Raw genomic sequence first — 127,374 nt, forward strand, 5'->3', positions numbered from 1 at the left:
TTATAAGCCAAGCCCTTCGCGAGCACGGGCTCATTATGTTCACATCACCCCAAGATTGTTCCGGCAAGAGGGTGGAGGGAGAACAAACACGGAGAACTGGGAAGAGCTTGGCTTGAGGACACAGTCTACGACTGATTAGGAGATGATTGATTAGGGGAGACAGGAACCTGTACCCCCCCCCTTGCCCTGGGCCAAGCAGGCTTGACAGAGAGACAGGAAAAGAATGTCCCTCCCTCTCTGCACCTCCGTGCCTGCCCCTTCCATGACTTCTGGGGTGATCTGACTTTGTGCTGGCTGTCCCGGCTTTCTGAAGTGTTTTCAGAGATAGGGAGTGTGGACGAAAAGGGGGCCATACACTAAATGCGACAAGCTCAGGGGAGGTCTGCTTGGCGGACTTACAAACTCAGAGACCTGAAGCGACCACAGGGGATGGTCTGAACATGAAAATTCCTAACTAAAAGCAGGTCACGGCACGTAGTCATGTCCTAGGCCTGTAGCTTCCTTGACAGAGGTCAGTCTTTACTGTAAGCGAGCCCATCTATGGTCTAAGATCACATCCACTTGGAAAGTCAAAGTAACCCTCCTTTACCACATCTCTCGGAGCACAGCCAGCACCGGAGCAGAGACCACAGAACCCTTCATTGTTATCTTGTTCCGCAAATACCCTCTAACTGTGTAAATGTAAACTATCCTGTACCCTCCAGTGTAAAAGGAGGATGTGTCTCTCTTTAGCCAATCGCCAAGGTTTCCCCACTTTGCTTCCTCGCACCTCCCTCACCTGTCCCCGATGGGTTTCATGCAACCCTCCTGACGTCTCCTCCTTTGACTCTGATGTATAAAATAAGCTGCAAAACTGACATCCCCTGGAGCATTTTCTCAATCCACTGAGATTTTGTTTTCCACGAATTGTTCTCAGTTTGGCTCAAATAGACTCATAAAAATCTCTACAGGTTGGATGTTTCTTATGTCAACGGGAGGAGGAAGGGAACTTGTAAGTCACAGAACCCACCTGTCATGTTACAAGGGTTCAGAGAGGCAAAGTGACCTCCTGCGAGTGACTGGTTTGCAAATGAATGTCCAGGAATCAGAAGCGAGGCGAGAACACACACACAGAGTTGCTTACACCGAACTCGGACGCCACGGAGCTGGCAGAGTCCTTCCTACCAGGCCCCCCATCTGTTTACGTGTCTGGCTTCCCAGCAGTTCGTCATCTACTTGAGGTCGGGAAATCTTCCCTCCTCGCAGGGCTGACCACATGGTGTGCATTTAAAATAGATGGGTTTTGCTGACCCTTTGCCTCCTTGGTTGGTGGTTAACTTCTGCTGTTTCAATGAAGGGTGCACCTTTGTTCAAAAATAAAGATTAATGGCTCAAAATGCAGTTTAAATAGGGCTTATTCTTAGAGTTCTCCATGGCTAGGGTGTGTTGGGGAGCGCTGAGGCGTTGAGGAGGCAAAGGCTTAACGCAGCAGAGATTTCAAATGAGCACACAGAAGCCTGATGCTGGAACTGAAAAGGGATGGCCTGGGGGGAGGGTGCAGCCAAATTCGGGATCTGCCTCTCCCTTTCTCAGAACTAGAACGAGGGATATAATATTCCTCCCCCAAACCTAAAAGGCTTCTCCTGTGGTGTTTTGTTTTGTTTTTGGCAGGGGGAACTTCTATTAGTGTCCCAGTTAATTACCTTAGACTACCCCTGGCATTTTTATGACCCTCCGAAATAAGGCCCAGGTCCTCCCCTGAGTCACACACAAATTAGCCATGGGGAACTGAGGGCTTATGACATGCGGACAATGAAGGCGCACCCGATTCTCCAACGCCACGGGCGGCCAGGGGTCTGGGGTAATTAGAGAGTCGCCACGTGGTAGGCCACGGGCGTCTGAAGAGAGGCTGAGTTTCCAACAGCCTCGGTTGCCCTCTGTCTCTCTCTTTTCTTTTTTTTTTCATTTTGCTAAATCCCAGATACAGGCTATTGTGACAGGTAGGGGTGAGCTTGGGGGAGGAGGCTGGGGAGGACGTGGTTATGCCTGGACGTTGGGAGAGTCCCTGTCTTGGGAAAAGGTGAGGACAAGCTGGGGACAGCATGCTGCTCCGAGCAGCAAATACCTACCTATACGCCAGCTGTTCCAGAGGCCCCGAGAGATGGCAGTGTCATAAAGGAGCATCCTGCCCCCCCACCCCCATTCTAGAGAAGCCAGGCCCACAAATTACCCACCAAGGACACAGCCAGGTCCCACTCTTCATCCAGCAATCTCTACCCCAATTACAGGCAGTATCTTAATTTAAAAAAAAAAAATCAAATCGCCTTCAAAGCCAGTGTTGTAAGCTCAGACTCATAAAGCAGTGGCAAGGCAACCACTGGAGATTTGAAAGAGCCTCTGTTCGTCTCCTGCCTAAGGTCATACTATCCAACCCAAACACCAGGACGGCCACAAGGGGAACTCCTTTCTTTTTTTTAAGCCTCAGCTCCCACAGAGCCACGTGGAGGTCTGATTGAAGGTGCGTCTGCTGACGCGGCAGGGTTGAGCTGGGTTCCTTCTGGAGGCGGACGGGAGCCCGGACCTGTTACCCTGCTACTAACTCCACTGCGGTCGCCGGCTCCAGCTTGCTTTTGGCTGACCAAAAGTGTGGGGTTAATTCGCTCCTTAGCCTTCCTGCAATCTTCCATCGGAGTCAGCAAGGGGGAAAGGTTCGAGGAACTGAATAAAAGGCCTTTCTTTGGGAACTTCAAGGAACATATTTTGATGATTATCTCCTACTACGGAGTTCACAGAGTGGGTTTTTCAAAACAGCCAATTGGGTCAGTAAAAATAAAGATTTGAGAGTCTTCTCAGGAGCCAATGCTATATTTAAAATTGCAGAATAGCCATAGTCAGAGCTTGGAGAACACTGTAATTAAGGCTGCAAAGCTGTTTTCATTAGGACCCCCTGCCATTCCCCCCTCCCCAGAGGCTTCCTCTGTGGACGTGTCCATATTCCGGCGGGAACCCGGCGACCCCTCTGGGCTCCAGTGAATCTGGTCCTTCCCTTTCTGATTCTCCTGCTCAGCAAATGGTCACGATCGGCTTTCCTGGAACCCTCCCCTCCTTTCCACTCCTTCGTTCCTGAAATCCACGTCTGATGCACTGGGACAGGCATTTCCTCTCCCCAGCCACCTCTGTCCGAATCCCGGCCGGCCACAGCCTCTCACTGCCCAGTGCCTTCCACTCTGTTCCTGGTAACCCCAGAGTTTGTGGGCGAATTCCCCCTTTATCCCAAGCCCTCTTTATCGTGAATGACTTTCGTCCCCTTCCTGGCCCTGAGTGTTTCTCACTGGGGCCCTCCTGGTGTTCGGGCGGCACAAGGCCTCATCGGACAGGATTTCCCCACCCTCCCCAAACTTGGCAGCCTGGCCCACTAACTCTGAGTTGTCCCTGGATCTTGTGATAACTCCGAATGGCCACCCCATTTCCAAATACCCCTTCAAGGGGTGATATGGCCTCTAGTTGAGAAGAGAACCCAGGGTATTCACTCAATACAACAGACTCCAACCCTTTCCCATCACACACACACTGGTCGCCGCTGTGCAGAGAGTAACTCCCCCCTGAACCCCACAAACCCGGGGGGACGGAAGGGTAGAGGGGTCTTGATGTCTATCGTCACCTCTTGGCCTTCGAACCCTACTTGAGGTCCCTGCTGTCTTTTGCATGGGAAGTTTCCTTCCTGTCTCCGAGTTCCATGTGCAGAAATAGTAGGAACACCATGCACTTTACAGACCTGCTGGTACAGTGAGGGGACATATGAAAAGTTCCTGGCACACAGTAAATGCCCTGGCACAGTAAGTGGTAGTAACCGTCATATTTGCAGGACTATTCTTCTGCCCTGCTGGAACTGCTGCTGACATTTGCCCCCTTCCCCCATGTCTGTCACTTTCAGGACCAATTTCCAACTTTCAACAAATCCATTTTCTAAAATATGTCCTACACACCTGGCCGAGGTGGCTCAGTGGACTGAGTGCCTGCAAACCGAAAGGTCTCCAGTTCGATTCCCAGTCAGGGCACATGCCTGGGGTGCAGCCAGGTCACCAGTTGGGGGTGTGAGAGGCAATGGCACGTCAGTGTTTCTCTCCCTTTCTTCCTCCTTCCCTTCCCCCTTCTCAATAAGCAAACAAACAAACAAACAAATAAATATGACCTACAGAATGCTAATACAACATATTCTTTGAAAAAGAGTTCTTTGATCAAGTTAGTCCGGAAAATGCTTCACACTTTCACCATCTTAGAAACTCATAGTAATACACTAAAACACTTTTAGTCCTTCAAGAAAAATAAGCCTATTGCAATTTGCATGTAATTTGATATTTCTCAAACTTATTTGACCAAGGAACTTGCTGCCACTCTCGGAAAAAAATGACCTATAGTGTGTGTGTGTGGGGGGTAGTGGGGGGGTAAATGCAGACAACTGTAGTTGAACAACAATAAAATAATTTTTTAAAAAGTGACCTATAAAGCCCCACGGAACGGTATTCAGAAGCACACCTGCTTCAGGGACCACTGTGCCGGGCAGTCCTCACCCGCACTGGGCGACTTCTTCATCCTGTCCCCCCCCATCAACCGTCACGGCGGCAACATTAAGTCTAAAGCCCACTGGCCCTCCGGACCTCGGGGCCCCATGACGAGGACTCTGCAGGTCTCATCTCCTTGGTGGCCGGAGCTCAGCCCGACCGCACACTGCCGTCTGCCAGCAGGTCTCAGCTCTTTCTTCCGCCTCCCCTGCTGTGTCCCCAACCCTGCCGCACTGAGCCTTCACACTCTGCTCTCTGCCCGGGCTATCCACCGAGACCCCCGGGTCCGCCTCCGCCCCCGCCCCTGGAGCCTCGACCTTCCTCTCCTGCCCTGGTGCCCCACCTTCCTCAGACTGTTTTCTCGGCTCCGAGCTGGGACGACGCAGCTGGGTGAAAGCATGTCAGAGGGTGGTACGGGCCGGCCCCAGGCACGTCCTGGCGTCCGGGTCCTCCCTCAATACCCCTCCTGTCCTCCAAAGATGGGCTCACCTCCTCCCTTTCTGAAAAGACCAAAAGCATTAGGTTTAAGGTCTTCACTTTCCCCAAACTCCCCCGGCCGTTTCCCCACAAACCCAGTGTAGGCACAGGTGTGTGGAGACGGGCCGTCCCGTGCACCGGGAGCGCAGAGTGGCGCTCATTTCCACGCTTCACGTGAGCCTGCGTTCGGACGCAGCAGCCTCCCTTCTAATCATCTTTCCCCCTCAGGGGACACGTATTCACCTAGGCTGAGGTGGATCTGTGCAGACTGTCACTAGAGGCTATGATAAACCTGAGAAAAACGTAAATAGCTCAATGCCTCAAATAGCTCAATTAATAAGGGGCTGGTTAAATACATTATTGTAAAGTTGTACTGTGGAATATGATACAACCATTGAAAAAAATAATGCAGCTCTGTATTTATTGCCCAGGAAAGATATCTGTGTTCTATCATTGAATTTTAACACGTATGTGATAGTGTAATCTTATGTATGTAAAAAAATCTGTGTGCAGATATACGAGGAAATATTTCTGAGAGAAAGCTCACCCAGATCTTGTCGATTATCTCTGAGGGCTGAGAGTGCAAGTGAGGGCTATTATTTTTTCCTTTTCTGAATTTTTCAAAAGTTTTCATAATGAGTATATATCATAAAAAGATTAAATGTGCCGTGGCTGGTTGGAGCATCCTCCCATAACCAAAAAGTTGTCGGTTCAGTTCCAGATCCGGGCACATAACTAGGCTTCAGGTTTATCCCCCGTCTGGGCACCTATCCCTGGTCCTGGCACGTACTGGAGGCAAGCAATTGATGCTTCTCATTCACACTGATCTGTTTCTCTCTCCTTTCCTCTCTCTCTAGTAATGCAAAAAGTCTATGTCCGTATCCTTCCCTGGGGCCCCTGGAGAGAGCCTCTCTTTCTTCCACGGCAGAGCTCGCCCACCCCTGCCTTCTTTGTCACCATGTCCCCGATGCTCCTCTCTTCTCTTTCCTTCTGCCTTCCAGTGAGCACCTAGAAAGACCCTTGTGCCTGGCCCTGCTCCTTACTTTAATGATGCGGTTCCCTTTCTCTGAAACTTGTCCGAGGCCTCCCCGCACTTTTGCTTCAGCAATGCCCATTTCCTTCTCGGCCCGGCTCCCTCTGGACCCAGCGAGCCTGCGCCAGCTCTGCTCACTGAGGGCCAGCTGACGCTGTTGACTTCTCTCCTGATTTCCATGACAGTACTGTCACAAGCTCTGCACAAGTTCTGGCCACTCCTTTTGGCTCCCTCGCAAGTTCATTTTCTTCCTCTCATTCTCCAAAAGGAGAGATTCCCCAGCGTCTCCAGGGAGAAGCAGCGACCAAGCTATCTCCTGACAAACCCGTCCCAATTCTCCCCAGTGTCAACACACACATTTGGAAGTCCTTAGCATGGCACTCAAGGCCTCCCGGTCCGATGACTCCCTGTGTCTCTCAGCCAGTTCTCAACTCCAGACAAATATCACCCCAATCTCACCCACCACCCCTAAACACACCTGCCCAATGACATGATGCCCAGCTTTCACCAACACGATCACCTGCCTCTTCTGACTGTCCCTTGAGTGGCCCCATCCAAATCTTGCCCATCCTCAACCCTCCCCAAAGTCCTCCTGAACCGCCCCACTAGAACCATTCTCTTTACCTCCAGTAATTCCTATCGGATCTACCAGAGACACCCCCACTTGTTCTTCTGCATCTTCTTCCCGGACTGTCCGGTTTTCTTAAGGGTCTCTGCCTGCAGGCAGGAACCATCCTTGTTTGCCTTTAAATTTGCATGCCTCCCCCCCAAAGCAGGTACTCAACACCTGTTTGCTGACTGAAAAGCGTGCAACAACACCCCAGAACGACCAGCGTTCCAGTTTGGCTTCAGGTGGACATACGGGCGTCTCCTCTGGGCCTTGCAGGAGGCGTCTGCAGGTCTGCACCTGGAGACCTTCGGGACTCGGGTGGAAAGATGAGTCTGGAGCTCAGAGAGGTGTCATCAACCTATTCCCGTGACACATCTACGACTCCAGGCAGGACTGTTCGAAGAACGGGTGTCCAGGAAGGAACGAGGAGCTCACGGCTGAAACCACAGACTCGTCCAGAGGAGAAGGAGCAGAGGAGAGACGGGGAAAGAACCAGTACCACCCGGACAGCCTCCTGGGGCTTCTCCTGTGACACTTACCACTTCTAGTCTTTTTCGAGTAATCTGGGCACACATCTGAAGTGTGCTAGCAACGGGTAAGCTCCTTGAGAGAAAGAGCAGTGTCTGAGCTCTTCTTCTCGTCTTCCTTGGACATTAGACACACATGGATATACGAGCCCTGGCACTTAGCAGTTACTCAATAAAAATGCTTGTTAAATAGAAGAATGCATCTTTACCGAATACCTCCATTAGAGGTGGGGATACCGTGGTGTGATACTTACCTTTAAGGACTCCAGCTGGGTGGGGGACCCAGGCGCCCCCACCGAGCGAATGTAGGGGGCACCTCCCATGGGCCGGGCACTGTGCGGGAGTGAGTCAGCAAAGGGGCAGACGGGGACCCCACGTTCATGAACTCACGCTCTCGTTCTACCCTGTGGGCATTACAGTTCTGTTCTGGGGGTGATGTGTGGTGTGTGTGTGTGTAGTCCCTGTCTGGGACAGGGCGAGGCCTGACCTTGGGCTTTGGTGCTCACAACACACACGCACTTGCTAAATTAAACGCGATGGACATGGGCAGTGTGTACATGACGGACGCCGTGTGTCATGCTGCTGCACTTGCTGATTCCAGCGCCCAGCACAGCTGCCTGTCCTTCATGAAAACCACCATGCTATCCACGAACATCTACTGAGAAGTGGAATTCTTTTTCCTCTCTCTGCAATTAGCTATGGGATGTGAATCTGCCGTTATTAAAAGTATCCTAGCTGGATGGCAAGTGACAGGTGCGTGTGTAAGAGAGAGTTTGGAGCTGATCCCCAGCATCTAAGCCCCTCCCCCTCCCCTGACCCGGGCCATTTAACAGGTCGCTGCGCCTTTGCCACATCCGCTCCTTTTCTTCTAGTCTCAGGCTCCTTCTAGTGCCCTGAGGCCTGGGAAAGGAGGTCAGGCTTCCAAAGGGAACCCAGTCTGCCCACTCATGAGTGGATATGATCCCCCTCACTGAGCTGTGGAACTGCTGTGTTCCACAGCCCCCTCCTGCCCCGCCTGCCCTCTGCCCACAGGCAGTGAGCATCACTGCTCTCTGATTCTGGGGGAGGGGCTATTCCTCCCCTGCTTGGAGAATGGTGGGGTATGTCTCTGCCCTGTGGTCCATGGCAGCTGAGGACAAGTCTCCCAGAGGCATAGAGTGGCCCAGGCAGCAGGCCTGCTTGTAAACAGTTTTCCACCAAGTCACTTCTGCTTCCGCAGTGCATCAAAGCAGGATGGCCTCGGGGACACCCAGAAGGCAGAAACCCAGAGAGGGCAACACTGTGAACGCAGGGCCGAGCTGCTTCTGGGGTCGGGGGTGGGGGTCCCAGAGTTGGGAGGGCTCCCACGACAGGCTCCTCTCATCAGAGCTGTGGAAACAATCCCACAGGTGGCCCTGAATGGCTCAGGCAAGCCATCGGGAAGTTCGGAGGTGGGCCCATCACCAGGGGGCTGGAGGCAGCTCTGGGGCCCTCGGGTGTAAGCAGGGCTGCACCTGGGGCCAGGTGCCAGCTTACATCAAAAGATGCGGTTGCCCAGGAGGCCTGGCTGGTGTGCAGGCAGGAGGGGCCTCGGGGTGGAAACAGGTTGGCTGGCAGACTCAGCCCTGGCACCTGGCCACTGGTGGCAGTGCTCCTCAGAGAACGTGTTTTCTTGTGTAAGTACCATCCCTGCCAAAACCCCTCTCCCCCACAAACATAACATCACCATGTTTTGCTTTGAGCGGGCATGGTGAACCTTCGTCAACAGACGTAGTTCTCCGAGTGGTGGGCCTTTGGAGAAGCCAGCCTCCCCTCCAGGAAGGGCTGCTCTGGAAGGGGCCGCCCTGCTCCGCCGGGCACTTTACTTTTTCCATGTGGGTAAAAAAAATCCTGATTTTTCATACTCCACCGATCCCAAAGGCCAAATATTTGCTGTCTGCCCTGCCTTTTCCATCTCGAGCAGAGGTGGCGGCAACTCCTGGCTCCTGGGGAGGACCCTGGAAGACCCTGCAGGGAAGCGCTGGGCCTCACTCCTCGTTCCCCGAAGCCCTGCAGTCCCGCAGCCCAGGTCCCGGTTCGTTATGGGAGAACATGGGACGGTTTCCCGGAGACTGGAGGAAAAATACACGACAGCTGCCCTGAAGGCCCCAGTGGGCGGGAACTGGGCCCCACATGCTGCCGAGGCTGTGGGCTGAGAGCAGGAAAAGGACGTGAGAGGGGCGGGCCGAAAACATCTTCCTCAGCCTCCCAGTCGGCAAGCCGGGGGGCCCTGAAGCCTAAGGACATGATGACGCATTTCAGTTGGCCCTCCCCAGGGACCTCCTCTAAATATTGTCACACCAACTCTTTTCTCCTCCACTCGGAGGAGTGGGATTGCCCGCTGAGTCTCAGAAAGGTGGGTCGCGTGTTCTCGACCCCATCTTCCTTGGGAGCTGGGTGTCTCCTCCACTTCGACGACTGTGGACCTGCCTATCTTTCCCGCATTGTGTTCCCTCGCAGTGCTTGTCTGGATGGCTGGTGGAGCCAAACCGCTCTGCGATTGCGCAGCGTCTCAAGCAGCATCATTAAGGCTGAGAGCAGCATGGGCTCCAGGCCTGTGGTGAGATGTGGTCTGAGACCTTCCCAGAGGCTGCTGGGTAATGACCTGCCCCAGCCGGCTCACTGCAGATGGTATGGCTCCGTAGGTGTGGTAGCTGAGAGCAAAAACTTTCTGGGGGAGGCTCCTCCCTGCTGCCACTCAAACTCCCTGAGGTTGATTACAACTAGCTTGCCTTACGCTAGACAGCCCAAGACATGATGAGGCCGTCAGGAGACCAGGGGCCGCAGGGAAGGAAGTGCTCTGGCCTGGAAGTCAGGAGCCCTGGGCTCTACTCCCCCTGACCAGCTATGAATCTTAAGCAAGTCCTTTCTCCTGCCCATAGGACCAGCAACATAATTTGCAGAGCCCAGTGTGAAATAAAAGCGTGGGGGTCCCTTGTTAAAAAAATTATTAAGAATTCCAAGACAGTGACAGGAGAACATTAACCTAGTGCGAGGCCTCCCAAGCACAGGGCCCTGTGGGAATGCACAGGTTGCATAGCCATGAGGCTGGTCCCACCTGTCTGGGCCTCAGTTTCCTCACCTATGGAGGCTGTTTTCTATCAGAGAAACCCTCAGACCTTTATATGGAAAGGACACAAGCAGCCGCTCCTTCAGCATCACCTGAGAGTGTAGCCGCACGCCCTGCAGATGACCTTGCACATCCTTTTCAGTTTCAACATTCAACACTAAGTCGAAGAGACAGTGAGGTTCTCGCTGCCAGAAGCACAAGCGTCTGCGTGGGTGCTAAGGGAGGATTAATGAAAAGCACGGGGACAGCACTGATGGCTCCTCCCCCCATAGCCTGCCTCTCTCTTACCCCGAAAAGGAGAGTGCAGACCAAGCCCGCGTTTCTCAGGCCTCATGAAAGCCCAGCCCAGGTGGGAGCACTGGGACCAAGTCTGATTCTTATTTCCATCCCAAGAACTGGCTGCAACGACCACCATCTTTTGACCCACTGCCCTGGGGATCTACAGCTCAGGTCTGGACCACTGGTCTTTTCCAGGTGCTTTGTTCCCAGGAGGTCAGAGGGCAGGGCAGGGCAGCCAGGGTTCTGAGGTTGGGAAGGGCAGAGCCTGGACTGAGGGACTCAGACCCCGCGGGGCTCTCCTGAGGAAGGGGTTGACTTTCTGGAGGAAAACCCTTGGCCTGGCGCTGGGCTGGAGGCTAGGTGGGGGCTGCCGGAGCCTGAGGGGGGTCCTCCGGTGGGATTTACACAGCTGGAGGGCTGGGCTGGTGACAGCTTTCTGCGCTGGCTGGTTAAAGGGCTCAGAAACGCCTCTGGGATATAAAGCAGATTTTTAGGGCTGGAGCGATGAACAGGACAAGACCGAACTTTCTCCACATTCCTTCTGCTGTCCCCTTCTTCCTGACTTCAGGGCTCTTAATACCTTCCGCAAGGGGGTCGGGCAGGCAGGGAGAAGACCCCCCCGCCATGCCCCTGCCCCGGGGAGTCCCCCTCTCCTCGGCCTCGCCTAGGTGTGGTGGTCCCCACAGGGTCTCGTCTGGGAACCCGAGCGTCAGAGGCTTACCTTTCATGGTCCCTTGCGCCGGGGCCTCCGCAGGGCCTCGCTCCTGGCTGTTCAACGGTGGGGTGACCGGGGCGAAAGCCGGCAGTTCCACGAGGGGCACCCGATCGCCGCCCTATGCGCCGCCCGCGGAAGCCGGGCTGGGAGTCGGAGTTCTGCGGCAGCACCGGGGCGCAGAGGCGGCGCGCGTAGGGGAGGGTTCGCGGGGTCGCAGCCTGGGGGCGCCGGGCCCGCCGCCCATCCCGCCGCCCGCGCGCTCCCCGCTGGAGGCCGGCGAGCTCTGCGGCCGCCCGATCCCCGCGCTCCCGCCCTCGCTCCCTCCCTCTTCGTCACTTCTTGGGCCCTGGCCCAGATCAACTTCTTGGTATTTTCAAAACTGCCGCGGCCAGGCCTCTTTGTGCCGCCGTGGGTCCCTGCGCCCGCGCCCGCGCCCACGCCTCGGCGCAGGACCTCGGTGCCCCGAGGCCGCCCTCACCAGCCGCCCTCCCCGCCCGGCTGTGCTGGGGGAGCGCACGGGGAAGGCGGTTCCAGAGCAGTCGTTTGCCTGTGGGGGCCGCCTGTGGGTTTGCCTGTGGGGGCGGGGGGTGGCGATGGGGGTGGGGCTGCAAAGAAGTTCGACCTGGACATTGTTTCACCCCCCTAAAGGGGTAGCGGGACTGGGAGCAAGAAGGGTCCTTGGGTTCCAGCCCCAGCCCTCGCCGTCCTGATTTGCCGGGACTGTCCCCGTGTGAGCGTTGCAAGTCCCGCATCCCTAGAAACCCCTCGGTCCTGGGCAGACGGGGATGGCCGGTCATTCTAGCTCTGCTACGCTAAGTGAGTGACTGGCCAGTCGCTTCGTGCCTACAAACTCTGGTTTTCCTCACGAGAGAACTGGGCCCCAGGGCTCCCACATTCGGCGATTCTGTCCCTGGAGAGGCCCCTGGTGTAAACAGTGGGATCTGAGGGAACGCCCAGCAAGTCGCGCCTCCTGTCATAGGCGCTCCTCTGAGATCTTCCCATGTCATTCTTCGTAGGTGGAACGATTACTTAATTTTCTGAGCACCTCCCCCGCGCCAAGTCTGCCCGGGCTCCGCGAGTGCGTGGAGCACGTCACAGGGCACCGTCTGCGTGAGGAAAGCCACGGATGAAACGAGTGATGGCGCTGCGCTGTGCGAAGGCTGCGCAGGGCAGTTCAGTGAGAGAAGGGACCTCAGTGTCCGGAAGGCCCTGCCTGGTCCCTTTGGATTGCTGCTGGCAGTCCCTGCGCCACACCCCCACGCCTCTGAGCGACCCCCATTTGCCCCTTGAAGTATAAAGTAGGAGAGGCCAAAGGGGCAGAGAAACTTTCTCCCCCCCCCCCCCCCCCCAGAAAGGGCGATGCTCAGCTGCCTCTAATCTCCACTTTGCAGTGTCGGCTCTCAAAACGAGGTTCAGTTCTCAACAGAACCTCAACACAACCTTGAGAGGGAGGCCAGGGACCATGGTACCATGTTGGGAGACCAGGGCTCAGGGATGAGGATGGAGAAGGAGCACTGTGATAAATCTAACCAAAAGTGATCTCACTCATTGATGGGATCATAAATTCCTAACTGAGCAGGGCATGCTGGGTAGTCATGCCTCAAATCTATAGCTTCCCTAGGAAAAGGTACACCTCTGCCCGGAGCAAGCCCTGGCCCTTGTTTTTGTGCATGCAGGTTAACACACGTCTGAACCGCCTTTTTCAGACCCCTCAGAAGAATAGCCACCCCCAAGAAAGTACGTGACTTGTTAACTCTCTTGTCATCCGATTCCTGCCTTGCTTTCTCCTCCCTTCATGTAACCTTCCTCCCTCCCTCTCTTCCTCCCTCCCTCCCAAATGTATAAAAGAAACTGCCAACTGTCATTCTCCAGGGCACTGGAGAGCTTACTTAGTGATCATGATCATCAGTTTGGCTCAAATAAATGTGTAACGATCCTCTGCAGGTTTGAACATTTCTTACATGCACACAGAGAGGATGTTGCCCCTTTGCGATTGGAGAATTTATGTACCTGTGGTGTTGCTGTGATAACGCAGGTGAATCAGCAAAGCTATGAAAGATATCAGTGCCTGGTTGTGTCTGAGCCCTGGATGAGCCCAGCTGGTCCCCAGCCCTGAAGATGTTCAGAGGATGAACTCCAGTTCCAAAGGACTCTGGGGAGAGGAAACCCGGACCTGTGGATTGGCCGGAGAGGGCTGGAGACAAGTTGGTAGACACCAGAGGCCAAAGCACCAGAATAGCTCAGAGAGGGAAGAAGGCAGAAAGAGGAGCACAAAGCATGACCACAGCTCACAAATCAAGAAGGGAGGAGACTGGATTTCCTGGACACCACATCAGCCTTTGGATGAAAGCTTTCAGCAGCCGTTTCTACCAAAGACCAGAGGGATGGACTCGGGGTTGACTGGACCCACTCCATCCGGGAGACCACACTGTGGGACTGTCAGGATGTGGCTCAGCTGGGCCCACGGTGCAGAGGCCCAGACGGCAGCAGTCAGGGTAGGGCGGGTGTGATGGGGTTGGGGGAATGGCTTAATACAGTTTTTAACTTGAGCTGGGGTGGGGATGGAGTGGGGGCCACTGATTGAGGCACATAAGCCAGGCTTTGGTTGAAAGTCAAAGGAAACAGCTAAAGAGTAGAGGTCGTTTGGGGGGGAGGGCGGAACAGAATCACTAATGGTGGAACCTTCCAGGTGTTCGTGAAGGGAGAAAGTCCCGCCTCCGTTCCTGAGCCATGTGGTGATTTGCTCAGAATAAAACCTCCCAGGGAGCACCCAGACTTTCCTTTCTGCGTTCAAGTTCAGGCAAACAAACAAAAAGCCCATCTCCCTTCCTCCTAGAGCTTAGCACCCCCACCTATGCCTCCAAGGTTTCCTTCCCCACCCAGGCTCCTCTCCAGCATTAGGACGTTACTTCTCTTTTCCTTCTCAGAATGCAGCTTCAGCCCTCTGAGCTCAGTGAAATTGCTCCCTTCCTCCTCCTACTTGCCAAATACAATAGCCTTTTCAAAGTCTGTATCCCTTCAGCTGCTTTGTAGATTTAACACCATATCAGTCAGGTTTCTCCAGAGACACATGGGCAATAACCAGCCGGCTGGATACCCAGGAAAGAGTTGGTGTTGCAGCTAACTGCACCGCCGGGCTGCTGGGGGAATTCCCTCCTTCGGGGGGAGGGCGGCCTTTTTCTACTAAGTCTTTGACTGATTGGACAAGGCCCACCACATGATGGTGGGAAATCTGCTCCACTCAAAGTCTGTTGATTTAAATGCGAATCTCATGTAAAAAATACCTTCCCATCTAAAAGCATCTAGAATAACATTTGACCAAATATCCGGGTACTAGGGCATAGCCAAGTTGACACAGAGAATTAACCATCACAAATACCATTGGCAACTCCTTGAACTTCTCTTCCCTGGTTTATCAGGTTCTAGACACTTCTATTTCTCCTAAACTTCTTTGACTTCTTTTTCTCAAATGACTCCTCCTATTTGGTATATTTTGTAAATATAAGCATTGCCTAGCCTTATATCAGCTAGTGAAAGTAACTTCACTTCCACACTTTGCTGGTGTGGCGACAACCCCCACACCCCACTATCTTAACACAACGAAGGCCTATTTCTCATTCACAAGACAATCAAATGGTGACTCGGGCCCCGGGATCTTCCATCTTGTGTCACTGCCATCTTCAACGTGTAGCATTAAAGTCGCTGCAAAATGGGAGAGAGAATGGCTTGAGCTCCAAGCCCAAGGGCTCAAGGTGCTCCCTGTGATGCTGTCCTTTCCACAGGTTTGGAAGCAACTTCAGTCTCAGACGAAGGCATGCGGACCAGAGCACACAACAGACAGGCCCCTTTGGGAAAGGGAAGGAAGAAGGGTGAAGTAGCTGTCGGTCTGTGGGGATGTTGAGGCCCCTCAGACAATGTACCGATGAAAAATAAAGATGTTCAGGTTCCTCACATCCTGCTACTCACCTGCTGAGGTCCTGCCACACATTCATGTTTTCACTCCAGTGGCATCCCATTGCAAGATAATTTCTATAGTAGTTAGAGGAAGTCACACTAGCTTTAATAAATAAGTGCAGAATTCTAAGGACAGTACAGTAATGGTTTATTTCTCATTCAAATCACAATCCATTGCAGGTTGGTTCTCTTAAAAATGTTGACTCAAACCCTGGCTGCTGTGGTTCAGTGGACTGAGTACCAACCAGTGAACCAAAAGGTTATCAGTTCAATTCCCAGTCAGGGCACATGCATTGGTTGTAGGCCAGGTCCCCAGTTGGGGGCACTCAAGAGACAACCACACATTGATACTTCTCTCCCTCTTTCTCCCTTCCTTCCCTTCTCTCTAAAAATAAATAAAATCTTTTTTAAAATGTTGACTCTTGGATACAGTCCTCTTCCCCCGTGTGGTGCCGCCTTCTTTTAATAGGTAGCCTCCAAGCTGGTTGTAGAAGAGGAAGGAGATTGGAGCTTCACGGGTTGGAGATTATCATAGGACAGGGGTAGAAGAGGTGTATAGTGACTATCGGCCCCATCCTATGGGCCAGAACTCAGTCACATGGCCCCAACCAAAGGCCAGGGGGCTGGGATACACCCCTTAGCTGCATCACCACAAGGGGGACACGTGGATGGTAGCAAGCCCCACCCCTCATTAACATGCCCTGCGCAACCCAGACCTTTGCCAGGTTTTGCCCTTTCTCCTCAATAAGCTCTCCAGTGCCACAGATTCAGAGTCCTTGCAGCGTCACTGTCTTGTTGACACCAGTGTTGCCCCCAAATGATCAACCCTTTGGAAGCGAAGGGGCGACGTAGGTTTGGAAGGCAGCTGCGCTCTACTATCAATGCTGCCCAGGAGGGAACTATTTCTCAAAGGACACAGATTGCCATGTAGGGTGTTTTGGGGGAGTTTCCAGAAAAGTTGGCTCCAAGGGAAACTCTAGATCCCATTTTCCTACTGGCTTCCACTTTAAATAAGTAACAGAATTCCCTGGTTAAAATAACCAAGAGAATTCCCTGGGAAAGAATCCATCAACGTTCTCAATCGGAGACGTTTGTCCAGAGCGATATTAAGTTGGCTTTTTTTGGCCCAATCTCCGAACTATGTTATATTTTCACAATGTTTAGGTTTCCCATCTTTATTGCTTCCTCCCAGAAATTCACCTGAAATTTTTCCCATGTCTACAGATTCTTACCTCGCATTACATTTACCAGTATTGGAATTTATTCGTACAGTAGTTCACCCTTATCCACAGGGGATGCATTCCAAGACCCCTCAGTGGACGTCTGAAAGCCTGGATTGTACTGCACTTATGTATATTATGAACTTTTCTGCACATACGTACCTGTGATAAAGTTCAATTTATAAATTAGGCCCAGCGACAGATTAGCCACAGTAACCAATAAAATAGAACAGTTATAACAATACAGTGTAACAAACAGTACCCACACATGGACTGTCTCTCTAATTGCACCCTGTGTACAGCGTGGGTACAGCGTGGGTACACTGGACAGAAGGACGGCAGCGCCCAGGCAGGATGGAGTGGGACAGCGTGAGATTCTGTTGCACTGATCAGAACGAAGTGCGGTTTAAAACACACGAACTTTTTATTTCTTACATTTTTCCTTTATCATGTTAGACTGTGGTTGACCATGGGTAACTGAAACGATGAAAGCAAAATTGTGGGTAATGGAGAGCCCGCGCATCAATGGCCAAGCAGTGCCCTGCAATACCACTCTCTACCAGTGGGTGATGCCATGTAATATGACTTCTAGCCTGAGAAATCCTTAAAGGGGGGGGGGCTTCATATTGTCAAAATAATACCTTTATTTGACGAACACTATAAAGGTGAGGTTCTGAGAAAAGCAGAGTAATCACAGACCTTCCTGATTACTATAACGAAGTCTCAGTAAAGACAAACTACTTAGATAGTTCATCCAAATAAGTTAGATATTCAGAAAGCGGCTGACTTCATTTGGGGCTGGACATAGATGAAAAAGAAGGATTTTTGATAGTCTGTAGGAAGCAGAGACTCTTTTATCCCCTGGACAATGCAAAGTGCTCCCTCTGGGAATTTCAGGATGGCAAATAGGACCAGAAAATCCCTGTATCCAGGTGCCAGGAACTACACACATCAAAAAAAAAAAAAAGACCAGAGCAGAAGGGGCATGGATGCTTTTGAGGAAGATATTCTCCAAAGGATTTGGTACATAGGAGTTTCTTTATAGCAGGCTTTCAAGAGGCTGGGCTTTAAAATTGATCAGAAGAGCCCTACAGGGCATTTCCTTCTATGCTTTGGATGGAGACCCCAAAACCATACTTATTTCATTGCAAGGTTTTGTTTCTCATTCAAAACTGGGAAAACAAAATTCAGAACAATGTGGACAGGTGTATACAGTGCATTTATAAGATAAAATTCCAGAGAAATAAAGTTAAACCCTACATCTACATTCATCGTCAGTTGCAAGGATGAAGCTTAGTGATCCAGAGAGAAAGGTCCAGCTGATATCAATATCAGGCTATTCACAGCTTTCAATCCTTTATTAAGCAAATCCGTGGTTGAGAGCTATATAGTGCTGAGGATGTGTTCCCCAGCCTCATGGACATTATAGTTTTGACATAAATAAAAAATGAAGTGAGATTACTAAAAAAAATGGGATCTTAAATTGCACTTAAATTACCTGAAAAGTTAATTCAGGCAATCGAACAGGAAGTTATTAAACACCTATTAGGCCGTGACTTAGCGAATGGGAGCACAAAGCTGAATGAAAGAGGAAACACATTTGAACAATAATCTGCAGTTTTTCAGTATGATGGGCTGGGTCAGGATTTCTCTCACTTTTCCACTGCCATAATGACAGAAGTAGCAAACATCTAAAGTCTTTCCTTTTATTTAAAAAAAAAGATATAAAAATTGCATGCCATATCATAATGAAAAAATATTTATTTCAATATGAAACTAATAGTTTTACTGGATTGGGGGTGGGGGAGGTGGCAGGGTGGTGGAATGGTGGGTTTTGTGGTTGAGGTTGGCTACATTGGGACTTTTTTGTCCTATTTATTTTTAGTAAGTTGTAACACTTTATTTTTAAGTACTATTTGAATGTGTCAAATTATATATATATATGCATATCTTACTTCAATAAAAGTAAAATTCATTTAGAAATAAAAATAGTAGCTTAAATTATTTCATGTTTCTAAATAGAAAGAACATAAAAATGTATATTCTTCCAAAACTAATCATGCATTCAGTGCAACTATAACTACAATACCATTTTTTTTAACTGGACAAAATTAACTTAAATTTTATATGGAAGAATTAATGTCCATGACTAGCCAAGAAAACTTACAAGAGATAAGCGAGGGCAATTACATTCTCGAAATTAAATATTGTTTTAAAGCTATGTAATGAAAATAACATGTTACACATGAATAAAAATATAAATCAGAGGGATAAACTGGAAAGTCCTCAAACAGATCCAAGTTCATTTGGGAAATTTCACAGATGACAAACTGGCACTTCAGCTCCACCTGTATAATAGGCTGGTTGATTTGTCAAATCATGTTGACATACTTGGCTCCATATCTGGAAGAAATACAGTTAGATCCTTGCTTTACTCCCCCTTCACAAACTCACACAGGCATGCACACACACAGTCCACTGGGGTTATCTGAACACAAAGTGAACACAGCAGAAAAGGAGAGGGAACTAGGAGAATAACTGTTCATATTTCGGTGGAAGGAAGACATTCTTTAACAAGACAGGAGGCCTAAAAACAAAAAGGGAAAACTGAACAACTCTCACTACATAAAAAATTGTAAAAGGCTCCACAGTCAAAAGGTATAAGATACACGCTAGCTTTGTAAAAAATATTTTCAACACATATAGGGTTACTTTATTTATTTAAAATGTTTCTATAAATTGATAGAAAACAAGGATGAATAACTCAATAAAACAAGCAGACAATATGAGTCGGCAAATCACAAATGAAGTCTTTTAAGGAGACAGTTATGCTCAGAGCCTGAGACTGTCTTTGACAACAGCTTAACACCACTTCACTGCAGGAATCAGAATAATTTCACAAGCCAAAAGAATACAGGAAAATATCTCTTAATAAGCCAATAAAGAAATAACATATTCCAAAGCACTAGTAGATTAATCACACTATTGTTTCAGGCAAGGGGAGATGAAGGAATGAATTCCAAATTCAGTTGCGGTATGCCTCTGTATGCCTTGGTACTTGGGAGAGCTGGCTTTGCCGATCAAGAGCTGGCTTTCAGCTGTCAGCGCCAAAGCAAAAGTCCCTTGTTGCTAGAGCACCTGCTAGGCAACGAGGGATGCAGTGTTGACAGGCAAGCTGATCTCTTTCATGGGTCCACTGGACGGTTTCCACCACTGCTGGTAGGAGTGGCCCTTGTCCAGGCAGCAGTTAGTGCCCCAAATATCTTTAGAGAGCTATTTAGATCAGCAAGCGTACGTAGCCTTGCCCACAGTGAATGCCCACAGGGAGGCCTCACAAACTCTTGGTACTTAAAGTCTAAATGTCCCCTTGATGTCGATACTTTTCCACATGTTTTATCAGTAAGTCCCCATCTGTGCCCCTCATCAGCTGAGCTACTGGGTGCTTTTCGGTGACAACCAACTGTCATAACAATATCCAGACACAGCCACCTCATAAACTGCTTTACTTAAGTCACAAACAAATAGATCAAAGCAACCGCACCTACATCACAAATACCGTGTTTTGATGTGTATAATGTGCACTATTTTCCCCAAATTTTGAGGGAAAAATAAGGATGCACATTATACACATTATACATGGGTAATGCCTGAAATATCTTGTATCTGTTCTTATGTTTTGTCATTGTTTGTCACATAAAACTACTTATACCATAATATGTTCAAAAATAAATGTTAAAATTCCTTTATAATACAAAAAATAAATGGTCCTCAGCTCTGGTTGTGTATCTAAATACAAATAAATAAAAATGGAATTAAAACATTAAAATGAAAGCTTTTTTCCTAAAAGTTTGGGCCCAAAACATGGGTGCACATTATACATGGCAAAATACGGTAAATGGGCTTGAAATTATATCAAATTAATACACAAGTCCCGGCAGGTGTGTCTCCGTTGGTTAGAACATCTCCCAGTGCGGCAAACTGAAAGGTCATGCATGCGTTTGATTCCTGGTCAGGCCAGGAACACGCCTGAGTTTCGAGCACGGAGGGGCAATCGATAGATGCTTCTCTCACATCCGTGCTTCTCTCCCTTCCTTCCCCTGTCTCTAAAACCAGTAAGCATGTCTTCGGTGAGGATTTTAAAAAATCAATACACAAGACGAGGAAGCTTTATTTAAAGATGAATAGTTGAAAACAGTAATCAGATGAAAAGATTAAAAAGAGAGCAAAATACCCACTAGATTGGCAAAAATTCAAAAGGGCAACAATATCCAGCAATCTCAACCTGAGGCTCTACCTTATACCAATAAAGGCACCACCATACCACAGAGGAAGCTGAAATAGGAGAACGACTGAATAAAATATGTAACCACTAAAAAGTATAGGTTAGATCTACATTCTGACCTAGAAGAATGTCTAAAACATTTTATTTAGTGGAAAAGAACAAATTTCAAAGCAATATATATAATATGATTCTATGTTTATTTTTAAAGAGAAAAGAAAAAGGCAAAATCTCTTATAGGTTTATATATGTAATATATATCATGCATATACCTATTATATACCCACATTTTAAATATAAATGTATGTATAAATAAACACCCATTAGAAGCATGAGATTTAGAGAGGATTTGAAAAAAGACGGATGAAAGGAAGAGAGAAGGAAGACTGATTTCTCATTAAATATGAACTTTTCTCCCCAAATCTCTGAGTGGAACTGCAGCCAGCTGCCTCTGTGTCTTTGTGGACTGCTAGTGCACCACTGCCTGCCCCAGGGTCGGCACAGACCCGTTTGGGAAGCGACGTGTTATAACGACATAAAATTAACCAGATGGTGCCTTGGGGGTACGGAAGCTTCATATCAAATCACACGCAGAGTCTCACCACCCTCTCACCTGGAGGCCCAAGCTGGTATTTGCTCCTAAAGCTATAGAAGAGGGACAATGACAAAAGGGAGAACCCTAGGGTCAGGCATGAGCATAGTGAGGCCACCTTCACTCTGTGAGAGGAGGGCAGAGGACCTGTAAAAAAATATACATTTGAGATATTTGAAGGGCTGTGCTGTGAAGAGGGAACAACGTAACACGCAGTGCCATAGAAATATGATAGAAGAAAGAGGAGGCATAAGGGGGCTGATTTGAGCTCAGCGTAAACAAAAACCTGCTAACTGAGAGTCCCTTGACTCCCGATTTTCTCTTCTATAAAGTGAGAAGAATACCACATACTTTTAACAAGAACATTGAGATGCATTAAGGATCGAATGGGCAAACTGTAAGCCGGCAATGTGTCAGCTGGAAAGCGGTGGTCCTCAGCTCTGGCTGCGTATTAAAATCACTTGGGAAAAAACCATCAAAACAACTTACTGGGAGAGTTGAAAAAATCCCGATGCTCTATCCGGCTTCCATCATAACCTCTGGAGGCGGGACTCAGGCACTTTTAAAGATCCTCTCAGGTAATTCAACTAAATAGTTCCCCTGAGAACCACTGATCCAAAATAATTAGTAGTTGCATTCCTGGTGGTTGTGAAAAATAAGCAGATTTAACCTCAGGCAGATCTGGGAGACGATTTTTAAAATGCCCATTAATCTGTGCATTGGAGCAAAGGTTAGAGCTGACCAGTCAAGAGCATGATTGACAGTGAAGGCTGTCTCCTTACAGGTCCGTGCTAAGCAGCGCAGGAGGGCCTAGCCCCACTCATTTTCCCGACAGATCCCAGACGGGAAGATAAGGGAAACACACTGATGAAGAAACAGTTTGTGGACTTTAGCATCCCCCCAAAAAGTGCTTGGGGTTCCTCTGCATCAGCTGTGGGCTGATTCTATTGTATATGCTTTTATTATCCAGGCTTTTTGGCCGTGACCCTGTAATTGACTGAATACACCCATTAAATAATTAGAGCCCGGAGAGTGATTCTTAATTATAGGCCACTGAGCACAGCTCTCAGCCATTTCTACTTGTTCCAGTTGTATATGCGATGGTTAAGCTGTCATGCTGGTGGCACTAGCCCTGACATGGGTGGGGTCGGGGACACTAACAAGGCCAAGCATAGAGAGACAGATCAATGTAAGCTCCTTGCTTTCCCCTCCCCTCCCCAATCGAGAACCACTCTCCCATCCTCCCCACCCCCTCAAAGAAAAGAGATCAAGCTAAGAACCCCAAACCTGTTGCCTGACTGCACACTTGAGGAGAGTGATTTGAAAGCAGCATTGCCAAAAAGATGGATTCTGATGAATCAGCCAAGTGACTCAGCATCAGCAGCTCAGGAGAGCTAATCTAGAGTGTGGGTGAGCGCAGGTGGTCCTGCCCTGTGCTGAGGTCAGTCCTCTTGGGTTTGGGCAGGCCGGGGCTGAGCCCAAGGCTTCAAGGGAGGCCAGGTCCAGAAGGCCAAAGGGCAAGCAATGAAGGTGGGGAGGTTAGGAATCAAGTATTGTATGAGGGTTGACCCATTGACCTCTGTGACTTACTTACAGTAGCCATAATCCAGTGATGCATTTATGGTGCTTTCAAAACTCACACTTCTCCCCTGGAGTAATCAAGTCCTGGTGCCCTGGGGACCACAGCCTTGGCTGGGAATCAGGTTACTCTCTTCTAGTCCCTGCTTCCCCTCCTCCCTTCCCCTACTTCAGCTGACCAAGGCAGATCTGGCCTGGCCTGCAAAGTCCGATTTTGGAAACATAATGATCACAGATGTACGCGTCCCGTGCCCGATGCTGGGGGAGCCATGGAGCAGAACAGCATGCTCAGAAACAGTTCTTCTGCTTGTCCTCCAGCGTTTGTAGACCAAGGAGGAGGTGAGAGGAGGCAGTTTCCATAAAACATGTAGCTGTTACTGATAATTAAACTTGTTTTTTTGTTTTTTTAAAGAAAAAGCCTCTGGGGAGAAATACTGCTCCAAATTTTCACTAGATTTTTGTTATTTTCCGGGATGAGGATTTTCTTACACTTGGCATTGTCTCAAGTTAGGGTGAAGGGAGGACCTCAGAGATGATACAAAACAGATTGCTTACCGTCTGGACGAAACCCAGAGGACAAAGCGACTGCTCCAGGGTTACCCAGCTCCTCCGTTCGGCACCGAGACTGTGGTCAGAATCCCAGCACTCAGCTCCGGGGGGCTTCCCTCACAGGCCTAGAAGCTTTCCCCAGACTCCCTCGGGAGGAGGACCGGGTCCTAGTTGCTTCTGAACTTTGGGCAACCAGGGCCTGGGCCTCAAGCTGTAGCTCGAAACTAGTGAACAGGAAAATAGCCCCAGCCTATAGGTCCTCTCAACCTTTTCACCTCACGTAGTTTTCAAAGCTGCCCCCGCCCCTCAACTAGGCTGCCCGCACCTGCCCAGCCCACCCATCAACCCAGCCCCCGTGAGACAACAATCTTCCAGCCTCTTGTCCTTTCTCCTGGCACTCCAGCCTCCTAGTGGTCCACAGTGGGCGGGGGGGGGGGGGGGGGGGGGCTGCTTCTTCCCCCGGAACGTAGTTCGGCCTGAGGGGCTTCTGGGTTGGCCCCCTCCTAGCCAGGGGGTGCCGCTGTGGTGGCTCCCACCCCTTGCTCACATCCAAGCCCCTGGACCAAAGGAATCCAGAAAAACCTTCCTCCCGGAAGCAGAAGGAACTTGGAGCCAAGTGAGCCCCTTTCCTGCTACATACAGGGCGGGTAGCGTACTGTTCCAGGTTTGGTGCAAAATGGAAATGCGGAGCCCTAACTCACGAACTGTGCAGAATTCCAAGACTGCAACAACAGAGCACCGCCCCAGGCGCGGGGCTGCAGAGTCCGCGCGGTGAAGCCCACCCTGCTTGGCTGGGCCCCAGGGACTGGGGACAATACTTACTTAAGGTCCGGGAAGGCGCCCGGGAGGCCTGGTTCCACAAATAAATGCTATGGCCATCCTTATAAACATATCTCTGCCTCCTCTCGGTCACTGGGATGGTTGGGGAGGTCAGCATCTCATCCTTCACGGTTTCTCCTCTACCGCGATACCACCCCCCTCCCCACCTCACTCTCAGTATTTTTCTACTTAAATGAAACAGGAGTGGCGCGTGTTCCACAGCGCTGCGGAACTGCGAAGTTTAATTTGGACCGAGACGGGCAAGGAGCGCAGTGGACCCCGTGAACCCTGAGGAACTCATGCTCGCCCCTCCCGGGTCCCCCCTCTGTGAGCCCCCGGGGAGCAGTGCCCGGCGCACCCCAGGGCCCGTCTTCCCCGGCGATAGCGCGGCCTTTCGCGGTGCAGCTGCGCCTCCCCGTGCCCCCCGCCGGGTGCTGCACCGGATCCCCGCGCCCCCTCCCGCGCCAGCTTCCAGAAAGCTCCGGGTCTATTCCCCAGCATTCTCTGGGCGTGAGTCACGCAGGTTTGCAGCCAGCCCTAAAGGGGGTGTATACGAGGCAGAGCGCTATAAATACGGGCGCCGCACGCTCACCGCGCCGCGTCGCCAGGAGGAGCCCACGGGCACCACTGACCGGTGAGAGGTCCCCACCTTTCCCACCCCAGCGCGGATCCTCGCCAGGACCGATGGGCGGGCGGGTGGCAGGCAGGCGAGAGAGGATGATCGCCAGTAGTCGTAGGGCTGTCGGAGGCACGCTAGGATGGAGGGGTGTTGGGGGGAGCCTGGGAAGGCAGGTAACCCGGGCAGCCGAGCAGAGGGCCAGATCGCTGGGGGCAGTGCTCGGGCTGGGACTCGGTTCATCAGCCGCAACCACAATTCCGCGGGTAAATGGGACAGGTGTAAGGATCCTCTCTTTTTTGCAAAGACTGGGGAAACCGAGACGTGGAAAACTGACGTCTATTGCCAGAGGCCCAGGCTGGTGAGTGGCAGAGTCCGCCAGCCCGTTCTGCAGCATCTTCCGGTTAGGGTACCATCTCCCCAGCCGGGCCTGAGGCATCTCGTCTGCCTCAGAATTTTCTAGTTCTCTAGATAGTGTGTTTACAGATGTTGCAGGCACTCAGTCCTGCTCTTTCTGCTTCCTGCTGCACTGGGACACATCACCCTTCCCCAGGATGGTGGGAAGTCACACCCCCACCCCCACCAGGCGTCAGACGTCTGCTTCACCCGTCTCAGTTCACAGATGATAATCTGAGGCCTGGAGAGGGTTAGGACGTCTCCAAATATAAACAGCAAGTAGGTGTCAGGAATGAGATTAGCACCAGAGCCTCTGAACCTTCCAGAATTTCTGGACCTAGTAAAAAAAAAGAAGTTGATTATTATTTTTTTTTAATATTTTATTTATTTATTTTTAGAGAGAGGGGAAGGGAAGGAGAAAGAGTGGGAGAGAAACATCAATGTGTGGTTGCCTCTCTTGAGTCCCCTGCTGGGAACTGGCCTGCAACCCAGGCATGTGCCCTGACTGGGAATCGAACCGCGATACTCTGGTTCGCAGGCCCGTGCTCAATCCACTGAGCTACGCCAGCCAGGGCAAGAAGTTGATTATTATTATTAAAAGAGAAAGGAATCTTAAAATGATGCTCATGACAATGTTCATTATAATAGTGGGAACTCAGGATTTAAATGTCTAGCCTGGTGGGATAGCAAAATAATGTATACCAGAAAATGGACCATATTATTATAAATTTGCTTTTAAAGCAAATATAGTGAGTATAAGGAATCTGATTGTATATAAATGCATAGAAAATAGAAGAAAATATACCCCAGTGGTAATATTTGCCTCTGGATGGTATGAGTTACAGGTGAATTGTTTTCTTCATGGTTTAGTTTTCTACATCTGGGAGGAAGCGGGGTGGGAGCTTAAAACCCTGCAGGTTATAAGCTGTGTGGCAGCTTGTTTAGGTTCTCGTGACCTCCCCAGGCTCCCTCTGCACCGTTGAAGCCCTCCTGGGGGAACAGGCTGCCCGGCGGTAGTGGGAAGGGGAGGGCCTTGGCGTGGTTCCTCTAATCAGGGCAGTTGCCAGCCAGGCACCCAGGCCAGCAGCTGAGACGGGAGGCAAATCAGTGCAAAGTGACAGCGGGTGGCAGGGCAGCTGCTGCTCCAGTGCCACCCCTGGACTAGCGGTGTCAATATCACCTGCAAGCTTGTTAGGAAAGCAGGTTCTGAATCGGAATCAGCATTTTAACGAAACCCATTCCCTCCCCCACCCCACCCCCTCCACCCAGTGATTCATAGGTACTTCACAGTAGTGGGTCAGTTCTCTAAGACAAAGCCACGTGGTCAGGGAGGGACCACAGGTGGCCTCTGTATGCCCGCTTCCGTTCCTCTGCTCCTCCCCACACCTGCCACCTGCTTCCACTTCCCGGAAGGATACTGCCAATGCCCACACTCAGTCCTACATCAGACTGTGAAGTAATCAGAAGTCATTATGACCCTGTGTTTACAGAACACTCTCGCGTCTCCGAGGACTGTGTCACATCTATTTTACAGACAAAGAAACTGGGGCTCTGAGCCTTCAGTGACTTGGTGTCAAGGAAAGAACCCTGGATGAGGGGATTAGGAGAGCTGGGCTCTCACCCTGGAGTTGCCACGAGCCTTGGGGTGCCCCACCCCCTGTCTGGGTTCTGCACCCCCTCTGGAGTGGAGGAACTGAGCAGAAGACTGATCTTGCTTCTGGCTCTGAGGTCAATGGCTCCCTATGAACCCCAGGCTCTTGGTGAGAGACCTGGGCTGGCTGCTGGGTTTCCAGGCTCCTCATCTAGTGCTCTGGCCTTCGGCTGCCCTCCCTCCCCTTTCCTCGGGGCCAAATACCCTGTCTTCTGAACATCTCAGAGGTCAATGCTACCAGGGACCTCATCTGGAATGGTATATTTTGCTGGCTTTCTCTCTGGCGTGACAAAGGCTCTGTTCGTGTGTGAGGAGATCCAGGCCTCAGTGAGCAGCCGGGGCAGTGCTTGCTAGACCGGGACCTTCTGATGGGCCTGAAATAGTGCCCTGCTCAGCTGCCCACCCTGTCTTTGGGGAAGGCGATGATCTGCTCTTTCTTCCAGGCTACTAATCTGCTCTGTGCAGTTGGTCCGGGAACCACAACTGGGCTGCCTTACTGATTGTTTTCATGGAGAGGGTTACTTATTAATGTTCTATCAAGCATCCAGATGGGCCTGCTGAGCTGAGAGCAGTTTTCATATGTGCACGACTTCAGGAAGGGGGCACCCCCTCCTTGTTCCATCATGGGAAATGGGTGACTTCAGATACGCAGTTGGGGTGGGGGAGGGGTGGGCTGCAGTGGGAGGGGTTTCTGTTTTATGTAACGACTTTGGCTTCTGGGAAAGGGTCTATTGTGTAAGACCAGGCTGTCCCCAGGCTCAGGGCAGGCAGCCCAGAGTGGTGGCAGGAACACCTTGGCAGGGCCCCCTGCTGTGGATTTGGAGGGAACAGGCCATGTGAAAGGGACCTGGCAGGCCCATGTCCTCCCAGAGGGACCCTAGGGAGGTACCGGAGTCCAAGTGCCCCTTGCTCCCAATGTTAACTGTTTGACTTGGCCCCTCCCTCTCTGCTTCCTGAACACAAACGTCTTTTCCTCTGGCTCTACTCTCTATGTATACCCCTAATCCACGCAGCCTGATGCAAGTCCCACACGAGGGGTGACAAAGGGATTTATTTTCCTGTGCCAGCCCCAAGGGTTGGCTGCCATGCTCAGACCCTCGGAACCAGTTTCAGGTGGTGCTGAGGCCCGCGGGGAGAAGTGCCGTGACTGATCCAGGGGGCAGCTGTGGGCGGGGCCCGTGATGCATGTGGGGCGGGGGTGAGCTCTGGGGTGAGGTCCCCACTTGATGGAGGGGCAGGAGAGGGCCAGGTGAGTAATCCAAGAGAGATGTCCCCAGGGTTTGTCTGATATGAACAGGAGTCATCAGGTGGGCCCCGTTCTAGAGGCAGAACGTGCGTGCGCCTTGCTAAGGCACATGGAGCTGCTATGGGGGTGGCGGGGGAGGAGAGCTGGGACCGGAGCCCAGGGCTCTAAATCCAGAACTCCGGTTTCTCCTGCATTAGGCTGCTGGCCTGTGGCCTTTCCCTGTACCCACTGCCTCCACTTTCTTTTGAAAGTATCTGCTGTCAAGTCTGATATTTTCTCCCAACTTCCACGGGGATAAAAAGGCGGCGATACCAGTGGAGAGGGGGTCGCTAACAGCGAGGCCTCCGTGGGACTCTGGGGCAGCGGCTGCAGGCTGGCTGTCCAGCCGTTACCATGACAGTGTCCTGCTCTCTATAAACAGAAGCGTGCAAGGACTCCAGAATCACAGGGGACAAGATGAAGACGCTGCTGCTGGTGGTGGGGCTGCTGGTGACCTGGGAGCATGAGCAGGTGCTGGGCGACAAGGTGGTCTCGGACCGAGAGCTCCAAGGTAAGTAAGTAGGCGAGGGTGCCCCTGTGCGCACAGTTCCTCCTTGTCGGGGTCTCGAGGACTAGAGGCCACGTGAACCTGCACGTGATGCCCCGTTGGCTCTACCGGGCCGCTCTCTGAGCCTCTCCTCCCCGGCCACCCGGCCGAGGCTCTTTGTGGCCAGCCTGGCTTCCAGGCGTTTCCGGGGGCATCAGAGCATTTGCTGGCTGCCGTGTCTCACCCTGGCTCCCCTTTCCAGTGTCCGCAGCCCGATGCCCACACCTCCCCCACGAGGGCGCGTGAAGCCCAGACCACTGGCGCTCCCCTGCTGAGTTCCATAGCACGTAGAATGTGCGTCTCCACCTTCCCACCCGAAAACCACGCTCTGCCTCCTCTGCTCGTGGGCACAGGAGAAATGCCGTTCAAGTACGAGGCTCGTCATCCTTCAGAGCCCAGCCGGTGGTCCCCTCCTCTGCCGGGCCTTGCCGAAAACCCTTCGTCCCTACGAGCCACTCTCACCCTATGAGCTGACCCCTCCTCTGGGTGGGAGTTAAAAACCCGACTTTGAGATCAGACCTGGGTATGAGTCTGGCCCTGCCACTCCCCTGCTGTGTAACCCTGGGCAAGTGTCTTGACCTCTCTGTGCTCCTTCATTCTTATTTGTGCAGTGGGGATGATGGTGGTGCCGGGAATGCTAAGGAAAGTGCACGTGAGGTGTCTGGCTCTGTGCTGGGCCCTGAGAAGCAGTGGCTGCATTTGTCACGTGGCGTTGTGTCCTGGTCACAGCGGTCTTGGGGAACCGTGCTATTGCTTCTCCGTTGTGTCTCCGTCACTGAATTCCAGAAAGACTCGTATCCAAAAACAATAACACTTCCTATTTTGATGCTTAAGTGCTGACCCTTCCAGGATGATTTTCCCCTCAAAAATGTTCTGCTGGGGCTGGCAGGGGTGGCATCCAGCCGGTAGGGGTGTAGGGCCACCGTCCCTCCTCTGGGGTGTGCCTGCCCCGATGGTTTGTGCTTCTGAGCAGCTGGTGCAGTCGATTCTTGGACTCTGGGCCCACAATGAACCCTGTGATGGGAGCCTGTGTCAGCGCATGGCTGGGGCCTGGCGGCTGCCTGCCAGGGGGTTCCCAGCCTCCACGGCCCCCGGAGCCCTGCCTTTCCGGCCGTCCCAGCTGGCTCCAGGGCCAGGTTGCCAGCGCCATCTCTTCCTCTCACCGTATTCTACTCCCCTGCCCTTCTCCTGCAGAAATGTCCACTGAGGGGACTAAGTACATTAACAAGGAAATTAAAAATGCCTTCAAGGGAGTGAAGCAGATAAAGAACCTCATAGAACATACAAACGATGAGCGCAAATCACTGCTCATCAGCTTAGAGGAAGCCAAGAAGAAGAAAGAGGTAAGGAGAGCCAGGCGGCCCTGTGCCTGCTTTGACCCTCCTGCTGCAGGGTGGGGAGGGAGCGGTCCTGACTCCTCCTGCGGTGTCCTGCTGGGTTGCCACATTGACCCTCTGTCTTTCCAGGGCTGTGTCACCTCACCCTGGGACTAGTTAAGAAATAGGGGGAGTTTATTTGCTTTTGAAAGCTTCAAAGGGTGAGATCTTAGATTTGATTCTATTATAAGCCTGGCCCAGGGCCTGCTACCCAGGTTCGCTTCAATAGATTTTTTCAAACAGTGACCATGGGGAAGTTCCAACGTAGACTTTATCCAGGGTCTGCCACTGGGTAGGAGGGGCATGGCGCCCCACTTCCAGAAAGCTCATCTAGTCGGGGTGATGCCTTTGGGATTAGGGTGAGCACCCATGGCCCCAGGGCTTTCTAGAGGTCTGGACAACTTCACACAGAGACACCTAAGTCCAAGAGAGAGCACAGTGGCTCTAGGCTGTGCTTAATGGTTCAAGAAAATGAAAACACTATAATTCCATAAACAATTTATTTTAAATTGTTTAAATTCGACCATGATGCATAGTCGAAGCATGCTAAAGGCCCTGAGAAGTTCTGCAGTAAAGAAAGCCATGTCCCCTCATTTAACCCAGTGTTTTCCGAATCAAAATGACCAGGAAACCATTTTTATCTTTCCTTATAGCTAATAGCACAGTTTCATGGAAGCCACTTAAGACAGTGCTGGCCTGGGTGCAGCTGTAACTGTCTTCGAGACTTTCTGCCCACCCTTGGCCTCGGAGTCAGTTCTCCCCACTCCGTGAGGGCCCTCAGATGGCTCCCATCCCCACGTGGGTGTGGTTAAGCTTGGAGTTTGATATTTGACAACCCAGATTTTACAACAAAGCTCATCAAGGTTGGAAAGACTCCATTTACTTCTTAGCTGGGGCGTACGTGAACCTGAGAGGAGGGGGGTGAGCAGCTGACGCTGGCCCGTGGGCTCCGTACGTGGGCGGTCCTTCCCTGGCACAGAGCAGGGTGCAGAGAGCAAGCAGGACGCAGACCGCCTGACCTGAACTCCGCCTGGTCAGATTTCGTAGTGTCTTCATGGTCTTCTTCATACTTCTTTGAAGAGTAACATACCCGTTCATCAAGATTTTCATATACAAAAGTAGAGGTGCAACAGTTTTTCCGTCATCCTTACAACTTAAGGACAATTCACTGTTAACATGAGATCTATTTCTTACGACTTTTTTCCCTCCGTTTTTTAAAAACATATTTTGATATATTTATTTACCTTTTACTATTCTTTTTAAATAATTTTTAAAGGTTTTATTTATTTATCTTTAGAGGGGAAGGGAAGGAGAGAGGGAGAAAACATCAATGTATGGTTGCCTCTCCTGGGTCCCCTGCTGGGAACTGGCCTGCAACCCAGGCATGTGCCCTGACTGGGAATTGAACTGCAATCCTCTAGTTCACAGGCCCACGCTCAATCCACTGAGCTACACCAGCCAGGGCTCCCTCTGTTTTTTTGACAGATCATGAATTTTTAACATAAAAATGCTTACTATGATAGTGAAACTTATTAAAAAAATCCTTTGTAATTCTTTGTGTGTACCACAAGCTGCCTGCCTGGCCCCGAGTTTGCAGTATCTGCCCTACACGCGTAGGGCAACAAATAACTTCAGGCGTAAAGCTTTGTCCTTTGTTGCGGGAGTTCCTTGGCATAGATTCTTATAGAATTATTGGTTCAGACGACATGGGCATGTCAGAAAGCTTGGGTGGTTGTGGCGACTTTGATGTTGAAAGCTTGCCTGTTCCTGGTATGTACCAGGGACCATGTTCCAATAGAAACATAAGATTCAGGGAGGTACAGAAGCTTTGGGAGACAACCTCTAAATGCCAGGAGTTGAGCACAGGAAGTGAGGTCTAAATGAGAGGTAACTCCTGGGGCGGTGTGAGAGAAGGGGATGTCCATGTGGGTTTGGGGGCCGGGGACTAAGGAACAGTTGGGTCTTGAAGATGAAAGGATGTTTAGAGCTAAGTGGGCAGGGAATTCCACATGGGCAGCAGAGGGAACAAATGAGCCAGAGTGAGGGTGGAAATTAGCACACTGTGTGGCCAGATGTGGGAAGGTCTGCCCTGGGCAGCGGGGGGGCCCCGCACCGTGCGTGCTTGGGGAGGGTAGAGCCTGTGACTTCTCTGGAGCCAACCCGGCCTCGTGTCCTGCTGTAGGATGCCCTGACCAACACGAAGGATACTGAAATGAAGCTGAAGGCGTCCCAGGAAGTGTGCAATGACACCATGATGGCCCTCTGGGAGGAGTGCAAGCCCTGCCTGAAACAGACCTGCATGAAGTTCTACGCGCGTGTCTGCAGAAGTGGCTCGGGGATGGTTGGCCACCAGGTGAGAAGCGCAAACGCTGCTTGAGGGCAGCCTGGGCTCTGAGTGGGGGTGAGGAGACCCGGATGAAACGTGCTTATGCTATTCTGTACCCAGTTCCAACGTGTGGGAGTCCTTGGACACCAGCTGGGTGTCCCACACTTCAACTCAATTCCGACACTACCTATCTGGAGACAGCATCAGACCCTAGAGGCAAAGGGCCCAGTTCCACGAGACTGCCCCACAGCCCCCTCCAACGCTCCTCACAAGCCCAGGTTGTCATCTGTGTTCTGACTGTTAGGCTATAGACCGGCAGTTCCAGAACCCCCTCCTCAATTGATTTGCTAAAGCAGCTCACAAAACTTAGAGAAACACTTTGCTTGTGTATATTGTAAAAGGAACAGCCAGATGGAAGACATGCGTGGGGCAAAGTACAGCAAAGGGCAGGCAGCTCCCACGCTCTCTCCAGGTGCACCTCTCTCCCCAAGCCCCCCCATGCTCACCACCCCACAAACTCTCCAAACCCTGTCCTTTTGGGTTTTTATGGAGGCTTCATTAACATAAGCATGATCGATGAAATCACTGGCCATTAGAGATGGATTCGACCTCCAGCTCCTCTCCCGTCCCGAGAAATCAGGGTGTGGGACTAAAAGTTCCAACCCTCTAATCATGGTTGGTTTCCCTAGCAACCAGACTCCATCCTTCAGTGTTTTTCAGAAGTCACCTCATTAACATTGTAAAAGACACCTTTATTGTTCTCATCACAGGAAATTCACAGGATTTTAGGAGCTCTTTATTAGGAAGGGTCAAAGACCAAATACATATTTCCTATGAGTATCATAAATCACAATATTGCAGCTTCATTTTGCAGATGCAGTTGATTAGTTCTGGCTGCATTTGGGTCCAGAGTGACAGTATCAACTGGTAATGTCTGCTGTGAGTGCAGAAACAAGGTCATGAAAAATACCTGTGCTGGGTATTTGCCACCTCTTAGAAGACATATCCAGCAGTTACTTGCTGGATTATGTAAACTGTTTTGTGCTATGGTGGAAGGAACTGAGAATTTTTAGTACATTAGTATGGATCCCATCCTTCCCCATGGGCCTCTAAAATTGGGGCTCATAAATTTTACTGCTCACTGAAGACATATCACTTGGGCCTTGGCCAAGCAGGAGTGGGGACCACCGGAGGCCAAAGAAGACAGCAGACTGGTCTCAAGGGATGGGCCTCGTGACGCATGGTCTCGCAGGTCTTCCTAAACTGTTCTCTGTTGGGGTGGGTAGAATGGCAGGGCACGGGCCTGACAGTTCAGAAACCAGGGAGCCGGCCCAGTGGGGCCTTTGGTCATGTGCTCACATGCCGTGTGACTCTAAGGGGACCAAAGTGCAGTGAGGAGCCAGGCCCACCCCATCTCAACAGGGGGCAGGTGCAGGAGGTCGGGGCTCGAGTGGGCTCCCGTTAACTGTCCCCCACTCTGCCTGTCACAGCTGGAGGAGTTCCTGAACCAGAGCTCCCCTTTCTACTTCTGGATGAATGGTGACCGCATCGACTCCCTGCTGGAGAATGACCGGCAGCAGACCCACGTCTTGGACGCCATGGAGGACAGGTTCAGCCGGGCGAGCCGAATCATGGATGAGCTTTTCCACAACAGATTCTTCACCCGGGATCCCCTGGATTCCTACCACTCTTCGCCCTTCGGCTCATCCCCGAGGAGGCCTCTCTACCTCAACCCCAAGTCCCGCTTTGCCCGAAACATAATGCGTTTCCCCATGTTCGGGCCCCCGAGCTTCCACGACATGTTCCAGCCCTTCTTCGACATGATACACCAGGCTCAGGAGGCCATGGATGTCCACATCCACCGACCTCTCTTCCAGTTCCCGATGGAGGAGCTCACAGCAGGTGAGGAAGATGCCTCATCTCCTAAGAAGGGACGGAACTAACAATTTGTCGACAGACCCATTAGATGCTAAGACCTGTTGTGGGACTCGGCGTGTGCCCTCTTGACTTCCCCCTAGCAACCCTGTGAGGGTGGCATCAGCCTCATTTAGGGAGGGGAAAACAGCGACAGAGAGTTTTAAAGGAGCACATCCAAGGTTTTGTAGCTGGTAGTTGGAACCAGTCAAATCTAGCCTCAAAGGACCTGGAGTTTCCCATGGCCCCTTGCAGCAGCTGGTGGGCATCACGTTGGCCCCTCCCTCTAGAGAACCAGACCCCTTTCACTCGGAACTCAGCTGGTTTTCTGTGTATTGTATATGTATATTGGCGATAAATTATATACCCTCAAGAAAGCTGTTCATGGTTGTAACCTTAGGGCCTGGTAAGGATTGGACATACAATGAATATTTCTTGAATGAATGAAGTCTAACATGAACATGAACAGCCAATACCTTCAGAAATGATTTCCTTCACAGAACCAGTAGACATTGATTGGCCAACACTGCCTCCTAAATGCTGTAGTTTGGCTGGCACCGGGGTTTGGCCTGAGATGGATTGGAAACAGGGGAGGGTGTCGAACTGAACCAGCATCCACTGCACACCCATAATGGGAGAGCCCTGGGTTACAAAGCGGCTATAAGGAGGACCCCATTCCTGCCTTCAAGGGGCTTGTTGACTGGCTTGGGGGAGAGAAGTGAGTCAGGTAAAATGCAGAGCAAAGTGGGTTGTGATGCCAAAGACAGGTACAAATAGTTAGGGGCAGAGGCAGGACAGGGCTCATGGTGCGGCGGGGGGGGGGGGGGGGGGGGGGGCAGCACACCCAGCTGCGGGAACCCCCGGAACCACCTCATAGCGCCTCTGCAAGGAGCCCTGATCAGAGGCCTAGGTCTGTAGGCCAGTCCAACCAGCTCTGCCATCTCCGAGGCCAGACGGTAGTGCAGAAGGGGTCAGGGAGATCGGGGAGACCAGCCCATCACTGTATCTCTTTGGATGGTCCCTCCGCATGACCGCCTCTTCCCCCGTGTCTCCAGAAGGCAATGATAACCGCACGGTGTGCAAGGAGATCCGTCACAACTCCACGGGATGCCTGCGGATGAAGGACCAGTGTGCCAAGTGCCAGGAGATCTTGTCAGTGGGTGAGTCTGGGAGCTGTGGGTTCCTGGTGCCTCTGCAGGGCTGCCTTAATGGGTGAGGCAGATGGGAGTTCAAATTCCAGCTTGGCTGCTCTCCATCTGTGGCACCAGAGCAGGTCCTTTGCCTCCTTCTGCCAGAACTCCTTATCTGCAGACAAGGATTTGGAGGCGGAGTTGTCCCTGAAGTCAGGAAATAGTACATAAGGTACCTGCCGAGTCCTCCAGCTCATGGTCAGCAGAAAGTCATGGGAGAGGCTGCTATTCTTTTTTAAATAGGCTGTCTTCTGCCCTGTAGGATGTCTGGCTGCATTCCTGGCCTCTGCCACTAGGTACCAGTGGCTGCCCCCTCTCAGGTGTGACAACCCAAAATGTGTGTACACCCGGCTATACATCCCCTGAGGGCACCACCCCCCTCCCCCAGAGACTCCCCCAGACTGAGTCTCTGTTCTCAATGACTGCTCATTTTTAAGTTATTTCCTGGTTAAAAAAAAATTAAGGTTGTTCATTATCTATTTTTTTCCAACCTGGCTTCTTGCTAGTAATTCTATTTCTTGTCCCTCCTAATATTTACTTTAATACAAGTGATTGCATTTAATACTGGGTGCAAATGATTACATTTAATAGAAATAATTATCATTCTTCGGTGTGAAAAGATCTGCTTTCCCCTGAGTTGTTTGGGCTCGACCTGCTCTCGTTGGAAGATTTTTGGAAAATCTAGGGGGAGAAAAAACAGTAGTTTTTAGAGATAGTGTGTCGTTCCCAGCTCTTATCAGTCTGACAGCCCGCAGTGGGCATGCAGGGACCACAAGGAATGAACCCTATCTTCCTGCTCTCCTGGCGAGCTTGGTGACCAGCAGTGGTGGGTCAGTGGGACACTAAGACCCCCAGACACCAAGCTGCTGTGCTTTGTGACCTGAGGGTCCTGGCCAGCTCTTGTGCAGAGTGAACCCGGGGACCAGAATTTCCAAGTCTGCAGCTATGCCCAAAAGACAAGCTTGGAGAGTTTTCCAGACCCACAGATGGTGGGTAGGAATAGTCTAAATTTAGGAGTGAAAGCCCTGGATTCAATCCCAGGCCCATGAACTGTTTATGACTTCAGGCTAGTGATTTACTTTTGTGGGCCTCAGTTTTGTCATTGGTGAAAAAAAAATCATTATTGGTGGATCTTAGAACACATCTGATTATTACAGATAATGGGTATGCAAAGCACTTATGTGGTACCTGGTCCATTGCAGGTGCCACATGCACAGTAGCTCGGGGTCACTTTCCCCTCTTCAGAAATGACTCACGGGGGGGGGGCTGGGGCAGCCGGAGCGGCTGCAGGTCTGAGCACACAGAGAGCTGAGACCCACGCTGCCCCGAGTGTGGTCAGTGGCACACACCACCATTCTCCCGTGAGGTCACGAAGCACACCGTTTAGTTCAGCTGACACTGTTTTCCAGAATGAAAGCCACACGTTGAATGGCATTCACGGCCTGATGACAAATATTTGGGGCCCAGCACTGGCCTTGCTTTAGGTCCTGGCTGTGGGAATGATTTGCATCTGGGTCTCTTTTCTTTTTGCCGTGCCTGGGCAGACTGCTCATCCAGTGACCCTGCCCAGAGCCTGCTGCGGCAGGAGCTGAACAGGTCCCTGCAGCTGGCGGAGATGTTCACCAAGAAGTACGACGAGCTGCTGCAGTCCTACCAGCAGACTATGCTCAACACGTCTGCGCTGCTGAAGCAGCTCAACGAGCAGTTCAACTGGGTCTCCCAGCTGGCTAACCTCACTCAAAGTGAAGACGACTTCTCTCTCCAGGTCACCACGGTGAGTCTCGTCCTAAAGCCAGGGCCCCGAGGTGTGATCTGGGGGTGAAATAGGATGAAGATATAAAGGGGGCACTTGTGCTTTTCGTGGCACATTTGTCCTATGGCAGGAAACATAAGACTTCCACATGCACTGTTGCATGGAAGCCTCACCACCCTGAGGTGCAACGTCATGACCCCAGGGTGTGGGTGAAGACAGTGTGAGAGGTTCAACACTGGCTCAAGGTGGAACGACTAGGCACCGGAACCCGTTTGCCTGCCTCTTTCCGCAAGCTGCCTTGCTGCCCCGTAACGTGTGGGATAGCTCAGAATTAGTGCATCCTTCTCTACCAGTGATAAAAAAGCATCTCTCTTTGTATTTTCTTTCCCTGATTCCTTTGTATTGCAGCCAGGCCAGTGGCTGCCCAAAGAAAACATGGTGGCTTGGAACCCATTTTCTGCTCCACGGGGCTCCCCCCGGGGCTCGTCATTTGCAGTGACATTTACACCCACCAAGTGTCTCTGAATTCGGTGTTTCTTTTCAGAAAGAAAAGACATGTTTTGTCCACATGTCGAGATCAGTAAAAAGCCAAGGGGTCAACGGTCCAGGTTGAAGCCTGACTTTTGTTGCCAAATGAGTCCAGTGGCTTAACCCTTCTCTTACCTTTGCTCCTTCCAGGTGGCTTCCCACAGCTCTGACTCCAGCGTTCCCTCTGGCTTCACAAAGGTGGTTCTGAAGCTCTTTGATTCCGACCCCATCGTGGTGACTGTCCCAGAAGAAGTCTCCAGGAATAATCCTAAATTTATGGAGACCGTGGCAGAGAAAGCTCTGCAGGAATATCGCCAAAAGTACCAGTGAGTGTGTGGGCCTTACCTGCCTGCGGTCCTCCCAGGCCCAGCGGGTCCCCAGCAGCCGAAAAAGGGCCGAGGAGCCAGCCTGGGAGTGACTGCCAGACACAAATCCCGGAAACCACTGGGGCTTTTCATTTCCCTTTGGAGGATGTATTTTCTTGGTTGATAAGAATTTGAGTGTTGGTTGCGGCCTCTCAGTGAATACGGAGCCCTCACCTTCTCCCCACCTCCACTTTTTTTTTCAGGGAGTTCAGGGAAGAGTGAACCTTGCTTTTCCAAGAATGGGGGTGTCTGAATCCAGTGCCTCCCGCCGCCCCAGCAAGAGCTCTGCATGTCCCCCAGTGACCAGGCCCTGGCCTCGAGGACCCCTGGACCCCACCGGCCTCTCCTCCCTCTGGACCCTGCGCTCTAACGTCCACTCTTGCTGCTCACGGACGGACCTCCCCCACACGCCACTAACTCAATAAAGCTGCCTGTACGCTCTGCAGTGTCCCTACTTCTGCAGTCGTCCCCCCTCCTGTGCACCCTCATTTCATTACAGAGAATCGCGGGGAGGAAGAAGCAGCGGCTAAAACGGTGTGGGGTGTCATGGTGTTGAGAAGAAAAGGAGTGTGACGATTAGGCTGGTCCAGTTCAAGGGTTTCCTGTTTCCAGAAAGAGATGCGTCCCAACAGCCCACTACATTTCTGAAAAGGGGGCCTTCCCCACGCCACTGTAGAACTGCCGTTGTGTTCTCCTGGGGGTGAGGGGAACCTCCGGGAGGAGTACACTGAAAATTACTGTGGAGAAGGGGTGACAGTAACACATACTGAGCACTTTAATGCATAATCGATATTTTCCTTGCGGACACTGCAGTCCCCAAAAGGAGAAATGAGGCAGTTTGCATTGTAGTTCCAAGAGAATGGAACCCCTGTGGCATCTTTTTGACTGGGGTGCTGTTTGCCCACTGTCAGTTCCGGCAACCTTTATATCTTTACCTCAACCACGGGAATTTCTGCTCTGCCAGGGTTTTTCCCCAAATGACAAATTCACCACTTTTTGAAATATAGCTTAGCTGCAGTACCCCTATGTAGCCAGCAGGTGGCCCTGGTGAACCACGGAGTTTATCTCAAAATCTAATCAGCAAGCTTTTCCATTTACGAATTTGTGATCTTTGACTTCATGGAGGGTTCAGGCTCCTAACTCTCCCATCATTCAAGGGTCAACTGCATTCTCTACTTATAGAGTCCTGTTTATCAAATACACTTCAAGCGGAAAACCATCTAGCTGCATCTCAATTTTCTCAGTTTTGTTGCCAAGGCCACCTGTAAGCTGATAGCTATAACAAATTTAGGTTGCCATCCTTTGTCTCTCTCTGTTAAGTTATAGGCACCTCTACCACACAGGCACCAAACTCTAAACCTTAGGACTTTGCCATATGCATGTTTAAAAGCGCTAGTATTTTAGTATTTCTATCAAGGAAATTCAGAGTAAAGTTAATACGATTTACTTAATGATACACATAAATTAGGATTGTGGGTTCAGAAGGCATTTGTTAAAAAGACCATGATTATAAGTTATATATTGCATTAATGTCACATGTCATGTTTCAAAATCCTTTTCTGTTTTTCACTACATTGCTAGGTTCTGCCAATCATTATACATCCACTTGTTCCTTCTTTTTTCTGAACCTCCTTTAAGCCAATGCCAAGGTTACCCAGGACCTTCTCCCTACCCTTTCCCTCCTTTGTTTGCGGCCTGGTTTGAAGGTCTTCGGTTTGAGGGTCTTTGGATGCTCCTCCAGCCCTGACAGAAACTCCAGCCTGAGGCACTAGAGAAACTGAGGCAGGACCATGAGGTCACCAGGACAAGGGGACAAGTGGTGGGTGCTTCTGGCGGATTGCATCCAAGGTGGGACCATGAATAAGGAGCCCTTGGCTTCCGGCTTCTGGATGCTCATGGCAGAGTGGGAACAGGCCTCGATGTTCGGGGAGGAGAGGCCGTGGCACCTGCCCCGCTGTGAACCCCAGTGTTGACACTTGAGTGGCGTCTGCCAGGAGATCGTGGTCAGATACCATCTCTGCCGATTGGAAGGTGACGTGGCACCGGGGTTGGGTAGTGCGCAGTTTGCGTCACTGCCACCAGCAGCCTTGACCAGCCGGAGCGCTCTGACACCTGGCCTGATTGCTCCCTGTCATCCCAGTAGGTCCCCACAGCTGTTCTCCAGGCAGGGGACACTTACCGCGTGTTACAAAGGCTCCAGGAGTAGCCTTCACTGGAGTGGGAAGACCTGGATGGGAAAACACCTAAGCCTAGTTCCTGTGAAAGAAACCTCTGGTTGCGGGTCCTACCCGGTGAAACGGCAGGGAATGGGGGAGGGAGGGCAAAGGAAGCTGCGCATGCGTGCCGAGCAGCACTCCCCACCGCGGGTGAGGCTGGGGACGGTCCGAGGGCCGTTTGTCTCAGACTGCACTCTCCCCAAGAGCCTCCCATTAGGCTTGTGACATTCTGCCCACTGGAATTAGACTGCAGGCAGGGAGGCAAACTGACAGGATGGAGGGAAAACGCTCACAGCGTCCTGGGGATGCACAGTGCCGCGAGGGGAGCACGGTCGATGAGTGTGACTCTCTCGGCCAGGCGGGGCTTGAAGCGCGGGGGCGGGGCCTTTGGGAAGCACGCGATTGTCTCACTTCTGTGTGGCACACCTGAAACTCAGGCAAAATAAGAGTGAGTGTAAACTGTACCTGAAAAATAAAATTTTAAAAATAAATAAAAAGGAGGGGAGAGGGCTGCTGAGGGCGAAACAATCAAGTGAACCTGCAGACAAATGTAGTGTTTGCCACATCCGGAGCTGTTCCCTCCAAAACGCACCTTCGTCTGGGAGCTCTAATTTGGGCAAATATATTGTAAAAACACTTGGAGGCCGACACTAGTTTTCAGAAGACAGTCACATATACACTTCGAAAGAGGACTTTCCAAGCAAAACTTCAAAAACGTGAAATTGCCAAGGTGCAAACACCTTTTTATCCTTAAGTATTTCTGTTTAAATAATAAATGTGTCAGGTAAAAATGTTTCCGCGAATGGGCTTAATGTGTAAAATGTTTAAAAGCTATGCATTTTATCAGCCCTGGGTGGTCTAGCTCAGTGAGTTGAGCACAGAACTGTGAAGCAAAGGGTCACTGGTTTGATTCCCAGTCAGGGCACATACATGCCTGGGTTGCTGGCCAGGTCCCCAGTAGTGGACACATGACAGGCAACCACACACTGATGTTTTTAAGCTCAGTAGATTGAGCGCAGGTCTGTGAACCAGAGAAAAAAGCTATGCATTTTATCATTTGAGGTTGTAAGTATAATAAGTTGAAATGGTCTGCATTCAAAAACAATAAAATGCTCACCGTATAACCTTGCCTTTGTTCCACCCAGAGGGGTCTGAAGCTGGGGCCGCTGGCAGGGACCCACGGAGCACACAGGTGCCGCTCTCTGAGTTCGCCTGAGTGAAGTTCAAGGCCTATCCAGGGAAACCGTCATCCTGTCTGGAGACGACCACCTGGCACAGCAATCTGACAGGCCAAGCAGGACGCCCCCCACCTCAGACAACCTTGACCAGAGAGGGGAGGGCGGGAGGGCCCTCTAGGAGAGGCCCTGGCACTCCCTGGTCCGGACCTGGCCCAGGCCCCTTTGCTGCTCTGCTCTGGGGGCCTCAGAACAGGAGGGGGAGTGAGAGGATAGAATTTATGCCACTCACCCCAACCCTTCCTCCTCGGATGCGGGAGGGGAAGAGCTTTGGATATGAGGTGGACGGATAGACAGCCCAAAGGAAGCTGATTGTTTGCTAACCACTTTCAGGAATAAAACCGTTCGCTGAAGGTGTTATCAAGTGATGGAAATGGTGGTCAGACAACTAAAATGGTTTCAAGTTTGTGCCTCTAAGAGAGTTGAAATTGCACAACAAACAGATTCCAGGAACCGTTATTCACAACTGAGCGTGAAGTTTAGACGTGGAATGTAGCAGGAGCTGGAGCTGAGAGTGAGGCTATAGAAACAGCAGGGGCCGTTCGGGCAGGAAGCCAGTAAGGGGCGAAGTTGGGCTCAACCCAGGTCTGATTCTGGGCTCAGGGGGCCCTCAATCCCACCTCATTATCTTATCGAGACCCAGCATTTGCCTGGTATATTTTCGCTGTAACAGAATAGCTTGGCGAACCCAGGGTGTATTAAGTATTTCATTCTAAAGATAACTTGAATAGGACTTGGGCCTGCAGGGCTTATTAACAGCACTGATGATTCCCAGATCGGTCCATATGTTAACACTAAATGCCACGTGGAACAAATACACAAGGTTAATAATGGATTTTCTGTTCGCCTCTGAGATACTCTCAGCCCCCCAGCCCTAGTCACCCTCCCAGCCGATGCCGCTGCGCACTGCGGGCTGGGCAACAGTGGAGCTCGCCCAGCCCTCCTGCCTGTCCCCACCACTGATGGCTCACTCGTGGTCAACAGTTGCCTTCAGCATGTTCACATTCATGTTCACGTTCACGTATACAAGACCATAGAGATGCACTGGCGGCACTGAAGGAAGATACTCGTCCTCCAAATTCATACCTGTGTCCTATCACCTGCCTACAGTAAACGAGGCATTAGTCTTTTTAAAAAATGCCCTGCATTTATCCAGAGCACAGCAAACCTTATCTCACTCTGTGTGTAAGGGCACTCTGTTGTGGACGTCGAACAATGAAAACAAACGAGCATTTTGATCATTCTATTTGGGAATTTTCTGGAAATGTCTGGGACTTTCTTGACCCCTGAGAAGCCCCACCACACCGGGGAAAAGGTCAGGGTAAACCGAGATCAGCCAAGGTCATGTATTTGGTGCAATTTTGTGCAGACACTGCCTTGTATGTTTCCCTTCCGCACACGGAAGGGCCCTTTGGGATTGGGGTCCTTGCAGCTATTTTCCCAATTTGCACTCCTCCATCCTTCAAACAGCTGCTGCCGTTGGCTTTACTGCAGAAACTGGAGACCTACAGGTAAGATCTTCCTCGCAGGGGACCCAGACTCATCCCTGCTAAATTAGAAACCTACTGAGGCGTAGAGGTCTCTTTCCTCCCAGCAGCTCCCTGTAGCGCCCCCCTCGGGATTTGCCGCCTTCCCAGTGGCGTCCTGCTGACTTGGCAGTTTGGGACGAGCAGCTACGCTCACAAAGGGGGCCGCTGTTTCTGCCTGTGTACTTCAGCTGCGTCGGCCCAGAAGCCACCAGGGGGCGCCTCGAGCCCCTCTTCTGGAGCTGACGGTGGGTGGATGCTGCCTCCCTTCATCTATCCCCTGGGTCCAGCCGGTGCAGGTGGTCAGGCTGACTTGGACAATTTGGGATTGGTTATACATTCCCTCCATTGGAATTAGCCCGTGAAGTGAGAGGACATCTGCCTCGAGTCGAACGTTCCGTATCTTTGCATTTGGGAGGCCTCCCTTTCCACTACGCCCCTGTGGAGTGCAGGGTCCCGGGGAGGCCATCCCGAGTGGAAAAGCTGCCCACGATTCACCTTCTCGTCTTGCTGAACATTCCACGTCTCCTTTTGGTTTGTGATTTCACACCCCAAATTCAACTTTGAGAGACGCTCATAGCACTGCAGCCCCGATGCTCTGCTCTGATTAGTGTCCCGCTGGACGCCGTTCCTCCTTCTCCCACCTCATTTCTTCTTAGAGGCTGCTGCCCACTGTCCGGTCTGAGAGCTGCAGGCCCCAAGCCTGCCACCACGACTCTTCAAGTCTCCTGAGGTGAGGAGACTGTTTGCCACGGGGGCGGGGGGGGGGCACAGCTGGGCCATGCTCCCTGAGGCTTGGACAATAGGGTGGTGCTGATGCCTGCGGGGGTGGGGTGGGGGATGGAACCCGGGACGGAAGTAGCAAGAAGGCAGCGAGGAAGGAGAGAGAAAGAGATCCCAATTTGTGGGCTGAGTACACACCACTCAGTATCCAAAAGACTCTGCAATTAGAACTTTTTGGAAGTGGTGACCTTCATGCACCCGAGGACCCCAAATCAAAGGAAGGGTAAATTACATTCATTAAAACCCTGAACCGGAAAGGGCTCCTAGGTTCCGTGGTGCTTAGAAAGTCTATTTCCAGAACATCCTTCTGCCTCAGCATCCCGGGAGTTGAAGCTGTACTGAACATCAAGGCTCCAGACTTAAGTCATGGCGGCACGCCCCTTAATGCCGGTCCTTCTCTCCCGGGGGGTGGATGTGAGGTGCCGGGACCACTGAACAAGCACGGCACTCCTTCCTAGAGCTGACATGTCATTTAAAGGTTTTGAAAATAAAATACTACCCAGAAGGCTAAAGCTCCATTACATAATGGAATAGAACCCAAAATTCATAGATTTTGAAAGTTAAATTCAAACTACTGAAAATACAGGACTGCGAGACATTCTCTGGTTGAAAATTTGGAGGCACTTCTTTTCCCAACTTGCCGTGTGACGCTTGCTGCCCGCCAGGTCCCCAGTGGGGGGCGTGCAAGAGGCAACTGCACATTGACGTTGCTCTCTCTCTTTCTCCCTCCCTTCCCCTCTAAAAGTAAATAAGTAAAATCTTTTTTTAAAAAGTATTTCCAAAGTCTCCATTCCCATTACCATCAGGCAGTGTGACAGTGGAGAGGCCTCTGGCCCCAATTTTACTCCTAATTAGTAAGTTCCATCACCTCTGAGAGACCCTCAGTTTCTTCTCTGTTAAACGGATTCCCTGACCCCTGCCTTATCCTGATCACAAGGTTTCTGGAAGAATCAAATGAAGGGAAAGAAAGAATTTCTCCAGCAGCTCAGAGGGAATTATAACCCCCGAGGTGTTGGAACATGAATGCCGAGGGAAGCCCATGGATATAGGCGCCGTGGTGGAGTCCCTCCTGCCCCTGACCGGCTCAGCACCTTTTCCCAACCTCCCAGCCTCGGGCGGGCCGAGGAACAGCGAGAGCGCGCCCCCTGGTGGAACTCCTCACTCACAGCCGCTCCCTGGCGGACACCCACCCGGAGTTTCTGTCTGGCGTGTCCTACCTTGGCCCAGTGGGGCGGGCCCACGACCTACTTCATGACGTCCTCACAGACCAGCTGGTAGTCCAGCCGCCGCACGGCCTTGCCTAAGGACCTGGGGGTGGGACAGAAGGACATGAGGCCTCTTCCATGCTCAAACCGCCCCACAGTTACCTGGCACCTTCCCTGAGCTACACCTGGAACTTGGAGGGGGACATGGAGGTTAAGACCTGGCTTTGGCCGCAGGACACCGATGGCGATCACTCAGCAACTTGAGGCCTTTTGTCACCACTCAGCCCAGAAGGATTTGGAAAGGGTTTGCATCCTCCCTGCTTTCTTTCATTGGCATCGGAAAGGTGTCTTGAGTTTAAGTAATTTCAAAGAACTGTGTGCACAGATACACACAGTGTACATTATATAATTATATATTACATATTTATACTTATAACTTCTGGATTTTTTTCTGGATTCTTGGACTTCCCTCCAGAACAGTGCATTCCTGAAGGGTCTCTTGGAAATCTTGTAAGTTTGGGGTTTTTTATACGCTGAAGAAATACGCCATATAAGATTCAGGCTGGGTAAGAGGTGTTTTTCTTTTGCAACATGTATTATTATATTATACATTGTATTTTACATACATATATACATACATATATATCACTGTAGGTATCGTTCCGACAAAGCCTAGCAATTTCAGCCCCACCTCATCCGATGTACGAAAGTATGGCGGCATCACCTCATCGGTCAGTCCTCACTGCCCAACCCACCAGCCAAGTCAGACTTATTAACAGAAAAAGCATGAGTCAGAGTTTTTAAAAATTAAAAAAATACATGTTAAGATGCACTCCTGTCACTTCCCTTGCTGCTCTCACTTCCATCCTGACAGCGCCGTGAACTGTGGCCCCATACACTGCCACGGGTCTGCCAGGCATATCAGGACTGCTGTATGCTATCCATCCATCCACCACTTATCCATCCACCACTTATCCATCCATCATCTGTCCATCCATCCATCCATCATCCATCCATCCACCCATCCATCCATCATCCATCCATTCATCATCCATCCATCTATCCATTACCCATCCAGCATCCATCCATCCACCCATCCATCCATCATCCATCCATCCACCCATCCATCATCTATTATCCATCCATCCATCTACTCATCCATCATCCATCTATCTATCCTTTTACCATCCATCCATCAATCCATCCACCCATCCATAATTTATCCATCCATCCACCATCCATCCATCCATCCATCCATCATTTATCTATTCATTCACCCACCCATCCATCCACCCATCCATTCATCCTCCATCCATCCACTCATCCATCCATCCAGCTGACATGGGTTTTTATTTATTATAAAAACACTGCTATCAATCAGAAGCCAGCCTTTCTGCTTCTTCCCACCAACTCCTAGAACCAAGTCCTTAGGCACACAGCAAGCCCAACGATGCCCCACCCACCTAGCCATAAGAAACCACTGTAAAGGAAACCCTGGATGTACCCCGTGGCTCAGTGCAGTTGAGGGTCAGTGCCTTCCAAGGAGCAGTCAGCTTGGCCAGCACCATACCTCCTCTACCCAACCTCTACCCAACCTCCTTTCTTGCCCTCCTCTACCCACTCCTCAACAATTCCTCTGAGCTTCACTGACCTGCTCAGAAAGGGTTCTGGCCACAGCCTTCCTAGGGCCCAGGAGGGGCTAGCAAGGTCAGCACACTCCCCCACTCAGGGGGCTGGCAGTGGAGCATGGCCCACGGGCCAGAGTTCTCCATTCATTTTCTGAGGCTGGGTGGCAGCAAGCAAGGGATCAGCGCCCCTCTTGGGGTGGCAGGGAAGGAGGTCCCCTGAGAGGGGAACTGGGGCACACCCTGCAGAGTGACGGTGAGGACCACTCCCAGGCAGCCCAGGTGCACCCACAGGGCCTGGGATGCCTCTGCATCGCTGGACCCAGAGTGCTCCAGAACGGTCCCGTAGGCCATCGGCAGGGTCAGCACTACCACCCAGCGGTGGGGCGGGGCCATGCTTCAGAATCCTGGTGGGCATTTCCCCATACACTTTGGGCGAAGCCCTCACTTTCCTATTAGTCCTTGCGAGTGAGTCCAGGTATCACCTGTTCCTGCAAGATCACTGTCATCTGACGAAAGGGGACTTTGCGGTCTGGGTCTGCAGTCACAGCCTGAGGGGAGTCTCAGTCTTGGGAGAGGGAGGAAGGAAAAATGGGCAAAGGGAGACTATGTCTCAGTGGCATTGGCTCTCAGCAGGGAGGGGACCCATCCATCACGAGGTTCCACAGGACTCTGTGGCTTGTCCCTCCTTGCTGCCTTGGTCATTCTGTGGGCACTGCAGCTGGGAGGCAGCAAGCCTCTCTCTTGCCTGGAGGAGGCCTAAGGTAAGATTGGGCCACAAAGAGCGTGAGGTCCTGGGTCGGGTGCCTTGAAGGTGCGTATGCCTCTAGGGTGGGGCCGGCCCTGCCGTCCCACCAGGGTCCCCTGCAGCGTCTTCTGCCCATTGCTCTCCCTGGGCACCGTCTCTGCCAAGCTGGGTCCACCCTCTCACTGGGGACCCACCCTCCTCGGGAACCAGACTCTCCTACTTAGCTGCACCCTCCCCCCCCCAACCTCTGGGTTTCTACAAAGACTAGGACACTCATTGGAAACAGACACTGAGCTCCAGAATCCCCCCCCCCCCTTTGCCCTCATTTCCCAAGGGCTCCTCTTTCACCGCCAGTTTGAGTGCTTCTCCACACGCCACTGCCTGCTAATGTGGGTGGAAATTGCTTCTGACGTGTGTAGTTGGTGGCCAGGTGCTCCGGGTGAGAGAACAGATAATGCTGAACTAATTCTGATTCACGGTGACCGCGACCAGAGAGGAGAAACTGGCAGAAACGGGACACGATGGCAGTGAGGGCATCAGGATGACTTTTATAGAACCAGATTTTGTGTGAGACCTGGAGCGGTGAACGACAGCTGGCCAGTGGGAAACCGGCGGAGTCCAGCAATGAATACAGGCTGGGCCCCAATTTACTAGCTGTGTGACCTTGGCCATGTTACTTAACCTCTCTGTTTCCTGACCTGTAAAATGAGGATAACTATCTCACACTTTGGGAAGCATCCAGCCAAGTGCCTGGTGTACAGTGGGGTCAGAGATAGCAGCCCCCACGACTTGCTCCCTGCCGTGTGGCTGGTCGTCTATAATAAAACGGTGGGAGCTCCCGCCTGTGTCCCAACGCCGGGCCTGCTCAGCCAGGCGTTCTAAGGGAAGGGGCCGGTAGCTCTCATGTGTGTTTTGGTCTGTGGCCACCCAGAATCTTCTGCATACTCTGCTGATCCTTTTGAGAAACTGAGGCAACCGTGTGCTCTAAGTCCTAGATGGTTGACTAGGAGCAGGGCCAAACCTTGGGGGAGGTTGTGCTGTCTGTCACTCACAGTCACCACTGGACCCTCCTGGGCAGTGAGGCCAGCTCTGAGGGATGACCTGTCCGTCTGGGGCTCAGCATCAGGCCCCACAAACATCTATCTGCTTCGGCTGCACCAGCTCTTACCTATGGGGGGCGCCGAGTAACACGGGGCCCTCAGCCCAGCTCCCCACCCCACGCCCATGCACACTCCCAGTGCCTGTTGGAGGCAGGTTTTAAACCCAGGTCTGAGTCCAGAATCTGTGCTTGTAACCAGTTCCCCAAACTGGACTCCTGAGAAGTTTAAAACATGCTTTTCTCTGAAGGTCAGGTGTGGGTCCCAAGCCCTTAGGTGCTGGGCTCCACCCCAAGTGGCTCTGTCTTTTGTCCTGGCCCTTCCCTGACTTGCTACCCTGGAAAGGCCCCTTGTTCCTCCTGGCTCCAGGTTTCAGTGGGAATAGAACCACTCGCCCTCCTTGTCCTCTTCCACAGGGCGGCCCGGAGGCTCCCGAGGGGCAGGTGCACCACCATGCACGAGGGCTCTCGTCACTGTGTCTGTCAGGGACAGACGAAGTTTGGAGAAGGAGACGCTGCTCCTGGAAGGCACCTGCCCAGTCTCCCCCAGAGGGAGAGACCTGGGGTGGCTCTGAGGCCCAGACGGAGCTGAGCAGACACAGGCAAGGACCATGAGATTTCCCAGGAATCAGCAGAGTGTGGAGAAGCAAGTAGACACACCCGAGTGGCCAGGATGCCATGCTTGGCCCCCGTGCTGTGTGTCCCGCACCCAATGACACCAGCTGCAGTCACGTCTGACACGGCTCCCAGGCCGGGCTCAGCCAGAAGGAGGAGAGAAACCCATGGGACCGGTGAGGCTTCTCGGGGACAATGAACCCTCGGGAGGTGGGGTGAGGGTCCTCAGAGCAGAATAGTACATTTACTCCTGCCTGGGTTCCCATCCCCCACTTCCCATGACTGAGCTTGTCTGGTGGCTAGTCCTTCTCCTTCCTCTCTGAGCCTCAGTTTCCTCGCCTCAGTGGCCTGTCCGAAGAGCTGGTAGGGGCTCGGCTCAGCTCTGAGGGGAGGCCTGCCTGGCTCTGGGGTGTCCACAGCCTAGAACCTTCTCCTCCTCTGTCCTCCATCTCTCGACAGTTTGTTCCCCAGCAAACCAAGGCCCGGATGCTGCTGCTAAGACTTCTCCAGCCCAGCCCCTCGAGGCCTGGGAAGTCCGGGGGTCCTGGTTCACACGGCGCACAGAGAGGCCCCGAGCCTTAGGGCAGGAGGAGGAGACCCAGTGAGCCCCTCCCCCCCGCAGAAACCTTCAGGGCCCCCGGCACTCCAGAACAGCTCAGCAACGCAGGCCCTGGAGTGGACAGAAAACTCTGTGTGCAAGAGGGCCGGATTCCCGAAGCAGGGCAGTTCCCAGCACCCGCCAGAGGTGTGTGCTCTGGGGGCAGGAAGCAAAAAGATGTGCCCAGATTCTGGGGCCACAGAAAAAGAGCAAGTCAGGAGGATAAGAGGCCTGCTTCTCGGGAGCTCTCTCCGAGGCACCCAGTGCCAGCTTAAAGGGGAAGGACGCCAATACTTACTCAGGGTCCACTGGGTGCCAAGTCGATTGGAGCCTTATTGGGTACACCGGAGTTTCGCACTCCAGAAATGGGCGTGGCATGGGGGCAGGGACTTGACAGGACCCTGACCCTCAGCACAGAGGAGGTCCCCAAAGACACAGGCTGCAGGACCGAGCGGCTCTGCTCCGCTCTCGGTGCACGTGGACGATGAGTAGAAGTCCAGCCTCCGTCTCCTGCAGAGGCGAGGAGGTTTCCCCAGGGGTTGTCCCGGCAGGACGGGAAGAGGGCGAAAGGGACCAGAGCCTTTTCCAGCCCTCTCTGCCCCGGCCCCTCCCTCACCCTGCGTCTGCTGTGGTCTCTGTCCCCGTTTACTGGATTACTTGGTGACCTTGCCACTTCTGAAAAGAGCAGAACGTTAGAAGAGGTTCACAGACACCCTTCCCCAGGGAAAGGCAGAAAGGCACAAGCCCAGAGACGTTCAGCACGGAATTACACTTAACAGTGAAAAACCAAGAACAGTTGAAATGCCACAAAGTGGGTGGTTGGTCCAATTGCAATCCATCTACTGTTCTCTGTGAATTTATTAAGATGAAAGAACGGCCCTGGCTGGTGTGGCTCAGTGGACTGAGCGCTGGCCTGCCAATCAAAGGATCACCAGTTCAATTCCCAGTCAGGGCACATGCCTGGGTTTCGGGCCAGGTCCCCAGTAGGGGGCTCTCGAGAGGCAGCCACACATCGATGTTTTTCTCCCTCTCTTTCTCCTTCCCTTCCCCTCTCTCTAAAAACAAATAAATAAAATCTTTTCTTAATGAAATAATAGTACAGAAGCATGCTTGCAATGCCATTCAAAGAAATAAACCGGATCAAGGGAGCCATCAGGGAGAAGGGCCTAGGAAGGAAGGGACAGGCTTTGGCTCACAAGAAAGTGGAGGTAAGAAGCGAAGGGGAAATGTCACTCCTGGCGGCCATGGAGAAAGGCATTGACCAAGCCAGGAAAATGAGCGAAACTAACATTTATGGGGTCTTTGCTATGTGGGCCACCTCTCAGGTACCCAGTCCTCTGAGCTCCCCTATTTTACAGCCGCATTTTCTAGATGAGAACTCTGAGGCCCAGGAAGGCTCGGGAGCTTAACCAAAGCGAGTGTGAGAAGCAGGCGGGACTCGTGCCCAGCGTGTCTGCTGCCGTCCTGCCTCCCCGGGCTCACCACCCACGGAGCCCTCCCGCGCTTTCCAGCTGCGTCGCTTCAGGAAGCCCCTTTGCCTCAGACCCTATTCTTCACCATCCCTGGGGTACAGCCCTTCCTCCCAGGGCTGGTGTGACAATGAAATGTGACTGTGCACCAAGCACTCGACACGCAGCCACCCAGCCACTCCAAAAGTCCCCACAGCATCCTTGGTGCCGTAGACCTGGGCAGCGCCTGGGACACACGGGACGTGACAGCCCGACTCCCTCTGAGTGGCAGATGAGCCCGTGCAGGCAGCGACTTGAGGGGGCCTGGTGCCCAGAGAGGACAGAGGCATCGTGAACAGGACACAAAGATGCTTCTGGGCACAGAAGCTAATACTTGTCATCAATAGAACAGGCCTCGCCCTGTTGTCATTGGTCACAGACTTTGAACCACTGTCTGCTTACGGGCCGCTGCCCGCCCCACACCCCTTCCCTCCCCTGGACTTCTCTCTTTGTTCTGGTTCATGCCTAGTCATCTTTCGGCGCTCATCCGGAGGCCCCTCCGGCAGGGAGCCTGCCCCCAGCCCCTCCCTTCACAGACTCCCCGTCTGCCAACACCAAACCTGAGGCCGCTGGGAGCCCCACAGCGCCTTGAACCTACTCTGACACTGAACCTATTTTTTCGCATTATGTGTGTCCCTTCGGCTGTCCTGCTGCCCCTGCGGGGAGAGCTCCTTGGAGTAGGGTCTGGGCCTTTTATTCATCTCTGCCTCTCCTGGGCCTGAGCAAGGCCCGCCCAGGGTCAGCGCTCCATAAATGTTTGGGCTGCCGTGTCCCTTGGAGAGGCAGGCGCAGGATGGTCTCCACAGTGATGGGTACAGCAGCACCCGGGGCCTGGGTGGGAAAAGCTGGCGCAAATGGACTCCTCACACTTGAAGACCGACCACAGACTTACATGGAGGCAATTTCCAGCTGCAAAAATGCTGCTGCACTCATTTCCAAAACACCTTTGTCACCTGTTTCCGATGGTCGAAATCCCATAGTTAGATGTTCGCTCCTTTGGCTGTGTGTGACTACTGTTTCCATGGACATCCCCCGATGCTAAACCTGGGCGATCACTGCCACCTCGTTTGGACAGAGAGACAAGGGAAGCCACGGGTAGATGTGCCAGGAAGCCTGTGGCTCGACCAGCAGGCTCTGCTGCTCCTCTCAGTGCTGGCTTTGCATATCCTTCTGGTGAGCTCTGTATGGTTGTTGGAAGTTTAAGGAAGACTTAATCCATGGTTTTCCCACCCCCGTACAAGGCTGTTATTTAATCCTCAGCGCATCTCTGGCCTGCTTCTATCTGTGCTCACATAGAAGTCCCTGAACCTGTGGGAATGGGGAGGCAGGCACCTACGGGGAGACAGGGGTCCCCAGGGCACACTCTGGGAGGTGCTCTCCTCTGGCTCCTGCCAGATTCTGAGTGTCTGGCCGAGGCCAGGGCAGGGGGAGCCCGGCAGCTCTGGCCCACCCAGGAATGGAGGGGTTGGCTCTTACTGGGACAAGACCAGGCCACGCTTATCCAGCTGTGGGCGCAGGTCAGCCAGGAGGACGCCGGCCTCCACAGCCACCTGCTTCTTCTCCATGTGCACCTGCAAGCAACCAGCACAGGCTTCGGTGAGGGGGAGCCACCCAGCCCTCACCCTGTGGCCAGGTTCCCCGTGCGTTTGAGCCTGTCTGTCCCCGTCTGCGGTCAGCTCAAGCCACCTCCCACTGCCAGCAGCCAAAGGGGCTACGGGCAGAGCTGGGGCTTCGGGAATACTCTGTGCAACCCTCTCTTTTCACAGTGGAAAGAGAGAAGGAGCAGGGAAGAGAAGGGGTTTGCTCGTGGTCACTGGCAGAGCTGGACTAGTGTTCAGGGCTCCTAACTGCCACCTCTGCACTTAGCCCACCGACCCAGACTACAAAGGCAGGGCTCCTCGTGTAGCTGCGTGGAGTCACCCACTAGGGAGGGTCTGCTCCTGGGTGGGGCTTGGCTTTGCTAGACGGACTTTAAATTCTCACTCACTCTCACCTGGGGGGACTTAGGCCAAGACGAGAGCCGGACAGGGAGGGCGAGGAGAAGCAAGGTCTATTCAGCGCTTTGCCACGGGCCAGAAGGCTGCTATGTCCCCAGGTTCTCATGGCAGCCCCGGGAGGGAGGAAGAGTCTCTCTTCACTCCGTAGGGAGAAGACTGAAGCTCGGGGACTTGAAGCCACTTGCTCAAGGTCACATCAACATCAGCGGGGAACTGAGGTGAGGATCCACACCTGTGACTTCGGAGAACAAGCTCGTCCCATGGACCCTGAGGACAGAGCTTGGCAGAATCAATTGCCGGAGCCCATCCTCACTAATTAGCAATCAGAGTTAATTACTGCCGTGACTGATCTCTTGACCGGAATGTTTGGTACGAGGTGGAAACTGTCAGCCTGAGCAAATACGGCAACAGCAGGGAGGAACTCTGAACCTCTGGAGCAGGGCTGGGTGGAGAGGAGGCAGGATATCTGGCAGAAAGAACTGCTCAGGGCAGCTGGACCGGTTAGGGGAGAACAGGAGTCTGGGCGCACTCCGTCCGCTCCCACACCCCCAGGCAGGCCCCTGGCGGCCCCCGAGGGCTGGCTGAATTGCGAGGACAGTATCCCAGTCCAAATTTGTCACCCCAAAATATGCCTTTTGGGATAGTGATTATTTTAAGCTATTTTATTAAGTTGTTTTTTTAAAGATTTTTAAAATTTATTTCTCTTTAGAGGGGAAGGGAAGGAGAGAGGGAGAGAAACATCAATGTATGGTTGCCTCTCATGCGTCCCCCTGCTGGGAACTGGCCTGCAACCCAGGCATGTGCCCTGACTGGGAACCAAACTGTGGTTGTTTGGTTCGCAGACTCGAGCTCAATCCAATGAGCTACACCAGCCAGGGCTATTAAGTTGTTTTTAAGAGAAGGAAGACTCAGGAAAAAGCCTTGACCTTCCCCCTAACTGTCGAAAAGAATTTAGACAGAGAACCTGCCCCAGGAAGGGAGCTCCCATCACAGGGAACTAGGTGCCACCCACGGGTGGGACCAGCAAGGCCGTTCCAGTCAAAGTCCTCTTTGGTTCCTGCTGTTAAAGGTGGAGCAGCAAACCTTTGTTTACCTAACATCTGCTGTTCTGTCTCCACAGGAATTGCCTTCCTGTCTGTTCAAGTCCAAGCCCAACACATGGACAAAGCCAAAGGGGGGTGGGATCGAGGGTGGAAGGTGGGGATGGCTGGGGTGCGGGGAGAGGTGGGGGGAAAATGGAGACTGACGACATATTTCAGGTTGCAAGATCTCAAATGCTCCCAAGAATAACAGCTTTGCCGTTTCTTTTATGCATTAAAATTTGGGAGGGAATGTAAGGAGGCAGGGGGCAGCAAGATGGGAATTGAATTACAGGATAGTTACCAAGACACTGCTCTCCTGAGGGTGTGATCTCAAAGCGGCGTGGACCCGGATGGGCAGAGACAATGGACGGGGCTCGCTTAGGGCAAAGACGAGCCTTTCACTAAAGAAGGCGTGTGTCTGCCTGCTGCAACCTGCACAGTGAGGGCTTTGCGACCAGATGGCCCTGGGAGGCTACTTTCCACAGAATCCTTCTTTTGCCCACAAACCTTCAGGAAGATGGGGCACTTTGGCCTACGTCTCTAGGTCGGTAGCAGGGTTGTCCAACCATTTGGCGTCCCTGGGCCACACTGGAAGAAGAGTTGTCTTGGGCCACACATTAAATACATTGCGACATGTAATCACAAAAAAATCTCATAATGTTCTAAGTACATTTGCAACTTTCTTTTGGGATGCATTCACAGCCATCCTGAGCGGCATGCGGCCCGTGGGCCGTGGGCTGGACGCCCCTGATGGCTGGAGAAGACGTGTGAGCACAGGGACACAACTGGAGCTTGGAACGGCAGCAGGCTCTTGCACGGGCACAGAGGTGCACCCCCAACGCAAACGCACTAGCAGTGAGGTGTGGACAGTGGCCACCTGCCGCCCACAGGGAAGCCCAGCGAGTGGACAGGACTGCTCAGAGGCAGCTCGGTCACAGGGAGGGGCGTCCCAGAGACAGGTGAAGGGTCTGTGGAGCTTCTGACCACAGGACAGAGTCAACCTGGGGCCCAGAGCTGTGTTACGGGCTGAACTGGGCCCCCCCAAATTCCTCAGAATGTGACTGCATTTAGCAATAGGGCCTTTAAAGAGGTAATTCAGTTAAAACGAGGGCATTGGGATGGGTCCTGATCCAACAGGACTGGTGTGAAAATGCAGGGTCCGTGTGCCCCAGGGCTGCCACCCTGATGCTCGAGCGAAGAGCACTCAGGGCTCCCACAGAACCTCAGACTTTCTGCCTGGGAGTGGCAGGGCTTGGCGCAGGGGGGCGTTGGGGCCAAGGGATGCAGAAAGTAGCCATCAGGCTGGCTACTGTCCCTTCTCTACACTCACAGGCCCAAAGGCCTAGAATCAGGTCCACGAGCTGTGGCCAACAGGCGGGAGAGTATCAAGTCCAGGGGGATGAGAGAGGCCATGGCAGGGCGGGGCCGGAGAGGGTAGTACAGAGGGACAGCTGGGGCCATCCCGAATACCTCATTTTCTGCTCACCCTCAAGCCCTGTCTCTACAACTAACTCCAGGTAGAGTATGAGCTCCTGACCCCAAAGGCCGTTTTCGATGACAGTCAGACCCAAGTGTTCTCCTTCTGGTGAATGCACTCTGCCCTGGGGCATGCTGGAAGCTGGTTCCTGGGGTATGGGTGGGCCGGGGAAGGGGCCCCCTTCCCTCCCTGCTGAGAGAGAGTTCTTGCCCCACACCAGGTTTGCCTTCTGTACCCTGAACTGTTGCCCTCGGACAGGACGCACCCTCCCCCAACCCTGAGTCAGCTACAACAATTTTACAAATTGCCTTTACTGAAAGTCAATTACAGGAAAAGAAATGTACAAATCAGCAAAAACAATGTGTATCGGTTCATTCAATCTGCGTTGCTCCTCTCCTGTGGCTGAGGTAGATAATTTATTGCTTATTTCTTCTTGTCCAAAGGACTCTGCTGTTCAATAGTTGCTGAGTCTTAACTATTTCCACACAGTTCTTGGCAAGGGAAATCAATGTGACCATTCTGCTGGCCACTGAAGCTTGTCTTTGATCTCTGCCCTTCCTGTACATGTGAATCGTTGAGAACGAGCATTCTCGTGCACAATTTGTACGTGGTAATGCAACTCCTATTTCTTTGAAACACAGGGAATATTTGGGAGAGTGTTTAAGGATTTCTGATCTGCAGATCTTACTTCCTCGTTCTGCTCGGCCAACTCATTCCCTTTAAAATACAACACAGGGCATAAAGGTCATTCAACCCATGACCTGAAGTGAGATGGCATCGCTGGGGTTCAGGACAAGTCACCCAAAGACACGGCTCTGTGGTAGGTGGATTGTTTTGAGCCCTGCGAGCTCGAGAGAAACTCCTGCCACTACCCTCTTAACCACCTAGAAGAACTTGAAGTGGGGGCCTTGCCCAGAATGAGAGATTGTCAGAGACAGTGTCTTATGACCTATCTGTGTAGCAGAGCAAACATCTAACCACAGAACTTCCACTCTTCTCATCGTCCTTCAATGACCTTCTTCCCTCTGGCGCCCCCTGGTGGCCAGTTTCTCGGGATGTCTTACACACCCATGTTCCCTTTCCGTCCTGGACCCTCTCGAGCGTGTGTGGGTTCCCACACACATTATACATGTATTCAACTTGGTTATTTTCTCTTGCTAAACTGTCTCGTGTCCATTTGAGTGTTAGGCCAGCTGCAGGAGCCCCAGTAGAGGAGAGCTCCCTCCTCCCTCGTGGCACCGTCTGAAGTGACCCCACCCCTCACGGCTGTTTCTCCACGGGACCCAGGAAAACTGGTGGAGGCAATGACCACAGGTCCACCCCGGACCCTACGCAAGGGGCAACAAACACCACTGCTGGGGGCTTCCTCTGGGATTTTCTTACTTCGAGTTGCACAAAGAATTGTTTCTGTCTCCCAAATTCTGATACAAGCCAGGTAGTCACACAGGGTCCCCGAGGCCGACACATTCTGCCCCCTGTTCCAGGGCCCACATCCGGGAAAACAGTGACAAACTGCATGGGCAACAGGGGTCTAAACCCAGGACCTTCTGAACATGGAAACGAGTTGTCAACTGATTAAGAAGTGAGTTTACAACATGCAGAACAGGAGAAAATATTTGCAGACCACATAACTTGTGACAGATTAATATCCACACGATATAAAGAAGTCCTATGACTCATTGAAAAAACAAACAACCTGATTTATAAGTGGGCGCGGGACTTGCACAGACCTTTCTCCAAAGAAGATACGCAAATGGCCAATAAGCCCACAAAACGACGCTCAACGTCCCAAAGTGTTGGGGCAATGAGAACCAAAACTACCAGGAGATGCCGCTCGCAGCCATTAGGACGGCCCTCATGGAAACACAGAGACAGAACAGCAGTGTTGGTGAGGATGAAGAGAGAAGGGACCGCGTGCACTGCTGGTGGGAACGTGAGTGGTGCCGCTGCTGTGGAAACAGCAGGTGGTGCCTCAGAAAATCACACACGGGATCGCCACACGATCCAGCAGTTCCATTTCGGGGCACGTTCCCAGAAGAACTAAAACCAGAGACTCAGCATTCAAAGCGGCATCACTCACAGCAGCCGAAAGGCACAAGCAACCCGAGCGTCCACCCACAGACGCCTGCAAAACGGTGGGGCTGTCCACAGGCTGCAATGTCGCTGAGCCTCAACAGGAAGCTCTGACGCTGCTCCAACACCAGGGGCCTCAGGGATCGTATCCTACGTGAAATAAGCCAGTTATGAAAAGACAGCTGCTGTATGATTCCACTCGTGTGATGCCGCAACAGCGGTCAAATTCAGAAGCGAACGTAGCAGGGGACTTGCAGAGGGCTGGTGGGGCGGGAGCAGGTGGAGAGTCACTGTCTGGGGGGATGGGAAGGTCTGGGAGACGGTCATGTGGTTGCACAGCAGTGCGACTAACGCCACTGAGCTGCACACTTGGAAACAGTTCAGATGGGAACATTTACGCCACGTATCTTTTACCACAAGGAAAAGAATGTGTGCTTACCAGAGCATGATCAGCACTCTTTCCAAAGCAGGTGAAGAGCCTCAGAACCCTTACGTGTCAATAGGACAACGTGTATGTAGGCAAACTGACAAAGTGACTCCACCGATCACACGACAGCTGTGAACTGCAGTGGTTGTAAACACTTCGGCCGCGTCATTACAATAACTATCGCAGTGGTGGCCCACGCAGCAGAGACCCACGGGACCCCGGCGAAGAGGAATGAGGAGCCTGGGCGCCATGTTCCTCTGAATCCAGGCAGCGGATATTCCCAAGGTCTGGAGGAGACCCACCAAGGCTTGGAATAGTGACAAAGTCACCCGCTTGGCCATCCATCCCCCACAGCAGGATATCGAAATCAAGAATCAGAACGAACTCAGTTTCCCATTCATTCATTTATGCTTTCACTCTTGGATTCAGTCAGCAGACAGCTAGTGAGCATCTCCCAGATGCCAGGCAGGGCTGGGTTGGTAATACTGTCGTGAAAAATATGAGGCACTTCAACCCGAAAACGTTATATCCTAAGAAAGGGAAATAACTATGCTAACCGACTTGCTTTTAGAAGACATTTCTCCCGGAAACCTTGGGCACTGCTGATTGACAGCCACTAAGTATGGGGACAGAACCTGTGGGCGGTCTCGGCGCCCTCTGGTGTGTGGGTGTACGAGAGAACGTGGGTCTGCCACGCCTCTGTTCAAAAAGGCCATTGCCCTTAGCAGAAGTGGATACATTAGTTATTTACAACTTTTGTGGTCATGAAAAAGAGTAACATTTTATAATTAAATCAATTTAAACACACTCTCAGCAAGCTGCACTGAAAATGGTCCCTGTCCCCTTTGCTGCCACAGTCGCAGCAGCGACACGTGGTCCAGGGCAGGCTGGGAAATGACTCTGGGCATTCCCGGCGTTTTCTTGACTGAGCTGAAGGCCTCTTGCAGTCCAGCACCTTTTATGAGCCTACATCCTGTACGACTAGCGATATTGTTGCAATGCTAAGGACTTGATGCATTTGGCCCTTATTTGCCCAAAGAGTAGGATTTCCGAGGCATTTTTGATGGTTTATGGGAATACCCAGAGAGAATATTTACGCTGAGGCAGGGCAACAGTGTTTGCTTATTTACGCCTCTCCCAGGGAAGGGCGTTCTCAGAGTCCTCTCTCCTCTCCTCCAGCTGCTCCCTTACATACTATTTTTTCAAATGTTAGTCAAATAACACCATCTGGCTTGTGCAGTCATTGCCCAGGTCGCATACCCGCCTTTTAAATGGGCACTTCAATTCTCCGATGCGAGGGAGAGGCGGTGGCGGTGTGGCTGGACACGGGAAGCAGGCCTGGCCCCGAGGACGTCCGGGCTGCACTTCCGCACGCCTCCTCCGTGCCAGGCACGCCTCTGCAGCCCTGCCTGTGGGAACTCATCTAACACTCACGAGCACCTATGAGTTTGGTGCAGTCAGTGTCCCCCTTCCACAGGGGAGGGAACCGAGGCACAGGAAACCCTTTCTCGAGGGCACACAGTGGGAAGTGGCAGACCGGGAGCCCGATCTAGATAATCTGACTCCAGACTTGGAGACTTTCGATAGGAGGGGCTCAGCCTTTGCAACCAGACAGCCTGCGTCTGAATCCAGGCTCTGCCTCTCACTAGCCAAGTGACCTTGGGCAAGTCCCCTGCACCTAATTTCCCCATCTGTTAACGGGAGGGTAGAGATAGTGTAAGTCAGGCTCCAGGCACACAGGGGTACTCAACGACAGCTGCGGACAGCTCTGACCTTCCCTTTGTTTTCATGCGCACGGGACACACATGCCCTGGTGCCTGGTTAATTCATACTCATCATAATTCACAACTCCAGCTTTCCCTGTAGAAAGCACAGCAAGGGAGGGTGCACCCGTTTGGAAGCATCCTGCACTGGGGGGCAGGGAAACGGGACACAGGACCCCACCTGGGGACTTGGTGCAGGAGACGGAAGGTGGGAACGCTGCGGGCAAAGGCACCCATCGGCTGCGCTGGAGGGCAAGGCAAGGAGAATCAGTGCGCTGTGCGCAGAGACTCAAGATCGGCGACACTAGAGGGCAGCCAGGAGTCAGGGGGTGACAGGGGTCCGGCTGGGGGAGGGGCCAGGCAGTGCATGGGCTTTCTGGGGGGCCAGCGGGAGGCCCTGCCACGTTCAGACCAGACCTGGTGCAGAAGGCCAGTCAGGAGGCTGCCACAGGAGCACTCCGCACAGGAGAGGACAAGGACTCGAGGCAGGGCGGGCGGGTGGCAGCAGCGGGCCACACACCCACGGGGCCGGCTTCTGGGAGAGGCTGGAGGGGAGTTGCCAGAACAACCACTGCCTTCCTCCCAAGGACACAAACAGCGGCGTGGCAGTGGTCTTAGTTTTATTGAACAAAGGAGGTCCAATTTCCATGGACATGCTTCAAAATTAACTGCTGATTTTGCTGCCAAACCTACGCATTGGTTAGTCAAAAAGAAATCAGTCCCTGGCCGTCCCACTCAGTCCCCCCACAGGACAGTAATCATCCTGAGACATAAAGTGATGCATTTGTATCCAGAGAATTAACCACACGTGATTCTTCCTGTATCTAAAAACTAGGTCGAATTGGAACCACTTCACTTAAAGAAAATCACCCTTCAGAACAAGACTGCTGGTTTTGAGAGGCGCGGTAGGGTCCCATCTCGGTGCTGAGAGCAGCAGCCCGAAGGGCACACATCACATCCTAAAGCTTCGAGGTCCCTGGTGGGTCCCTGGCATCAGTTTCCAGCCACTGAATGAGGATCCGATTCACCTCCGTGGGCCTGGAAAGGAAACGACGGTTCACCCCCGTCCGCACCCACGCGCCTCGCACTGAGTGAACAGCTAACCCAGGAAAACCTTTACAGAAGGTGAGCAGGAAGTCCCAATGCCCCCCACCCAGAGACCCCCAACTCCTTACTTCTCTATCTGCGTGAAGTGTCCACAGTCCTTAATGTGTCCCCTTTTCAGGCGGGGGATCTGGAAGAAAACACCACCCGGAAAAGTAAATAACAGAATGCAAACGGGCCTGGTTTCAGGTTGGCGCAGAGTGTCACGGAGAGCGCTGCAACGAGGCACCTCCCTCCGGGCAACTCACAGGCCACCCTCCTTCCTGAAAAACTCTGCATTATTTAGGGAAGGAACATTTATTGAGCAACTACTATGGGCTCTGTGCTCTGCATGCGTTGCCTATTTAACTTTACCCACAATCCTGTGGGGTAACTGGGAAGCCCAGAGAGGTTAGGTAAGCTGCCCAAGGCCAGAGCAGCTGAGCTGAGATTTGTATTCAGGGCTGACCTCTGCTCATCACAACCGTCTCCCTCCAGAATCACTCACTCTCCGCCCGTTCACTCCCTGGAAACTGCTCAGTAGTTGTTTGGTTCTTGCCATGCAGTCGCAGCTGCACGCCCTTCTCAGGCTTTCTGGCTGGTGGTCTGCTGGTGGTGGGCTGTTTGCCTTCCTCCCTGGAACCTGAACTCTCACGGTGGGTCACAGCCACAAGCGCCAAGAACTGAGGACCGAGAGGGAGCAGCAGCGCAGCAGCCTGGGACATGCGGGTTTCTTCCCGTACCACCGTGAACCGTGATGGGACGTGGAAAAGGCTGCAGGGGAAAGTGTCATTTTCCTCTCGGAGACAGAGGCTGCCGCTGCCAAGCATGACAAACCTCAGTGAGGTTAGCAGTCAGTTACGAGGGGCTGGGAAGGACCAGTTGAAGAACTTGAATTTGTACAGAAACCCTCCAGGGTCAGGACCAGAGAGACAAGGCCCGTGGGCTCAGAGCTCTGCAGAGCACCTTCACTGGCTGGATCCAGAGCCCGCAAGGGGCTCTGTGGCAGCGTCCCAAAGCACGCCCTCCCCTCTGTGCCTGGTGATGCTAACAAAGCCCAAGCCAAGGGCGGATGAGCTGCTGTCCACAGCTAGCTAGCCCACAGTCGCCCCACCTGCAGGGCTCCCCAATCACTGCCAACCTCTACACTTGGATCAGAGTGAGCTTCAAATCCTGAGTTTGATGCCTGTCACCCAGCTTTAGTGGCTCTCATGGCTGTGGGCCCACACGGCCCAGCCTGGCCAGAGCGCTCGGCAGGACCCTGAGGCCTCATCGCGCTCTGCCGCTCTCCAGGCTTGCGCGCTCCTCGCTTCTCAACACCGTGTCTGCTCCGCGGTCTCGCTCTGCCTGTGTTGAGTAACTGCAGGGCAGGGAGCTCCGAGAGGGCGGGGCCTGTGTCCTACTCCTCTTAACCTTCTCAGTACTAGCACAGTCCCAACACATTAAGTGCACAGTAAAAGCCCAGGAAATGAATAAATGAATGAGTGAGTGAATGAATGGCAGACTCCATCAGTACAAGGAAAAGAAAGCGACAGCCATGATTCTGGCTCCCAAGAGGTGACAAAGATGCTTCTGATGAAGCCCCTTGTCAAGCAAGTGCTTCATCCAAAGATCCCACTCTGTCTTCAGCGCCATCTGCCCTCCAGGGCCCCTGCCGCCTCCCAGAAGCACCGACGGCCCCAGCGCAGCACCACCCTTACCCAGTCCTCCATGTGCTCGGACATCGCAGGAGTGAGCACAAAGTCCTTTTCTGCCGTCACCATCAGGGCTGGAATCAGGATCTGGGGAGGGGTGACAGGAAATAGGTGCAGCCACAGAGGGAAGATGTCCTCTCTTGCACCCTCCACAACTTAGGTCTTCCCTCCCCTGGGGCAAGGAGACGGGCTTCATCTTCATGCTGTGTGGTTTCCTTCACTACCACCTCCCTCGAAGGACCCCCAGCAGTGCCGCTGTAGCCCCGGCTTTGTGTCTGGCATGCACTGTGTGAAGGCAGCATCACCCTTCCTATGGATCCAGGACGGTGAAAGGAGATAGTACGAAATGTGAGCATCGGTCTCTGCCTGCGGGTCCCAGCACAGAGCCCCTGAACCCCTGGACACTCCTAAGTGACAAGAGCGCTGGGAGCATCTCTGGTCTAAGGAGGCAACTTGGTGTTTCCTGGGCAGAGCTGGTCCCCCAAAAAACCAAGCCATGATCAGAAGCGTGAAATTTTCAGCCTACTCCCCACTTCTCTAGAGAGGGGGGACTGGAAATGGGGTTAGCAATTGATTGTGGCCACATGACAAAGTTCCATAAAAATCCTAACACTGTGGGGTTCGGAGAGTGTCCGCATACCTATGTACCCAGGAGGTGACGCACTCGGCTCCACAGGGACAGAAGCTCCTGCTCTTGGGACCTTCCCAGACCTCGCCCTGTGTATTTCTCCATGTGGCTCTTCACTGGTGTCCTTTATCACACTCTATGCAGTCGGTAAGTGTAAGGGTTTCCCTCGGTCCCGTGAGCCACTCTAGCGAAGACTGACCAGACCCAAGGAGGGGGTCCTGGGAGCCTTAGATCTGCCGCTGGAGGAGGGTCGGAAGCACAGGTGACAACTAGACTTGCTACTGGCGTCTGAACTGTGTGGTGTCAGGGGGTGGGCAGCCTCGTAGGACTGCGTCCTTAACGTGTGGGATCTGATGCTGTCTTCAGGTGGATAGCATTAGAGTTGAGTTGAATTGCAGGACACCCACTGACATTGGTGGGGGGAAAGCCCTCACACATTTTGTGACCAGAAGTGTCAGAAGCTAAACGTTTTGGTGAAAGTGAAGGAGGGAAAGACTGGGGTTTTCCAGAAGAACTTAGTGCAGTGACTGGCCTGGGTGAGCGCACACGGGCGTGTTTAAGTAAGGATGCACGGGCTGGCCCGCTCTGTGCCATGGAAATGAACGGGTGGCCCCAGAAAGGAAAAAAGTTACCCTTGCATGGAGATCAACACTCCTTTTCTTTGAATCAAGTAAACGCCTCCAACAGGCAGCCAGGACCTAGTGAGTGACGGGGTCAGCCACGACTGTCGTCAGCCTGACACCAGAGGCAGCGAACACGACCTCCCTTTCATCTCCAAACACCCGGGGCCCGGAGAGGTCTCGGGGCCTCCACCCAGCCTTGCTGTGCTCACTCCACCATTATAATTTTCAAACAGCTCCAATTTGTCCCTGGCGAAGGAATCTGCACTATTTTATTTTTCTTACCTACATGCAGAATGACGTGCTTCTCACTGTGCCCTGTCCTCCACATAATGAAGAACCAGGGCACATTCCAAAGTGCCTTTGCTGCTGAAACTCACCCTGAGGCTGCTGTGGGGTTGTGTAAACTCTAGAATGTTCCAGGTCAAAATGCAACCTGGTGCTGGGAGCATGGGAGGAAGTTAGGGGGCGGGGGAGAACACCTGAAAGAAAACTGCAAAAAGGGAGGGTTCCCTACTTACATGCCCTCAGGGTTCACCTCCCCAAAGACTTCATCATTACGTCCCTCCATGCTCAGAGTCTGCCCATCAAACTGCAGTTTTGTCATTTTTGTCCATTGCAGATTACAGTGATGATAAAGATAATGAGCATTAATTGAGCTACTACTATGTGCTGGGTACCGTTCTAAGCATTTTACGTGCATTCTCCCATGTTATCCTTACACAGCTCTAGGAGGTAGGCACCATTCTTACAGAGTAGTTAAGTGTCTCGGCCAAGGTTGCACAGGGATCAGATCTCAGACTGAATTGCCATCCAGCCCACCCTTAACCACACTGTCTCCAGACCTAACCCATGAGGTCAAGACCCCCTCTGTTTTATGCATCTGGTATCCCCACGGTTCAGCACAGTGCCTAACACATAGAGGGTGTTCACATCTGAGTGGATCCACAAGATAACCAGGGCTCCCGTGTGAGCTGAGGACTGTGAAAAAGCAATTTTCCATAAGCTTTTAATGTAACCTGGGACCCCATTACTCTTATTGCAAACCCAGATATTGGAAACCACCTTCTGCTTGACAGACAAGGAAACTGAGACTCAGACTGACTTGGTCATGTGATAAAGCCAGAGGCTAGGCCCTGTCTGAGAACACCCAATGCTCCTACTGTGAACCAGGAGCTCCACAGCCTTGGCCACTTTTGGGAGTCACCCTGGACCATCTGCTTCCTGGAGCTAGGGCAGCATCAGAAGACCAGGGGGGACCTTGCAGACTGATGCTGCAGTCGCAGGGACAGACCCCTGCTCTGCCTGTAGCACCACCTTCTGTCGTTTCAAGAGAAGCCTCAGCAAGAGGTCCCAGGGGAGACTCTTGATTGGAGGCACTTCAAAAAGCCCAGAGGAAAAGGACAGAAGGGAGGCAGCCAGCAGGCCAGTCTGTCCATGCCCGACTCTGACCCAAGGGCATATCAGCTGGTCAATGGGAAGGGGGCAGGGGAGCCACGCTGCACCAGCACTCACCTTCCTTCCCGTGCCTTTGCAGAACCACTTCCAGTTCCTGTCTATGTTCCGATACCAGTTCAGGGGACCCCTGGGGGGCAGATCAAGGTATAAAAACAGGAAAGCTTTTAGTCAACGACTATGCTATAGACCCCACCAGGAAACAGCTTCGCACGGAGACACTCTTCCCAGGAAGAGCAAAGTCTCTGCAGGGGAAAGAGAGCAGAGGAGCCAGGGCCACGTCTCTGCCCAGCACAACGGAGCTACACGGAGCAAGGCCTGGTGAGCACGCAGAGCTCACGGGGCGGCTGCCACACAGGAGCCGGCCCACAGCTTTCGCTGCATTCGCCCAGGGCTGTGGTGTAACAGGGTGTAGAGCTCGGCTCCGCCCCTCTTCATCTAGAGGCCACTCCCCTTCCCCGGGAAACCCACTGAGAAGGGCCAGCAGGCAGGCAGTGGTGCAGAGGGGTCTCCTCCAGGACAGGCAAGGTTGGCCGTGGGGCTGGATCTAGAACACTCTCCTGGTCCTCAGGCAAGGTCAGGGTTGGTGTCCTCGGGCCCTCAAGGCTTCCCCTCCAGCCCCGGGCCCTGGGAATAGCGTGGACAAGCCATGTGCCCTTTGGGGACTTTTACCTTTTCATCCTAAACAAGGAGGGGGTGAGACCAGATTACCCCTGTGCTCCCTTTCAGAGCAAATCTGTCCCCAAATCCGAGACTCACAAATGGTCTCTGCTTAAAAGAAGAAAGAAGAAGAAGGAGAAAGAGAAGGAGAAGGAGGAGGAGGAGGAGGAGGAGGAGGAGGAGGAGGAGGAGGAGGAGGAAAAGAAAAGAGGAAGAACCTTAGGGAAGAGTTGCAGGTGGTGGTGATATAGGGGAAGCTGGGGGCTAACGGGCGGCAGCCACAGGCATTCATGGCCAAGGCTGCAGTGCCCCGGGCTGACCAGCGGGGCTGACCAGGCAGTGAGTGAGTGACCATGGTTTGGCTCTTTCTGTGTCCTTGGGTTCGAGCGAAGGATGGAGGTGTCAAGAGAGAGGCATAAGGGAGAGAAGAAGGACGGAAATGTGGCGAACTGCAGTGTCCTTGAAGAAACCTTCGAGGATTTGCAATATTTAAATATTTGAGGGGCTAGGTGGGAAAGGGGCTGTTGGAGCCATTCTTTGCGGTTCCACAGCAGGGCCCTGAACTTTGGCATAAAAATGGATCTGAGAAAAAGGAATGAAGTGTCTACAACTGCTGCAACGTGGGTGAACCCTGAGAACATCGGCTAAGCAAGAGAAGCCAGGCACAGAGACCACATATTATATTCCATTTACGTGCAATATCAGTAGAGGTGAATCCATGGAGACAGAAGGCAGGCTGGTGATTGCCGTCTAGGACTGGGGGAGTGGGGCGTTGGGAGGGTAGAGGGGAAGTGGAGGTGGGGTTGACTGCAACGGAAACGGAGTTTCTTTTGGGGGTAATGAAAACACCCTAAAATGGAACATGGGGATAGCTGCACAGCCTCGCGAATAGACTGAAAGACCACTGAGTTTCAGAGCGTGGATTCTATGGTGAGACAAAGCTCACTCAAGCTGCTCTGAGAGAGAAAGAGAGAGAGAGAGAGAGGTCTACAAAACCCTAAAAACACATATAATTTTTGAGTTTCTGTGTTTTCCTAGAGAAAGAGCTGTCATTGGATTCTCACAGGGTCACCACGGAAAACAGGTAAAGACATATGCCCTGAAGGGGCCCCTAAGCATAAAGCAGAATCAGGTGATCTAATCCAAACTAGAGCGGGCGGAGCATCAGAAGGTAGTGAGCCTCCCAGCACTGGAGGCATGTAAGCGGAGGCAGGCCAGGCATTCATGGGGCTGTGGTAAAGGAGAATTGGGCCTTGCCCTGTACCCTGAGAGCATGGCAGCCCCTCTTTGGGGACAATCTCTCTTCTGTGTTTTGGGCACCCTTCTGTTTACCTGAAACCAGACTTCTTGAACTGCTGCACATAGTACTGGATATCCTCCTCAGACATGAGCTTGCTGAGGCTGGGCTCTTTGGGGGCTTTCACTAAGAGTCCTCCTGCAAAAAGACACTTCTTTCCAATCCCATCCCTGAGCCAGGCATCCCAGCAACAAATGCTGGCCTTCTCCATGGAGGCTGAGAAGCTCCTGATTGCCTCTCATGCACCCTGGTGCTCTTCCATTCATTCTCTCTTAACCACAATAAGCCCCGCTCCTCTCAAGCTCCAAGTGTGTACTGTCTCTGTCATTCCAGAATGCAACAATATCACATACACACATGGGCCTCAGCTTCCAGGAAAAGCTCTAGGACTGACCATGCCCCTCCTGTCCTTCAGGAACATACTACCCAGTTCCGGGATGACACCTGCCTTCCTGTCTTCCGGCCCTGCCAGCCCCCCAGCTCCCCTCCCCACCCAGATGAAGCCTTTCCTACACAGCTTAATGAATTACGCCCCTCTTCAGATGTCTCCACTGACAGCCTTGGAATTTTCACGAGACCTTGACTCCAAAGTTCCCTAAAGGAAAGGAACCCGAGGCCCTGCCGTCAGCCCAGGGCTCAGAAGAGTGGTATTTCCCTGTGGGGACCCTATGTTACACAAGTCACAGTTCAGAGCTGGCAGGTGACTGTTGCTGCTCAGAGGAGGCAGATGGAGAAACACTCATCTAACGCTCAGCTGGCCCCTGCCATAACCCTCCTGTCTCCCTTCCCTCCTGAGAACATCTCTTACCTGTTTTACGGATGTTGTAAAAGATGGGAAAAAACTGTAGGGAGAAGAGTGAGAAATTATGTCATGGGTGAAGTAAAGAAAATAGACTGGAACAGGTCATCTGAAAACCCTGTCACACTGAAGACCTATGAGTGCCAGGAGACCATTACAAACATACTAAACTCCCAAGAAAGACAGGCAAGTCCTCTGGGGCCAAAGCAGAAGCAGCCAGCAACCACAGCTCTGGGCTGAGCTGCCCCACCGAGTGCTTGCAAGTCTTGGTGATGTAAGAACTTGGGTTCATCAACCACTGGGAACAAGAGATGAGACCTCAGGTCTGTGGCAGATGGGAAGTTAAAAATGGGACCCTCCCCAGCCTTCCACGGGAAATCCAGTACATCTGTGGTCCTCAGTTGAAGGGTGGGCTAGGAAAAAACCCACCCATCATGACAGAGATGTCAAAGGACTTGGTCCATTTGGTTTGGTACTAAGAGGAAACCAAAAAGTGTTCACCAAGAAATTCATAGTGGTTGCCTTTGCCAGTTTGAATTTACACTATCTCTATGATCCGGAAACCTGCAAGGGGCAAAGTCAATGACAAAAGCAACAATAAAGTGAGGCTGGGCTGGCGGTCCCCCAAGGATGCCTCACAGAAGCAGCAAGCACTAAAGCACAGCGGGGTCGTTTCTTCAACGCCGACGGAGCAGACTGGTGCGGACTCAGTGCTGCGGGGCGGGAGGGGGGGGGGAGCTCACAACAAAAATCACCAAAGTTCCCTGTTCTCCCTGCTCTCCTCTCTCTTGCACATGCAACCCCAGAACTGCAAGGGACAGCAAACACATCAAATACTGAAATAAGACTTTCCAAGAGTCTCAAGTTAATAGACTTTGCAAGAGAGAGAAGTGGGGAGAGAATGGAAACAGACTATGCTTAAAATTATTAAAGACAGAGAAAAGAACCTGAAAAACAAGAACAGAACAAGAGATCCAAATGATTTGAAAAAGAACCAAAAACAACTTTCATAAATTAAAAAAAAATGTTCACTGAAATTAAAAAAAAAAACCTTCAAAGATGGGTTGAACTGCAGATTAGATGCCCCTTAAAGACCAATAATGGGGCGGACCCAAGGCCAGTTTCTCCTGAGCAATAACAGGTGCCTCTAAAAGAAAAAAAAATGTCAACCTAGAGTTCCACACTCAAACCATTCTTCAAGACTGAAAGCAAAATAAAGACATCTTCAGGCCAAAATATTTATGAGTTCACTACTACCAGACTGCCAACAGAACTGCAAAAGAAGGTCCTTCGGGCAGAAAGCGAGTGACCTCAGTGTAAAAGAGTGAGCTGCCCAAGCCATGAGCAGAGAGAGCAGCAGACATGCGGAGGCCAAGCAGGTCTGCTCAACGACAGGCAGTGCAGTGCGGGTGACCTCGAACGCCCGAGACTGGGGGCGGTGGTAACGGAGGTAAACCGTGATGAGCAACTTTGCTTGTTCAAGAAAAGATTTAAGGGTAGAAATTAATTTTGAACTTTGATAAACAGTTCTGCGTGTGAAAATCGCAAGGTAAAAATGGTATAATTTCTCAGGCACCACTATTATAGCAGTTCTTTCATTTCAGTTTCGAAGCTCTCGTGACCTTTCCCCCTTAACGTGAACGGTGGGGTGAGGGTCCCAACCCCGCTGACTGCACGGTCAGGGCAAAGGCCCGCGGCCTGGCTCCCGGAGCTCGAGCCCCTCCCCCATCCTGGCAGGGAGGCCGTGCAGGGAGGCCACCCGGCGACCCTGCACCACTGCGGCTCCGGCTCGGTGCCCCTCACCTCATCGTGGGATCTCAATATGCTTTTGAAAGTGCGATCCAGGTTCTCTTCCAGTTCAGCCTCGGCCACTCCCTGAAACAAGAAAGCGAAGTGACGGACTCCACAGACATCTTGGCGGCTGCACCCCACCCGGATCTGACTGAAGGCAGGACGCCCCCACACTCTGTCCCCTCCGGCCCAAGTTTCATTAGAAGCGCATTCATTGCGCGATTTTCATACTGAAACGCGTTTTTTTAAAAAGGTTCAAATTAAACACAAGATGCTAACGGGGGTCCGCCCCTGGGAGGCGGGTTTATAGGTGTGGCTTTCTTGTCTGTTTTTGAAAATCCCTACAGTGAGAACGTATTGCTTGCAATAATCCCCTTACAGGACTAGGGGCTGGAGGCTGGCCCAGGAGGCTGGGGGCTGGAGGGTGGTGAGAAGAGGATTGCAAGGGCTCTGAGAAGCCACGGGGAAAACCCATATGCTGTTCCAGTCACCCACCTCATTTTGCTGCAATAACTTCAAATCCATCTCCTTCGATTTGGACCTAAATTATTACAGTCCATCAGACGCCCAAGGATTGCCTCCCTGAGGACAGCAGGCTTCTTGGTAAAGAGCTGGGGCACAGATCCTTCGTGCTGGCAAATTCCCAGGTCTTTCTGCCTCACGGAGCCTCCTCACATTTAATTGCCTACATTTAACTACACCTGGTTGTTTGGCCATTTCCTGGGTGTTTCCAGGAAAACAGGCTAAGGGATGCGGACATACAAAACTGAGGTCCTAAGGGTGGGGGTGATGGCTAGATGGGTACCAACGTAAAGTGCCCTAGTTCTGGGGGCTAGGGAAGCGATTCTTGTTGGAAAGGAAGGGTCCAGATTCATCTTCCCAACACCTTTCCTTCTTGCTCAGTCCCCTACCCAGGAGCATTTCCAGACGCAAAGAACAGGCAGGCAGGTGGCATGGGGCTTTAAGATCCATCAGCGGATCTTAATCTATTGGCTAGGGTTCCTGGCTTCATGATTTTTAGGGCAGAAAGAGAAAGTGTTAACGCAATCTGTATTTTCCAGGATTTGAAAGCCCTTGGACCTGAGAGCTGGTACAGAATCGGCGTAAGGAAAGTCAGCTGCCCCTGAGGTGCAATCCACCAGGGCAGCTGCTCAGAAATGACAAGTCCTTCCTGGACAGTCCCCAAGGGGACCAGTGTTACGGGAAGAAACTGATTAAGAGTATGGTGGTGCCTTAGTCCATTCAGGCTGCTGGAACAGAACCGTAGGTAGTGCAGCTTATAAATAGACATGTATTTCTCACAGTCTGCAGGCTGGGACGTCCGAGGTCAAGGCACCAGTGAAAGCCCACTTCCTGGTTCGCAGACGGTATCTTCCTGCTGTGTCCTAACATGGTGGAAGGGGGAAGGGGCTCTCTGGGGTCTCTGTTCTAAGGGCATTAATTCCATTTACGAGTGCTCCGCCCCCAAGACTCGATCATCTCCCAAAGGGCCCACCTCCTATTAACATCACATCAGGGGTTAGCATTTCAACATATGAATTTGCAGGGAGGCGGTGCAGAGGGGTAAACACAAACATTCGGTCTACAGTAATGCGTCAGCCTATATTTCTCCTCCTTTCCAACTGCTTGCCCGAATGCACCCAGGTAACAACTAAACTGGATTGCAGAATGTTTTGCAAAAGGATGCCCTGCTTCCCCACTCTCTTATTTAACATATTGTAACTTCCACCAAGAACATGAATGTCCTTCAGATTGGCCTTCAAGAAGCCTTTGCACCTGTCCCAAACGCTGCCTTCTCCATGAAGTCCTGCCTTCCCCCATCACTATAAAACCACTCTGCTCTTCTTGGATCTCGCGCAGCCTTTCATGTGCTCCCCTCAGAGCACCCGGAGAGCAGGGAGGCATCCACTCGTCTTATTCCCAGGATTAGCTGTGACTGGGCCGGGATAAAGTAGAGGGCTGATGTTATGTCTGTTCCTCTCCCCCTAGTAATGTTGCCAGAGAGGAGGGTCCTATAAGCCAGGTCAAGGAAGCGTTCTAGTGACCGGCGGCCCTCTGTCCCTGTGCACTGTAAGAGGTCCTCCTCCATTGCAGTTCATTTGTTCTGCACTTTGCAAAGCATGAGAGCGCTGGATCTGTGAGCTGCCAGCGCCGTGCACGGGACGTATCTGTCATCAGGAAGTGCTGGAACCGCAGTCTGAGACTTTCCGAGGAAATTGATGTTGGTGCGTTAATTACAATCCCCTCACATGTGTAAAATTCAATTATGATGGAGAATCAATCACGGCCCTCTGCTACGAGATGAATGCCGAGGCAAGAAATAGCTATGGAAGGAAGCACATTTTAAGAGGTTGATGGCAGCCCCGGTCCACCCGGCACGTCGCTGTGGTCATCACTCTGATTTATAGAGAGCAGCCCCCACCCCAGAACCACTGTGGTTTATGAGCTCAGGGCGCATCTCTGTGTGTGCAAGCCTCTCCATAGGTCCAGTGGTCTTGTTAGGACTTTGACCTTCAAATGGTCCTTAAAAGAGCAAACAGATGCCACAAGGACCAATAAAAATCTAAGGGAAGCGTGCACACCCACACGGAAGTGCATCAGGTGAGCAGAGAACGAAGACACAGGTCAGAGCAGAAAGGGGAGAAGCCGGTCATGTTTGTGCCCTGGCTGTGGGCCTTGTTGATGGCGTCGGCTCTCTGTAATTTACAAAAACTATTTTTCAAGTCCTACAGAACAATGTAAAGGCTCCTGTCTGCCCAGCAGGACGCGGCACCTCCCTTTGTGCAGCCAAACATAGGACTTAAATGATAGACTTTGGAATTCTACAAACGTGGTTTCAAGCCCCAGTTCTGAGAGCTGTTAACTGGGTGACTTAATCTTCCAGAGCCTCAGTTCCCTCATCTATACAATGGGAGTCTTATTTCCTATAATGCCTGACATGTAAGAGGGATGCCAATAAATGGCTATCATTGTCATCACAATTATTATCTCTATCACTAAAGTTACCAAATTGCATCAGAATTGTCTACTTTGGTCCTGGACCCCTCGCCAGCCTGGGAATTTCTTAGGGACAACACACTGTACCTTGTTCATATTCTCATTCCCGCTACCATAGGATGGTAAGAGCAAGTACCCAACTAAGGCTAGATGGATGGGAAGGAGAGAGGGAAGAAGGGAGGACAAAAAGGAAGGAATGTGCGATAAAGACTTAGGAGGAATATCCTCTAAACAGCCACGTGAGTTGTGGCTTCTGTTTTTCTGCACGCCACTGCACGCTCATATCCACCAAACAAGGTGATTCAGACCCAGCTCTGAGTGCAGCTGGGCACTGACCTCCAGAACAACATCAGATAAAGGCATCTGATCTACCATCACCCGAAAGCTACTGACTGCGTCAGGCAAGCTGAAGGAAGTTCTACATCCTGAAAGAAACTCCTGAGAAAGAAAGCCTTTGGAATTCCATGATCCTGGAGCTTGGTCTCAGAGTGCTTTGAGGATGTTTAAGAATCAAGGTTTCCTGCTGGGCTACTTGGAAATGATGTGAGTGACGTGAAGAATAAGAGATCCGCCTTAGAGGATTTGTCAGAATCTCTTGGCCGTTCTTACGAACCAGGTCCACTTTTCTCCCCGCTTCTTTATTTTACACTTGAAAGCACAGACAGCCGTTGTGAGAAGGAAATGTCTAATTCTGCCCTCCGTGGTTGTATGGTTTCCAGACCGGCATCTCCAGCTTCACCCTCACTCCCGAGACACATCTCCACTGTCTGATACACGTGTCCTGGTGGATATCATGTCTCACTCCTCAACGTCATAACATTATAATGAAAACTGAAAGAAAATGCAGGCCTTGATGAAATACGTTTTTCATGCGTACCCCAGTGTCATCACACCTCACCCTACTGGTTTGAACAGTGATCCCCAAAGGATAGGCCAAGACCAAACGACCAGGACCTGTGAACCTGACCTTACTTGTAAATGGGGTCTTGGTGGATGTAATTAAGTTAGAATCTCAAGATGGGGGATGGACAGCCAGGTCAAGGAGTAGCAAGGGTTTCTGGCAGCCAACAGAAGCTAGGGAGAGGCAGGGAAAGAATTCTCCCTCGGAGCCCCCTGAAGGAACCAAACCCACTAAGTCCTTGATTTGGACTTTCACCCACCAGAACTGTGAGCGAATACATTTCTGTGGTTTAAGCTGCCAAAGTTCTGATTGTTTGTTATGGCGGCCTTGGAAAATGGATCTACCACTTCAAGGAATCTCTTGATTTGAGGGGCAGGTAAGGAAGGACAAGGTTAAAAAGGTCTACAGAGCCTCTGAGGCCCATGGGGCCCGCTGAGCAGCAGGAAGATGCGTGTGCTGACCACAGGGTGAAAGATGCAGGGGTTCCCAGGAACCAAAGCACCCAGACTTCTCCTTACACCCTGTCTTTACTCCCCATGCATATACTCAACTCACTGACGAGCCCCAGAAAACTAAGGTGCAATAAAGAAGCCCCAGTTTGTTTAGACTTTTCATCTGAGTGCTGGCAGGGACAGAGGTCTCGATCGCCTCATCAACCAGGGAGGTTCCTGCAGCTGGGAGAACACAGCAGGCCACCTTCTCTGACTCAGACGCCCGACAGATACCTCCTCCCTCTTCATCAGCTCAGTGGAACTTCTCTTTCATCTTCCCTTTTGTTCTTTCCAGGATGTAGACTAGGTCTGCTGCAGAAGATGCCCGTAATTGGGCCTATTGTTTCATGGCTAAGACAGTGGAGACAGCCACTTAAATCAAATGGCAGCTCCCACAAAGCAGAAGCCCAGGCAGTTTGCATAACTGTAAAGCTGAAACCACAAGACACTGACTCAGGGCGGAGATGGGCAGGTCCCTCTAACTGGTGGGTTGGGGCCAGCAACTCTGATTCCTGTTCTGGCTACCCTGATAATTACTTGAATTCCTCTGAAACTCTGGGGCAGAGTTCTCTCAAAATAGGCCAGAAAACATGGCTGTGGTGGCTGTCCCCGGGGCTGAGGATGTCAGTGGGTGGAGGTATCTGACACCCAGGCAAAAAGTGGAAACTGTTTACTACTCTCTGCAGCTTGGCCAGGCAGACGAGGTGTGGGGCGGGTCAGGCCTCAGAGGGGCTGTGAGAAGACCTGAGACACTCTGACGCCACTTCCCCTGGGAGGGCCCGTCTGCTCATCACAACGGCACTGAGTTGGGAAGGCCACCTTGAGGAGGAAGAGCCCGCAGGTTGGGGTGTGATCTTGTTCGAAGGTGGATTATAAATGGTTAGGCTGGAAATGAGAACTCCAATTTGAAGCCCCTCAGTATTTGGTTCTTTTCACTAGAACAACCCATTTCAGAAAACAAAAATGACATGCCAACAGTTTCTCCCAGGGATGGCACCAAAACAAAGACCATGACAAAGACTGGAGAGCAGGGTAGCTCAGAGCGGCACATTCTTTTCCAATGTATTATTCCATCAAAATCATGTTCCTCACTGGAAGATTGGTTAGGTAAATAATCATGGTCCATCTTGATTATGAAGCACCAAGCAACCATTAAAAGGGATGAAGTAAAACTTCGCCTGGCTGGTGTGGCTCAGTGGATTGAGTCCCAGCCTGAGAACCAAAAGGTTGCCAGTTAAATTCCCGGTCAGGGCACATGCCTGGGTTATGGGCCAGGTCCCCAGTAGGGGGCGCGAGAGAGGCAACCACACATTAATGCTTCTCTCCCTCTTTTTCTCCCTCCCTTCTTCTTGCTCTAAAAATAAATAAATAACATCTTTAAAAAAAACAGGAGTGAGGACTTCCGCCAAGATGGAGGTGTAGGTGGTAGCATTGCACCTTCTCGCACAACCAAGTTTAAAAATAACAAAGTTTTAGCAACAAAAACACAGCCAAACCACAGAAAATTGAACTACACGGAAGTCTGATAACAACGAACTCTTCAGCCAAATCGGTAAGAGGGAAAGAGCCAGCTGCAGAGCGGGGTCGGGCAGGAAAGATCCACCAGACCGACCCAGGTGCGCAACCCAGGTATGTCAGCAGCCATGGGTGGATTCCAGCTGTGGAGAAGCGGGCGGACCCACTGAGGGCTGATCAAGGTCACACATTCGAGTGCAGATAAACCGGTGAAGAAACTAGCAGTGAGACGGACCGTGCAGGCCCCAGTGGCAGGAAGCAGCAGAAGGAACCGCCACTGTCCCTCTCTGACCCCGCCCCCCACATACAGCAGCACAAACCAGCAACCTGGGTGGCCCCACCCTAGTGAACAACTAAGGCTCCGGTCCTCATACCTAACAGGCACGAACAGATCAAAACACAGCTCAAGAACAGCTCAGAGCCCCAGAGCCAATAAATCTAAGCGATGAAGAAATAGCCAAACTTTCAGATGCACAGTTCGAAACACTGGTGATCAGGATGCTCACAGAACTGGTTGATTTTAGTCACAAATTAGAGGAACATATGAAGGCTAAACTAATTGAAATGAAGGGAAATACACAGGAAACCAATAGTAATGGAAAGGAAACTGGGACTCAAATCAAAGGAGTAGACCAGAAGGAGGAAAAAAATGACCAAACAGAAAAGGATAAAGAAACAAGATTTCAAAAAAATGAGGAGAGGCTTAGGAACCTTCAAGACATCTTTAAACATTCCAACATACGAATTATAGGGGTACCAGAAGGGGAAGAGAAAGAGCAACAAGTGGAAAACTTATTTAAACAAATAATAAAGGAGAACTTCCCCAATCTGGCAAAGAAAATAGACTTCCAGGAAATCCAGGAAGCTCAGAGAGTCCCAAAGAAGTTGGACCCAAGAAGGAACACACCAAGGCACATCATCATTACATTAGCCAAGATTAAAATGAAGGAGAGAATCCTAGAAGCAGCAAGAGCTAAGGGGACAGTCACCTACAAAGGAGTTCCCATCAGACTGTCAGCTGATTTCTCAAAAGAGACCTTACAGGCAAGAAGGGGCTGGAAAGAAGTATTCCAAGTCATGAAATCCAAAGACCTACATCCAAGATTGATCTATCCAGCAAAGCTTTCATTTAGAATGGAAGGGCAGATAAAGTGCTTCTCAGATAAGATCAAGTTCAAGGAGTTCATCATCACCAAGCTCTTATTATATGAAATGTTAAAGGGACTTACCTAAGAAAAAGAAGATAAAACATATGAACAGTGAAAGGACAGCAAACTCACAGTTATTAACAACAATACCTAAAACAAAAGCAAACTAAGAGGACAGCTAGATCAGGAGCAGAACCATAGAAATGAAGATCACATGGAGGGTTATCAACAGGGGAGTGGGAGGAGGAGAAGGGGGGAGAAGGTACAGAAAATAAGTAGCATAGATGGTAGGTAGAAAATAGATAGGAGGGAAGACAAGAATAGTATGGGAAATATAGAATCTAAAGAACTTGAGACACGTGGTCATAAACTAAAGGGGGGGAATGGTAGGGGAGGGGTGTGCAGGGTGGAGGGGAATGAAGGGGGGAATAGAACAACCATAATGGCATAATTAATAAAATATATTAAAAAACAAAAAACAGGAGTGTTTTTTGTACTATGTACTGCAGGAAAATCTAAGATATATTAAATGAAAAAGCAAAATGACTCAAATTATATTAAAAGTTATGTACACACTCATGTACACACACATTAAAACATTTTTTAAAAATGGAAGTACCAAATTATTTATAGTGGCTAGTTCTAGATGAGTGAAGGAGGATTGAATTTTTTATTTTATACAACTCAGTATTTTTTTAAGTAGCAAGCATAAATTGCCAAAAAAAATAAAGGGTGTAATAAATCACCAGCTGTCCCTGTAGCCCGAGGAAGTTAGGGTGCTCTAGGGGTTAAGGAAGACTGTCTACCATGAGGGAGAAAGATCCTTTGTGGATGTCGAAGTGCCCTTCATCCAGGTGAAACCCTCTTCCATGACCAAGACCAAAAATTTCCTGTCCCTACATTTTCTCTCTATTCCCTAGTTTCTCGGCAGGTTAAATACTTAAAAGTAGGTTTTGGTGCTTGAAATCTGCCTACAGCTTATTATATAGTTCCACACACACATGTGCATGTGCATACAAACATGGACATGTGTGCACCATACACCCACAACCCAAATAAAAATACATCTATACTTCTCCCTATCTAGGAAGGAACGAAGAGGAGCCAGCGTTGGGAGATGAAAGAGGGCAGGGTTAATAGGACATACTAGCCACGTTCTGATCTGGGGCGGGGCAAAGAGGCCATGAGACGTCCCCAGGCTAAGCAAGACGTGAAGATTTAAAAAAAGGAATAGGTCCTGCTAAAATTACTCAGCTGATTCTTTGTCTTTGTGCCCAGAGCTGCCTCCTTGTCCTCCCTTTCTTACTAGTGCAAATGCAAAGCCTATTATCCATTCTCTGGGAAGCAAAGACACCTTTTAAAATTGGTTTCCACCACACTTGGCAAATTCCCAGGACAAGGCAGTAAACACGTGGGCTAAGAGTTCCAACAGCTGGGGGTGGGCGTTGAATCTAAACCTGGAAAATGTCTAAGCCGCCCCCTGCAGTGTGCTCTGCAGATAGGAGCAAGAGGTGGGCGGGCTGGGCACCCACACAGACTGGATGGAGCCTTCCTGAGGCTGAATGAGTCCAGAATGACCCTGAGTCCTCAAGGATGACTCCTCCAGGCTGGAGCAGTGGGGACTGGGTTGGGGGAAAAGAGGCAGAAAGTAAGGGTTGGCTATCAACACCCATCCCTGAAAGCAGAGCATTGCTGTACACTTTATGTTTTACTTGTTGGTCAGAATATGTTTTCAGATACAATCTGAAAACCATCCACTGAGACCATCCTTTTTGAGAAGAGGAAGCCCAAAGGCCAGAGACAGCAAGGGACTTGCCCTGTTACTGAGAAGGCAGCAGACGTGCTGGCAGAGCCCAGGCGAATGGTTTCTCCACGAGACCTGGCTGTGGGCCTACCCGGAGCACCTGTCAGGGCTCCTGGGTTCCTTCCAGTGGCTAGATCACTAATTTGAATATCTAACCCTTCCCTGACAAGAGGCTTTGCTTGAGAATAACACCCCGCCCCCGCCTGCCTTTAAACCCAGATGTTATAACAGAACAGCAGAGGCACTATATTGGAAAGGATTGTGTCAACCTTTGCAACCAAAACCTTTGTCCCACTGGGACTGCAATAAACTCCCATCTCACCCCTGAGACTGCTTTTTCAATCAGGACTTTGAGCTTAGCCTGGTTTGTATCTCCCCTTTCTGCCAAGAAGTACAAAGGGTAATCAACAAGCTGCTTCCCAGCGTGGCCTAAGGGGAGGCACATGGGCTTTGAGGTCAAACAACACCAGGTCAACCTGTGCCCAGTGTCCGGCCAGTCAGGGAGCCTGTCGCAGTCTCTGCTTGCTCAGCTGGGAAGACGGGACCGACGCCGTAGGGCAGTGGCAAACAGAGCTAACCGGCATTTGGCATTCAAACACAGCAGCAGTTGCAACCCAACTGCCCATCAACAGGCAAACGAAGAAACAAAATGTCGTCTACACGTACAGTAGGATATTATTCAGTCTTAAAGAGGAAGGGAATTCTGACGTGTGCTACACTGTGAGTGGCACATGCTGGGTGAAATAAACCAGACACAAGAGGACAAATACTGTATAATTCGGCTTACATTAGTCAAATTCGTAGACACAGGAAGCAGAACGGGGGTTGCCAGGGTCTGGGGGAGGAGCAAGGGGGCAGTTAGTATTTAGTGGGGACAGAGTTTCAGTTCTGCAAGACGAAGAGTTCTGGAGCTGGACAGTGGGAAGAATGGCCCCACAGCAACGGGAATGCCCATAAGGCCACAGCACTGCACACCGAAAATGGTAAATTTATATCAGGGGCATTTCACAATTTAAAAACAAATGAAGAAAATAATTTAAATGAGTTCAATCCCATTGATAAATACTCTAACTGAAGTTTGATCAAAACATAATTTATAGTGAAACTACTACTTCCCTTTTTCTAGCTCCTATAATTACACTAACACAACTTTTTAAAAAAGTGGCCTTTTTCAAAGTTCTGTCTGGAGGAAACCTGGGGAGCCCCGAGGCCAGCCTGCCACCTGACCTCACTCTCATGCTCTCGGAGGCAACTGTGCGGTCTCCCGAAGGTTCCGTGTGCACTCCTGCACAGGCTGACTGCAGAAGCCACACAGACGACCAGCTGAATCTATTAAGCCAAACATAAAAGGGATCTGAAAAATGTAACGCAATGCTACTCACTCACTCAACTGTGTCAGGAAAGGAAAGTTTGTTTAAAAAAATAAAAAATGTTATGTACACTAACATGGGCATGTTATTTTTAAATGAATTAATATCTTAAACTTTCAATTTCTTATCCTAAGATATTTAATTCAATATCTTAAACTTATTTCAAGTTTCTAGTAGAAACTTTCAATTTTTCTATCACAGATAGAGATATAATCCAAGTGAACTAAAACTCTGAAGTCCTTAGTGATTTTTAAGAGTGGAAGGGAGCCTGGACCAGGAAGTCTGAGAATCACTGCAGTAAAGGCACCCCGTGTGAGTGCGACAGACAAGACAGCCCCCTCCCTGTGGGCCGCTCCAGCAGTCCTTACTGGAACCAGCTGCCAGAGGTCTCTAATTCCCAGAGGATGGCTACCAGCCCAATACTGCCTGGGGAATGGCTGGGTTAGCTCCTGTCTTGGGGCTACAGTCTGGTTCTCAAGCTGTGCTTGCAGGACCAGCAGAGTCAGTGTCACCTAAGATCCTGTGAGAAATACGAATCCTTTGGCCCCAACAAAACCTACCCTATCAGGGCTCTGGGGCTGGAGTCCAGGAACCTAGCCTCCCACTCTATGACATCTGAGGATCACTGGGCTAGAGAACCTGAGCAGTCAAAGCTGGGAGGACCTCCTCGGGCAGTTAATGAGCAAATGAGTCACTTGGAGGACCTCGTTAAAGCGCAGATTCTCACTGGGTAGATGGCAGAGGGCCTGAGTCTGGATTTCCAGCAAGCTCCCAGGTGATGCTGGAGCTGCTACTCCCTGCTCCTCACCTGAAACACCAAGCCCATCTCGTCCAGCAGCTCTTAGCCTTTACCAAATTATTAAGGTTCTGATGAAAGTTAGGGACTCTTTCCCTGGAAAAATGTGTGCATACGTTAAATTCTGTGGGCAATTTCAAGATGTTCCAGACCTTGCAAAACTCACCTTAAGGATCACTGACAACTTTGTTAGAAACTCTCACCTCCCATGATATTTGTTCCCGGGTTAAACAACTTCTACAGGGAAATTCAGCCATTTGTCTCTCAGACTGGAACATCCTTCTCGCTCGTAACCACCCTTCCAAATCTTACTCATCATCCCAGGTCCAGTTCCAATGTTCTCCCCTTTAAGTGAGTCAAAACTAACTGTTTACTTACAGGCTCCCAGAATAGGCTGTCCCTCATTACAGTCCTTTATGCTGCCTCGTCCTCCTGGCCCTTGTCACCTGCCTGTCCTCCCAGGAATTGCTGAAGCCCTCAGATGTTGTTACTCATCTCTAGACCCTCGCCTGAAACTGTCACATAATTTCTATGCATAAATATTTGCTAGATGAAATAACAGCATTAATTCTTCACAAGTAACACTCATCAAAACATTTCGATGTTTAAACGTCATCTGTAATGCTCAATCCCTCACACATTACAGGGCACCTTTGCTTTGCAGCAGATGGAGTCTGCTTACAAAGATTCGATTCAAAAGGATGAAAAAGAGAAAAAGGAAAAAGGAGGTGGAAGAAAAAACAGTAGGCACAATACCCCCCGCCCTCCCTGTCCCTCTGGATGACCCACACGGGGCACCCGACAGTTGGGGCCAGGGTGTTGGGGTCCCCTTGGAACTGACACACAGACCATGGGGGCTGTGTTGGGGGAGAGGGGAGACGGGTGAGAAGCGACTAAGATGCGTGAGGCATTTAGGGTGATGGAAGAGAGCTGTGGGGCAGGGTCCCCTGGGAGGGGAGCTCTGGGCACGCAGAGGGCAGTGGGAAGGGGTGGGACTCTTGGGGTGGGGGCCAAGCAGAGGGAGAGATTGAGAACAAGGTCAGATAAGAGATGAGAGGGACCCAAACCCCAGCTTCCTAATTTTGTGGGGGACTCTGTTCCCTCTTCAATTCCCAAAGGCCAAGGACCTGCCACTCAAGAACCTAAAACTGGCATTCGCTCCTCTCCCTCTCACCAGATACTTCTCCATTGTGAGCCGTACCTGGCTGGGGCAAACACCTGGGAAAGGGTGACGGGCAGAGCATCACACCTGAGACCGGGCTTCCGACTTCTAGTCCAGCTGAAAGGATTTTCACGTGGCCACCTCTGATGGGGTGACGAACCTACAACGGTTTCCACTACTGCTGACACCAGCTGGGACCTGGGGCTTACTTTCCAGCCTTTGCACAAGGGTCTCTAGGTCATTCCGGTTCCACTCGCCCTGATCTCATTCCCAATATGTCAGCCTCTCACAGTCCCTACACTTCACCCTCACTGTCCCCCTCCTGTTGTCATCCTCCTGTTTCTTTCACAAGGGACACTGTCCCTTTTTTCTTTTCCCCATCCATTATGGGTCGAATAGTGTCTCCCAGAAATGCCTATGAAGTTCTGATCCCTAGTAGCTCAGAATGTAATGGTATTGGGAGGTAGGATCTTTAAAGAGGTCATTAAGTCGTTAGGGTGGGCCCTACTGCACTGTGACAGGTGTCCTTATAAGAAGAGGAAATCTGCCCTGGCTGGTGTGGCTCAGTGGATTGAGCACTGGCCTGTGAACCAAAGGGTCACCAGTTTGATTCCCAGCCAGGGCACATGCCTGGGTTGTAGGCCAGGTCTCCAATAGGGGGTGTGCAAGAGGCAACCACACATTGATGTTTCTCTCCCTCTCTTTCTCCCTCCCTTCCTCTCTCTAAAAATAAATAAATAAAATCTGTTAAAAGAAGGAAAATGGAAAGAACATTTTTTAAAAAGAAGAGGAAAAATGGACACACAGGCACAAGGAAGTACCATGTGAGGACAGTTCTAAAAGGAGACCATCTGTGAACAAAGCGGAGACTTCAGAAGAACCAAACATGCAGATACTTCAGTCTCTGACTTGCGGTCTCCAGAACAGCGAGATAATCCACATTGTTGCTTAAGCCCCCAGTCCATGGTATTTTGTTACGGCAGCCCTAACCAACTAACATACCGTTTAATCATACCCATCCTTCAAGACCAGGACTGCTTCAAACTAACTGAAGTCATTTTGATTCGGTCAGAGGCAAACTAACTGAAGCGCCTCTTCCCACACTCTGGGCTGTGGTCGGGCTGGACATGGGCTGCCAAGGAGGATGGATCCATTGAGCATCTTTTCATGATGTTTGTTGTTGGAGGTTCTGGTGTCTTTCTGAGTGAGTCGGGTGATTGCTGGAATCAAAGACTTCCTCTTTTGAGGTACCATCTTATCCATTCAGGTTGTTCTTAGAGAAAGGTTACTTGCCCAGTCGGAATAGGGGTGGTTGTGACCCCTGCTGGAAATGGTACTGCCTTTGAGCAGTGCTCTTGTGCTCTTCATTAATTAGTTTGATCCACTCTCCTCTCTTTCGAGTGCGAAGGAAAACTTTTATCCTTTCTGACCTACCCAGATGTAGCTGGACATTGGGGTCCAGAGCCCACAAATGAACAAGTAGCAGGTGCACCACAGCTGAGGTCAGCTGTGGGGCAGGCCAGTGACGCTGATTCATGATGCTGCTCCCAGTGAATCCCAGTGACATGTGGCAGTGATAACCCAGCACACATGTCACCTGAGCTCCAAGGGGCATCTAGGGTTTTGTGGCACATCAGGTGATACCTAGAAATGCCCCATATCTCCAAAGCACACCAGAGGTCACTGCAGGCCCTTCAGGGTCTGCTGATGCCTGTAATTACACACCTTACTTCTCCAGAAGTCAAGACACCTCCTGGCAAGAGGTCGGGAGCTGTCGCCAATGAGAGATGGGTTCTACCACCCTCCCAATCAGAGAACTAAGAGGCAGAAGCTCCAAACTAGCACTTAGCCCCCACTCCACAGTTTTGGGGGAGCAGGAGAAGCTGGGGTGCCATCACTCCCACTCCCATTCCCCTCACCACCCCAAATACACACACACAGAAATGTGTCATCACCCGGAAAGGAACAGCTGAGCTCCAGAGTTGGTCTCACCTGAGTCCGTCTGTAAAGTCATCCCCGACTAATGCCAGGGGGCAGAGACGCATCAAGTCAGTGAGGAGGAGGTGAGAGAACGGGGCAAGGAGAGCAATACCTTGCTGGGGCCCAAACTTACCGGTTCTTGGAAATAGAGCTGGTATTCAAAAACAGGGTTGGCTTTGATTTTCTCCATTAGGGGCACATTGGGGTCTGCCGGCTTAAAGGGAGTGTTCAGACTTGCCACGGCTCTATGGAAAGAAGAAGCACTGAGACATAGACCCAGAAGACGGGCTGCAAGAGCCAGACAGGACCTTCCATGTCAAACCAAGGCTGGAAGTGGGCACATGATGTGCACAGGCTCTCACCCAGCAGCATGTGGTAGGAGGGGATGCCCACTCAGACTTCCTCATGCCCAGCCCAGTGGTTTTTTCCCCCATCGAACTGCAGTGTTTCCCACTTGCCTTAGATGAAGACAGACAGACAACCCCCGCCCACATACATACTCTGCATGCAGTATATCAATTTTGATTAGGGTATGTGAACACAACAATCTCTCCTTGGTTTTTAGCGTTTTTTCCTTCCTTCCTTCACTCACTGCATCTCTTCTGTGCTGAGTATAATTCTACATTATATACAAGGGGAAAGTATAAAGTCAGCACTTAAGGAGCTTATCACAATTTAATAAGGAAGGCCATAAGAATAGCACAGAATACCACAGGTGTTCAAGGGGATAAGACGTTTCTGGATTTGGGCATCATGGAAGCCTGATGGAAATCTGAACTTGGTCCTGATCTTAGTGGAAAAGATTTTAGTTTTTGCCCATTGAGTAGACAAGGATGTCCACTTTCACCACTTCTATTCAATATAGTACTGGAAGTTTTAGCCGCAGCGATTAGGCAAGAAAAGGAAATAAAAGGCATCCAAATAGGAAAGGAGGAAACAAAACTGTCACTGTTTGCAGATGACATAATAGTGTACATGGAAAATCCTATAGACTCTACAAAAAAACTGCTTGAGCTAATTAATGAATTTGGCAAAACAGCAGGTTACAAAGTCAATATCCAGAAATCAAAGGCATTTTTGTATACCAACAACGAAACAGCAGAAGCAGAAATGAAGGAAAAAATCCCATTTGATATAGCAAAACAAAAATAAAATATCTGGGAATAAACCTAACTAAGGAGGTAAAGGACCTGTATGCAGAAAACTACACATCCCTGAAGAAAGAAATCAAGGAAGACACAAACAAATGGAAACATATACCTTGTTCATGGATTGGAAGAATTAACATCATCAAAATGTCCACACTACCCAAAGCAATTTACAGATTCAATGCAATACCTATTAAAGTACCAATGGCATATTTCACAGACATAGAACAAACACTTCAAAAATTTATATGGAACCATAAATGAGCCTGAATAGCAGCTGCTATTTTGAGAAAGAAGAACAAAGTAGGAGGAATCACAATACCTGATATCAAATTGTATTACAAGGCCACTGTAATCAAAACAGCCTGGTACTGGCATAAAAACAGGCACATAGACCAATGGAGCAGAACAGAGAGCCCAGAAATTAACCCAACTCTCTACAGTCAATCAATATTCGACAAAGGGGGCAATAACACAAAATGGAGTAAAGATAGCCTCTTCAGCAAATGGTGTTGGGAGAACTGGACAACTACATGCAAAAAAATGAAACTTGAGCACCAACTTACACCATACACCAAAATAAATTCAAAGTGGATAAACAATTTAAATATAAGCCTTGAAACCATTAAAGTCCTAGAGGAGAACATTGGCAGGAAAATCTCAGATATTTCACGCAGCAACATTTTTACTAATATGTCCCCTAGAGCAAGGAATACAAAGGAAGGAATAAGCAAATGGGATCTCATCAAAATAAAAAGTTTCTGCGTGGCTAAAGAAAACAGTATTAAATTAAAAAGACAACCAACTGTATGGGAAAACATATTTGCCAATGATACCTCAGACAAAGGTTTAATCTCCGAAATATACAAAGAACTTACACGACTCCACTCTAAGAAGACAACCAACCCAATTAAAAAATGGGAAAAGGACTTGAACAGACACTTCCCCAAGGAGGACATACAGAAGATCCAGAGACACATGAAGAAATGCTCAATATCACTAGCTATCAGAGAGATGCAAATTAAAACCACAATGAGATACCACTTTACACCGGTCGGAATGGCTATCATAAACAAAGCAACAAACAACAAATGTTGGAGAGGTTGTGGGGAAAAAGGGACCTTAGTTCACTGTTGGTGGGACTGCAGACTGGTACAACCATTATGGAAAACAGTATGGAATTTTCTCAGAAAAATAAAGATCGACCTGCCTTTTGATCCAGCAATTCCACTGCTAGGATTATATCCTAAGAACCCCAAAACATCAATTTCAAAGAACCTATGCACCACAATGTTCATAGCAGCACAATTTACAATAGCCAAGAGCTGGAAGCAAACTAGGTGCCTATCAGTAAATGAATGGATCAAAAAATTGAGGTACATATACACAATGGAATTCTATGCAGCAGAGAGAAAGAAGGAGCTCCTACCCTTTGCAACAACATGGATAGAACTGGAAAGCATTATGCTGAGTGAAATAAGCCAGGGGTTGAAAGACAAATACCATATGATCTCACCTTTAACAGTAAGCTAAACAACAAAACAGACAAGCAAGCAAAATAAAAACAAATACACTGAAATAGAGAACAGGGGGACAGTGACCAGAGGGGAGAGGGGAGGGAATTTAAGGGAAAAAAATGGGAGGGATTTAGAGGAACAAGTACAAAGGACACAGGGACAATAACTAAGGGGGGTGGAAATGGGAGGGAGGTGGGGTGCACGGGGGAGGGGTGGGCTGGGATGGGAGAAATAAACAGAAATCTGTACTTGAAAAATAACTAAATAAAAAAATTTAAAAACCTTAAAAAAATAAAAATAAAAGAAATCTGAACTTGGCATCTAATACAGTAAGTAGAGTAACCTTTTGGGGAACCCAATTATCAAGAACTGAGCTCTTGTTTTGCTTTTGAATGAGAGAGGATACAGGGAGAAAAGCTAAAGAGATTAGAAGAGTGTGGACAAATTTTAAGATATTTTAGAAAATGTTTGATTCTTCTTAGTGCTTGATACCGTTCCACCATTTGAGCTGTACCAAGTTCTCCAGTGTTTCCACTGTTATAAACTTAGTCAAATAAAAAGTAGCTCAAGCAGTCAGGGAAATACAGATGGCTGCTAAGAGTAATGTTTATTTAATTTGCTAAGACCCCAGGCTGAAATGGGAGGTCAGTCAAGTTCTAGTTTTGGTCGCCAGTGCAAACGGAGTACAGCTGCAAAAACACACCTCTCTGGGCGCCAGATCTGCCATCTGAAGTCCCTGCTGGTGCTCCAAAATGCCCTTCTAAGAATGACTGTGCCTTACGTGAGGATGATCGTGAAATGTGTGCTAACCTGACATCTGTACGCCGTGTGCAGGTTACGTAGTCGGGTAGGAGTTCACAGCACCACTTTGTGGTTGAGGAAACCAAGGCCTCAGTGGGTGACGTGCTCATTGAGGGCAAAACTGGAAGCCACATTTTCCAGTCCTGACTCTCCGTCCAGGACTAGTCTCTCCTGGTGCTTAATTCTATCAACCCAGCACCCCCGCTGCTTCCTCCCACTCCCCTCAAAGTCTACGGTGATTCTCCTGCATGGCCACTGAATTCTCAGTCCCTGAATTATTTGTCACACTACCAGTAACCAGGGCAGGCCTCACTTTCTAAGACATTAGCTCACCAAGTCCTCCTTGTTGGTGTGCCAATGCGCACTGAGGACTTATGGGGGCACCTTCCCAGATAACCTACTTGTCTTCAAGAAGTTTTCTGGGGTTCAAGACTCGAGGAAGGATTTGACGGCAATGCAGCCCCCATCTTACCCAAACCCTTACTGCTTACGGCCTAATTACCTCACTCTCTCCGGGTAGAAGAGAGCCATGGACCACACCAGAATGCCACCCCAGTCGTGGCCAATGAACACGGCTTGCAGGATGCCCTAGCAAAGGGTAAAGAAGGAAGGTGAATGTGGGTGGTAGCTATCCCTCCCCTGCCAGTGCTTCCATGCTGCACCGCGACCCAGCCGAGGACGGGGCAGTGTGTCACTGGGCTGTAACCTCAGGAGTGGCTCGGGTGCTCTGCGAAAGCATATTCACAGATGGGCGGTGACTGGTTTTGAGTTTGACATTTTAAATAAAGTAAACAAAGGCATTTGATTTTAGATATTTCAAAAGATATTCAAAAAAGTTGTGAAATATTAGCCTACAGAATATTTTCCAAACTGCTTGACTCAAGCCAACAAAGGTATCCTATTCCCTGAAAGATGCTTTTCATGAAACAAAAAAAAAAAACCCAAACTACCTCTACAGCATTCTCCATCATCTCTGCCATGTCCGTCTTTGTAATGCCTTCTGCTCACCTCCCACCCCACCCCTGCATCCCACTGTCCCTGAGTTGGCCTTTCCGGGCCCCTGGAGAGCTCCAACAGCTGACACCTTGAAAGGCACCATCTCGTCTTTAACTGCCCAGACCCAGACAGAATTCTCCAGAGTTCAGTTCAAAATTATTACTTACCAACTTATCCAGGAAAGTTACCATATCCTAAGAAAGAAAACACACACACAAATCAGAAACTGTGTCCACCTGCCTCAGCCCTTCAAGATTAGAATTATTGTGTTGCCTTTGTTATCGACTGAATTTTGTCTAAAACTCACAGGTGATGCCCTAACCCTCAGTGCCCCCGAAGGTGGCTATATTTGAAGACAGGGTCACTAAAAAGGTGATAACATTAAAATGAGGTCATCAGGGCAGGCCCTCATCCAGTCTGCCTGGTGTCTGTACAAGGAGAGATCTGGGCGCCTGAAGACATTAGGAGAAGATGGCCATCTTCGAGCCTCGCCTGGAAGCTTCAGACAAAGACGTGCTAGCACCTTAATCCCAGACCTCTGGCCTCCAGAATGGCAGCCACTGAGTCTGTGGTGCTCTGTCATGGCAGCTGGGGCACACGGACGCAACGTCCTTGAGTTCCACTAGCTTTGGAGCTCCCCCCATTCCCTGTCCAGCGTGCTCTCAGGAGTGCAGAGTGGAAGGGGCAACGACTTGGAAACTGAGGGAGGAAACACAGCCCTGACTGGAAACTTGGATTCTACCTGTGCTGCCCTTAGGAGATGCAGAGACTGCAGGTGGCGGGGGGGGGGGGGCGCTGGAGGAGATGGAGGGGGGGGGCTCCAGAGCTGTGACGCTGAGATGGAGGCTCTTTGTAATTTTAGTGTGAGCAGCACCATTGTTAGTTTTCTGTTTCCTCCCTTGACCCCTCCAGCCTTTGCTTTTGTTCTAAGGAGGTTTGGGTAGAAGACTCCTCACCTTTGCCCCACCCTCCCCCCTCAAGCTCTGCAATGAGGGTCCCCTCTGCAACGGTCCTTATGCCTGTCTTAGAATAGTCACTGATCCACACACTAACTCTGGCCACCAACATCTGTACCAAACTATAGTGATGTTTAAAGTTCCCAGGATGAAAAGACAATATGGTGGAGCGGCTAGGAGGAGAGCTGTGGGAGCTAATGTAGGGTTCAGACCTGGCTCTACTGGCTGTTAACCTCAGGCAACTACCTGGGACTCAGTTTCATCTCCCATCAAATGCTGAGACAGTACTTGAGACACAGCAAAGCTTTAGTAAGAATTATACCTGAGGTCTGGCTGGTGTAGCTCAGTGGATTGAGTGTGGGCCTGTGAACCAAAGGATCATGGTTTGATTCCCAGTCAGCGCTCATGCCTGGGTTGCAGGCCAGTTCCCAGCAGGGGATGCATGAGAGGCAACCATACATTGATGTTTCTCTCCCTCTCTCCTTCCCTTCCCCTCTAAAGATAAATAAATAAAATCTTAAAAAAAAGAATTACAACTGAATGTTGTGAAATGATATTTTCCTGAGATTGAAACAAACACCCACACTTCTGTCTTATATTGGTAAAAATGCCGAGATGAAAAAGATGCTACAGATGTTTCCCAAAGACCCTTCTTACCTTGCATAACACTTCCAAGGAATATTCTTCTATTTCTGCAATTAAAAAGAAAAGAAATGCATTCAATATGCAGGGCTAAAATTTACAAACAGCTAGGAGGACCCTTTTACCAAAACAAAAATTCTTGTTCGATCCTCACATTGATGTAGTCCACTGGTTTTTGTTTTTGTTGCCTGTGCTTTCGGTGCCGTATTCACAAAATCATTACCAAGACCAATGTCACAAGGCTTCTACCCTATTTTTCTTCTAGCAGTTTTAGTTTCAAGTCTTACATTTAAGTCTTTAATCTATTTTAATTTTTTGTAAGATAAGGTGTAAGATAATGGTCCAATTTCATTCTTTTTATGTGAATAGCTAATTTTCTCAGTGTTTTCCCTATTGTGTGTTCTTGGCACCCTTGCAAAAGGGTCAGTTGACCATATATGTGTATAATATGTGTAAATTTACTTCTGGGCTCCATAATCTGTCTTTATGCCAGTACCACACTGTTTTGATTACTGTAGCTTTGTAATATATTTTGAAATTGGAATGTGTGAGTCCTCCAGCTTTGTTCTTTCTCCAGACTGATTTGACTGTTGGTCTGTTGTGGATCCATATGAATTATAGAATTGTGTTTTCTTTTTCTGTAAAAATGCTACTGGGGTTTTAATTGAGATTGCATTAACTCTGTGGATTGTTTTGAGTAATTTGAATATTTTAACGATAAGTGCAATTTCAGAAAGAAAAAGCAAAAAGCAGAATTACCAAAGAAGTAATTCAAGAAAGTTTCCAACTGAAAGATAATATATCCAGCAAAGTAGATGAAAAAAGACCTATGTCATAGCACAATATCACAAAATTTTAGAATACAACAAATAAAGAAAAGATCCTAGTGTCAAGGGTAAGAAAGAAAAAAACAAATGATCACATAGGAAGGTTTATGGATTAGAATGGCATGGAATTTTTTATTAGCAACAAGGAAAACTAGAAGATAGTGAGACAAAGGCTTCAAAATTTTAGGAAAAATTATTTGTTATTTAAAATCTAGTAACAAATGGTTTGAAACTTATACACAAATGATCTGAACTGCATGTATATGTATTCCAAATCATACTTGGCTTTAGAATTCATACTATATAAAATCTTCAACAATAGTTAACATGTAAATTATGGTTTCCTTAAAAATTATAATTAGGGTATAACTGTAAGTTCCAGTTCCAGTTCCAGTTTCAGTGTACTATTACTAACAGTGCCTCTTTTTACTTTTAATAGTGTTCCAGTTTGAATGAAAAACTGTGTTACTAAGTTATGCCTAGGGGAATCAGGGAATATTGCAATATAGATGAATAAAAAGACATTTTAATAATTAAATTTTTAAGAAACCCTTAGACACCTTTCCCGGGTTTTTGAACCGAAGGCTGTCCTTCTATCTAAAATGCTTCTGCATCATTCAACATCATCAGTAGCTGCTGAATCAACACCACAACAATTAAGGGAAAATTATGGAGGCGCTCTCCTGCTATGACAATCTGAGGCGCCTGGTTGGGGGCCACCTGAGTCCACTTCTGCTAACTTTAGATTCAACACAATAGGCCAAATGTGAATACGGGGGAAGCAACTCAGAAAAGGGGCGTCGAGCAGCTGGGCTGACTCACTGAGCTGCCAACAGCTAACACACTGCTAATGGCATGACACCTGCCCTGTCACCTGCAGGGACCAGGAGTTTGCTGCATGCCTGGCTGCTGCTTCATGTTGCTGCCTCCACACCTGGGATTCCTAAATAGTTTTGGGCTGAGGACCCCTCTGAAACTGATCAAAACAATGAAAAAATACTCGTAAACCCACATGTGGCCTCAGGGGTTGACAAGCCCCCTGTTACCCATTCTTGGATAGACTCCCACTGGGGTCCATTGGACACTGGGTTAAAGAGCTGGCCTATAAATTACCTTATGATCTAACAATTTGATTTCTGGTTATATAACCTAAAGAAATGAAAAGAGGGCCTCAAAGAGATATTTGTGCACCCGTGTCCACAGCAGCATTATTCACAATAGTCAAAAGATGGAGACAACCCAAGTGTCCATCAATGGATGGAAAAATAAATGTGGTATATCCATTCAATGAAATATTACTCAGCCTTAAAAAAGAAGGAAATCATGATGCAACATGAATGAACCTTGAAGACATAATGCTAACTGAAATAAACCAGTCACAAAAGGATAAATACTGTTTAATCCACTTATGTGAAGCCCCCTGTATAGTCAAATTTACAGAGACAGAAAACAGAAGGGTAGTTGCTAGGGGCTGGAGGGAAGGGGCAATGAAGAGCTATCATTTCATGGGTAGAATTTCAGCTCTGCGGATGAAATATGTTCTGGAGCTAGATGGTACGTCCTGTACTCTACATCCTCATCAACCAGCCAGAGACACACTCAGGGCACAGACCAATGGGCTTCTTGTATTCACTCAGAGTATGAGGAACAGAGGCATCTGGGATCCAAACCGCATAGACAGAGGACACTGCAGGAGAGGGGAGATGCAGACTCAGACCCCCTTGAAGGACTGCCTGCTCTGACCTGGGACCAGGGGAAGGCAGTGCAGCTGCAGAGCTCAGACAGTCCAAAAGCATGACCAATAGACAACAGCTGTAAGCCAGCTTACCCACCAGGAGGAGCAGACGACTCTCCATAGCCTTTCAGGTCCACAGCTAGTACCCGGAAACCTGCCTGGGCCAGAGCAGGAATCTAGAAAACAAACAATTCAGGTGCACTCCAGTACGGTCTTATAACTTTTGGCTGACACCCCCTCTTTGTTCCCTCTCTCCCCCTCCTCTTTGTAAATGGCTCCATTCCAAGTGCCACACAACATTACAAGGTCTCTTCTCCATGGGACTGGAACGAGCCCACCTGGACAGGGCTGCCATGGACAGTGGTAGGGTCCGTGCACTGCATCTAATGCTGCATCCAAGAGCACCTTTCGTAACAAAGACCTCACAGATTTCTATAATCATAACAAAGACTTCCGGCAGGTGGCACAGAGTAAAGGAGTCTGCCTTTTTTTAATCTGCAAAGGTAGCATATGGGCTAGCACAGCTCTGAAGTCTCAAGAAATCTCCAGCCCCAACATTCCTGAGGTATCACAGCTGGACTTTGGTTTGGGCTTCTTAATGACATTCAGGCAGGGGCATACGATCTCGACAGGCTCCTTACCTCGCCCTGACTGGGGCGTGCCTTTACCCCGTTTTCCTTACCTGATACTTCCAAGAGAACCAGCTCTCAGGAAATCCATGGCAGAGGCACACGGCAGGGCCGGAGCCCAGCTCCACAAAGTGCAGGTGCACCCCAGGCTGTAGGAGAGAGAGGTGAGTAGGAAGGGGCCACCGCACCAGGCTGGGCAGAACCAGGCCCCTCTTCTGCAACGGTCCAGGCCACCTCAGTGTATTTCCAAATCTTGTATGATCCAGATTTCTCAACCTAAGCCCCCCGTGCTAGAAGATGTCTAAAAAGAGACAACTAGCCAAACTGTGCAATAAAAACACCTGGCTTTTATTGTAACTTATTTAAGAAGCTTGAGGAGTATAATGTTGGGGGAAAAAAAAACAATTTTGCCTCATCCCTAAAAGGCCCTTATACTATCAAAGTTTCTGGTGTGGTTTGTCATATTTTCAATATTAAACTTGGGATTCATTTTGTGCAGAGCATAATATTCATGCCAACATGCAGAATATGATCATTATTTTATTGAAAAGCTATTTATCTCTTGAATATGAATTTTTTCAAGTTTGCTATACTTCTAGTACTTTCTGGGCTACGTGGGTACGGCAAAGGCTGCTAGGGCTCAACATCTGTGTTCCTCTCTTCTCCCTGGAACACGGTGGCATTTTCCAGACCTCCCCCTCCACTTCCCTGCAGTGGATGTGGCCACACGACTGAGTTCTGGCCAACGGCATATGAGTGGAGGAAGTGTATGCTGTATCCAGGGCCTCTACATTAGTCCCCCCTCTATTTTTTCATCTGTATCTGAATGGATTGGGCCTTGAGGAAGCGGGAATCAGCAGAAAGAAGGAGCCTGGGTGCTTGAATGACCATGTGGAAAGGGCCTACTGTCCTTGCTCAGTCCAAGAAACAGACTCGGTGTTAAGCTGGGGTTGGTTGTGAGGGCACCGAGCCTTCTCTGGCTACTACAGTGGGGTCTAAGCAAACCAACCAAAGCTATATGTGGTCACAATATAGACTATTTTCCCCAAATGCACCCATCTCCAGCTTTCTAGTAGACATGAAGGAGAAAAATGAGTTTCCCATTGTGGAAATTCACTTGAAGCAATTCTGTTTCACTGTGTCTCAGACTTCTCCCAGCTGGTGTCCCAAACTGGATGTCTCAGTCATGATTCCCAACAAGCTGTTTTGCTCAAGGAAATGTTAGGCTGACCTTTTGCAAACTCTTTCATGGGCTGAAATCTTTTTTTATCAGAATATTCTCCACAATCTTCCCTTAAGTACTTGGTAAAGGGAGGGAATCTAACTTTAAATTCCATACTCCTTATATTGAAAATGTTATACTGCCAATGTCCAATCAAATGATCCTTATCCACCTCTGTTCTAAGCGGATCCTAACTAAAGCCTCATTCTGCTGCTTCATATTTGAACTAGCTGAGTAACTCGGCAAATACATGTGCTCCCCCACCTTAAATATGTTAATAAAATCGCTATAAAGCTGGAAAATGAGCAAGATCTATTACAACCCAGTGTGGGTTGCATTAGCAGCCAGTGGAGATAAATGCAAGAGCACCCCCAAGCCTGGCCTCCACTGGGGTTTCTCGGAGGTCACTGCCCCAGCTGCTGAATTTGGAGTGGTGGCAGGGGGGTAGCAAGCAGCTCTGACCACCCTCCTTCAAGGTCAAATGAGGAATCTATTGAAACTGTCTGGACATGCAAGCATCAAGAGGATGACAAGAATAACCATGTCCACGGGGTAGAAGACACCAGGTTACAGCCCAGACCCCAGGCCCACGCCAAGAGCCCCTCACTCTTCATCAGTATAGAGGTGAGGCCTGAAGGGACCTTATGAAATGCTCACCCCACCCAACCCTCTTTAGGACCACCCAGGGTTATAGGAGGGGCTGTACTGATGCTGACCCACAGCTTCTGGTACCACTTTCTTACACTCTAACTCCTGCTCATCCTTTGATTCTCACTTCACCATGTCATGTTGCCTGTCCCTCACAGAACCCATTCTCAGTGCACCAGGGCACTGCTGTCAGGTCCAGACCTCATCCTCTAATGTAACTGCAAGGGCCTCAAATGTTTATCTCAGTGGACCGTAAAATTCCTCAGGTGATGGAAGACCCTCTGCTCATCTCGGTATTTCTCCTTGTGCCCAGCCCATAGCAAATGCTCAATAAAAATCTGCAGGGTTTTCCTCCAGGACAGCAGGTCTCGCATGATCTGCAGACCTGTTCTGCTATGCCTATGGTCTGCCTGTGGTCTGCCTGTGGTATTTCGATTAGTTCTTACAAGAACACTGAGGGAAGGACAACTGACTCTTGAATCACACAGGCTTGAACTGTGTGCATAAGTAGCCTGTTGTTGCCTGGGCTCTCACAGTGTCGGCCACGCCACTTCACATAGCCCAAGGCATGGTCTGTGTCTTTTGATTTTTCAGAAATGATACTCATGGGAAATATGATTTCCTTATAAACAGTGGCTATTCAACTACCCTGGATATTTAACAAATGTCTCTGTGAGTCATTTTAGGTGACCTGGTTAGAGAGTACTCAGCTGACCGAGAAAGAGCTCACTTACCTTTATTGGCACGTACCCATGGCTCACATCACTTGGGCGGCATGGGGCTGGGAGAGGGGCTTCTGTTTCGAGAAGCTGCAAGTAGGAGACACAGTGAGAGGTGCACTGAGGGAGGCACCTGCAGCTTCCTTCCATGAGGGGTTCTCAGAGGTCGTTTCCAGAACCCCAGTGTGCTGGCACCAGAGGTGAGCTCACAGATGCCCTCTGCCATGGCCTCCTGAGTGCTCTGGGTGACTTGCCAACCCACCATCCTCTCCTATAGTAGCATTCTCATGATAAAGCTGTGGACACTGATACTGAGAGTGGTAAAAAATGTACCTAAATTTGCCATCTTGGTAAATGCTAGGATTCAGACTGGTTCTATTGGATTAGAACACCGCTAGACTTCATCTCGCCTTCCTTTCAGTTCCACGGAGGCCTTCGAGTTCTGATCAGTGGCATGCAGACAGAAGAGTATGGCCCGTCAGCTTGGCCCATGGATATCCCCACCTAGTCCTCTCCATTCTCTTTTCCCTATTTTGCAGCTGAGTGTCTGGTGTGACAACACCTTTTATAGGAGGTGTACACCTGTCAGTCTAGCCTGGTAAAAAGATGGGATTGGCTGGGGAGCTGGACCTTTCTGGAGTGTGTGGAATTTGGAGCCAGGAGATTTAAAAGAGGGAAGGCAGAAGCATGCCTCTTCTTCCCCTCCCTGACCCTGCTGGGGCTGGCTCATGCCAAGGTGGAGTTGTGCACACTAGGCTACACCTCAGAGGACACGTGCCCCAGCAGTGACCTGCAGGGCACAGCGTCATCTTCCAAAGCTGCATGGATGGCCCCAGACAATGCTCTTCTTTTCCTCTGAGTTGCTCGGCACAAACAGACGGGCCAGAGTGCTACCAGACTGGCAGGCTCTGGAAGCCACATGGCCAGTGGGCAGGTAACAGGCTCCTGGTATAAGAAGCTGTGGCACGGCAATGATGATGTGTGCCCCGTGTCTAGACTCCAGAGACACTGAGGGCAACCCACCCAGCAGCCTGTGCTCCAAAGAACAGATAAGGATGGAGCAAGATTTCTGGGCATGGTTTTGGGTGCCGGTCTTTGGGGGAGCCAGGAAATTCTCTGGTTCCCCCAAGTTGTGCAACATTTTAATAAAGACCCTTTTCCTTCTCCACCACACTTTCTCTTCAGAATACGCCTGTGTTCGGTTGGTGGGCAGCCAATTCCATGTTTGTTCAGTAATACTTGGGCAAGGTTCTTTAAGGTTATGAAGTCATTAGATACACATTTTTATTTATTTGTTAAGGACAAAAAATCAATCATTCTGAGCAAAATTATATCTCCTTCTGTTGCAATCTTAACCCTCAGGACCTCAGAATGCAACTACATTTGGAGATGAGGTCTTTAAACAGGGGATTAAGTTCGAAGAGATCACTGGGGTGGGCCGTTGGGAGTCAGAATCCAATTTGACTGCATCCTTGTAAGTAGAGGAGATTAGGAGCCACGCAGGGGTGGACCATGTGAAGACACAGGGAGAGGGTAGCCATCGACAAGCCTAGGCTGCCAACACCCTAATCTTGGGCCTCTAGCCTCCTGGTGAGGCTGCTGTCTCAGACACCCAGTCTGTGCTATGGTATGGCAGCCCTGGGAAATGAATGACACAAGTCCCTTGAGAAAATGGTCGACACCTTTGAAGTCCATCTAGCTCAATCGAGCGTAGAGATTCCCTCCTCCCTCCTATCCCATCACACTGACAGCCCTGAGCAAAGCACGGCATTCCTGCAAAACATCTGTGTAACTGTCACTCGTGCACTCAGTGGGACAGCTGAGCTCAGGTAAGCGCAAAAGAACAAAAGGTGCCTTGGCTTTGACAGAGCGGGCTAATTCCCATGCAGCTCCCCACGGAGATCATTAAGGACACCCCATTCTCAATAAGTGTAATCGTTTTTACCCAAAAGCCTTCCTGCAGGCTGGCACGAGGGTGTGTTCCAGGAGGAGCCAAGCAGGAGCCCAGCAGGCACACAAGGTAAGCATTGGGCTCCCCACCGGGGTAGACCTAGCAGCTACACTCTCAGTATTCACTCTGAAAAGAACTAGCTGGCTGGGAGAGCCCGACTTCGACTAGTATAGATTCTCTCTCCCAGAGCATTGTTTCTCTGTTCACTGACTGCAGAGAAAGGAACAAGGTATTCTTCAAGGACATCGTGCTGACTATACAATGGGTAAGAAACTCCCACCCAAGAGATCTGCACCTGAGAGCCACACCTGAAGCAATGAACTGCCTGAGCATCAGATTCTCCTCTTCTTTCATCTTGTGTACCTGCACACAGATGAGTGGTGGGAAGTCTCACTCAGCATACACACACAGTTACCTGCATCCCGGTTACTCTCTCCAGCTCTTGCAGGGCGACGTTGCTGTCGTGAACAAGGATGGTGACCATTCCTAAATCACGGGCTGGCTTCAGATTAGACCCGATGTCATCCAAGAAGACAACCTGAATCCAAATAGCATGGACACTAGCATTACTTCAACCAAAGCAAACCTCATGTACAAAGGACAACGCCAGAAAGAAACACATTAAACTATGAATAGAGGTGACCTGGCCAATAAGCTTCAGTTGAATGGAGCATCGTCCAGTAAACCAAAAGGTTGTAGGTTTGATTCCTGTTCGGAGCACATGCCTGGGTTGTGGGTTTGGTCCGACTTAGGCACACGGGAGAGACGCTCACTGTTTCTCTTTCTCTCTCCCTCACTCTAATACCAATAAGCACGTCCACATATGACGATAAAAAAATGTGAATAGTAGCTATTATATGAGACCAGATTAAAAATGATTTTTATTTTCATGGAACTGTTTATTCTTCTAATTAAAAACATTTAATTGTGTAAGTATCACATATACACACAGATATACGTGTTCCCACATATACCTACTGGTTCAGCCTGAATTCTGAAACTGTGAGAAGACTAAGAAAGAGTATAAAGTACCAGAATGATATTAAAATTTATCTAAAAAAAAATCAACATTTATGAATGGACAAAAAATGTGTCTGGAAAGGAACCATAATAAAGGCAGATAAGAAAACTGCATAAAGGACTTCTAGCCAAGATGAAGGAATTGGTAGACACACTGTGCCTCTTCACACAACCAAAAGAAGGACAATAACAATCTAAAAACAGAAAACAACAAGAACTGACATAAAATCGAACCATATGGAAGTCCCACAACCAAGGAGTTAAAGAAGACACATTCATCCAGACCAGTAGGAAGGGCGGAGTTGGGCAGCCAGGAGGAGAGGACTCGAGGCAAGGTGGTGGCTGGTGGACTGAGCAGATAAACCAGGAGGAACAGCTGGGGAGCAGGATGGACCGCACAACCCAGGGTCCCAGCTCGGGGAAATAAAGCCTCAAACCTCTGATTAAAAATACCTGTGGGGGTAGAGATGCCAGCGGGAGAAACTCGCAGCCTCATAGGAGAGTTCGTTGGAGAGACACACAAGGTCCTAGAATGTACCCAGGAACCCACCCGGGAACCAGCACCAGATGGGCCCAACTTGCTTGTGGGAAGTGAGGGAAAATGACTGTAATCCAACAGAGAGCGGAGCAAGTGCCATTGTTCCCTCTTGGAACCCTGCCCCACATACAGCATCACAACACAGCTACGTGGGTTGCCCCACCCTGAACACCTAAGGCTCTACCCCCACTACATAACAGGTGCGTCAAGACAAAAAAAAATGGCCCAAATGAAAGAACAGATCAAAGCTCCAGGAAAAATACAACTAAGCAACAAAGAGGTAGCCAACCTATCAGATGCACAGTTCAAAACACCAGTAATTAAGATGCTCACAGAATTGGTTGAATTTGGTTGCAAATTAGATGAAAAAATGAAGGCTACGCTAAGCGAAATAAAAGAAAATGTACAGGGAATCAATAGTGATGGGAAGGAAACTGGGACTCAAATCAATGGTGTAGACCAGAAGGAAGAAAGAAACATCTAATTAGAAAAGAATGAAGAAACAAGAATTCGAAAAAATGAGGAGAGGCTTAGGAACCTCCAGGACATCTTTAAATGCTCCAACATTCGAATTATAGGGGTACCGGAAGGAGAAGAGGAAGAGCAAGTGGAAAAGTTACTTGAACAAATAATAAAGGAGAACTTCCCCAATCTGGCAAAGGAAATAGACTCCCAGGAAATCCAGGAAGCTCAGAGAGTCCCAAACAAGTTGGACCCAAGGAGGAACATACCAAGGCACATCAGAATTACATTACCTAAGACAGAATCCTAGAAGCAGCAAGAAATAAGGAGGCAGTTACCTATGAAGGAGTTCCCATAAGACTGTCAGCTGATTTCTCCAAAGAGACCTTACAGGCAAGAAGGGGCTAGAAAGTATTCCAAGTCATGAAAGGCAAGGACCTACATCCAAGATTGCTCTACCCAGCAAAGCTTTCATTTAGAATGGAAAGGCAGATAATGTGCCTCTCAGATAAGGTCAAGTTAAAGGAGTTCATCACCACCAAGACCTTATTATATGAAATGTTAAAGGGATTTATATAAGAAAAAGAAGATAAAAAATATGTACCATAAAATGACAGCAAACTCACAATTATTAACAACCACACCTAAAACAAAAACAAAAACAAACTAAGCAAACAACTAGAACAGGAACAGAACCACAGAAATGGAGATCACATGGAGGGTTAGCAACAGGGGAGTGGGAAGGGGAGAAAGGGGAAAAAGGTACAGAGAAGAAGTAGAATAGACGGTGGGGAGAAAATAGACAGGGGGAGGGTAAGAATAGCATGGGAAAAGTAGAAACCAAAGAACTTACATGTATGACACATGGACATGAACTAAAGGGGAGGGATGTGGATGAGAAGGGATGTGCAGGGTGGAGGGAAGTGAAAGGGGGAAAATGGGACAACTGTAATGACATAGTGAATAAAATATATTTAAGAAAAAAGAAAACTGCATAAAGCCACAAAACGTAAAAAAAAAGTTTGCTACTAAAAAAGAAACAGACAAAAAAGACATATCGACGAGATAGAAGAGAGTCAAGGAATAGACCCAAACGCAAATTACAGTTTAGTTTCTAATAAAAGTGTCATGTGTAATCAATGATGAAAAAGATTATTAAAAGACTATTTAATTATTTTTATCAGTTTGAGGAAAAAAGTGGATCCTTCATATCTCACTTCCAAATAAATTTTGAATGGATCATAGGTTTAAATTTCAATAAAAATAAAAGAAAGGTCCTTAGAAGTATAGAAAAAAACATGGTGTTTTTATTTATAATTGGATTAGGGAAGGCCTAGACTTCTAAGCAGCTCATACAACCCAAAAGCCCTGATGTGAAAAGACATTCATTTATACGCAAACTAAAGTTGAGAGTGTTGTTATGATGCTTAACCTGGGCCTCGAGGAGAGCCGAAGCAAAGTTTTAGAGGAGAAGGCAAGGGTCCTGGGAGTATTGAGCCTGGCAAGGAATCTCAAGGTCGGGGCTCAGGATTTCATCTGATCAGATGTGGGTGAGGTAGGGCCAATGAAAGGGTCAGAAACAGCAGGGGAAGGAATTTAATCTCGGTTCCAATTGCCTTTTTGAAGACGAGAGGAAGGGAACACAAGGAAAAAAGTGTTTTAGAATAGGTCATCTAGAGATAGTATGAAGACAGAATGTAGGAGCGCTGGGCTGGTAGAAGACTGCTGTCATATTGGAGCCCAAACAAGTTGGACCCAAGGAGGAACATACCAAGGCACATCAGAATTGGAGCCCATTCCTGCTCACCCTTTGGGGGGGTGATCCCAACTAGCCTTGTGGTCTTGGGAAAATCTCTCAGGGTTGCAGTGTTTTTACAGGCAAACTAAGGCAGCTGGTCTAAAAACTTTCAACAATACCTGTTTTGATCAAGGTCCTGTAAAAGCCACAGAGAGCAGTCAGATGAGCACCTCTGGTAGAACTTTCTAGAAGGGATGGGTAAAAGTCTACAGAAGTCCTGGCCTGAGAGAAGTGGAACGTGCCACTGGAACCAGAGCCATTCTGCCAGGCCCCAGATATCCCCCACTTGCTTACTCCTCCTTGATTTCTCTTGATTATCATATCTCTAGAACATCATTCTCCACTGCAGGACAGCATCTAATACGCACCTCATTGGGGCTGGCCTTCAACGTGTCCAGCACAAACTTGTAGATCTGAAGATCAGGCTTGGCCATTCCAATCCAACATGACTCTATCAGCAGGTCAAAGTGTGGCTTCAGTTCACATATCAGCTGGGCCCAGCAGCTTCTCTGGGTGCTGTCATCCAGCCAGTTGTTGGTGAGGATGCAGGTTGTCAATCCTGAGCAAGAAGTCAGCAGTGAACAGACCAGCTACAGAACTTTGCTCTAAGAAGCTCTGGGTGGAGCCAAGTAGGGTTCTGCTCACTTACATCAATTTCCTGATGCCTGACACCTAAATTGACAACTTGGAAAAGAGTCATCTTTACCCTTAAGCACCTCCTGAACAGAGGCATGAGAGTGAGCTCATTGTGTTCATTAGGACTTTCAGAAGCCCAGATGGAGACGCTGCATGCCTTACTTCCTTGCAGTTGTAGAGCAAGAGGTCGTGACATTTGTCAGTTCATTTGATCCTCAACCCATTTGCGCTGGGCAGGTCAGATCTTCCCACCCTACTTCTGATGAGCAAGCCGGAAGCTCAGAGAGTTGATGAGCTGCACCACTCACGCACTGAAGCAGAGCATGCGGGGCCTGGATCCTGCCTTCAGAGTGCCACTCCACTGCTCCTCCTGGTCCACGCTGCCACAAACTCTGCACCTATGTTTCAAACCACCTGCTTTGGCTTTCAGAGACTGCATTCCCATTTCAAAACTGGAGAAATGTAAATAGACATAGCAGTCCCCTCGGGCTTTCTCTGTCTAAACAGAGAGGGCAAGAACCAGGAGATACTGAAAATGAGACAGCTAAGTCAAGGGTGTGACACTTCCCATGTAATATGAGTGACAAATATGGACATGGATGGCTTAGCCACAGTCAGGAAAGTCTACTGATAAATGGGTGGAATGATTTCAAATATGCTTGTGGAGAAGAACCAGGCTCTGACACTAAATGAATGGCTGTTCATGAGCTCATGTCATAGACCATTTCACACCATCTCAGTCCAGATCAGCCAACTCATAGCTCATCATTGTGCCAACCAGAGGTTGGAAAAATCATAATCACTTAAAAGACCTTATTTTTAAATTATGGTGGCAAGATGTTGGGTCACTTGGGTCATTACCAGTGTTGTCAGAGGGAGAGAAGTTTGCTCACAAGGCAGGCTCTGGCATAGATCGGTTTATTACATAAAACTCTTTTATTTTCCCAGCCATTCTGAGGGTGCTGCTTTTTGCTATTTGGTATAATTAACTCTGGGCCTATGTTTTAAGAACAGCTTTCCATCAAGGTCTGGATGATCTGTGATCTCAAAACACATTTAGATGTATTCTGACCTACTCCCACCAGAGGTCCTGGTGTGGCTGGCTCAGAAGACGGCCACTGTCAGATCCTTACCCTTCTTTCTGAGAGCGAGAGCTGCCTGAAGCATGGGGCGGTTGATCTTCCTTTCTGAAATCGCCTTGCGAAGGACTTGACTTACAGAGAAATTCTCAGGGAGGGTGATTCCAGAATCCTCAGAGTGTTTCCTGCAGTGTTCTTCTATGAGTGATATCCACTGTAGAAGTAAATTGCCAAGGGACTGTCAATTGGTACAACCACTTGGAAAAGCTTTTGGCGGCATTTACTAAAATCTGAACACATGCCTTCCACGTGATCCAGCAATTTCACTCCTGGACACATACCCAACAGAAATGTCTACATATGTTCACTGCAGCATTATTCCTTAGAGCCAGCCCCACACTAGAAAATACTCAAATGCCCCTTGTATGGGCTGAATTGTGCCCCACCCCCCAATTCTTGGTGAAATCCTAACCCCCAGGACCTCAGAACATGACTGTCCTTACAGACAAGGTCTTTACGAGGTGATGAGGGTAAAATGAGGTAAACGATGTGGCCCTAATCCAATCTGACTGGTGTCCTCTGAAAAACAGGAGACTAGAACACAGACAATGGCAGAGGGGAGACCTTGTGAGGACACAGGGAGAAGACGGACATCTGCATGCCAAGGAGAGAGGGCTCAGAAGAGGCCAACCCTGAGGACGTCTTCATCTTGGACTATTAGCCTCCAGAGCTACGCTATACATAGTCTTCAAATCCTTTCCTCCCACTCTTTCTTGAACACACTCTATCAAACTTCCATCTCTGCATTCCAGAGTCTTCTCTCATCAGGGTTACCAGTTACCTCATTCTGCTGCTGTGTCTAACAGACACTGGCCAGTCTTCATTTAACTTGATCTATCAGCTGCATCTAACATAGTTGATCATACTCTTCATTTAAAGCTTGAGAACCTCTAGGCTTTCAGGACTGCACGCTCTCTTGGTTTCCATCTCACAGTGGAGACGTATTCCCTGTCTCTGATTGCTGGGTCCTCCTCACCAACCTGACCTCTAACATCAGAGTACCCAGAACTCTGACCCCATCTCGTCTCCATTTATATCCTCTTTCTCCATGATCATACTGAGTCCAATGGTGTTAAAAATACCATCTACCTGCTGAAAATATATATACATTAATTCAGCCTCGACCTCTTCCTTGAACTCTGGGTTTGTATATCCAGCTGCCTATTCCACACTCCGCTTGGATGTCCATAAGCATTTTAAATTAAAATACCCCAACTGAGTACCTGACTTCTGGACTCCTGCAGCTCTCATACCTGTTTCGCTTAAGAGCAACACCTACTTCCTGTTTGCTTTGGCCAGAATCCTGAGTCATCCTTAACTTCTCTCTGCCTCTCACTCGATCCATCAGGAAAACCTATTGAACCTGCCATCAAAATAGTCCCAGAATGTGACCACTTTTTACTACTCCTACTGATATGACCTTCATATAAGCCGCCCTCATGCCTCTCCTGGATTTTCCGATAGCTGTCTTAACTATTCCCTGTACGACGATCCTTGCCTTCTTAGTCTGTTCACACAGAAGCCAGCATGAGGCTTGAAAAATATAAGTCAGATAACATCACTTTGCTGCTCAAAAATCTCCCAATGCCTTTCCATCTCACTCAGGGTAAAAAAAGAAAAAGAAAAAAAGAACAGAATGGAAAAAGAGATTGAAGTATATCCATATAATAAAATACCACAGAGCAAAAAACAAAACTATCTACAACTTCACATGATAACATCTATAATTCTCCTAAATATACGGTTGAAGGAAAGAAACCATATACAAAATACTGTGTCTGCATGACCACTTCCATGAAGAACAAAGTCGGCAGGAGCGATCCGAAAGCTGGGAGTCGGGACGGTGGTCGCTCTCAGAGGGCGAACGTGCGGAAGGGGTCTGGGGGTGACTATGGTGAAGATAACGTTTCACTCCTCAATCAAGGTGCTGGTGATTAGGTGTACGCAGTTTGAAAATTCATCAAGCCATACACTTTGTTTCTTTTATTTGTACAGTATATATAAAAGTTAAAAGATGACTTCATTCCTAAGGTATAACTCTTTAAAAGACTATGGAACCTAAGTGGCCTTTATCATAGTATAATTTGTTTTTCCAGACTTCTTCCTCTAACCTATTAGAATTTCACAGAAGCTACACACAGGCTAAAGAAGTCCGAATAGGTATAGGATTTTCATAGCAAGTACTAAAAATTCCCTCCATCATTCCTGTGTTCATTGAAAATATACAGGATCTGGCAGAAGTAAGGCCTGCCTGAGTGTGGTTGGTAGGGTAAAAATACAGGTGTAATAATTTATAGTTTTAATTTGAACATTTCACCTAAAATGTCATATGGTGTGCTTGAGTGTGCTATTGCAATGTTACCGAATTACATGCTTATGATTTTCTAGCAAAAGATTTTGCAATGAAAGGGGTGTTATTTGTGCCGGATCCTGTATAGTATTTCCTTCTTTCATTATCTGCAGATTCTTTATCGATTCGAGCTTACTAACATTTAGTCCCAATAATATCATTCCAGCTTTTATTCACCTGTGTGTGCATGAGAGGGAACGTTTGAAAGTGACTTCAATTTATTATACCTCCCACACTAAGCCTCCACTTGCCTTCTCAGAAAAGTGGGCTCTTGAGTCCCATTATAGTAGGTGTCAAACTCTCTGGCTGACCTATAGGTGATTGTCATTCATAAAAAAATTTTTAATGTATAGATGTTTTTATTTGTGTACTTACAGAGTACATTCTCAATAGCCTTTCTTCTTTGAGGCACTAAAGAGAATGCAAATGGTTTTCGATCCTGATTACTTTGTTAGAAAATAATTGAGGTTGTAGTAACAATAATAACTATTATTTTGCACACTTACTATGTGTCAGGCACTGTAATAAGCACTTTTCGAATAAGCCTATGAAATGGATACTACTATCACTCTCATCTGATAGATGAGAAAAACTGAAACTTAACACCCCTCCTCCCCAGTGCCCCTGTCTAAAAATAGCTACAGTATTCCAATAAAAGTGTGAAAACGTGGAACCCTTGCGCACTGCTGGGCAAATGTAAAATGGCCAGCAGTTATAGAACACAGTATGGAGGTTCCTCAAAAATTAAAATGACAACTATCACATGATCCAGCGGTTTCACCTTGGTATATATACTCAGAAGGACTGAAAGCAAGGTCTCGGATATTTACACCCATGTTTTCAGCAGCACTATTCACAATAACCAAAAGGTGGAAGTAACCCAAGTATCTGTCAGTGAATGAATGGATAAACCAAATGTGGTATATAGATTAATAGACAAATGGAATCTAAGGAGTGCTTATTGTAGCGTAATTTCATTCCTCTGAGGAAGGATATCCTGTGATATGCTACACCCTGGATGAACCCTGAAGACGTACTGCTAAGTGAAATAAGCAGTTACACAGACATTGCATGACCCCTCTTACAGAAGGCACCCAGAGTAGAGACAGAAAGTCTCTGTAGAGGCAGAAAGCGCCACGTGGTTACTGGGTGGGGGAGGTGAACAAGAAGTTATTGTTTAATAAGTATAGAACTTCAGGAGACAAACAACAAAACACTATTCTGGCTATTGTAACTCCCTGGGCTAGATCTCCAAAGGTTTGGAAATTTCCTAGTCATCGGGGTATGTCCCTCTGCTTGTCCCGAAAAGACACCGAAACAGTCCAAGATGTCTCCCCAGGTCACCAGCCCGTCCTGGGAGTTAAATGCCATAAAGGGTTCGTGGGCAAAGCAGACATGGCTCTGCCCTCACCGGGCGATGCTCAGTGCAGGAGATGGGCGTGCAGGCACAGAACGGCTTCCCAGGGGAGTCTACAAGGTATCCCCTCACCTGGGAAAATGTGATCTCTCCCCTCATGACACGGTTGGTGGAACCATCCAACTCTCCTTTCTTGAAAACTCCATTCAGAAAGCCTCTGGAAGACACAATGTCATGAATATTCCAATGACTTCATCACAGTGGCATAAGGGGACAGACACTATTTACATTGATGGTAGGCAGTTAGACAGACATGAGCAGAACAAGGACAATAGGCTGAAGGACAATAGAAAGAAGGTCACCAGAATGGAAAGCCTTGGGTGCCAGCAAGAGGCAAAAACGGGGAAAACATGAACCCCAAGGCCCAGGGTAACCTTCCCTCCCCTAGGTCATGTAGTTTGGCCCCACCCCTGAGCCCTTTCATATCACTGGTCATGGGGCTCAGACCTTCCCCTTACCTCTCCTCCCCTGTCACGTCGCCAGCCATGCAGTAAACCCTCACAGAGGAGGAACAAAGGGTAGAAGAAGAGCCTCATATGACCTCCATATATTGCGCAACCACTCCCTTAAGCATTAACCCCTAGGGATAACCGCTGTCCCTCACAGCTATTCCTCAGTTGTGTTTCAGCTCCAGGCCCAGAAAAGCAACAAAACCAGACAACCACTCCATGGCTGACCTCCGGACCAGCTGCGATGACTACTGACCCTGGTGCTGACCAATCAGTGGAGACCACGACCCTGAAAGGAACCCCTGCAAAAGCTGATGAATATTCTATCAAGATCCTCCCCTGGAACTCCCCTAAAATCTCCACCCTTAAAAGCCCTTACTTAGGATGGAGGACCCCCTTGGGAGCACACCCGCAACCCACCCCCACATGTTACACTTACCTTCTGTCTCCTAAGCTCCAAAAGCCCCTTTTGCCTCTGTAACTTGTTTCCAGAGCCCATTTCTTCTACCTTTGTGACTTCCTAAATAAAGTCTCCCCTCTAGTTTGAGTCTTGGCTCTGAATTCTTTCTTAGCCAAAACTCAAGTACCAAGGTTGTTGAACCAACGTCTGTTCTGACTCTACCAATGTAACACCTGGTGCCATTTTCTCCCTATCAATATATCCATAGACAAACTGCTATTAGAAGTCATTCTGCCATGGATGTAATGGAGCTGAGTGTTTCAAAGATTACTTCCTTTTCTGAGTTCCTTCTACCTCATGCCAATGTTTAAAAATTGGACTGTATTTTGAGTCCTGTCAGAATAAGCCTAACATTTTAAGTATCTATTAGTATGATACCATTTAATATAATTTTAAAGGTTAATGATTCTGTAAAATGTGTTATTGGAGTTAAATTGTGTCATGTGATGAACTGGTGTTTTCTTTGAGGTAGGAAAAATATCCTTCCAGATACCATCCACCAAACACTCCTCATGCCCACAACACTTCAGTAGGTGCTGTAGAGAAGACAGGAAAGAAATGAAACCTGGTCCTATTCACTAAGAAATTGTAATTTGATAGAAGAGATCAAACTGCTATCTGACAGGTAGGAAATAATCTGACTTCATTAGCAGCCAGCACTTGTTTTTGTTGATTTATTAATGGCAGGCAGCCATTCTGAGAGATGGGAGGTGGTATCTCACTGTGGTTTTAATTTTCATCTCTCTGATCATTAGTGAGGTTGAGCTTTTTCTCGTGTGTGTATTGGCCATCTGTATGGCTCACAGTACCCACGGCGTCATGGATGAGACATGAGACAAATTCACATGGACCACTGAGTCCTGTGGAGGAAAATGGACTACACAGCTACTCCCTCAAAGGGGGAGTTGCAGCCTGGCAACTCTCTCAAGGGGAGAGCACCCCAACCCTTGCCTAGACAGGCTTTTATTGGGTTTTTTGCACAGGAGTTCAGGTACAACTTATTAATCATTGTCAGGCAGGAAACAGTAGATAGCATATAAAGAACTATTAGGGCTTCTTCTAAGTCAGGGTCTATCAGCTAAAAGGCTGCAAGACTTTGAAAAAACAAACTCATTTTCTGCCCAGCATTGTCAGGCAGGAAACAGTAGATAGCATATAAAGAACTATTAGGGCTTCTTCTAAGTCAGGGTCTATCAGCTAAAAGGCTGCAAAACTTTGAAAAAACAAACTCATTTTCTGCCCAGGCCTTTATCATTTAACTAAGAACATTCTTATCAAAGCAGGCTTCACAGGATTTTACACATCCTTTATCAGGCCTGATCACCTGGGGAGCCTGCCCTTTCCAGCACAGGGCTGCACTGCCCTTTGTCATTGTTTCAGGCTTAAGTCAGGCAGAGGAGGCAGACAGCCAAGGAATTCTCGGAGACTTCTCACGGGCTCAGGGGAGTCAGGCTTTGTCAAAGCCGAGGGGCAAGGGTCCATCACCCCTTCTTCATAGCCCCCCAAGTCCTTCCCTGGGGCCTCTACGTGATCGTGCCTGTCTTAGGTCAATCCTCCCTTGACGAATCTTACCCATAATTGGCTAAGCGACCAAGCACTAGAGGCCAGTTATGGAAAAAGGAGCAGAATCGAGCTCCTGCCAGGGAGATAAGCTTTGTCTCCTTAGTGGCTTATAGTCCGAAGGTCGCTCACTCAGTCTTAGTAAATGGGGGGTTACAGCTCCTGAAACCAGGCAGGGCGGTTCCCAGCAGTACACTATCATGTTGTCTGTGAATAATGACAGTTTTACTTCCTCCTTTCCAAGTTGGATGCCTTTTATTTCTTCTTGTCTAACTGCTGCGGCTTTGATGTCCAGTACTCTGTTGAATAAGTGTGGTGAAAGCAGACACCTCTGTCTTGTTCCTAATCTTTAGGGAAATGCTTTTAGTTTTTGCCCTTTGAATATGACATTGGCTGCAAGTCTGTTATTTATGGCCTTTATTAGGTTGAAGTATGCTCCCTCTATTCCCGCTTTGCTGAGTGTTTTTATCATAAATGGGTGCTGGATTTTACCAAATGTGTTTTCTGCATATATTGATATGATTATGTGATTTTTATTCTTTATTTTGTTTATGTGATATATCATGTTTATTGATTTGCAAATATTATACCAGTCCTGAATTCCTGGAATATAACCCACTTGATCATGGTGTATAATCTTTTTGATGTATTGCTGGATTCAGTTTGCTATTTTAGCATCTATGTTCATCAGAGACACTGGCTTATAATCTTCTTTCTTTATAGTGTCTTTATCTGCTCTTAAAATCAGGATAATGTTAGTCTCATAAAAAGAGCTTAGAGAGGGAAAGGTTAGTAGGAAGTTACATTTTCTCTTTACATAATTCTGTTCATTTGAATATTTTCATAGTAAGAATATGCTTATGTATTAGTTGTGTGATTAAGACCCACATGTAAATTTTTTTTTAAATAGGAAAGATACTTTAAAGAGTAGAAAAAAGCCCAGAAGTGCCAAACAACAACTGCAAATCCAGAAACTGCCCCGGGAGTTCCCGGAAGTGTTCAATCCGTACTTCCTGTATGTACACAGGCTATGAATAAGAAGTCCTAGTCCTCAGATCTCTTTCTGTTTGCTGATCACTTGTTTCTTTTACTCAAAACAAAATTTCTACTTAGCATTGCATATTGAAAGCACCTCAGATTCGAAAGCATACAGTTTTGAAGGAAATTGACACTTTGTTCTTTCAAATTCTTTTTGTTTTTCAATTGCAGTTTACATTCAATATTGTTTTGTATTAGTTTCAAGTGGACAGCACATTGGACAGACTACCCCACACTTCACAAACTGCCCCCTCAATATTTCCACTACCCACTTGGCACCACACATAGTTATCACAATGTTGTTGACTATATTCCCTACGTTATAATTTAGATCCCTGTAACTATTTTGTAACTACCAACCTGTACTTCTTAATCCATTCACCTTTTTCACCCAGTTTCCTAACCCTGCTCCCCTCTGGCAACCATCAAGGTGGTTATCTACTGATAATTTATAACTGATGGTTATAAATTATCTATGGCTATAAAATTATAAATTATCTATGAGTCTGTTTCAGTTTTGTTTGGTCAATTACATTGTTCTTTAGATTCCACATGTAAGTGACATCATATGGCATTTGTCTTTCTCTGAGTGACTCAAGAAATGGACACTTTCTCCTTCCCTGGTGTTCAGTCCAGTGGCACCAGGCAAACCTTCCACAATGAAGCTGTGCCGAAAGGTATTAAATGGAGCATACACATCACCTCTGGATCTCAGGGAACCATCCTCACTCCTTCAGGTCACACCAGCCTCTCCTGCTGAGGTGACCACCCTCTCTAGCAGCCTAACCCTCAGAGGACCCTGGTCTGGATGACCACACCGAGAATGGAGTTTGCTCCTCTGTCCATCCCTCCATGATACCAGAAGTTGCATCTTCCTGGTCCACCCTGGGTTTTCATTCAACAATCTCCACTTCTGGAGTTCCCGATGGCCATTTGGGCTCCCATCACCTTGTCCTTGAGCAGGTATTTACAGATGTCCAGGACCTTCGTCCCCTCTTCCCCTCACAGTTTCAATACCAGGCTCACAGGCTTCCTTGGCCCTCCTCCAGACCCTATAGCCCAGGCTTTTCATCTTCCATGTCAATGACCCTGCAAACTCCTAGCCCCAAAGTCTTGTTTACTTTAATTCCAACCTCCATCAGGTTTCAGCATCAGTCCACCTGGCTCTACCTCCAAGCTGCCAAATTCTCAGACCTTACTGTAAGTGACACCCCTGTTTCCTTACCAATGCACTTGATCCATTACCCCAACACTCAGATACCTTGAGTTAGAGCATTATTTTACTCCTTTTCACCCCATCTCAAAACCCCTTAGTCACCAGCTATCAAAGCAGGTACATACTTAGCCTGACTTTCACGTCACAGTTCAATGCAGGCCCAGTCAACATCCCCACTTCTCTTTTGTGACACCCCTCCTCTGGCTACACCAGAGTATTCAGTGTTATTATGCAGTCACCTTCCAGCCTTTGCTCATGCTGTTCCCTCATCTGAGAAGCTCTCCCTTCACATCTCTCCCCATCAACCTCCTATCAATTTTCTCATGATCTGACTCCATTCAGGATTTCTTGATTCTCCTGGTTGGATCTAATCTCTCCCTTCCTGGAAACATCTAAGAACTTTGTGCCTCTTACCACACTGCCTTCACCTTGAAATTGGGCTATCTGTGGATATCTTAGCTTTCATATTTTATGCCAAGCTCTTTCAACATCTCTCAGGAATGTTGATCTAGGCCCTTCAGGCTCACCCTCTGAATTAATATCTTCATGGTTCCTTCACAGACTCCACAGGCCAAGATCAAGGCCATGGTCAAGGCTCTGACCTCCTGGAGTTTTGCTATGACCTGTTTTTTTTTTTCCTTTGGTAGATGTGTGTGTGGGGGGGGGGTTGTTTATTTATTTTTGCTGCTGGGAAAAATCCTAACCGTGGTCAAAAGGAGTGTGTGCGTCGGTGCAACACTAGGAAGATGCCCAACAATCACCTTGCATATGCATGAGATTTTTGTAAATAAATGTACCAGCAACACAGCTGTGCATCCAACTTGCATGTTATTTAATTTTACAAAAATGTCTACAGGAAGGTATTTTCTTATTTTAATATGAAGACTCTGGTTTTAGACCGTAGATGTTAAGAACTAAGATTTTTAATCTGGGTTTGACCCAGAACCCAGTGCTCTTTTAAATACCCTACATTTGCACCCTGACCAGTGTGGCTCAGTTGGTTGGAACGGCATCCCATAGACCAAAGGGTTTCAGGTTCAATTCTTGGTCAGGGCACATACCCAGGTTGTAGGTTTGAGTCCTGATCAGGCTACTGTACTAAAAGGCAACCAATCGATGTTTCTCTAATTTGAAGCTCTTTCTCTAGTCTGCTGTTACCAGAAGAAAATCTGCAAGACACAGAACTTTCTTCTCTTCAAAAATCTCAAAACAGTCTTTAAAATCCATTCCAGCCCTGGCTGGTGTGGTTCTGTTGGCTGGAGCGTGGGAAGTTGAATTTCTGGTTAGGTTTTAGGTGAGGATGGGAGGCAACCAACCAATGTTTCTCTTACATAGGTGCTTCCCTCTCTTTCTTCCTTCCTCTTCCTCTGAGCCATGGAAAAAATGTCCTCAGATGAGGATTAAAAAATATATATATAAATAAAATAAAATAAAATCCCTTCCATCACACAGAATTAGGCGGGCGGCAGCTACCTCAGCGAATAATCCTCTCATTTGAGAAAAAGCTTTCCCTATAGAGGGCAATTTTGGAGTTCCTGGAGAGGATTAATTACTTAAGATTTAGAGAGACACTGCATCTACTTAGGCACGCGGGTGTTTAGAGCCAGGTAATTATTTTAACCTTTCCTAAGGCTCTCAAACAACGGCGATCTGAAACCAGGGCTGAAAGGCCACTTTTAGGCTGGAATCCCGCCCTGTACCGCACTGACGCGCAGGCCGAGCCCCGGTTCCCCTCACCTGGGCAGTGCCAACTCCTCCTCAGTGCGGCTAGGGGCTCGGGCAACCGATGGCAGCGCCAGGACCCCGTCCAAGTCGAACACGACCGCACGCAACGCCATGGCTGCCATGGCGTACTGAGCCTCAGCCAAAACCCTCAACACCAAGCGCTCCGGGGCTGGACTGGGGCAGCAGATCGAAAGTTCACAGATCCACTCCCACCCTGCTCCTGCCGTCCCGCCCACGCCTCCGCCTCCGCCCCGCCCCCTGTCCAGGGACTGGTCACGCCCACTGGCCTCTGTCTAAGTTCCGCCCTCTTTTCTGATACGTTCCTGCCTCCACTCCTCCTCTGACTTAGTCACGCCCCCTCATCCTCCTCCAGGCCGGAGGCGGACTCTGGCCTAGTTCGCTGCCCAAGTTTTTGCCTGAGTCACGCCCATCCTGAGCTCCTTTTGTGTACCCGCGCTCGCAGGGACTCCGTTTCCACGGCTTCCCGGCACCTGGACCCGGGGCTAGAATCGCATCTCTGGATGGAACGCCTTCTGTCGCCTAAATTTAAAGTCCAAAATATCCCCCTGCTCCCACAGTAGTAGTTCCTTGAAAAGGCAAACTGAGGCTCCGGGGTGTGCTGACTCATTCCATGACTATGAGTAAGATGTCAGTCATAAGATTTGGAAGAACTTACAATGAAGTCATTAGGTTTGGTTTGGGATGTCCTGCCTCCACCACCACTTTCCCACCTCCTGCTAGGCCTTGATTATTTCAACCTTATTTTAAAACTCCGTTTAATTCCTAATGGTTGAGAGAGGGTTTCGCGCTGCTGTTTTTCCTGCTGTCGGCGTTTGAATCAAGCTTAAATTAAAGTTGTCTGTTTTTTGAATCCACATTCCACCTAAGTTTTTTCTTTCTTTAGTGCAGCAAATAAGTATCCTTAAATTATTCAACAGATATAAAGTACCTGCTATATGTCAGGCACTTTGTTAGGATTCAGTAGTGACAGAAAAGAGTGCAGGCAGGCAGACAGACAGAAAGAAGGAGGGAGGAAGGGAGGGAGGGAGGGAGGGAGGGAGGGAGGGAGGGAGGGAAGGAGGGAAGGAAGGAAGGAAGGAAGGAAGGAAGGAAGGAAGGAAGGAAGGAAGGAAGGAAGATGGTGCAGGCCTTGCGGCCCTCAGCACCCCGAGTTGGCAGCAGCAGCAGCCATATCTTCACAAGTCTGGTTCTGTGCTACAATTTTGGTGTTGGTCCTCTCTATGCTTGTTTTCCCAGCTTGGTTCTCCAGCCTCCCAAAGGGCCTTATTAATATGCTGTCATTAAATATATTATCTGCTTACATCAGCCAGAGTAGTCACCTCTTACTCCTCCCCAATTCCTGAAACCCTTTATTGTGCCCCCTGGGACATTTTGGAACTCACCATGCCCTCTGGAACTTCGGTTTATCATCAGTAAAATCTCTTTTCTATTTGCTTTCCCTTCTTGCTCTATCTGAAATCTGGTTCTACCCTGAGTCACCTGCTTCTGCTGTTCTCCCCTCCTGCACTTGTACCACTGGGCAGGGAATGGGGTAGATGTCCTTTTGAGTCCTCATCACTGCCAGATGCTCCCTGAAGATTCATAACCTTAATCTTGCCTCACCAGACTGGACTGTGCTCCACCTAACAACTCCATTACATTTCTCTCAGAAATGTAATGCTGCTCTCTCCTAATCTCTCAGAAGACTGCACAATAAATGTGTTTCTTCCCTCGGTTTCCAGTACTTTCCCCTGACTGCCGCTCTCAGCCAGTATCTTGGGTTTTTGTTTTACTGAGAACATTGAAGCAACCAATAAACTTCCACAAACTCTCACCCTTCTGTCGACACGCCTACTCGTACCTGTGACCATTTCTACTCCACCTTTTCTCTAGCTACACTGATCAGCTCCATCTGTTTCAGCCTATGGCCAACTCTTCTTCTAAGGCACTAGGTGTGGTACCCTTGAAGGCACCAGAACAATCCCTCCTCCCAAGTCATCATTTATCTACTCTACTCAATCGTCCATTTCACATGCCAACTGTAATGGACTGCATGTTTGTGCCTCCCTTTCCTATGTTGAAACCCTAGTCCCCATTGCGAAGATATTTGGAGATAGGGCCATAGATTGGCTGGCTTAAATTTATTTCTCACGGTTCTGGGAAAGTCCAAGATTCAGGTGCAGGCCAGGGAGGTTTCATCCTGAGGCCTTTTTTCTTGGCTTGTAGGTGGCCACCATCCTACTGTGTGCTCATGTGACCTCTTCTTTGTGTACACACAAGCAAGACAGCAAGGTCTCTGGTGTGCCTTCTTGTAAAAACACTAATCCCATCACAAGGAATCTACCCTTAAGACCCCAGCCCCACTAATTACAGCATCCTCACCTGCAGAATTTTCGCACACTGGGTAGCTACCTTTCTTCATTCCCTGTCCTAACCACCTCTCCCAGCCTCTGGACTTGAACCAGAGTCAGGACCCCACATGCCCCAAACTCTCACCCCTGCTTTCACGCTGACAAACTTGAGAGGAGACACAAAAACAACCCAAAGTACAAGATTCTACTAATTTTTGTCCACAATCTGGTAAAGATGCATAGAAATGGATTCTTGAGGTACTAGACCAATGACAGAAAATTGCTGTCAGTCTCTTTCTTAAAGTCCTCCAAGATTTTCTTTATATATTTGGGTGCTCCTATGTTGGGTGTGATTATGTTTACACAGGTTTTAGCCTCTTCTTAGACTACTCCCTTAAGTATTATGTAGTGACCTTCTTTGTCTCTTGTTATGGCCTTTGTTTTGAAGTCTGTTTTATCTGATGTAAGTATTGCTACCCCAGCTTTTTTTTAATGTCCATTTTCATGGAATACTTTTTTCCATCCTTTCACTCTCAGCCCGTGTAAATCTTTTGTTCTGAGATGGGTCTTTTGTAGACAGCATATATGCAGGTCATGTTTTCTTAACAGAACTCTCTGATCTGTGCGGCCACCAGCTTGCTTGCAAGCCAAGCTGGATGGGGCCCAGCAAACTCCTCACTGTGCAAATTTCTGATCTCCCTTCCTAGCTGAATTTAGTGGGAAAGGACCCAGAGATCCAGCATGGCTTGGCACAACTAAGGAAAGTTCAGAACAGATCAAAAAAGCAATTTTCCCATTCCAGTAGGTTCCTCTTTTAGTCTGAACTCATATTGTAAACTCTCCAGTCTGATGCCCAAACCACAGAAGCACTTCACACTGAATTGCAACCTCTGATTTTCACAGGTGTGATAGAACTTCAGCATATCCCACTGCCAGAGCCCCAACAGCCTCCCCTTCCCTCTCTATTGCTACAGGTATCCTTATAGCCCTGCAGCTCAAAGGGGAAGGAGCTCCACTGCTGCGCTTTCAATCTGGTCTCTGCTGGCAGGGCAGCTGCACGTGAGGTCCTTGTCTGCCACGTTTCAGTTCCTTTTTAAAAGTCTCTCTGCTATACCCATAGTGCTGTACTGAGTCAGTGTCTGAATCTCCACACATGCAACCTCTGCAAAGAATGAAACGTGTCTCATAGCCACGGCTGGCTGCAGCCTGCAGGTGCCTCTGACACAACCAGCTGCAGCAAGCTGGTCACTTTAGTAGTCTGAGCCCTTATCTGGAGCTCTCTGTGTTGGCACCTCAACTATAGGAGCACTGCTTGCTGTGTGGTCTGTGTAGCCTGGGTCTCGAAGGCTCCGTGGATCCTCCCAGGTTACTCCCAACTAGGGCTGGGGATCCCTGTGTGGAACTAAGGCCCCTGGCTCTGAGGGAGGAGGGGCCTCCAAAGCGGTGATTTCTGTCTGGTCTCTCAGCTGCAACAGCAGCCATGCACAGCGTATTTCCCCTTCCACTTATAAAATCCCCCTACAGGATGGTACGAAGCGCCTTCTGTACTCCTTGGCTTCAGAGCTTCATACCTACTAAGACTCCATGGACTGTTCAGTTTGGCTGTCAGAAGATCTGCTGAAAATCATGGTTAGGAGCAGGAGCAAGTGAACTCAGCTTCCAACTTGGCTGCCATCTTTGGAACTCCGGGCACAAATTTTTAGAACAGTGATGTGTAAGCAATTTTTTCAAAGTGTAGTTATGGAAAGTTGGGTGTGCTTGAATGTTAGGAACCAAAGAGTTAGATTTGGAGGAGCATCTCAGCATTTAAATTTCTTTTAAATATCTTGTGAACGTCCTCACCTTGAAACTGGCACAACCCACTTTCCACATAGAAGCTCAAACATCAGATCTTGCTTCCTCAGCCTTCCTTTTGTCTAGTTCTTGGGCACATGACTAATCACATGGATCTGTCCTGATCTTCACATTGGGGGCCAGTGACAGAAAGAAGCAGGGACAGAGAAGAATTAATTCTGGCAGCAGTGGTAGCAGCACGAATGGCTGGTGTCCAGGCACAGCAGTTATGGCAGCACCGGTGACAGTACAAGGCTTTGCAGCCAGCTCCGCAGCAGCAGAGGCCACCATGCAGGTGATGGCTTGTGATTTTGGCTCCAGTGTGGCTGATGTTTCCCTGTTCTCACCTGTGTCCCCAGCAGGCTCTCCAGCTTTCTAAGTACTTCTGTGAACTCCCCGTTGTCCTTGGATAAAATCACATGCTGCTTAAAGTTAATCAATAGGTTTTTATTTGCTTGTAACCAAGAACCCTGATTGACACAATCTATGGTCATTCTCTTTCTTTCCTCATTTCCCCCCCTTCGTTCCTTCCTTCCCTCGTCTTCCTGGCCCTTTGTTGTTGTTATAATTGTTCTGTTTTTTTTTAAATTTTTTAATTTCTCTTTAGAGGGGAAGGGAAGGAGAGAGGGAGAGAAATATCAATGTATGGTTGCCTCTCGTGGGCCCCCTGCTGGGAACTGGCCTAAGACCCAGGCATGTGCCCTGACTGGGAATCGAACTGCAATCCTCTGGTTCACAGGCCCTCGCTCCATCCACTGAGCTACACCAGCCAGGGTTAATTGTTCTATTTTATTAGTAGTAATTGTTACTAATCTCTTACAGGGCCCGATTCATAAGTTCAACTTTATCATAGGTGTTTGGTACTGTCTAGAGTTTTGGGTATGAACTGAGGTCTTGGCACATTTGCCTGTGAGTAAAGGGGGAACGACTGTAGTATTAGCCTCATTTTAGGGGTAACCTGAGATGTGGCCACTTGGCCAAGGTTAATCATAAAGAACCCAGATCTAAATGACTGTTAACCAGGTTCTTGAGCCTCACCCCGCCCCTGTCAAACTAGGCAAGGAATGTAACTTTCTTAGCAAACAGTAAATGATGAATAAATATCCACCTTCATTCAGAGGGGCTGTGGGGGCAGACTGGCAAGAAACTGGTGGGGAATAGGGGACCAGTTCCATCACATCCCATTGTGACCTCAGGAAGAGGGTCACTTTTTCTCTCTGGGCCTCACCCATCCAATCTGTACCTGGAGAGTCCTGGAGGGCCAAGCCCCAAAGGCCTTTCCTATTTGGACTGTTTTTAAGGGACCATCCAACAGTGGGAGATCACCCAACACCTTACTTCACCTGCGGGGGCCCTGCCCATTCTTCCAGAGCTGACTGGATGTCCACAAGCTTGGGGTCCTGCCCATCTTTCTGTCATCATCTCCTGACCCCGGCCCTCCCTTAGCACTTCTGTGCTCTGCTCTCTTCCCCTGGAATTTCTGCACCGGCTGTGCTTTCGCTGGGAGCACTTGCTTGGCTCACTCCCTCTGGTTTTCCGGTTCCAAGGCTACCTTCTCCGAGTCCTTCACAGCCCACAGCAGGTGAAAAAGCCCCCACCACACCCTACTCCCTCACTATTTCACAACCTGCTTATTGTCTTCACAGTGCTCATCACTGTCCGCAATTAACTTGAAGACTTTATGATCTAGCTCTTCCAGTACAACTGAGCTCCAGGAGGCAAGGCTTCGTGCGTTTCACTGCTGTTTCCCCAGCACCTGGAACCATACCTGCTATAAAAGATGCTCAGAAAATACTTGTTAGAGGGGAAAAAAACAGGATTGAGTGCCACCTCCTCCAGAAATTCTTCACAGTCATTCTGCCCAAGGCACAGGTAAGTAGCCTCCTCTGCCCCCGCGGCTCTTGCACTTGCCTTCACCCTACACCACCTGGGACCCTGTATACGTCTGTTAACACAACCATCTTCCCACACATTGGATGCTCTTTGAAAGCAAAAACTAGACCAGATTCACCTGTGAATTCCAGCACCTAGCCCTGGGCCTGGCAGGCAGTCGGGCTAAGAAAATGTTTGTTGAATGAATGATGAGTGTGCTTCTGCACCTCCCCCCCTTCCTGACTCTGCTTTCTCCTTTTCCGCCTCGACAGATGCCAAGAAAGCAGTGCCCAAGTGGGCTGACAAGAAAGGCTGCTGTGGCATAAACGTCCTAGAACAGGGGCAGCCCTTCTTCTCCCACCAGGCACGACCTGTGGCCAGTGAAGGGACAAAGCCCAAGGCTAGTGCTGTCCCAGGAATCATCTGGGTCCTGGCCTGGCAAAGCCAACAGGACAGGAATTTTCCCCCGTATTTAGTCTTTGCTGATGGAATGAAGAAACTGGCCCGCCTACCCTGGAGCCCAGGCTTTGCACAGCTCGCTCTGCCTGGCTGGGGGCCAGTTGGAAAACACTCGATTATTCAAATCATGTAGCTACCCACTGGGAAAATATCCATTCCTCTGAAAAGGGGAAGCGAGGCCAGCCCAGGGATTTGGATATTGAAGGAGGAGAGTTCAGAGCAAAGTTGTCCACACAAGCCAGCACACTGAGATTTCCCACCCCAGGAAGACACAGGAGCCGGAGACAGAACCCCAGGAGGGCCAGGCCCGAGGCCAGAGGCTGCTGAGCCGGCAGCAGCTTCAGCCAGGCTAATTGCTCTGATGGCCCCTGACCCTGGTCCTGGAGACACAAGGACTGCCCTGATGTGCTCCCACCTCCAACTCTGCCTTATCCCGGGAATCGAGGTGCACAGGGGACAGATAAACTCCGCACTTCTCGGCTCAGGGGGCCAGGAAATGTCACATAGTCAATTCCTGCCTCGTATCCCCTCCCTGAGACAGGCTCAGGAAAACCATCAGGTTCAAGAAGAGTTTGCATATCTGGCCTGCAGAGATTTTTCTAAGTAATTACAGACCCATACCCTGAAGCCAGGCTGCCCAGGTTCACCGCTTATGAGCTGCATGACCTTGGACAAGTCCTGTCCCTTCTCTGCTTCTATTCATTTGTAAAAAAACAGCAATTCAAGTACCTACCCTGTGGAGGTTATGAGGACCAAATAAACAAGGGTACAGAAAACACTTACTTATCAGGTCATGTAAAGAGAGTCAGTGAGTAACAGCTCTTACTATTAACTGAACAAATCACAATTGTGTGGAGCCAAGCCCAGATCTCTGGTCCAGACATCCCCAAGACAGACACATCCTCCCTCATCAGAGCCCAAACTAGTCTGCTCAGCAGACTGGGAGGCAGAGGGAAAAGACTCCAGGCTCTGGGCTCAAATCCAGACTCCACCACCCACCAGCTCTGCAACCCTGAGCCCATTACTTAACCACTCTGAGCCCCATTTCTGCCTCTGTGCACAAGAAATCACAGCAGTATCTCCCTCGGAGCTATCATATTCCTTCTCCACTTGGAGGGGTGCTAGTCCGTGCTTGGGGGCAGTGCCGGGGCTGCCCCAGACAGGGGTGAGGTGATAGGTTGGTTTCCCTCCCTGGAAACCAGCCTTGAGGCATGGTGTACAAGTAGCCATCCCTCACCAATTATGTATTAAAGTATTGTGCACCCAGGGGCATGGTACATACAGATTTTTCATTCTATGTACAGCCGTTGCTATTATTGTTATTGAAGAAGTTAAGGTTTGGCACTGAGGATACATGTGAAAAAAATGGACAAAAAGACTTGGCTGAGGTGTTACCCTGGGAGAACCCACACCTGAGTAAGGGCCTGGGACATTGATCAGGACACTGGCCAGCCCTGCTGCCAACCGCTAACAAGCCATCTGTGAGCTGGTGTCATCAGTGGGGAGATGATACGGATGGAGATCTAGGAGAGGCAGCGGAGCTCATCACACTGGGGTGGCTCTGGTGTCAGAGCCAGCAGGACACACCTCACAGGTCAGCATTCCTGCAGTCACACAGCAATTTCTGAGCGCTGGTTCTCAGCCCAGCTTGCTCTCTCTCCCCTCAAGTTTCTCTTTGAGCTCTGGAGTTTGCATTAATAACTCCAGTTTCTATTTCAAGGTGAGAACTCCAGGCTATGCCGCTGGGTCCTGCCCCTGGATTAAGAAGCCTGATCCGCAGAGGTGGGTACAGTGTAAAGATCACCAGACCTGGAACTCCAGACACCCAGGCTCCGTCAGACCCAGCTCCCCTGCCAGTGTATGTGTCCTTGGACACGTTGATTCTCCTCTCCAGGGCCGGCTTCTTCAACTGTAGAGTTCGGACTACATCCAGCTTGCAGGGAATGTTGGGCATGTAAGCCATAGAACAGGTAGGGCTTGAGAACTTATCCCCTCATTTCCACGCCGGGACACGTCAAGGCCCAAGAGCGAGAAAAGGGGACAAGCTCTGTGGAGATAATGGCCTCAGATCTATTCCTGGCACGGAGTCCAGCCTCCTGGACAAGGCTGTGTTCAGGACGGCAGGCATCTGACTGTGGGCAAGGGGGTCCTGGGCACCCGACGGCGCGGCCCGTTGGGGGATGAACAGAGCCCGACGAAAGTGGACGGTGGGTTTCCGGGGCTCAGGGGCGGTGACATAACCATATGCCCAGTCTCAGCGCTGCATTGTCTGCCAAGATCAGCACTGACGACAGCCAGTGTTCTCTTAAACACGGGCACCAGCTAACACCTGGCACGCATCGAGACCCCACCACCTAATGGGGACTATGCATCGATCTCCTCGGCCGAAAGGAGGAGACAGGGAGCAGAACTCACTCCCGGTCCCACAGCTAGGTCGCCCTGTCTACTAGTGAGGACCAAATATTGACTGATCAATTTTAAATGCGTTACTGCATTTTTAAAACTTATTTATTGATATGAGAGAGCGAGAAACACGCCTCTGCGGCCCCACCTACCCAGGCGCTCACTGGTCGATTGGCGCCTGCCACCACCAGGTCCCGCGGCAGCCTGGGCACGCAGAGTCCCGGCTCCGCCCTCCTGAGCAGCCCCGCCAGGGCCGTTACCGCATTTTAACCCCTTTCCTTGTGAATTGCTTGACTCCAACTCTAAAATGTGAGTTTCAGAGCCTGAAAATTTGTTATGCTGATGTCTGAATGTCCACTCCTGGAAGAGGGCATTTGTCCACTTCATTTACTGTTGTATTCTCAGCACAAAAACAGGGCTGTTAAATTGTGATCCTGGCCCCAATTCAGTTGCATCTCCTACATAACAGCCACACTGGAGAACCTTAGTCCTCACTTTACAGGTGGGGCCGTAGGCACAGACGCCCAAGCTTGTGTCACTCCAGGAGCTTCTTCTGTTTAGGGAATTCGGAGACACGGAGCTGGAAGGAAAAAGGGGGCAGAGGGACAGGGCAGGGGCACGGGGTGGCGTGGGTGGGACGGAAGACTTGAAAAGGGCAGGTCTGGTGGATGGCAGGAGGCAGGAGGCAGGACTTGAGCCCTGGCAGGGCCTGTGGGAGGAATCAGGTTTCAGCCGCTCATCTCCTGGGCCTTAGAGTGGGAAGTAGGGGGCTGAGGTGGTAGGGTTTAGAGTCTGGGTTCAATTCTTGGTCCCTACTTGATTCACTTCTTAACTCCTTGGTCAATTTCTCTAAGCCTCACCGGCCCCCGTGGTAAACAATAGGATGCAGTGAGGTCTTGGAAAGGGTCTGGGACGCAGTCGGCCCTCAGACGGTTGGGTCACCTTCACCCGGGTGGGAGCCAGCTCCGCCTCCCAGGGAGACCCCGCCCACCTGCGGCATCTGAGCTTTGCCTGGGACCCTGACCGCCCTCCTGGCCCAGAACACCCAGGCTTTGGCCCTCCGGGGTCCGCTCCCCTAGCCCCGTCAGATGCTGAGAAGTGGCAGAAACAGATAAAAGTCAGGGAAGACCGGGCTTTTCCTCAGCTTCCCACCCCGCCCTTGATTTGTGCGTTCAACACTATCAAAACTGGGCGCATGAACCAGAGCTGAGCAACCCACTCACCTGCGCACACGCCCAGAGGTGTGTCGAAGGCTCCCTCGGCTTAGGGGGACTGGAGGGTCGACCCCACTCCCAACCACACACCCGGGTGGTCCCCTTTCTTCTCCTCGAGCGTTCTGACCCCCTCCCTCCCTCTACTGCTTCCCGCCCGCGCCCCCAGCCCCCACCCCCGCCCTGGCCCAAACTGCTTTAGACCCCAAGGGGGCAGGCCAGCCCCCTCCCCCGGTGGGAGTGGCGAGGTCTGGAGGGTATTAGGTGGGAGGCAGGAGAGGGCGCCAGGCAGGGACCTGAGGCCGGCAGCCTGAGTCACTAGATCTCGGACCAGTGGGACTCCTTAGGGGCTGCGCAGTCCCTGGGCACCGGGCAGAGGTGCCGGGAGTGAGGGTGGCGTCCGAGGCAACGGTCCAGGAGGCAGGAGAGCCCAGGACTGCATCGGGGCCCGGAGCGCTGGTCCCTCAGCTCGCGGGCTCCGTGGGAGCCAAGCCCACCCAGCCGCCCCGGCTCGCGCGCGCCAGAGCGGGGCCAGTGGCTGAAGGTCCCGAATGGGCTGCCTTGGGCGGTGTGGGGCGCGGAGGTCCCTGCCCTGCCGTTTATATCCAACTCGCCGCCCTGCGGAGGACGTAGGAGGGGCTGGGGAGGGATCAAGTTCCCTGGGTCCGGGGGGTCCGTGGGCAGCGCGGAGAACTGACCTGCGCGGAGTCTGTCCTGGCAAAGTCATGTGGGCTCGGCGCGCCGGGCCTGAGGGCGCAGAGGGTCGAGAGCGTGACGCTCCTCTCTCTTCCTCTTTGGAGAATGTATGCATTTAATACTTGCCCAATTTTGAATAAACACACACGTAGAAAGAGCGATGTATGTACATGCACACACATACATATGTACCAAATGAAAGTAAATATGGTCAAATATAAACAGTTGTTAATTATGGGTAGTGAGAATATGGGGAGTTTATGAATTTTTGTATTTCAAGTATTTTAATTTTCTCAAATTAAATATTAGCTTAAATATTAGCTTCAAAAGCTAATATTAGCAATCACACATGTGTAAATGTATATATAGTAGTATTCCACTATTCGGAGCCTTTTAGTTATACCAACCATTTACTCCTCATAGCAAGCCTACGAAACAGGAACTATTACTCACACCCTCCTGTTACATGCGAGAACTCGGAGGCTGGAAAGCTTTGGAGACCTGCCCCGGACCACACGGCTCTTCAGGGGCAGAGCCAGAAACCAGCCCCTGGCAGCCATGTCCAGGGCTGCCTCTTGCTTTTGGCAAAATAAGGGATGAAAAAGCAAGTAGCTTAAGGGGAAGGTGGAAGCCACAGAGTGTTTTCAGGGTGGAGGATGAACTTATTTATGGGCTGAGGGGAAGAAATGAGCAGAGGGGAAGAAGACGAGAGGAGGCCTGGGGACATTTAACGGCAGGGACATTCTCCGGATCACGGGCACCAACTTCAGCATGCCTGGGAGGAGGAACAGGGCTCCCAGTTTGTACTGAGGACGGCGAAGGGGTCTGTTTATGGTGTGAGGAGGGCTGTTGTGGAACATTCTGCCTGGTTCTAGGAATTGAAACTCTCTACCGCCTGTGGCTAAGGATGAGCAAGCGATGACCTCTAGAATCCTAGCCACAGGAGACAAAGCTTGTCTCTGGTAGCAAATGCTGCCTCAGTTTCCTCTCCCGGCCCCCAAAGCTTGGTTGGAACTCAGTGACGGGTAAGACCCCTCACAGCGGGGGACAACCTAAGCCAGACTCGATCACGTGGGAGGCCATCATGGAAGAACTGGGGGGGCTGCAACAAAGAGGGAGCAATGGACTCTGGGCCCCTGGCTTTGAGATAGCCAGAGTCTCCATGCCCTCTGGGAGAAGTGCTTCCTGGTTCCGATCCCTTTAAGCCTGAATACCTGTTGGGGAGGGATGCAGCTCCTTGCCTCGCTAGAGCGTGTTGGTCTGGGGGGCCGGGGATCTGGCATCACAAGAATTCCTGATAAATCTGTGAAATCTGCTCTGCTAAGAGTGCTTTCATTCATATGATAAGGGTCCGAGAGGAAATGAGTATGTCTCCCAAAGTTTCTGCAACCCCCTCTCCTGACAGACACTGACTCACACTAAGCCCTCAGATTTCTTTGAAATGTTATCTACTGTTTGACCCTGTCACCCTGTATTCCTGGGTATTACAACCCAATAAAAGCCTCCGGAGGAAGGGGCTCGAGGACTTTTTTTCCTCGGAGAAACTGGCCACTCCTGGCCTTTGTTTCCCCTGAGAAACTGGGCACCTCTCCTCCTCAGGCAGATCACATCAAGTCTCAGCCATGTTTACTCTCACCCATGGCACACGGGGGAGCTTGCGAGCAAAGTCGCCCCCACAGAGGGCAACCTTGCTTCTCTGAGCAATAGAAGGCAAGGTCACCAGCAAGGAGGCTGAGAGACAGCCGGCAGGCTGCAGCCCGATCAGGCAGTGGATGCAGTGGCCTGGTGTTCTCACGGGAGGCTGGCAGGGGGGAGACGGGGGCTCCTCCAGGGGAGAAGGGCAGGAGAGAACTGGAGGCTGGCTGTCCAGTGACTCTGTCCTCTGTTTTCTGTTACTCAAAACTCTACTGTTCTGTTGACAGAAAAGGGCCCAGGACCCAGGACCCAGGACCCAGGACCCAGGACCCAGGAGGTTCCCCACCTGTGGGTGGGTCAGGGGCCCGGGCAGTGACCTAGGAGCATGGGGTCCTTCAGAGCAAAGAGCAAAGCATCCTAGTAACTGGGAAGCGAATCTGTTGTCTGTCCCCACTGGACACAGACTGCATAGTCACAGGCTCCTCCCCCGCCCCTCCAGAGAGAGAGAGAGTGTGTGTGTGTGTAAGAGAGAGAGAGGGAGGATGAGAGGGTGAGTCCGTGCTTGCCAAGCCAGCGGCCACTCCTGTGGACTGGCTTGCCTTTTACCTGCACAAGCCTTCGTGACACCCTCCTCAGTAGCACCTGCGTGCAGCTCCTTGGGCGGGGAGCCCCAAGCAAACCGACCTGTCTGCAGAACTTGTCCAGCGCCCCCAGGACGCCAACTGGACTCTCAGAATCAGGTTTTCCTCATCTGCCAAGGTGTGTCCTTCCCTGGCCTCTTTTTGGCAATGAAATGAAGTCACCCAGCTCTGCTCTGCACCTGTCTCTCTGTTTTGGGGGAACTTTTGTCAGCGAACCAGGGTCTCCTAGCTAGGCTGGTTTTCAGCATTCTTTGAATGGCCTGTCTTCTTCTGGAGTCACAGGTAAGAAAGGTGCCCCCCA

The 127,374-nt window shown here is 49.8% G+C and overlaps 5 protein-coding genes across 10 annotated transcripts in view; 2 read left to right on the plus strand and 3 right to left on the minus strand.

Annotated features, from left to right (window-relative positions):
• The window catches only part of SCARA3 (scavenger receptor class A member 3), a 34,642-nt gene extending 22,887 nt beyond the window's left edge, over window positions 1–11,755 (minus strand). For both annotated transcript variants that reach the window (XM_037135602.2, XM_037135601.2), the window contains exon 1: window positions 11,277–11,755. In XM_037135602.2, coding sequence (XP_036991497.2) covers window positions 11,277–11,283 — 7 coding nt within the window. In that variant the 5' untranslated portion in view covers window positions 11,284–11,755. The remainder of the gene's footprint in view (window positions 1–11,276) is intronic.
• A 13,029-nt stretch (window positions 11,756–24,784) lies between these two features.
• Window positions 24,785–38,649, plus strand: CLU (clusterin). 3 transcript variants are annotated; one of them, XM_037135595.2, is made up of 9 exons: window positions 24,785–24,895; window positions 28,592–28,720; window positions 29,951–30,099; window positions 32,315–32,485; window positions 33,949–34,360; window positions 35,428–35,532; window positions 37,107–37,336; window positions 37,994–38,169; window positions 38,412–38,649. In XM_037135595.2, the coding sequence occupies exons 2-9, from the start codon at window positions 28,627–28,629 to the stop codon at window positions 38,428–38,430; spliced, it is 1,356 nt and encodes a 451-aa protein (XP_036991490.2). In that variant the 5' UTR covers window positions 24,785–24,895; window positions 28,592–28,626; the 3' UTR covers window positions 38,431–38,649. The 3 variants fall into 3 exon arrangements, with proteins under 3 accessions (XP_036991490.2, XP_053514429.1, XP_036991489.2); XM_053658454.1 differs by lacking the exon at window positions 24,785–24,895 and adding an exon at window positions 26,991–27,033; XM_037135594.2 differs by lacking the exon at window positions 24,785–24,895 and adding an exon at window positions 27,948–28,037.
• Window positions 38,650–43,988: 5,339 nt separating this feature from the next.
• Window positions 43,989–55,903, minus strand: LOC128626348 (uncharacterized). The gene is given in 7 exon segments (XM_053658458.1): window positions 43,989–45,006; window positions 45,009–45,424; window positions 46,975–47,166; window positions 49,299–49,398; window positions 50,430–50,435; window positions 52,851–53,055; window positions 55,773–55,903. Coding segments are annotated over 7 exon segments (1,158 nt in total). The 3' UTR covers window positions 43,989–44,898.
• A 4,878-nt stretch (window positions 55,904–60,781) lies between these two features.
• On the minus strand, window positions 60,782–114,168 carry EPHX2 (epoxide hydrolase 2). Of its 3 annotated transcripts, XM_053658324.1 has the most exons (19): window positions 113,985–114,168; window positions 107,597–107,681; window positions 103,752–103,911; window positions 102,351–102,541; window positions 98,580–98,702; window positions 96,229–96,303; window positions 93,678–93,773; window positions 93,093–93,171; window positions 90,449–90,483; window positions 89,003–89,029; window positions 88,342–88,427; window positions 84,507–84,618; window positions 70,222–70,293; window positions 68,428–68,461; window positions 67,655–67,757; window positions 65,723–65,792; window positions 62,966–63,046; window positions 61,358–61,416; window positions 60,782–61,220 (listed from the first exon to the last, which is right to left on the minus strand). In XM_053658324.1, exons 1-19 carry the CDS (start codon window positions 114,092–114,094, stop codon window positions 61,142–61,144), a joined length of 1,677 nt encoding a protein of 558 aa, XP_053514299.1. In that variant the 5' UTR covers window positions 114,095–114,168; the 3' UTR covers window positions 60,782–61,141. The 3 variants fall into 3 exon arrangements, with proteins under 3 accessions (XP_053514299.1, XP_053514300.1, XP_053514301.1); XM_053658325.1 differs by lacking the exons at window positions 84,507–84,618; window positions 88,342–88,427; XM_053658326.1 differs by lacking the exons at window positions 67,655–67,757; window positions 68,428–68,461 and having other exon boundaries at window positions 61,132–61,220.
• Window positions 114,169–127,102: 12,934 nt separating this feature from the next.
• Window positions 127,103–127,374, plus strand: part of CHRNA2 (cholinergic receptor nicotinic alpha 2 subunit) — an 11,082-nt gene continuing 10,810 nt past the window's right edge. The window contains exon 1 of the mRNA XM_053658523.1: window positions 127,103–127,355. The gene's annotated coding sequence lies outside the window, so the exon portion shown is untranslated. The remainder of the gene's footprint in view (window positions 127,356–127,374) is intronic.

Source organism: Artibeus jamaicensis, unplaced genomic scaffold (assembly GCF_021234435.1).
Source record: "Artibeus jamaicensis isolate MK-2021 breed Jamaican fruit bat unplaced genomic scaffold, CSHL_Jam_final scaffold_537, whole genome shotgun sequence".
In the NCBI taxonomy this organism is placed as follows: domain Eukaryota; kingdom Metazoa; phylum Chordata; class Mammalia; order Chiroptera; family Phyllostomidae; genus Artibeus; species Artibeus jamaicensis.

Bases quoted from the DNA above. Each gene is read 5' to 3' on its own strand.
- EPHX2 (XM_053658324.1), bottom strand. From the start codon at position 114,094: ATGGCAGCCATGGCGTTGCGTGCGGTCGTGTTCGACTTGGACGGGGTC. The intron at 103,912-107,596 runs GTGAGGGGATAC...TTACTTCTACAG, and splicing joins GAGAGATCACATTTTCCCAG to TGGATATCACTCATAGAAGA. The intron at 90,484-93,092 runs GTGGGTAAGCTG...TTTTAATTGCAG, and splicing joins AGAGTCGTCTGCTCCTCCTG to AAATAGAAGAATATTCCTTG.
- CLU (XM_053658454.1), top strand. From the start codon at position 27,006: ATGGCTCCCTATGAACCCCAGGCTCTTG. The intron at 28,721-29,950 runs GTAAGTAAGTAG...CTTCTCCTGCAG, and splicing joins CTCGGACCGAGAGCTCCAAG to AAATGTCCACTGAGGGGACT. The intron at 32,486-33,948 runs GTGAGAAGCGCA...TGCCTGTCACAG, and splicing joins CGGGGATGGTTGGCCACCAG to CTGGAGGAGTTCCTGAACCA.